General features: G+C 40.7%; 6 protein-coding genes across 12 annotated transcripts; all 6 read left to right on the forward strand.

Annotated features, from left to right (window-relative positions):
- Positions 1–47,624: 47,624 nt before the first annotated feature.
- Positions 47,625–81,958, forward strand: pard6gb (par-6 family cell polarity regulator gamma b). The gene is made up of 3 exons (XM_075449847.1): positions 47,625–47,998; positions 53,067–53,289; positions 80,359–81,958. The coding sequence occupies exons 1-3, from the start codon at positions 47,927–47,929 to the stop codon at positions 81,435–81,437; spliced, it is 1,374 nt and encodes a 457-aa protein (XP_075305962.1). The 5' UTR covers positions 47,625–47,926; the 3' UTR covers positions 81,438–81,958.
- A 2,064-nt stretch (positions 81,959–84,022) lies between these two features.
- bloc1s4 (biogenesis of lysosomal organelles complex-1, subunit 4, cappuccino) lies at positions 84,023–89,282 on the forward strand. Its single transcript, XM_075450083.1, has 5 exons — positions 84,023–84,417; positions 84,930–85,001; positions 85,093–85,194; positions 87,940–88,074; positions 88,261–89,282. Exons 1-5 carry the CDS (start codon positions 84,094–84,096, stop codon positions 88,357–88,359), a joined length of 732 nt encoding a protein of 243 aa, XP_075306198.1. The 5' UTR covers positions 84,023–84,093; the 3' UTR covers positions 88,360–89,282.
- Positions 89,283–89,785: 503 nt separating this feature from the next.
- On the forward strand, positions 89,786–92,845 carry LOC142367741 (nuclear transport factor 2-like). 3 transcript variants are annotated; one of them, XM_075449768.1, is made up of 5 exons: positions 89,786–89,865; positions 91,799–91,919; positions 92,041–92,112; positions 92,229–92,327; positions 92,545–92,845. In XM_075449768.1, the coding sequence occupies exons 2-5, from the start codon at positions 91,815–91,817 to the stop codon at positions 92,659–92,661; spliced, it is 393 nt and encodes a 130-aa protein (XP_075305883.1). In that variant the 5' UTR covers positions 89,786–89,865; positions 91,799–91,814; the 3' UTR covers positions 92,662–92,845. The 3 variants fall into 3 exon arrangements, with proteins under 3 accessions (XP_075305883.1, XP_075305885.1, XP_075305884.1); XM_075449770.1 differs by lacking the exon at positions 89,786–89,865 and adding an exon at positions 91,267–91,353; XM_075449769.1 differs by lacking the exon at positions 89,786–89,865 and adding an exon at positions 91,424–91,535.
- A 152-nt stretch (positions 92,846–92,997) lies between these two features.
- On the forward strand, positions 92,998–98,192 carry rrm2b (ribonucleotide reductase M2 b). The gene is made up of 9 exons (XM_075449767.1): positions 92,998–93,179; positions 93,724–93,888; positions 94,166–94,282; positions 94,509–94,642; positions 95,676–95,770; positions 95,886–96,019; positions 97,182–97,286; positions 97,375–97,488; positions 97,605–98,192. The coding sequence occupies exons 1-9, from the start codon at positions 93,129–93,131 to the stop codon at positions 97,755–97,757; spliced, it is 1,068 nt and encodes a 355-aa protein (XP_075305882.1). The 5' UTR covers positions 92,998–93,128; the 3' UTR covers positions 97,758–98,192.
- Positions 98,193–98,429: 237 nt separating this feature from the next.
- On the forward strand, positions 98,430–105,959 carry mtdha (metadherin a). 5 transcript variants are annotated; one of them, XM_075449379.1, is made up of 12 exons: positions 98,430–98,836; positions 99,716–99,814; positions 99,919–100,030; positions 100,183–100,344; positions 100,546–100,596; positions 100,891–101,073; positions 102,358–102,438; positions 102,578–102,649; positions 102,771–102,898; positions 103,088–103,198; positions 103,315–103,405; positions 103,542–105,959. In XM_075449379.1, the coding sequence occupies exons 1-12, from the start codon at positions 98,489–98,491 to the stop codon at positions 103,607–103,609; spliced, it is 1,506 nt and encodes a 501-aa protein (XP_075305494.1). In that variant the 5' UTR covers positions 98,430–98,488; the 3' UTR covers positions 103,610–105,959. The 5 variants fall into 5 exon arrangements, with proteins under 5 accessions (XP_075305494.1, XP_075305496.1, XP_075305495.1 ...); XM_075449381.1 differs by having other exon boundaries at positions 99,719–99,814; XM_075449380.1 differs by having other exon boundaries at positions 98,431–98,836; positions 102,361–102,438.
- Positions 105,960–108,630: 2,671 nt separating this feature from the next.
- On the forward strand, positions 108,631–121,566 carry laptm4b (lysosomal protein transmembrane 4 beta). The gene is made up of 7 exons (XM_075450089.1): positions 108,631–108,917; positions 110,561–110,678; positions 113,310–113,383; positions 113,457–113,579; positions 114,008–114,106; positions 116,141–116,236; positions 119,508–121,566. Exons 1-7 carry the CDS (start codon positions 108,825–108,827, stop codon positions 119,580–119,582), a joined length of 678 nt encoding a protein of 225 aa, XP_075306204.1. The 5' UTR covers positions 108,631–108,824; the 3' UTR covers positions 119,583–121,566.
- Positions 121,567–121,896: the final 330 nt, after the last annotated feature.

The following is a 121,896-nucleotide window of genomic DNA, read 5'->3' on the forward strand; positions in this document are numbered from 1 at the left end:
ATTTTCTCTCTATTTTGATATAGGGAACGTAATATAATTTCTTCAAAATGAGATCGTCAACGATGATGCACTCAGAAATAGATTGGAGCCAGTGAAACTGATGTTGTACATCAAAAGAAAGCCATCCGAGTGTGTCAGACGTTGTGGAATGTCATAAAAGAGCCACCTGATATAAATCTGCAAAGTCTGCACTGAGGGAACAAAGATCAGTCCTAGAAGCATTCTAATAAACAATGTCAGCATAATCCATGATGGGTTTAATAGGCATAACGTATACAATCAAGTTAAAAGTGCTTTTACTATATGCGTGGGCAAACTTTTAAAAGCACAGCGAACTGTTTGTATGGGCAGTGGGAGGGCTGGGGGGTCAGTGTCTGTGAGTTACATACTGAGGAGATGGCATTTGAGTCTGTGACAAATTAAGAGGTGCTACTCTGTAGTCTCACTGCAGAGCAAAGGGCCTCATTATGTGAAGAGTGGTTTTAATATAGCTTGCAAATGGGTCAGCGAGGCGCTTTAATATCACTGCTCTTCAGGTTCATTCTTGAAAGCCTACATGTCTTCGTTACATGTGATTTTTTTTTATATATTTAGCTTCTTCAGGAGTTTGTTCATACTGTTTATTGGGCAAGAAAAATACTTACAGCGATAATACTTTATCTGAAAAGGAGGGAAAGAGAAAAGAGCAAGAAATGATCATGAGTAATATTTCAAACCGAATGGCCTGGACCTAATCAGTAAAGGGCAAGGTTTTGAGCACTCCAATTAAACACCTGCAGCACCAGACAACATTCTGGATGTTTGTCTGACAACTGATGTCAACCGTTTTTGACCTTTACAGTGCACCTGTCTTTAATGAGGCACTAATTAAGACTGCCGTTAGGATCAGAGAGCTTGCGATTTAATAGCTCCCTAAATACAGATACAAACACAGACAGGTCTCTGGTGGAATACTGAGACACTCGGTATTCAACATGGGAGGCAAAATGTCATCTCATAATAACGCATAAAAGGCTTTCAAAGCTGCTTCCATTTATCCGAGCGAATTAGAAACTGAGAGATGCTACTGCGTGAGATTCTGTTGGAGGTAGGCTATGTTACATTTAAAACTTCAGACTTAACATAAAACTGGCTAAAAGTTGTATCCTTTTTCCACAAGTGCTATGGCTGTAGGCTTTAACACAGAAAGCTCCAAAACTGAAAGATTGATATTTATTTTTTCTATCATTTCTTTTAGTGATGATATCCATGCAAACCATGCATGTAGGCAAAGATGTCAAAAACATGACTGATGAAGAGGAAGTGGTTGACATGTATTTGATTGCTGTGTCTGAAGTAACGGTATCATGTGATGAGTTGGTGCTGACATTGTAAAGTGTTCTGAATATTTCAGCAAGAAAAACAAAGTCGGAGGAAAGTGTGACAGAATGGCTGTGCATAGTTGAATGACCTTTATGTATATATGTGTGGACAGTTGTCTAATTGTGTATATGGTGTCTGCCCTTGCTTGTTTCCTTAAGCCTGAATGCCTGCATCCATATGTGTATCTGATATTGACTTTTCTGGAACTGGCTGACCTTCTGTCTGGATAAGCCAGGGTATCTTTCCATCCAAACATCGGGTCAGACATTGACATTTTCCTCTTATGCATGACTAAAAAAATCTGCACAGAAGTCCTCCTTCCAGCCACACCAATCGAAAACAGAATAAGTTTTGTTCTCCCCCCAATCATTAGCAGATAAAGCCCCTCTTTCTTGCCCTTTAATCAAACAGGCAATGGCTTGACATGGCTGGTTAGCCTCTCGATAGAGTGCTCATTGTGCCTGCATTGAAAAGACCTATACAAGACTTGTCTGCGAGCAAATCATGGGATCACTGGATGTGCATTCCTCTTTCCCTCCCCCATCCCTGCCTCCCTTTCTCCATGTCTTACTCCCTTTAAAAACTATCATGTTGACCAGCATTATCACTAATTTGCATTCAGACATCAACTCCAGACACAGGTTAACATAACAAGCAGCCAAGCTGTGAAAGGAATGAAGAATTTGACCTAAAATGTCTCTTCTGACTGAGACCAACACAGTTTGTACACCCCAACACACATCAAACAAGGCTACTTTGCTTGTTTTAAAGGTATTATGATTTCATGCAGCCTTGTGTATTGTTTTTTCACGGCAAGACTACCCTGTTCTCCCCTCATACTTTTCCCCACAGAGAGGGTTGAGAACAATGGGTTGCAAGGTGAAGGAAGGCCCCTCATGCCTGCTGTCTAGTTTCTGATGAACCCTCGGGGGCAACAGCTCCAGAGTATTGTATTTTGTCGGGGGGGTTTCTCCCCGTTTTTTAAAGGACTCTCTGGAGGCAGATGTGTTCAGCTCAATTCAGAATCAGTTGCAGATGAAGAGGAACAATATTGGGGAGCAAACCCCAGTGAAATGGAAGAGGGAGGACCTGAGGGGAGGAGAAGGCAGCTTTTGAAGGAAACAAGAAAAAAAAACACACAGCGAAACTATGCAAGTGAGAGATAAAAATAACAGAGATGATGCTGAACTTCAAGGGTCAGGTGGAAGAGGTGAGAAAACAAAAGAGGTGGAATATGTAAGAAGGAAAAAGAGAGCAGAAGAGGGACTCAGGCAACAGCCCTTCTTTCCATGTTGCATGTGAGAAAAGAAGAGACGGTTGAGAAACAAGACTTTGTGGTTTCCCTGATCTAAATATAAGCATGTGGTCGAACCCACTAACTGCTGTGTGTCTCTATCGAGTGTGTGTGTGTGTGTTAGTATAGCAAGTGCCAAATATCAGAATTCAAGAAAGCCATTTTTTCTGTTTTGTTAACTTTAATTTGTTAAATGTTTCCTAATGTTAATGGCTTTGAGTAAATTAACAGCATTAGCCTCAAATTCATAAAGCATTATACTTCATTAATTTCATGAACGCAAATAAGACTTTAATGTAAACTGCTGTGAAACACACTTTCAATTCATTAAATGTGTATGGAGGGGTGGGGGAACTCGATGGAACTCCAGAGAGGGCAAAACACTGACATATTTTCATCTCTGTGATTTCCTGGTGTGCTTTCTTATCAGTAATGTTTTGTTGAATAAGAGGTCTCTCATATAAATTGTCCTTTGTTTCCTGTTAACAAAAGACTGATAAATCTCATAATGTTTTATTTATTTGTAGCTAATTCAAGGGAGTCCTTGTTGTCACGTGCAATATTTTGTTTCCTTTATATCAGAAATCTTATTTTTCAAAGATACACATTTCATCACGATGTTGTTTGAGTCCTGGGCTACGTCCCCCTGACCAGCCAACCCGCAAATAGAACAAGAGAGAAACACAGCTTCCTCTCTGGCTTTTTACCTATTTGTAAAAATAGTCTGCAACAGAGCTGCTTTTCACGATGTACATGTCTAGTGTCAGCTTTGTTTTCATGAAGAGCTTTTCAGACCATGCTGATGAAGCATGCGTTGATTTCCACCATGCTAAAGGACAGCCTGACTGAGCTTTTCGGAGAGAATAAACATCACCAATCTCATACCAACTCTGTTATTTCAAAGTTGCTAGGTTGCAATCTCTTCATACAGTGAAGTAGGTGAATATCCGGCTGTAACTGTCCCAGCTCACATGCCGTGCAAACTAAATTTTTTAGAAAATGTGCGGGTTTTATCTAATTGTTTATCATTCTATCAACATCTTCGTTGAGATCTCCTCTGTTTCTCCTTCACTCTCATACAGTCCGTCTCTGAGTCACAAAGGAGAAATGTCCAAAAGCTCGCCATGCATCTGTGTGTGATGGATAAGGAGTTATTTGTTGTAGCTTCAGTGCAGCTGTTGATGGCTTTCCTTTGAAGAATAAAAAGAAAATCAAAATGTATGTTGATTTGCATTCCTGTTGGATACAAGGTGACACGTGCATAATGCCATTCATCTAGAAAACCACAAGACTCGGTAAGGAAGCTGTTAGCCAACATTCCTCACATGTCTTTTAATAAAAATGCGTAGCTTGGGAAGGGAAAGTGTTAAGGTGCCAATTCAGGCTTATTTAAGGGCAACCCCCTCTTAACAGAAAACATCTGGCAGTGTTTCTGCAAGTCATCTGTGCAGCTTCTGCACACGATGTTCAAGGGGATGTAAATGATGAGAAAATAGCATGCGGCAGCTGCATATGTTAGCTTTTTCCACTGACCTGGAACAATTTGTCTAATTTGTTTCAGATTATTTACTTTGTTGTTAACTATCACCCATGATTTTATTGTTTTTTTCCCCCACTTTTAACATTAGAATAAATGGCATAGATACATCAGTGGGCAACAGAATATGACGGTGTGTTCAGACAAAACTTACACTGTCCAGTTCATACTGCAACACCATTAATTTGTTCCGGCTGTAAAAAAAAACATGACAAAGTATTTAATGTAGGATGAGATTTATGAATATGGGATTACATGCTTTATGTACATAACGGCTGTTGCTGTCAAGCTGTGCAGATTATTTAATTGTTATGTACACTTCAGCAGAGATAACGCACAGACAAGGTAATTGAAATGTTATCCCAATCTTATCTGAGATGATTACTTAAACACTACATTTCTAATGCATGTTGAATTAGGCAATTACATGCATTTAACAAGAGCTGGTGAGTGTGAGAGAAAGCGTGAGGGGGGAGAGGAATTACCAGACAATGGAACAGGAATATTAAGCATTTCAGCCAGTGAGTGTGGGGTCAGAGATCACACAGTGCTTATAGGCATATTAACCACTTGGTTATGATAAATTATGACTGTGTTGCTATGGCAACCTGTATACTAATAGCCTGTATCAAGCAGTAAAAAAAAAAAAAAAAAAATTTGTGCTTTAATAAATCCAGACAGTGAAGCTAAGGCAGTGGTCTGATTTAATTTCTGTCATGAATCTGGTCAAAAGTGAGGAAACAGTTGTCATGAATGTAATTTTACTTCTGCCATGACACTTTTAAAGAAATGTTTTAAATATACTGCAGGCTGCACTCAAGATTTTTTCATTTTTCAGTGGACTCTTGGAGGGAATTTTTCTTGTAGCTTTAATTACAAAGGTATTAGGGGGTCTGTTTCTTAGAGCTGCTTTGATGTGTGTATGAGTGCTTGCAAAATCCCGGTGTCCCCTCTGCTGCATTACAATGATTTTCCACTTACCTGACAATTAGACGCGAGCAGCTGGATGCTGATTTTTCTGGGAAGAGGTGAGCGCTTGTCACTGCAGTCATGTCCTGTCCCCCATGAGCTCATTAGGCATGCGTGGAGAACCTGGCTGATTGGCCGAAAAAACGGGAGATGGGCAGGCATCTCCCCCATTAGGAGGGGGAGTGTGAGACAGACGGAGAGAAAAGAGGGGAGAACACATGAAGTAAATTGAAACTCAAGGCATTATACAACCAGCGCCATGCTGCATTCAGTTACATACACTTCTCTGCATCTGCAAAAATGTATGGCCATGTGTTGTTTGTCAGTTTCCAGCCATGCATGTGCATCTGTGTAAACATATACACTCACATAAACACACGTCACATGATTAAGTGATTGAGCTCGAACTTCATTACCATAGGCAAGTCTTCTGCACACTAATCAATTTCCACTATCCAGTAATGGCTTAGCGCGCTGTGCTGGCTGTCAATGGCAGAATTAGCCACAGTCCTGTGGGGGCGAAACACGTGGCCAGCCTGCTGTAGGAGGGACGGGAGCGAAGAGTCTGATTAGAACGGAACGATACGTTGGCCCATTTGCATGCAGTCTGCGTTTCCAGTGTGTGTTAGTACCACTGAGTGTGTGCTGTATAGCATGTGTGTACCTGGCTGCTCTCCTTTAATAGCAGATCAAGCTGCTGCTTGTTAAGACTGGCATTTTTACAATCTCGTTTGGGTCTAACACTATCCAGGACAAGCAGACAAGCAAACATCAAGCCATTTCCTATGTCTGGCCTCTCAATACAACCATGCCATTTGTAGCAAACATTTCTCCCTTTCATTTAGTCTCCAGACCTCACACAATGTCTGTCTAAAAATTATTCTGTTTGAAGGATTTGAGGGAAGATGACAACGGGCTAAACTGAATGAGTAGTCTTTTGAATACGTATGATCTATACAAATTGTAAAAGTGTATATTCTAATTTTGCATCCTCATCTTTCAAGCCTAAGTTACATGTTGGGGAGGTGGGATTTTAAAAGAAATGAGCAAATGGGTGGAAGAGAGCAGTTTCAAATGAAGATTATCGCATTTCTGGAGTTTAAAAGTTCTATACACAAAGATTCATTTGCATGTGTAATTTCTCATCTGACTACAATCCTGAACCCATTTGTTTGCTGCAGGCTGCTATAAATCATGATTTGGGCCTCCTGCAGTCCAAGGTGGGGTGCTGATGGAACTGAAGCTCCTTGCTAATTGCCAATAACTTGTGAAAAAGAATAACTTCTACATGTTAGTAGTTTAGTTACAACAGTAAGAGTCTGCACTATCCAAAACCTAAACAAACACAAAAATGCATGTAGATCTTGGAGAAAATGGTACATATAATGCAATCTTAGATTTAATTTCAGCCCATCCTAAATGCTCCTCTGTTGCATTTAAGATTGACATCAAGATCAGATAGCTATCCAATTTGAGTGACTAATTATAAATATGATCCCTGCTGTTTTGATGCACAGGCTTTGGGTCCAGATGTGTTTCTGCGACAGCACCATGATGGTGTTTAGCAAACTCTACTTGTTGTAGCATGATGCTGCCACTTGGAAGTAGTCTCAAAAATATATATTGAAGAGTCTGGCGTGTAGGCCAATCTTGCTGGATTGTGCTGTTGTTGGTCCTTTAGCTTTACCCTCTGTAGAGAAGACTTTTCAACCTTGCTTGTTCGTTTTTATGTTTTCACACTTTGCTATATTTGTGAGGGAATCAGTCATCACTCAAGATTCGTCAGGCCCAAGACACCAGCACACTGAGAAAAGCAGCAGGATCCATTTAAACTTCTCTAAAGTTATAAACAAAAAGGCTGTAGGCCCACGACACAGTAATGGTAGATTAATCTGGCCTTGGATCTAAAAGGCACATGTGAGTCCCTCAACATCATGGGAGTTCAATAATGAATTGCTCACCATTTTCTTCTCGTCTGACATGTATTTTCTGATGAAGAAAAAAAAGATTAATAAATGAATAAATTTAATGGTGGGAATCCTAGGTGGAAAAGTACAAATTTCATGGCAGATAAAGTCTGTTTCTATCATTCTCAGATTCTACAGATTTGACCATGTCGATGGTGGATGATCAGCCCAGTAACCCTGAGGGAATAGTGTAAAGCACATGTGCATCCACTCCAAGTTCGTAGTTGCAATAAGATATGTTTAATGGAACAGAAATACTTTATGGTCGTGTTTTAGATGACTTAGATGGGTACATGGGATATTTAGAAACACAGGGGGGAGGAGTTTCAAGATGAGAATTGGTAAAGCACCAGATTTTGTGGGAAATGCCACCTAGGTTCACTGAAAGATGTTACAACTGGCCCTTTACGCATGTTGCTCAAGTGTTGGCTGGACATCTGAGGGAAGTGAGGGCTACAGGAGACATTTTCCAGCAGCCTGTTGCAGAGTCCAACCACTGGGCCACAACAACACGGCTTCCATGCCCTGATTCCAAGCTTCCCCCTCACCGATGAGCTCCTCTGCCAATGGACAAAAGCTGCTGCATATCAAGCATGAAAGAATGGGAGGGGAGTCTAAAAGAAATTAGGGGTCTGTTGGAGAGGAAATAGCAGGGGGGGAATGAACTGCCAGCTGTTGTGTTGAGCGCTGCACTGATGGTGCCTCCTGGAGTCAAGAAGAAACCGTCACAAAGCTGTGATTTGCTACAGGTGACATTAGTTTTGATGCATAATTTCTGAAACAGTGTTCATGTTTTTATGAATCTACATATCTTTAAATAATCCAAATTTGGCTCGATCAAGGCTTCTATGATATTTGCTTCACGGATACTTCATGCTTACTGGGAGTTATTTATCAGTGGTCTGGAGGCCTTTTCTGATGCTGTCAGTTGAAGGCTAGCCTGCAGAGCACGTATAGTTTTCATCGAAAGAAGCCTGGAATTATAAGCTGACAGTCAGTTGCACTGGGCCGGCAACTACTCTGTTTACATGACTGGAAGTTTTATTAAGTCAACACAAAGTGCTTGGCATCATAAAAATGTTATTCACCATGCTGCTTTGAAAAGGGGGAGATACTTAAAACTCCTCAACTCTGTTACTTTGGTCTCCCCTTTTTCTCACACTGAAGACTTTTTGATTTATGTTGTTTGACTTCCCTGCATGAAAATTACTCCTGGTGTGTAAAGCCATCTGTCAACTTCAGCTCTCCAAAAAGGCCTTTAAGAAGCAGTTTGTACAAGTTTGGTGGCTCATGCCAAGATCTCTCAAGCCTTCCAAATCCAAAGTTGTGACTGTACTCAAAGTGATTATATTTCATTGTTTTCTTTCTGCTTCACAATGACAGCATTTCTGATTACATCACAAGAGGGAGTGAAAAAGCGACAAGCCAAATCAGCCCCCTGAAGTGATATGTATTGGCTGGGGAGAGTTGTTTTCTTGTGCTGTAATCAAAAGGAGTGACGCTCTGACTGTGACTTCCATCACCAGAGGCTAATGGCTAATCAAGCAGGAGGGCTGCCAACACTCAGTTGCTTTCCCTAGTTGTCCCTCACTCTCATTTTCTCAACTTTATTCATTCAGATGATCAAACCAATAACATTAACACACATTCTACTTCTTAATAGGATTCATTTTTACCATCACAACAGCAAGCAATATAATGTTATTGCAGAGTATTTGATTTTCCCACAATGCATCCCTTAAGCTTAATTTTACTTTTATTCCAAGATGATCCCACTGTGCAGCTTTTGCTCACTGCCTTTTGTCCACTGGCTTTGTGAGGTGCCACGGTTCAGAGGTCAAAGTTCAAAGGCTCTATGACCCACAGATCTTTTGAAACGTCGCATCCCATCAGTTCTGTGGAGCATTCGGAGGACGATTTGTATGATAAATCAAAAGGACCCCCCTCCCGCCTCCCTCCCAGTGACCCAAACTCTGTGTCAGTCTGAACCCTTCACAGGACATAGGCAAGTCAGCCTGGCAAATTAACCTTATGCTGTGACATATTATTTATTAGATAGATTAGATCACCACACCTGTTGACAAGCAGCAACATCTACATCTACATGTGCATGAAATATAATAATTTTATTTACCAGCAAATGATAATGCAAAATTAATATCGCAAACTCAAGTTGTAAAGGGGTTTTGTTCAGAGTTTTCTTTTGCATTCCAAAAACGGATAAAACCTAGACAGTATCAACAGTGACGGTGTAACTGGTTGTTTAACTGATCAAGCATTTGATGGCAGGTGAATAAAATATGACACAGTGGGAAAAAGTAAGAGGATAAAACTAAACTCACAAATGATACTGAAAGCAATCCTGCTAAAGATATGGTGTGGTTTCCTAATAGTCAAGCTGCATGTCCTCTGTGCTGCTTGAATGCCATTTATCACAATTTGAGCCAAATGTTCACAAACTGGCTAATCTCAAAGTAACTAGTGAGAATTATAGGTTCACAATTAAGGAGGGTTCTGCTGCTGCAGACAGCCTGGATTCTTAGTAAATTGGCTCTTTTACTGTCAAATTGTTTGTGTTTAATGCCTTCCACCCAACAGATTCTTCAGCGGCAATATATTTTAATGGTCTGGCCTTGCTTCAGGCCACGGAGGTTGGGTGAAACTTGAGAGTCTGGTGAGGAATAGAGTTACATTTAGTGACAGGAAGCAGTCATTATTTTGATTTTAAAACATGCTACTTTTGGCTGCCATTTTGAACAGATGGCGTCATAAGAGACACAAATTCTTCCTAAATTTTCTTTTACTGTTTGACAAAAGAGAAGTTTCTTTCTTTGTCTCTTTATGTCCCAAGCTTACACACTGACACAGTCAGTGGCCACAGGCACGGTATGTGGGGCATAGTAATGTGGTGAACAAGTTTCAGAACACTCCCCGCTGGTCACAGTCTGCAGTGACGACCGCCTGTCGGCCAACCTCTGGCCACCATCTGCATCCCATTAGATCCACAAGAGGGCTGCGGAGCATTTCGTATGAAAAAAAAAAAAAATCCACTGTGTTCCCGTCAAAGTCATTCTGCATTATTTAATTACGGAGCACACTCCATAAAATTCACGTTATTAACACAGTGGGAGCACATAAAAATATATTGGATAAAGGGACACGAAGACCCACTGGCCTGTGCAAAGTCTTTTGTTGTAAATCTTGAAGGTACCTGCTCTTTAAAGCTATCTGCGATCCTTGATAATGTTTATCTACTCACGTCATAAATTCAGGAGTTGTTTTTTACAAAAATTGGCTGTTTTGCACGATTTTGTTGCTGTATAAATGTGTAAATCTTAAGTCTGAAACTAGCTTTTGCAAAAGCTTGTGATTCAAAATCAAGAATTGTAAGAACTCCCTTTTTTTTTTTTTTTAGATTTCCTTGTGTGAGATAGGCCAAAATAGATGCCACAGGACATCTTTATCCAGTAAGGAAAAACATTAAACACACAGGATTCCACTGTGAATTTACGGTTGTTTGCATCGTCGAAAGCTTCTTTGCCTTTCCGTTGAAACTCTGTGCCAACAGCCAGATAACTACAGAGGGCATTAGGGGTCACAGGTTTTGAGGCCACACTGCATAACCTTAATCAGCGCTGAAGGGGACATTCCCAAATAGCTAAAACTATCCAGATGATGACCTCTGACCTCAGCTCTGCACCTAACAACCTCTATCTGAAGTGGACGTTGCCTCTGGCTTTGGGAGACCAAACACCCCCCATGTGACCTGAGATTGGAGCGAGGATTAGACTCGTGGGACCAACAACACACTCACACACAAATGCTGCCTTTTCATCCGTTACTTTTCTAAACATGTTTTCTTTCTCTGCCTTCCTCCATTCTTTCTTACTTGTCCCTCTTCGAAGGCAGACATTTTTGCAGTTCAGTGATTCCTGCAGGTCTCTCAGTTGGGGAAGTTAAAGGGATACGCCACCCCCAGGCCAAATTAAGTGTATCCCCGCATTCCCGAGACATAAATGAGTGTGTGGGAGCGTTTTCCTGGCGACCCAGGCATTGTCCGAATCTCACAGCACTGACCACTGCTTGGTTGTGCGTAATACATACATGCTAGCGTCGCCAATCGAAATATTTCGCCCAACGTGAATTAATTTACTTGATTTACCTTCTAATTACTGTGTGAGTGGTGTACTTTCACATCGAGTGCAAATGACTGTAAATCAACACGGAAGGCTTGGTTTGCTCATGTCGGTTTGGGAACTAGTTTCCGGTGCGGAAAACACAGCCGAAGCACACTCCCCGCTACGTCATTGGGAATCCCCCCCCCCCCTCCCCGACTTCCTCAAACAAACCAGCGTGAAGCAGCCAGGGGGGGGGGGATTCCCAATGAAGTAACGGGGAGTGTGCGAAATATTTCGATTGGCGACGCTGGCGACGCTAGCATGTATGTATTACGCGCAACCAAGCAGTGGTCAGTGCTGTGAGATTCGGACAATGCCTGGGTCGCCAGGAAAACGCTCCCACACACTTATTTATGTCTCGGGAATGCGGGGATACACTTAATTTGGCCTGGGGGTGGCATATCCCTTTAAGTGTCTCCAAGACTTCATGTTGTTTAATTTTAGAAAAAGAAATTAAATGAAAATATCACTTGCCTACTTACCCTCAGAAGCTGGCTAAACATAATAATTAGCCTGTTTAGAACTGCTGTAAATTGAAATTATGGTGTGTTTTTATTGGGTGTGTGTGATTTAGGAAAGGAAAGCAAAAAGGAAACTCGGCACACTTAGATGGATAAGCACATTTTCACTCTAAATAAATTCATTGCATGCGAGAAAACACAACAGCCTGACTTGAATACATATTGGACTGGCTGTGTATGCACCCTCCCAAAAATGGAAATCAGCCGATTGATTTCTGGATAACAGAGTGCATATTTTCTGAAATGGCCTTTATCACTGCCACCGAAAGTAATATAAGGAAATCTAATGTCTCTGTAATGTAAATACAATGTCACTAATCCGAGGGTGCAAGGCAGCTTGAAATCTCCTCAAGCAGGCATGCAGCAGCTGCTAAATATGTAATACCGTTAAATCAAATTAGAACAGCACCGTCTGACCAGAACAGAAACCGTGAAACCTCACACTGGAAGATAATTCAACAAGCTCACTGAGAGGAAAGCAGATTAATTTGCACCAAAATGATCCGGTAAATAGTTTCAGCAAGCATTTCCATTTCCTTATTGAGTGATTCCCTTACTGCCGGTTTGGCAGCAGAGTGGCAGAGAGTATATCACAGCGCTTTTGTCAAACTAAACCCAATTTTGACATTTGGTTTGGCAGAGAAGGAGCTATACGTGACACTTCAACCTTAGCACCAACCGCTGCAGCAGGCAGTACAATGGCATCTCAACAGCGGGGGCAGCGTTCCCATTGGTGGAGCCTGTCCTCTGGTTCTGTGTGGCTCAGGCTGCTTAAGATACAAAGCATCAGGTTTTATGTGTGTGGTTTTAAGATCATTCTGTAGACACTGAGGGGAGAGAAGGATTTACACAGAGAAATCACAAAAGCCACATGACATCAGGGCTGAAGACAGCCCATTGTTCTATCCTCCTTCAGACTGATTGGGATCAGCTGTTCGAACATTACAGCTCGGAGCATCCTTGGACCCCAAGTGACTGTAGACAATTTTTTTTATACATTTGACTACATTTTGCACACAATGCTGCTAAATCCAGCACACTGTGGAATCAGGGCAAAAGAATGGCCTATTACAGGGGTTCCCAAACTTTTCCATGCCAAGGCCCCCCAAATAGTATTAGCTTCTGGCCAGGGACCCCCTTTGCAAACCACAGACAATGCTACAAAATATGTAAAGAAACATCAACTTTTAGAAGGTATTTTCTTTCTTTTATTCACGGACAGTAGCTCACTGTGTGAATGTAGCCTGACTAAATGCTCTTCTTTATGTCTGAAGAAGTCGACCGTTTTTTCAGACTCTGCCGGATGTTTTTGTATCAAGTAACGCTGAAGTTTCGAAGCTTTTAAACACTCATTTGAGAGGGTCTCCAGACAGAGGACGCCATTTTTCTGTACGGCTGTAAAGCCAAACTTAATGTATGCTGCCTCACACTTTCTGATTTTAGTCGGTCAGTTCTTTCAGTCTCTTCCAAGTCAAAAATCTGTCCATTTTGGATAGCTACCTACACGCTATAGCTTGAGGAGCAGCAGAGCAGCTTGAGAACAGGCGCAAACCGCCAGGTCTACGATGTTTTGACTGGCAGCCAATCAGAAAGACAAGCATGGCAAATAACATTTCGATATGATATATTATTATAAATTGTATTTTACAATACTGATTTAAAAAATGCGACAATTTTTTATGATGTTTAAAAAAAATTTAATTCTATTTTTTTATTTTTGCATTTTTTTCTTATCTTCACTCCAATTTTCTGAGGCCCCCCTAGTGCCCCCTGGCGGCCCCACTTTGAAAACCACTGGCCTATTATACAGGATCTGATTAAACACACCTATCTTGACTGTGCAGTTAAGATAATACATTGTTATTAATTAACTAAAATGTGCAAAACACTTTACTACAGTACATGCTGGAAGTCATCAGTCAGTGAACCTTGACTTCAACATATTTTGGCAGTCCAATTGATTTTAGTCAAATTAATTTATACTAGCAAATGTAAATATCTCCATCTGGATTTTAAAGATTTAATAAGTGATATAGTGAGCATTAAGGCTGCAGCAAACATCTATTTAAAGATATAGTGGAGTAATGATCTCCTAAATCGTAACATGCCAACAAACCAACTAAAATGTGTGAACTAATTAACAAAAGCATGCAAACAAATGATGGACAACGTTTGCACAAACGGACACAAACTTGTGAACCAATTAGCTTAAAAATATGAACACAGAAAAAAATGTGTGAAGAAAGTAACTAAAACATGTACACATGAATTGAAATATGTACAAATAAACTAAAATTTATAAATTGATTGATTAAAATGTTAATTAAAATGTGTAAATGGCACTAATTTGAGCAGACAAATTAAAACAGTGATGACTTTGGTTGTAACTGAGCCTGGGCTGCTGCTGTAAAGACAAAATTCTAGTACGCTAGTTACAAGTTCAACCCAGTGAGTAACAAGAGTGCACAAAGTTTGAACAAATGAATCCAACCTTATTTTTTTTTTAAAAAGAGATTACATTGAAAATGCTAAAAAAGAAAAAATTAAATAAAACTTCTTTTCAAAAATAGAAGTTTAAATATGAAGCAAAAGCATTTTAAGCACCCAGTGTAGTAAAAAGTGTCCTTGAAATGTTCTGCTGAGGCTGCTCCTGGCTGATTATTTTTTCCTTCCTATCTTCTTCTTTTACCTCTCAAACAATTATTAGAATGCCAATTATTTGTCAGTATGTGACTCCAGTTAAACTATTTTCAATCACCGAATAAAACCTAATTAAATGTGCTCTCACACACTTTGCTGCCACATGTGTTAAACACTATTAAAGTGAATTGTACGTCAACAATAAAAAATAAACCAATTACTTCTCAGTATGAGTTGATTTCCACAAGTATTTCCTCTTTGTTGGTCAGTCACTTTTGCAGCTGCAGAGGTGTAAAAGCAGCTTGGAAATCTTTTGCAGACCTTGCTGTGAGAAACCACACACATCGCACAAAAACAAGCGAAAATGCAACTCTTTTGTGATGAACTTACTTAAAATGCATGGAGCTGCACGTGCACACCTCTGCAGCCGTGCATGCAGAGGTACATTCACACATGGTCTGTCGTGGCTGCATGTCTTGCATATCTTTTCTCTGAGTACTTTTTTGGAATAGATGGATGTTAACTGTGCTGCCACATTGAATATTAATCAGCAGCTTCATGAAGCTACAAACACGCAGCTGTGACAAATGTGTTCTTACTTTTAGCAGATTTTTGTTTTGTGAGGGACATTGATATGGAAAGGAACTACTGACTACATCTGTTGCACAGTTACTGACCTTATGTTGTAAAAGTGAAAAACAAAAAGTCACATAATTTCAGTGACAGCATTTTCTGGTAACTGTTTTTCAGTGACCCTGCAAGGATTTCGGATTGAATAAGAGTAACTGATATCCATCCAGCACAGAATGCACATTTCAGTTTGGTTGATAAAGGTGTTGTATAAAGCGGGGGTGAAAAGAAGTGAATAGTGCAATTATTTGTGGAATGTACCAGTCATTTGACTGGTTTATTTAAATATATACGTTTAATAATTTCTCATGCAGTTGCTCTCACAACCCCTAGAAGTTGCATATTCTTCAAATGTAGTCACATTTTGGCCTGCATGAACACATGTGCCATGGGGTCGCATTTGGGAGGAGACCATTCTCATTTTTATATATATAAAAACATAGTGCATTGGTCTGGAGATGGAGAGCCTGATGAGCTGCATAAGGCGCTCCAAGTTTGTTTTGGCCTGAGAAGCAGCAGTTGTAGCTTAACATCCAGTGTCAAATATCACATCTGTAAGAGTGTTCTTACACAAATGCAAATTGGGTTATAGGCCTGATTTTTTTAATATGTATTTGTTTTGCTGTTGTTTAGCTGTTTGCTTTTCTTTTATGCGTGCTGTCTGGTCACACAGCTGGCAGCCAGCTGAAGGTTCACCATGGTGTCCTCCTGTGTAATCTGTTTTAACGATACAGTATGTGAGAGAATTAGACACAGGAAATAGTTTTCTTCCATTTGCTCGATTCTGTAATACTGTTTTGAGAATCAGAAGACAAACCAAAGTGAAACTAGTGCATTTACTACATCGCATCACTGACAAAATCAATATCTGCTGCATTAAAAATAACTGCACAGTAGAAAGAAAGATAGATAGAAGATAGAGATAGAGAGAAAGTTGGACTTAAAACATATATTTACACATGAGGGTGGTGCTGGTTCCCTGAAAAGCTCATCCACTTCTGACATCTTTATTTGATTTTTGCCAGTCAGGCAATTAGGAGAATATTTGCCTCGCAGTAAGGAGTTAGTCATATGAACATAGAGTGTGGCGTTTCCACACAGAATGTGCACTGAGCAGCATGGCCCCAAATGTCATTTCCCCTGGTTTTCTATTGCGGGCGTTTTGCTGATATTTTTCAAACATACGGAGTTGGAGAGTGGAAAGGGGAAGTTTCCGAGGACGTGGTCAGCACTTGTTTTCAAAGCATAGCGTTAAACCGCAGGAATGTTCAGCCAGATCCTTTGCTGTACTTGACAGCTGCCACCAGACACTCAGCTCTTTGAAGGAGGCTCTGGTATAAACTCCATGACAGCTTTGCATCCTGGAAGAACTGTTTGTGTTTGTATGTGTGTTGAATTAATGCAAATTTTTGTCTTGTATTCAGAAGTGCTTAGAACTTCTGAGTCCATGTATACCACTTTATTCATACACTGTACTCCCCTTTACAGTGAAGAAGCCAAATTCTCATTCTTCTCTTGTTATACTGGTTTTCTTCTTTAAGTTCCTTGAACTGCCTTGCAGAATTTGCATCACCTTGCTTTTAAAAAACACAAAATGAAAAAGAATAATCATTCTTAAGCATATTGCAAATCCAGAAATGGTGTTACTGTTGAGTTAGTAGCTAAATGTAATGATATTTTGTAGTTGTTTTTTTTAAATGACCTCTTTTTTTGCTGAAGTTAGGCAACAAGTTTTCCACGAATCCAATATTTCAAATTTTCTATTGACCGCAGCCTGTAATTTCCTACCAATACATAAAAGCTTTTTGCAGGTTATTTCATGTGTGCCAAAATCCTCCACAGATTATAGTAGTTCAGAGCGTTTCCGAGCACACATCTGCAACACAGGAAATCCGTTTCACCCCTGAATTCCATGTTAGTGCATCATTAATACCAACATAAACGTACATAATTACATGCAAACATGGTTTTATGGGCTCCCACCTGTGTCAATAGACTGCCAGTTTATTTAGCTTTAGCTGTGGGCTAAAGGGTTAGCCGTTTCTTGTCTGCAGCAGAGCTGTGTGCCTCGAGGGTGCAAGTTGAATAAAGATTACATGTGTCGTTATATTAAGCAGTGGCGGCTCTTGTTCTGCGAATGGTAATATAGGGTGACATACATTTTACATGAGTTCCACTGACCAGCTACAGCTCCAAGGTTGCTCACTTCATTTAAAGCACAGACAGAATTAATTAGGTGAATGTCTCCGAGGTTAATCATTTTCCCACTTCTCTCTTCTTCTTTTTTTTTTAAGATTGAGTTTTATTTTTACCATCCCTGGTGTGCTTATGTGCATATGTTTGAACAGATTTTTAGATTTGCCGACTCCACTTTGTTTAAGTTTTTTGGAATAATATCTAATCCTTTCATGCTTGCTCTTTCTTAGATCACATTTGTTTTCATGTAAAAGTCAACCCAAGTGATTTTGTCCATTAATTTTGTACACTATTACATCTTAAAGCACGTCTTCTCACATGCTTCAGCATACTCATACTCACACAGTAAGACACACATATTAGAGGGTGGTCTGCAAAGCCTGAGGTTAAGTTGATTAATTAACACTGATATAGATTAATTAGCTGTGGCGACACTTGATCTGAGAAATCACCTCCATATGTAGAGTCAGCTCCTGGTACGTGTTGGCAGCAGACACACACAGAGAGCTAACGGTTAGATTTTGGAGGTTGGATTCTGGCTCTGAAGTGGTTTATTATTTACCACCCAGCAGGACATCAGAGAGAGAACTGAAAGTCCTGAGGATATTTTGACATACAACCTTAGAAGTCTAATGTGCATTTAATTTCATGTAATTACTTGTGATTTAGTGTTAAATAAACTAATTCTTGCACCAGGGAAGAGAATTGCTGCTGAATTTTTAAGTACTTGCAAAGAAAAAAGTTCTGTTTTTGGTGGTGTCGTAGAAGTGCTGATGGAATAAACTGCGTCAGATTAGTTGAGTGACCTTTGTCGCGGAGACCTGGGCTTGAGTCCAAAGTTGTTGTTTTTTACTTCGATGCCTCATTTGAAGTCTCTTATGAGGCCCATGTTGTTGTATTGTTCTGTTTTGTTCAATTCTTTTGAAGGATAACTGATCTTACTCAGAAGAAAAAAACAATTAAAACTTATTTAAGAACTGTTAGAAATATATGTTTGAGGTCATTTCAATCTGTGCAAATCACCAGACGAAAGAAAAGTGACCCGACTCCTCCACTTCCATTTCTAACCGTCTCTGCATCTCTGCAACAGAGAGGGTTCTCTACATGCTGGCATCATTAAAAATCAATATGGCTGCTTATTTAGAGTTTGTGTGAATCGGAGAGGGGGAACTCTGACAATTCCCCTGTGCTAAGCCCTCCGAGTCACATGCGGTTTGTCAAGCTTTGTCAGGGGACAAAAAGCAAGAGCGAGGCTGTGAGGAAAGAAGAGAGTAAAGGTGTGTGTGCCCCCCTTTCCTGTCGTACCTCTGTATGTGTGTGTGTGTGTGTGTGTGTGTGTGTCAACAACATAAGGGTGAGAGCGCTAAGGATGAGTGGGGAGGCATAGCTGCCAGGGTCTCCATGGCGATGATGCTAGTTAGCTTGCTAGCACTTAGGGCCCCTGGAGAAAAGTGACAATACAAGGGACTTAGCAGCAGCCGTGGCTCAGCAGCCGCACTGCATTAATGAGATTTTTCACACTTATTACACACACACGCACACACTCCCAGATAGTGCCATAGCAGTGGAGGCAGAGTAATGTGTGCTCATTGTGTGCACAGACAGCCTTCTTTTCGATAAGCCTGTCTGTTTTACCATATCAGGAGCAGCTTGGGATTGTTTACGAGTAGATGCAAACATAAAATATATATTCAAACGTATATAGACAACATTTTCTTCTCTTTATGAATTCTTAAGTGTTACCAGCGGCAGCCATAGACAAAACACACAAGAAGTCAACAAAAAAGATTAAATTGTAGAGCAAGACTTTAGGCTGTTATTACAAATCATTATGCTCCTTTTTTATATTGCACTCCTTAAGCTCTACAGTTACACTGCTGGAGAATGTGCTCATGTCTTTCTCTTCATTTATCTGACTTTCCAAGTGCTAGAAAAACGAATACGCAGGACACCATAACAAAATAACAGCTATAAAGAGCTGTCACTTGGTTAAACACTGTGCCTTAATTTTATGTGCAGCGATAGAAAAACTAGAGCTGTTCAACCTCTATAATCCTTATTAAGAGTTAATCCAAAGCCATAACAACGGTGACCATCTTTCTTAACAAATATTTGTTTTGTTTTAAGTTTGTTCTGTCTATGTTTGCATTATTGAAGTGGTAAACTAAGTTGTTGTCATTATTTGAGAATTACACAACATGGAATGACAATCAAGAGTTAATTTAGGTGATCCTTGGCTGTTCTGTCAAAGTCTTGTGAGTTAGTGATAGTGCACTGTAAGGAATTCCATTTTTAATGTTAGACCAGAGATCCCATGAAAAACCAACTAGTCTCTACTGTTATAACATTAGAAGAAATAGAAGAAATGTGTGAGGTCTGTTGTTGGTTGTAAAATTTTAAAATGATCACTTATAAAGCATACTTGAGGAAGAGCCTGTCATCGAGTCATCATGTGACTTGTCTTTTGTCAACCTCAAAGTGAAACACACCGTTTTAAACCCTTTCTTTGGTACAGTCCGGCCTACTCTCATTGGTCAGATGATTGTTTTAGGAAGGGTGAATGCGAGGCAATTGTCCATTGTTTGGTTGCAGTTGATTAGTCAAACAATGTCAACTCCTTTGTTTTGTTCCTAAAGACTTTTCCTTGACCTTGATGGAAAACATGACGAGGTCAAGGAATCATGTAAAGCATAAGGACTTTAGAAAACACAAACTACATTGTGGGTCTGCCTTGGGAAAACAACCACATTCCAAAAACAGATGACACATTACAATCTTTGTCCTGTGCATGTTTGCTATTTTGTTTCACGGCTACATGTACAATGGAGTAAAAATGTTTCTTCGTGACTATGATTGGTTACTGACAGAGTAAAAAATAAATATATAAGGACTATCAGTTACACAAGTAAAATCAAACAGTTGCGAAAATGAGAATGGTTGGTAATGTTCATCCTCACATCTACTCATATTTGTGTTTATTGTCAGTATATGAAAATAATTGTCAAATCTATGTTACATATGTATGAAATTAATGTCAAGATTGATGTCTAGATGTCGTGCTGCTTTAAATCTTGCAACTGGAAAAAAATCTAAATAGAGCAGTGTGCGTATCCACCATGAAAGGCTATAAGAAATTAACTGATGAAACTTCTTAGCAATTAGAGAATTTATTTAGTTCTCCTCATGACATATCTCCTGGTCATTTCACTCTGGAAAGAAGCTTCCTGATGAAAGAAAAAGTCAGACTGCAACATTTGTTTGAGATCTGCTAAACTAGCCACTTTGCAGGCATTATGCAAATGTTTTACATAGGAAAAATCTAAATGAGTAACATTAGAAAAGGCCAGTCTTTTTTACATTGGGCTTTGTAACTGAAGACCTTCGACAAACACAGAAAAGCAGCAACTAAAACATTTCATGACTATTCTAAGATTAATCTCCTTGCGTAGTACCTCTGCCTATGTATTCATCATCTATATCCTGTGATATAAACTTGAACAGTTATGAGCTATAAGTAGTAGAACAAACTTCATGACAGTCAGCTCTGCTTGGTAGAATAACGAGAACTCACTTGAAGGGAAATCAATTATATGGTAAGGGAATAAATATCTGATTGTACAGAAGTGTTCCCCTGCTGGCAGACAAATCAAAGAATTTGTCAAATGATCAATATTTGAATTCTCCTTTACTTTTTCATTGCAAGCATCAGCAGTCATGTGTGTTTGTCCGCACACATTGGTAAGCATTTACATACAATGTGTACAGCAATTAGAAATGAATGCAGGATAACACAAACACAAAATCACTGCAATAGCCTTCTCCATCGGGGTGGATCTCTGCCAATGCTGTGAGTGACGGGTTCTTTTTGCAACGCTGACGGTACATGCAGCTTTTGAGAGTGGCAAAGGCCAGGGGCCAGAGGGCAAAGGGCGTGCCCTTATCACCATGGTAACATAATCCCCAGGAGAACACTCCCACCAGTGTGAGGTTAGGGAATCCAACCAGTGTTACGATTTTGCGTGTAAAGTTACATCTGTGGAGCCAGTCAACCCTGTTCAATGTAGGTAACTGTGCTGGATGTGTGACTTTCTTTTTCTTTTCTCTCACTCAAATTGTGACTTTGCTCCGCTTCAAATTCTTCTATATGCTCAGAGAAGGATTGAGACTTCTTGAGTTACACAAGTGGTATTTCATTCTTGCTTGCTGTAGATTACCAACCTAAGCAACTTGCAATTTGTGTGTAAGAAAACTGAGAAGCTTTATAAAAGATTTAAATTCTAATCTAAAATTAACAAAAAGAAAGAAACTCATCATAAATATATAAACATATATTTAGATATATAAATATATATTTGTGACTGAAACTAAATCTTGGACTTGGAAGTGAAACTTGTTTCAATGATGAGTCTTTTTTGCAAACATTAAGAACTTGTACAATTCCATCTATTTTTCTGTATTTGGCAAAGATTTTTTTTAAACTTGCACAGATAAAGCTGTAGCTTGTGCAATGTTTATGCCTAAAAATATTTCATAGCAGCAAGGTAAGTGCTGATTGCAGGATTTTTACTTTAGCCCCGTTGTGTGTGCAGTTTGTGTGTGAGTGTCAGTGGAGTACATGTTTACAGCCCCTGTAAGTGTTTGTGTGCCTGCGTATGCATGTTTCACCTCCTCCTCACCCTGCTCCGCTGAGAGATGAACAGATGGACACAGTTGGTGGGGGAGGACGGAGTCTAGCAAGGCACAGAGAAACAAAGGAGAGGAGGACAGACTTATCTATCTTGTCTCCTTCTTTGCACAGTAACACAAGGCACCAAGCTGAGCTGCAGACGTGTCAGACTAACAGGTGATACAGAGGTGTCTTTGAAGGAACATTTGGGTGACAGTAGGACAATGCGAATGGCAACCTGGGAGACAAAGGTGACAGTGTGTTTCAGGAAAGACACTAAAAGGCTGCACAGGTGGTACAAATGGGATCTGGAAGGTGCTCACAGATGACAATATGAGGCAACGAAGAAGCAGAATTATTATTTATGAAGTGTTTATAACTAATTACATTTACACTGTTTAAACATGCAGCTCTTTATTTTTGTGTTTTGCCCAAAGAGGTAGTGAATTTCTGGGAAGTGCAGCTCTGTATTTATTTTCATCATTTTTTCAGAAGACAACACACAACTCAACAGATAGCAGAGTATATGAGATAAAAGGAGAGCCGAAGACACTCTGCAGAGATAAGGCCCGTAGAATGATGAACGGGTATGTTTGTAGGACAATTTAAGGTTAGTTTACCCCCTGTGCAGAGACTGTGTTAGCTATCTGGAAACTGAGAGAAGAAAAAGAAAAGAAAAGAACAAATGTGGGAATGGAGGTCTCAGCTTCTCCATGTGAAACTGTCGGCGGTTTGTTTGAGGGGAGAACACCAACCCTATAAAAAGCAGACATACCACTTCTACATTTGATAACAGATCATTTGGGTTGACATTTTTTCCATATTTTCCATAGTCCCTGTTTTGAATTTTAATTGTGGCACACCCTTGTTGACTTTACTCGACTCCCTGCTTATAAAAGTCACTCGGGCTGTTGCAAAACTTTGCAAATTTAAGAACTTTAACTGAATGAAAGGGAATATAAAACTTTTAAAGCTTTAGAAAAACTAGAAATACGTAGCAACATAATATCACATTCAGACCCAAACCAAAACAGGGCTGAATGTTTTTAAACAAGTGCTACATGAAAAAGCATTTTTCCACCCTTTGTGCTCCGGTTGCCAATTATAATGTCAACAGCCTTGTCACACATCTGTGATTGCACAAAATACACAAGTGTTCAAGTGATCAAATAATTCGCAATTGAGTGGAGCTCCATTTTTTTCATCTCCCCAGATCAACACACATCAGTTTTTTCTGTAACAACCAGTGTAAACACATTCTTGTCTTTCACTGCAGTGTACCAATAAATGAGACTGCCTTTCATGAACTTTTACTACCAAACTCACGAACAAGGTAAATTCAGCACATTTTTATTTTGTTTTTTTTCGCACAATTAAATCTTCATTCTTCTCATTAGATTAATTTAAAAAAAAATGGCTAGATTAATAATAAATGGCCACATTTTTTATAAATCATGGCCTACATTTATAAATTGCACTGCACAACTGGTAGGTGGTTAAAGTTATCACTGGCCTACAAGGCGTTTAACTGGGGATTCACATCCAGTGTTAAATTTTTGGTTAGATTTGGCAAAAGTAAACCGAAGCAACACTTTAGATCTTTTCAAACCCGACCTAAGTCCTTTCCAACACTTAAAGAAGCAAACAGGGCTTAAACAAAACTCTGGAATAATCTAATGGTTATATCACCACAATTATACTTGATTTTGGCTGAGAGGATCCTAGTCAGGGTTTGCGTAGCGGTGTGATGGTTAGCACCGACGCCTCAGCAAGAAGGTTCTTGGTTTGAATCTCAGCTGGGGTTTTTCTGGGTTCTCCAATTACTCCAGCTTCCTTCCACCATACAAGCAAATGCCTGTTAGGTGGAAGGAACATGACAGGTCATGCTAAATTGGCCAGAGGAGTGATGATAAGTTTGCATGGTTAATTGTTTGTCTCTGTGATGGACTGGCGACTATTTTTCACCACTTTTACAGAATAAACTGAGAAATTCTTGTGAAATTTAACACTGATTAGACTAGAGCCCTATTTCTTGGGTAAATGAAGGCTATCCAAAACCGGCTTATTGTGGTCCTCTGGACAGATACTCCAGTCCCTGCTGTGGAACTCTGCAACTCTTTCAGGGTTACCTCTGGTCTCTGTGCTGCCTCTCTGATTAATGCCCTCCTTGCCTGGTCTGTGAGTTTTGGTGGTCGGCCCTCTCTTGGCAGGTTTGTTGTGGTACCATGTTCTTTCCATTTGAAGATGATGGATTTGATGGTGCTCTGTGGGATCATCAAAGATTTATATATTTTTTTATAACGCAACACTGACTTGTACTTCTCAAGAACTTTGTCCGTGACTTGTTTGGAGAGTTTGTTGGTCTTCATGGTGTGCTGCCTCTTGCTTAGTGGTGTTGCAGCCTCTGGGGCCTTTCAGAAAAGCGTGTTTATACTGACAGATCATTTGACACTTAGATTGCACACAGGTGGACTTCATTTCACTAATTTTGTGACTTTTGAATGTAATTGGTTGCACCAGAACTTTTTAGGGGCTTCATAGCAAAGGGGGTGGATGCACTTTTTTTTTTTTTTTTTTAATTTTAATATTTATTTTTCTCATTTGATTTAACCAACTTAGACTATTTGGTCCAGATCTACCACATAAAATAAGATTTAAAAACATTTAAATTACAGGTTGGAATGTAACAAAATAGATATAAAGCCAATGGGGGGTGAATACTTTTTCAAGGTACTGTGTAAATATATATATATATGTATATATATATATATATATATATGACAGTTCTGTGTAACTCTCTCCCCAAGTGTCACCTCCTTAAGTGATAGACACAAAATACTGTGGGACTGTATTTCTATATGTTACAGTGCCATATAAAAGCATTCCCTTGGTGTTTTCTGTTTTGTTGCATTACTACCTGTAATTTAAATGCATATGCTTTTGACTGTGTGAGATGGAACTACACAAAATAGTCCACACCAGTGAAGTAAAAAACAAAAGAAAAGAAAAGGTAAATTACTTCTTGTGAATATGATTTCAAATATTCACATTTTGTGTATTTTGCCACGAGGCCTTAACTAAAATCTGATGCTCCCAATTACCCTCAAAATCACATAATTACTTCAGTTAAGTCAGTTCCCAGTGTCTTTATGATAACCATTTGATCTTTTTTTATTATATTATTTTCTATGAGTTGAAAATAGATATTTTTCAATCATTTCTACTGCAACAGTCTAATTTTCCTTTGGGAATTAATAAAGTATTATTAAATTTAATCATTCTGAAATCAGCTCAGCCATAATGTTAGAAAATTAGCTTTTTGATATATTTAGTGATTGTCTGCTGACAGAACATGAGTCAAATTAAACCAAAACAGAAACTCACCACCAAAACTTAATTAAACATTAATTAAACATCTAAATACAAATCTTTTATTGTGTGTATGCATTCGGATGTCACATGATCATACATTTAAAATAACATGGTGCCCATGGTTATTTGTTCTTCTCTTTTTTTCTGTTTCTCAAAAGCTGAGGAGTGGAGGAGCTGTGGATTTCAGTGCAGCAGTCATCTGCAGTACAAGGAAATTGAATAATTGTGTGGAGCATGTGCCATCAGAGAAGGTAATGTTTTCATGTAATTGACAGTGTGTGTGAGTGTGTGTGTGTGTGTGTGTGTGTGTGTGTGTGTGTGTGTGTGTGTGTGTGTGTGTGTGTGTCCCTTCAATACCCACTTTAGATCTGTGTATAAGATATTTATTATTTGGTTTCATAATGGAGATATGTCATTCTAAGCTCAATCTTTGTCTTGTCTGATTTTTCTTTTCTTCTTAATTTTGACGATTAGAAAATTGTATGCAAATACAAACACATAAAAAAAGTCTGGCATATTCAATTAATTCTACACTTTCAAAGTAATAATTTAAGCTCTGTGTTTCTATGTATCTTTGTGTAGACATACTTGTTTCCTCTGCATGTCTCTGTCAACTTTGTGAAATAGACAGACATATCCGGCATGATCTTTCTGCCTGGAAGTGCATCTGACGGGTTTTTCCTGTATCTGTGTCAGCTCAGCTTTGCTCTGACAGCCCCCCTCAGTTTAAGCAGGAATTAGATTTACTTTTCTCTGCCAGCTTCGGCCTTTCATCAACAAATACAGGCTAGTCAGATCACAGCTGACAAGTGCAGCATAGGTAATCTATGGCCAGATCCATCTTTTTAAACTTTTTACATCTGGCAATGACAAGGTGTAAATCTGGAGAAAAAATACTTGTGTTAGAAGGAGAGCAGGGAGGTGTAGTGTGCCTGTGGGACACTGAAGAACAAGTACAGCATGTAGCAGTTAGATTTCTTTAAAGTTAAGTTCAGCTCAAGTCTTTGGTGTTACTGTAACACAGAGACTGAATTTCTTATTGTCTTTTTATGAATGGCTGGATAACGTTGTAAAGAGAAGTAACACCGACCTGCAAATCTGAACTACTCACTAAAATAAATATTCTTCTCTGAGTGGGGCCTAAAATATAATGCCGGGGTTGTGTTTTTTAAGTTGTTACTGACTTCAGACACCCAGATATATGATCTCAAGTCCATAAAAACGTTCTTCTTCCATAATATCCAATATCTTTAAAGGAAAACAGATACCTTATGTGTCTTTCAAATTGTTCTATGTTATATTATATGTAAACACTGTATATGTCTGCATATTTTGCTGAGAAAATAAAAAGGAGCAGCTAGAGTTTAATTCATGTTGATATCAGTCTACATGGTTCTCATACCATGTAAAATTAAGGATTTTGGGCATTCAACCGACACAGATGGGCTTAAGTGCAAACCCGAAAGAAGCTAACAGTGAATTTAGATGTGTACTGTAGTTGCAAAGCATGTGCCATTAATGAGCTCTAACCCTCTGCAGAGGCCTTCTCTGTGCTATTCTCCAATCTACTCAAAAAGGAAGACTTCAGAGTCCTTTACTCACAAATAACATACGTATGGCCAAAGACTGAGTGCAGAAAGCTTCACCACCTGCAGGTCCCCTTTGGTTTTGTGGTCTGTTTTTTATAGTTTTGTTTTCTCTTTAGATTGTTTCACTGCATGGTGCACGCCTAAGCTAGCTGAGAGAAAATGGACATGCAAAAAATGAGATGCATCTTCAAAGAGTTGCGAGATCCATGACAAAGTTCTTTTGGTCTTAAAGTGCCTATAAATCATGGTGACATCCCATTTGGCTGGTTTCCACACAGCACACAGTGCAGTGGTGGTCTGTGTGAAACTGTGAAGTTAAAATTCTCTATGTTTACTGGTGTTAGATTAAAGAGCATCAGCACAAGTGGAAAATGTTTCAGTTCATTTCGAGTCTTTTTTAAAGCCGATTTTATTGAGAGGTCTGAGACCTATCAGCAACTGAACACAAACTCCCGGAACCTCGTATTCAGAGGAATGATCCAGCTAAGGATTTCATATTAATAAAGCTAATTAAAAAGCACCTTTTCTCTTTGATTGAAATTGACTTAATTATAATTTTAAAAAAGAACATAAAATTTAAAAAACAGTACAATGCCAACTTTTACCCATACGCTCACTGCGGTGTGCATACAGACACATCTAAAAATCATGTTTCTTCTCATCAACCCAGAGGTGCCAACTAAAAAGTGGCTTTCGCGCACAAATAGGCCAGCATTATACGTTATCATACTTCTTACATACTATCAATATGTAAAGTCTGAGTACAAAAGATAAAAGGAAGATCTGTGTCTTGATAAAAAAAGATAATAATTTGTTATGCAGAGGCAGTCAAACTATATGTAAAAGCCTGAAACTGTTGCAGAAACAAAGAGTCATCACACAAAATTCCATCCAAGTTTTATTCCTCTGGAGTATTACAGTGGTATCTGCAGCTAATGTTTTATCTTAAAGTGAATCTGTTTTTGTTTCATCCTTCATGTCAAACAGCTCAGAGCAGTATTGGTATAAGTGAGGAGGATGTGTTGTGCTCTCGTGGTGTTGAAGACATACTGCTTTGTTAGAGGGAAAATTTGAGTTTCAGAGATGCTGGAGAAATCAGGGATCAAACCACCAACGTGTAATTACTGGACAACTGACTTTTCTCCCTAAACTACAGTTACAATCAATAACTAGAACCTTATCTTTTTGATTGCGATCCGAACATATTTTCTAATACATCCACCAAGGTATTTGCACCAACTCGTATCAAACAAAAGCTAGGCCCCTGCCATTACTGTGCTGCTCGCAGCCTTGCTCCCATATGATTTTCCATCAGAGAGTGCTGAATTGTTTAGTTCAGCCTCGGCTGATAGCCATCATCTCGTAATATTCGCTTGCAACCTTGCATGGGAGCCAAGATGGATGCATTGGCAGAGTCTTTTCAAAGATGAACAAAATAAAACTTTACGCTTGACAATCTGTATCAAAATGGATTCCTTTGCTACCCGCAGGTATATCTCTGAACCACTCATAATCCATCTGTGGCTGTTCAAGCATGGGACAGTATGGCAAGTTTGCCTCTGGTGGTGAATTCCTTCCGCCAGTGTGTTTGTGTGTGAAATTTATGTCTGTATGCAGCAACATCTTTGCTTGTGTTTTTCATGCAGGCTATTTTCAAACTGACAGTGTGTTTTGTTTTTTTTCCTTAAGGCGATTTGCTTTGGCTCATTTGCACTGAATATGTTGAAGCAAGATATCAAATATATCCTATTTTACTATCTAAGACTATGACACTTATATTAATATACAGCTAGAACTGATAATAATATAATTCGGTTGGAGTGACACAACATATTATCTCATAATAAGAACAAGATTCCCAGCACATCTTCCAGCAGGATACAGCTTAATCAGGTGCTTCTTAGCTGAGAGACAACAAACTTCAAAGAATGAAGGAGGGACGGAGCACACTGAATATTAATGTTTAAGCTTTCTTCACTCTGATGATGACACTGGAGAGTAGAAATGCTTGTCCGCCTGCACAATTAAAAACTGCAAAAAAAGCGGTCCGTGGGCTCCAGCCTGCCTTTATCTTTTTTTATATTACAGTGTGAAGTTCCCACCAGTAGAAACAAAATGTGAGGTAAAAGTTGTAAGTCAGACTAAAATAATAGCGGAGGCAGAAAGCACCTCGCTGATGTAAATGCTTGACATAATATAAAGCGATTCTATTGTGAGGTTGTCAAATAATCAGACTATTGTCTCTCATGTTCACATCGTCATGCACATTCATTCAGTTTTGCTTCTTTCTGCATGCAGTATATTTGCATGTGTGTACGTGTGGGCATGAGAACATGAGCTTCAGTGGAACATCTTATTATCCTAAGACGGTGATGTTATTAGATACTGCCACTAGGCTATCAACGATTTATCACACTCTCTTTACGGTTTTGTTTTATGTGTCATAGACAACATGCATAGACACTTAACACCACGCTCATATTAGTAAAGGCTTGTAGGTGCATGAAACATAACCAGCACTGGCATGCAGAAATGTAAGATCAAGCACCAACACACATGCCGCATTGCTTTCAGGTTTTCAAATAGACGGGTGTGAAGAATTACACTGAACACCCTTTTTACAGTACAGTTTTTAAAAACATGGCTCTCAATTGTTTTGGCTTCTACGATCCAGCCAACAGTAGAACAGGGAACAAACCAGACTGGCAAAAAGCAAAAGCCGCTTGTATCTTCATAGCTGCTTATTTTCTGCTTAGCATTTAAAAGGAGCGCTTGTGCCTTGTTGAACACTGAGGCCTCATCACAGTGCTGCTGCCGGTGGGGCTTGTTTTTGCATGCAAGATACTTGGCAACACGATCACTTTGTGTTTGTGCACAAGCGCGTGTGTGTGTGCTGCTGCAAACAGGCATGCGTGTTCACAGTGTGGTTGAGATACGGCGGTGGTTTGGCATATATTTTCCAGGGTTATCACACACAGACACAGGATGTGAGTTTCAGCCTGTGTGAGATGAACGCTTTTACATGCATTTTACACGTTGTCTAAAAAAAGAACATGTCTAAAGTAGAACGGCTGACAAAAGCGTTCCCATTATGTGAAGCATACATCGCTGACTTCAATTAGGTGTTTTGTCTCTTTACAAACCTTATGTATACACTTTACTACAGAATGAACGTGTACATAAGCAATTGATACGCATTACATTTTGCTCATTGATTGATTATCTCCAGCTATGTAGTTGATATATGTCAAGTTTCAGGGATAATTTCTTTAGAGGCACTTTTGAATCCTCAAATTCTCTTGACATTTTCATGTTTCAAGCTTGTTGTTCGGCTAGTGATGTAAGATATTATTGGTTATTCTAATTTCATTTATTCAAACAGAAGGTCGTATTCAAATGTCTTTTGCAAGAGACACCAGTGTAAAAGACTTTGTAAATACACAAGTCAGTGTTTTTGTCTAAGTCTTGGCACATGTTTTACCTACGCACTTCAGTTACGATGCAATGTGTATTTAAATCATCATTCATGATGCTCAGTTAATGAATGCAAAGAAATACATACCAATTTAATCTGTAAAGAGTGTATAATTTCTATTTTTTCTCCAAGTTGTTTGAACATGTTGCACTGCCAGTAATGTTCGTTGAGCCAACATTAAAAACTGCTGTTTGTATGGGCTGTTTTGTGTGAGCTTGTTTATTTTGCAGCTTTTAATTCTAAAAATGTCCTTGGGATCTAAAGCAAAGTTTGCATTAATCTTTTGCTTTTTCGTCGAGAAGCTACACAATTTTGATGAGTTACACAAGTTCAGCAACACCTAGGCAGTTTAAGGATATGACACTTAATAAGAGTGGCCTAAAAGCTCCTTCGGGGGCTCAATTTTACTTCATTGACTCCAGCCATCTTAACCCCCTTAGTGTATAGATCCACTGAGTATAGCCCATAAAATCTCATATCACTTTTCAAACTGTTATCATTCCACAGTCGAAATAGGAGTCTTTTAATGATACGTATTAAACGGCTAATTGAAGTGTAATGTGCTTAGGTTTTATTTCCATTGTAAGCGATAGTGACACGTGACGGCATAAACCCACAGACCATTAAATGGGCTCAATGAATTAATTTTAATGCTTGCACATGTGTGTGTGTGTGTGTGTGAACATGTGTGAGCATTTCTTAATGGAACATACACTTGTCTTTGCATATTTAACTTGTGTGCATAGACCCTGGGTAAGAGATAAGGGTTTTTTTGCCCCTATAGTGTACTTTTAAAGTGCTTCATTGTATGTGTTTGTGAGTCTGATTTTGCCCTGACCAACCCTGAACCAGTCCCTGCCTTCCCCTCATCAACCTGCTAATAACTGTGATTAGTGACTCATTTCATCGTTAGAGGTTTCATACCACACACTGCTTATTCCATACACAGCCATTACGGTAGAGAACTTCACCCCCCAAACACACACACACACACACACAAGCCTGGCTTTTGATCACACAGACCTCCGCCTTCACCCCTGCAGTCTGCCATCCATCACAGTGCCACAAGGGGAAGAAAGGAATAGAGGATGGGAGGAGAAGACAAGTGAGGGTAGAAAGACCAGAAGAGTGAGACAAAGAAAGGAGCGACCAGGTCTGCCTTTTTACCTTCAGCTGGGCCTCTCTTTATCCCCGCTGTGAAAAGTCACACACAAACAGAACGAGATATGTGAAACCAGAAAGCCTAAAAGGTAACCACTTCCTCAAAGGCCAGTAAGGGTATATGTGTATGTGGCGAGGTGCAACAGAAGCTACATAAAGTCATGTTCGTGTGTGTGAAGGTGCTGCAGACGAACACAAACATGCAGATATCCGCAGACACACACACAAAGCATTTCAAAGCAGGATCATTTCCAAATCAGAATATACGATATCTGGACATGGAAACTGTTTGCAGGCTTTATTTTCAAAGCCTGCAAACAGATTTCATGTCCAGATATCGTTACAATACACCACCATTTTAAAACTAATACTTTAAGTTAATTTGTTTGTTGGTTTTCAAATCATTTATAAACCAAAGTGTGAACTACATGTGAGCTTCATTACTGACTAGAGCAAAACAAAAAAATATCCTGAACTTTTTAGAAAATAGTTATAAATTAAAACACTCGGCAGTTAGACTAATGGATGATCATTTTAGAGTCAGGTTTACAACAGCTATATTCACTCTCTTTGATCCTTTCATGAAAATTTGTTTTAGCTGCTGAATGCTCCATTTCAGTCACAAACTTTGCCCGCCTACTGTTTGGATGTGATTATTTGGGATTGAAGGATATATAAACAATAAACTGCTGTTAATAAAAAGTGATAAAGAGCAAAAACAGAGCAGGTCAGAAAGCTAAACAATGAATTGAAACTAAAAATAAGTCTCTTTAAAGTTGAACTCAGCAGCAGATGAAAGTTGTTTTCTGTTGCTATACCTCTCTTTTGCACTCACTTTTTTTCGTGTTATGTTTTGAAACGTTATTATGCAAAATGTCACGTTAATTTGACTTTGGTGCAATGCTTGCAGCTCTAAAAGACATAACCAAATGTCAAATGTTACGGATGTATGAGTGCCTCTGTCTGCTCTGCTCTAAAGTTCAGTGCGTGCCTCCAGCAAACACCTTTTAACAAAAGTCAGTCATAGAAAACTTTTGTCTGCGTGATAATGAGCATGTGCACATTCTATGTAAACTGTGAGCGCAAAAGCATCAGACAGTCTTTGTACAGGTTTCCTTTGTCTCATTTCCACCGTTCCCTTTCTCATGTGTTGCGTCACAAGCTGAGCCAAAACACCTAGTCAGCTTTCTTTGATAGCGGTTCCTACATCTGTGTTTCGATGGCACCTTGTCCAACCTGCTCTGAGTGATCCAGCCAAGCCGACAGTACAGTGAGCCGATTCCTCGCCTCGTGCCAAGAGACTGTCTACATAATAATCCCACTCTGGTTCAGAGTACATTAAGAGTCGCTTTTATGAGGGAGTGTACCACCATTGCCTTTCAACGGGCAAACTTTCAGAACAATGGAGGCTGTTTCCAGGAGGCTCTCTAGCAAATAAACTCAGGCTGCGGGGAGCTATTCAGGGCACACGGCATTCTCACTGGGCTCCTGTAACTTTTCAGTAAAGATAAGTTTTAAACTCGAATCCCTGCTGTCCATCTGCAGCCACAGAATACCCACACATGAAAGGAAAATAGGACCTCAAAGGAAATGCAATAGCTATGTACTGAGAGGGTTACTAGACGTTTCAGGGTGGTAGCAGGTGTGGGTGAAAGATACTAAGGCGAAAAAGCCAAGTCTAGACGGTTGGGACAAGGCTATAGGGTTGTGGGGAACTAATTCTAACCAGACCTGCTTCGTCTGTCTGCAACCAGCGTCACCTCGTAACACTAAAGTGATTTTAACTGTGTGGGTGAGCGTGTCAGAGGAGGTGGGGACTGGTCTGCATCATGTTCCAACTTAAAAGAAAAACGGTGCAGGCATTTTCTGCAGAGTCTGCAACCTCTCTCACTCACTACAACAGCGTGTTTGCAAGCCTGCGCGCGTGTGGTTTGTCAAAACCTCCCGCCACATGGGCCGTTTCACCAGGTGACCCAGCAGGCTGCATTAGTGGGTGACACAGATACACAACAAAGGCTCGTCCATCTCCACATCTGTAGTGCAGACAGGGAGCGGGGGCTCAGTGGAGATAGATAAGATGCAAATTGCTGTGAAGCTTGTGCGCGGAGCCTTTTTTTGGCACGCTGAGCATTTGACTTCTTTTAAGCCGTGATGACATTTTTTTAAACAAATTTTTAGTGGTAACACAACTTATTTTACAAATACCCTTACACCAACACAGTCTTAAGGACACATGCCTTTAAGATTTGTTGGACAGGATTAGGCCATAGGCTTTCATGCAAGAGATCACAAGTTTAAGACTCATTCTGCACATTTGTCCTTTCATTGTCCTTTCATTTTCTACTTCCCCTCCTACTCGTGACTATTTTATTTTCTACTGTGCTCTCACCTGCAAATAGTTAGGGCTCAGACTTGAAATTACACTGCCAGGAGAAAAGTACGCATTCTTTCACCTTACACATTTCCATATTTGTGGGTCGAGGTTTCTGTCATGTGAAGCTGACACGGCAGCACAAAACAGCAGCTTGGTGACACATTGCCATCTCACAATTTTTTTTATCCTTCCATCTTCTCCACTTGTGTTTCCCAGGGTCACTTTTCACCCTGTACACAGTCTCTGCTGTAACAGCCCATGACCGTACTGTAAACATGTCAGCTGATATTTGTGTCCACAGCATTGATGAAAACAGCCAGGATGTCATGCCAGGTACTGTTGAAAAAAAACTGCGAACGTTATGAATGGGTATAACTGACTATTTTTGGGGGGGAATGTATAGCTGTTGTCTGTCAGCCGGTGTTCTCAGTGCACATTCATGCAGCTTCATCCAACACGATGGCCCTGAAGTACAAATAACAATGACACAGGAGAAGTCACATCAACTAAAACACAGTCAAGTCCCACATCATTTCATGGAAAACACAACAAAAGCAGGAACATTTAAGAACACAACTTTTCAGAGAGCACAACAAGAATCTCAGAAGATAAGAACATTTAAGAGAAATTGTCTGAAAGTGAAAATATTTCAACAACACAGGAAAAAAAACATCAAAAGCAAATTCTGAAAACCCAACTCTTTTTCTTTTTATTAAAAAAAAATGCACAACACAGCACTTCATTTTTCTGAAATGATATCATTTGTGACAAATTCTTGTGTTTTCTCAAATCTTTTTACATGCTCTGAAATGCTGATAAGCTTTCCGTTTGGTTGTGTTTCCATAATGTGTTTTGTCAAAACCCTTTTGCGGTTTTTCGTTTAGCAGTTGTGTCTTCTCCAACGTTGTTGCGTCTCCTTTTGTCTTAAGTGTTAAAAGATTTAAGCGAGCAGGAGCTGCATGCATGCTTTTTACTTGCTCGGCAGCGTTGCAACCACATTATTTCTAGTTGTAAATCCATAGAAACCAAGTGCAGATGATACCTTAACCTTAAAAATTGATCTTTATCAATGCCTCCTTTTTTTTTTCCAGCATCTTCAACTTCAAAGTGTGCCCTAAGCTTAAAGCCAAACAAAAAGTCCAAAAAGCAGCCCATTGGCAAACAACCGGAGAGAGAGGAGAGGAGGCGGAGTGAGGTGAGGGCTGTGGGAGCTGAGTGGAGTAAAAAGAAAGGGGGCATGTTTACCTCTGCTCCCTTGGGGCACTGCTTCAGGGTTGAGAGGGGGCTTCACATAGGGAGGAGGGGAGGTTCTATCTCAGAGAGATGGGGGAGTTGTGGAAAATACTGTGGGAGGGGTGAAAAAGACAGATATATGGGAGAATAGAAGGCTGCCCAGTCCTCCACGGCACTCTTATAGCTACTTTTCAGTTGTCAGAGAGTTCAGAAAATATGAGGGAAAATGTTCACTCTCAAATCGAGATGTTAGGTATTTACTGGCTTTTCTTGGCAATTAAAATCACACACAAGGAAAGCTGGAGAGCCCAGAAATAAGGGATAAACGTTTGGCATTGCAAAGTCAATAGTTTGGTAAAGCACATTTCCTCCTCTGCTTTGTACATTTAAATTTGATTAAAATGCAAAATTCCTTTTGCAAAGCATGACACTACTTTAAGATGAAGACACAATTAATTATGTACCTTCTATTTTTTTTATCATTATTTTAATTTTTTTGTATTGCTGGATTGTCAGACAGGTTTTCAAAGCTCTAAAAAAAAACTAAGTAAAGAAGTAAATAAAGTAGATCAAGTCAATAAAGAATGATGCCTGAACAAAAGGTCTTAAATAAGCTGATTCTCTGACATGCTCCATATCACATGTACTCAAAGAGCACAAAAAAATATTCAAGTTAAACCTTAGCCCACACTTCTGATAACCCTACTAATGGTTCCTGCATGCGATTCCCCACCCCCTTAAACTCTCTCTCACACACATAATATGCACACTCACACACTCCAAAGGCCAGCGCCAACAAAGAGAGGGCAGCAGAGGAGTGAGAGGGCCAAAGAAAAGGAGAAGAAGGAAAATGCATGCTTGACTAATTCTTATATTCAACCAGTAGTCCCTATCCCTCCCTCTCCTCTGACCACGTGAGTGTGTATCAATTTGTGTATGTGTGAGAACTGGCACACTCTAACCTTGACATTTTAGCATGATGGGGCGATGAATGAAAATGACCACATAACACTCGAGGTGCGAGGTGTGGGGGGACGAATGGGGGAAGACAAAAATAACAGATGTTATTTATCTATCCATCTCCATCTTTGGATATGGAAACCAAAAAAAAAAAAAGTCTACCTGCTGTGTACACGGTTTTCTGTTTGTGTGCTTTTGTGCGAGTCCAAAGTCAGCAGCAGCAGCAGCGAGGAGGGAATGGGATCTCTGCTCTGAACAGCCAGCTGGTTATTTAAAGGCCTTGGGGCCTGTGCTAGATTGATGTTGTTTTCCTTCAATCAAGGGAGCCGTGTGGGACGCGTTCATGCTGGAGAGTGCGCATAAACACCCTTTACTGCTCTTGTAGGGAAGAAGGCAGGCCTATATGCATCAGCCCGTCTCTATATTTCTGCTCGGATCTGATTAATCAGAACTGTTTTATAAACTTGCCTCAGACTTCATGCAACAAACAACAGATCCAGATAATACTAAGCCCAATCAAATTTTACAGGCATAGATCCACACTCACAACTGAAAACTATGATAAGTCCGTCTGAAGGCAGGAAACCCTTTAGAAAGAGAGTTAGGACATCAGGTCTATTTGAAAAAGGTTTCCAAATTTCACCACTGTAGAGTCTATCAGAATATTTACCTTCGAATGCATTATGAAGCACTTCTGTAATTTCTTGCTGGCTGTCTGAAGGACCCAGAGTCTGAGACAATTTGTACATATCCAGCCTGCAAGGCCAGGAAGAAGAACAAAACTCCATGAGTGAAAGATTCATGCTAACATTTTACAATAGTTATCAATACAACTCAGACATGCTCCAGCAACTCTCCTCTCACAAGTTTTATTACAAAAAAATACCAGATGCTGAAGGCCAAATTCAACATTGAGCGAGTCCAGCTATCTCTGAATGGCATCTGACTCACAGGAGCCAAACAATTCCAACACACGTGGGCAAAGAAAGGTTTAAAACTACAACCCACATTTCTTTATGTCTTTGTATATAAAAGGTAAAAGTAAGTCAAGTAAATCCTACCATGCCAAACCTAAAATTAGAGTTACACACTCACTGTACTATTGTTACTGTGCACGATACAGTAATGTTTTAAAGAAATTGATTGAAAGTGACTTATAAATACCAGTGGCCATATGAATGAATAGTGTATACATGCAAAACTCATGCACAGGCCTTGTCCTACATACAAGAAGATGTTTAAAAAGTGCCGTGAGAATGTGCACACCTCATGCATTTCTGAGACCATGCATACATTTTTTTCCAGAGGAAATTAAACCTCCTGTTGTGAAGTTCAAATTTTCACCAGAATAGTTAATAATGTAATAATAACAACAATGTATAATTGTACATGCTGTTCATACTTACAGCTCCATGTCAGGATCGTTTAAAAACAGAGCAAGTATTTAGAGATAGTTCTAATTCTCTGGCACAAGATTGGCTCATGGTCTGATTTATGGTCTGTTGGATTTTATTGTTATTTATTTATGTAAAGCACTTTGGTCAACCCAGGTTGTTATAAGGTGCTATATAAATAAACGTGACCTTGACCTTGAGGCTCCCAAAGGCTGTTTGGGAAAACAGCCAACATACCATGATCAATGTATACATCTGTGACTCCCTCTTCATTATTTCCATATAAGACTTCATACTTTACAGGCTATGCATTCACATGTTAGAGATAAAGTAAGCATTGCCAGTCCTCTTGCTGTCCTCGCCCGTAATCCAACAATTTCTTTATTATTTATGCAGGGTCCTTTGTTTTTTACCATACAAAGTTAATCACTCATGCATGTGCAGTTTCTCGTTGATTAAGATTTATTAAAGGAAAAGTATATGTCCCGCCCGAGTTTGACATGAATCTACAGAGAGTTTTATGCATCTGGCTCATGTTGCTGTGGTTAGCACCTACTCGCCCACCTCCGCTGAGACTCCAACCTTTCACGCAGACTCGACAGCATGACAGCCGTTGTTAAAACGTTTCACCTATGGGTAAAAAAAATCTATGGGTGAAATAACAGTGACTAAATCAAGTGTACATTGTCACTGCCAGGAGGATAGCATTCATCTCCAGACTGAATTGAAAGCTTTCAGAGGAAGCTGAAGCATGAAAGTACTGATATGCAGTGAAACCAACTCAACAATTTTGTTACTCAATTTAGCAACTTGTACCGAACTGACCTCATTTAACACATTTTTTGAAGAGTGACTCCAATGCAAAAATGCAGACAGTTCCTCTAAAACCTATTTTCTCAGTCACAACACAGGCTCTCTGTCTGCCTGGCTGGGAAAATGAGCTGTGTGTGACGTCAGCAGTGGTGACGGCTCAGCTTGGTACAGGCAGCAGCAGAAATAATCGTTGCCTGTCTGCTGCAGTAGAAGCATGCATTCTGTGAGGCAAATCAATTCAAACAGTTACAGTTTAGTTTAGTTAGGATGTATTTCGAAAGCCACATTAATTCTACAAAGAAGCATTGACAATATGAATAGCAAAAATCCCATAGTTTTTATGCTATTTTTTGAAAGATAGAAATATGTCATAAAAACGACACAGTTTAAAACAACAATAGCAGATTCTTTACAGGATTATTCACCAATGTGGCATCTCAATTTGACACATTTTCACATGATTTAACAACTTTTACTGAAAAAGCAGCAAATTCCCCTTAAAATTAGTTGTCAATGCTACATACAGCAACAGATTGAGTAAACTAAGGCTGTGTTCAAAACCGCATACTACATACTACATACGGCATACTCATCGATCAGACAGTATGCAGAGCGTTTACCCACAATGCATTTCGCTCCTGCCCGAGCCGAAATCAGCCGGCCTGAAGTTGATTTCGCTTAAGCTCTAAACTCTGTAAACTTTAGCAACATTTGAAACATTTTCAGGCGAGAAAGTAGTCGTTTAGATCCCCAACGTGTTGAAAACCTGACAAAATACCGGCTATTTACAATTTTGTTCCGACGAATTCGGCGATACTAAAGCTAGCCGCAGTGAGCAACGCACTTCCGGTTATTTTCACAAAATAAAATACCCATTGCCTTTTATCATTGAGAAGGCCATTACGATACAATTGGTGCTTCTGTTTTGAAAACAGGAAGTGAACCTACCCTCGTAGCTAATTTGAAACTGCCGTTTTGACGGGAAATGACGATCAGCGACATCAAGTTACGTTGCATCTTGGGTAGTTTGAGTATGAGTAGTAACGTCATGATGCATACCCAACATTTCGGCGAATCTAGTATGCATTCGGGAAAGAAAGTCAGTAGGAGTAGTAGGAGTAGTAGGAGAAGTATGCGGTTTCGAACACAGCCTAAGCCTAAGATCAGCCAGATGATGGGTCATTTCAATTTGTTCGAGCACTTTTTCTGAACACTTAAAGCTGCAGTCTGCAAGATTTGTTGTTGTCATACGTAAAGTCCTACTTTTTGGCATTTTAAGAGTTTACATGATCTATCAGAACGCTTGAAGTTGAAAACGGTGACCTCCGTAGTCGCAAAATGCAAGAAATGCTTATTTTTTAACCGAAAAATAAAAAGTTATTCAACTTCCTGTCCCGCCCCTTCAAAACACATGAGAACTCGTGCACGTAGACGTGCACGCCAGATGCGCCTACACGACTCCTCATTCATCAACTCACCTGTCATTTGCGATCATGGAAGACACAGTAAGTAGACTAGCCCGTAATGAAGTTCAATAGTCTAGATAAATAAGCGTGGGGACGAGCCTACCTTGTATCGCGCGTGCACAATCGGTGATTGACAGGCAGCAGAGCCCAGCTCATAACCTGATTGGTTACCTTTTACCGGTCCGGTCTGCAATTTTGTAAACAAACCTGCTGGCTTTGGAGGGACCTAGCGGGACATATAGGGGACCTAGAGAACTCTTTTTTTTTTGTATTGGGGTATTTAATGTACTACTTTCAGAATCCCCGGACAGTTCCAGGCATTATGCTTGAAAAAGAGTTGCAGACTGCAGCTTTAAACGATATCCTGCAACTTCCTACTTTTGAGGATAACGGATTCATTTTATACTACGTTTTCTCTCAGATCCACAAATAAAATTAAAAACAGGTTACAGCATCCCCATGGGCATTTTGTCTATCATAATGTCAAGTTTTTGTAGAGTTGCACTAACTTAACAGCTTTCTCATTAATTACAGAAAGTAGCTTTCTGTCACTTGACAGTAAGAAGGTTCCCAGTTCAAATCTTGGCTGATGACTTTCTGTGTGCATCTGTTTTTCCTGTGACAGCATGGGTTTTCTACGTGGACTCCCACAGTCCAAAAGCATGCATGTTATTTTAAGTGAGGACTCGAAACTGACCCTTGGTGTGAGTGTGAGCGTGCATTTTTTTTTCTTGTTTGTCTCGGTGTTTGCCCTGTGATGGACAGGCAACCTGTCGAAGGTGAACTCCACCTCTCACAGTTGGAATAGACTCAAACCGCATTGTGACCCTGCACAGGATAAAGCGGGTATAAATCTTCTCTTTAGTATTGGACGTAACTATCCAAGAAGGACTCCTTACACCATTCTATGAATTCATCTATTACATGGCCATGATTGTGGTCATCACTGCCAGGTAAAAGCACAATGGCATAATCGTTCTGAACATTAATGATATGAGAGCTCCTGTACTGCCTATAGCACATTTGAGCAAAACCTGTTGCTCCTCTCACCTGTATTTCAATGTATTCCGAATGTGGAAATGATTCTGTACAGAATACACTTTTTTTTTTTATTTATTTGTGTTGGCTTTCATTACTGTGACAAAGCAAGGATCAGTTCTGCCCCTTCATCCTCCCATACACATGTATTATATATGGGGGAGCTCTCTGCAGTGGAAATATTATGACTGAACTGATCCGCAATAAAGGACAGAGACCAAAACACGCACCTAAAGGTTACTGGTAAAGTTGGGTTACTAGTAAAAGGAGGTGGTGGTTTACCGCTAAGAACATGAGTGTTCCTTTATTCCCACCACTGCATGCATTTCCATGGCAACTGCCCCAACACACACACACCAACCCATTTAATAGTCTCTAAAGAGCATAAAAGGAGGTGAGTATAACTCAGTTTACTTGTGAGCGCTCTGTACTTGGCTGCACTGCATCTCACCACTGTGATTTCCAACCAATTAGGCAGCGGCAGCACAGAGGCCAAATGAGACCCGTTACTATTATCTAACGGCTTACCTTTTAATAGAGCTGCATGCTATACTTAATTCCAGTGGAAGTGCAGAGAAGATTATTACAGTTATGGTGGAAAATAACTGGTGGAACAAATTGTTAGATATGTTGGATGAAATGGCTCAGGTAGAAGAAAAGGTTGGCGAACACACACACACAGACAGGCAAACTCTTTTGTCACAGCAGTATCCTCTTTGCCTTTTTCTTTCTCATCGACCAGAGCTATTGATGTACTGAATGTCGGAGGGCTGAGTCAATAAACAAGAGGAAAAGCTTTTTGAGGAGAGAGTGACTGAAAGGAAGAGTGTATCCACATGCAGTCCATCTTTTCTGTGCATTTGTGTGTCACTGAGTGTATGTTGCGGGCATGCACTTGTGCATCTGGCTGCACATTTCTCTCAGAAGTGACTTTGTCCGTGCTCCATCTCTTTCCCTGCACTCACATCTCCTGTCCTCCCTCTAGACGCGCAGAGCTGACTCGTTAATGTTTAATGCTCACTCAGGAAGCAGACATGCTCAGCGAGGCCTGCAGACACACACGCACACACTCCCCCTACATCCCCCTAGCGACGCCATCCTCATTACCAGCCTGAGGTTTGACCTTTAACCCCTCGACCAGATGGCTGATGTTTTCATTCTAAAGGGGAGAAGAAATGAACCAGGAGTGTCTCAACATTGCACAACATCACAAAAAGGGAAAGAGAACAAGTGTGCTAGAAGATGATGGGGATGTTTTTCTATCAACAGGGGGATCAAACAGAGCTATTGCTGAATCATTCCTGAACACGGAAGGTTTATATTCTTTGGGAAGAAGTCTGGGAAGTTACAAGGCCAAACTGATAAAGTTTTCATAGCACTATGCTCATAGGTGAAGGCTGCCAAGAAATAAATAATTACATTGGTAACTTTGGTTGGTGTGAAACAGGGTTCATACGAACAACTTTTGGGGCAAAAAATACCTGCATTCGGGCTAAAACGCCAGACTGAAAGCATCATGCTCTTTTATTTCCTCTACTGGCCTGAGGGCTTTGCTGACTCCAGAAACGGTGACAAAGTCCAGATCAGGCTGCAGGCCTTTACCACTTTACACATCAAAAGATTCCACCAATTATACGGTCCGGACAAGGGGCAACACTCGCACAAGACTGAAAGTAAGCAGGCAGCAATGTGTGAGAGATGGCATTGTTTGAAAGAGTGTGTATGTGTTGTGAAAAAGAGATCAAGACAATGAGTGAAAGCAGGCCTGTGCACGTGCCTGAGCACATGTACGCGTGCAGCTACTGGTATGACAATGGCACCCTCAGGTGGTGGTGGCAGGTCCATGAGGGCAGTAACTGGGTAAATGTGTGTTTGAGTTGGTTTGCAAAACTCTGTATTACAAAAGTGTCTCAAAGAATCTCTTTGTGTTCTTCATCAGATACGGTTCCCAACTGACGAGGAAAGTCATGCCAAGAAAATGGCAACACGCATTCAGCGATACTGAGACAAAGTTATCACCCTACAGAGGAGGACGACAGTCGGCTGGAGGCTGTACAGTTCAGACATATCGGGAAGTATTAGAATTTACAGTGCCATGCTAAGATAAAAGTAATAATGCCATGACTTTCTCCTTGTTAGCAGCAGTTAAAAAGAATACAGCATTTAGGTCACTTTGTGAAAGCAGAAAAGAGGCACTACCCAGCTGACTTGGGCATCAGGCGTAAGACAAATGGCACATTTTAAAAGCATCACACCGACTCACAAACTACCGGTGTTAAAAGTAATTAGTTTCACATGTGGAGACCCATTAAAAATTATTTCAGATTTATTGGTTAATTGCCGTTTCAAATCTTATCTCCAAATAAAAGCACTTCCCAAGAGTCACGAGCTTGCTGATGCATGAAGTAAAAGAGGAAATTTCCGTAAGTCACTGAAAGCACGTTTGGTGTTAAGTTATCTCAGAGGAGGTCTTTCTTCCAAAAAGCCTTGAAGACAAAATCGTGAAGCTGTTGACAGTTCAGTGAAAAGTTATTTTGGCCGCTCGGTCAAATGAAACAGTAAGGCCAAGAAGGAACAGAGAGGAGTTGTATTCCTGTCAATCTAATGACAGCTGATCTGTGGTCAGCATCCCTTAGTCAAGTTGTCAGTGTAACATAGCTGAAAGCCTTCCGTGGAGCCAACAGCTCTGCATGTATTCACTGTCTCTGCCTCTAGCTATTTCTTTCCTCCTCTGCCGGTTTCCCTTTCTCCATCTCCTACACAAAAATATACGCTCCAAGAGAAGTATGCTGCAGCAGAAACAGATTTTTTTTTTTTTCCATTTTGTAACTTGCACTGTTCCTGCATTTAATTTGGTCCACCAGTCAGACGGCTTGTCTGGCGAGTCTGATGGTGTGTCATGACTCAGTGTGATCCACTGGAAAAGCTTCAGCTCTGCTTACGTTGAGGTACAACCATGATGTCTGTTCAATATGACCTGATTTCTCTCCACGTGTTTGCGTGTGTGTGTGCGTCGTCCTTTCTCTTTAATCACAGAGGGAGTGAAGCAGAACAATTCGGAGGGTTGAATCAGTGGCCTTTGTGCTTTCCTGCCTGGCTCGAGGCTGGCACTGCTGCCGTCTAAATAACCAGCTCCGGATGTTTTTTTTCTGTCCCGACACAGAGGATGGATTACTGTGAGTATCTCTTCATCTCACTGTAATCGTCTCCTCTCACATTACCCATTGAGGACCACCTCAATTCGGACTTTTCAAGCTGGATTAAAACCACCCACCACTGCAAAGAGTTCTGGGTATAGTGTGACTGTCTGCCGTGCCTTTCGTTACACAACGCGTCTTAGGTGGGAAAAGGAGAGTTGCCATCTGAAAACTTTAATTCACAAAGACTTTCTCATTTTTTTCACCTTGTCCCTTTTTCTCAATCTTTCAGTGTTTTCCCTTTCTTTCTCTTTATCATGTCTCATTTTCTCTTCTTACTTGTTTGTACCAACTTCTTTTACTTGCTTTCGTTTACTTATCTTTTCTTCTTTTGCCTTTAATGATGCCGAAAGCTCTGTGTTAATTATCCAGTCACTTCCACATATCATTCTACCCTTACACACAGAGAAATAAGTGAAAATGAATTGCCGTAACCGAAATTACAATTTTCTGAAAAGCACCCAATAAGGTACGGAAATGGCCCTTTACGTAGATACTATGGACCTTTGTTTCATTTCAAATGTACAGAATTCACAGTACAGTGTTCTTTTAGGGTACAGCTGGAGCCTGACAGAATATATACCTTATTGGGACCGTTCCTGCACCTTCATTTCTTCATGTGTACTTCATAGTAAAAGATCACTGGTGACTTTTGTTGTACACAATGAAAGGATCTGAACAGTAACACGATCACTAGGTCAGAATGTTGGGTTTTGATTCTCTATGTAAACACCAAATGCATAAAAAGAGGTAATGTGCCCTTTATTTCCTTATAGAATAAATTAATCATTCCTTTTCTGTAAGTTTGCAATCTCTCCTCTCTCTGAGTTTGTCTTCCTTTAGATCTTTTCAGCTGCTTGTGACTCTTCCACATGTTTTCACTCTCTAATAAATTTCAGGTAAAGAATCAATCTGGGACTAATTTACTCTTGCGCACGTTCTGCCTCTTAATGTTTCATATGTTATGACTGCCTTATGTTGTAGCCAAGTCAAACATAATTACACCGTTAATGTTAGCACAGCTGTGTCGGGTACTGTGTACTGTATGCGTTTTATGAGGATGTGCTGGTCTCTTCTGGTCATAAAGGGAATTACATGAGTCAAGAAAGTGGGATTCATCCCATAAAACTACCCTGGGAAACACCTTCAAACTGTTCTGGCATAGTCTCATACTGTCCCATGCATCCTCATTTACGTGTAAACGTACAGATTAAAGGAAATAGAATGAAAATAGAAAGACAAGATTCTTCCCAGTGTCTCATCTATATCACAATATATAGCTTGACAGATAGTGTACCTAACTTATCTGTGTAACAGTTTTGCATGTCTGCACTCATTTGTTGCACAATTTCTGAAAGATTCGTCCCAGTGTCTCATCTATATCACAGTAAAACATTTGAGAAAATTCAGCTCTCTGTCCTCAGCTGTCACTACAAAAGGATTTAACCTCGAACCAGCGACAGTTTCTTGTGTGGTGTTTTTGAAAAGTTAGAATAGATTTTCAGTCCTACTGAATAAAAGGTTTGATCGGATTTGTATGGCTGAGTCCTCGTTGAGTCTGACCTTGAATGCGCATAACTACATTTTGATTACTTGTGTATTCAAATTTGAAATTATGCTCACCGATATCACTTTATTCATAAATTATGCATCGCTGTCGAATTTGTATGATCGCCATGCAACACTTATTGATCTTGAAGGCTCGGAGGAAGGTTGCTCAGGGCCAAAAGCAGCACTCTGGATTTATGATACAGACTTTTGAAAATGGAATAGTGACGGTGCAGAGGGTTAAAATTCTATGGTATTCCCATAACTCTTGGTAAGAATCTGTGAAGTGTTGATTACCTCAGAAAAAATACTGCTACAGCAAGAAAATTAAATGTGTCTTTAAAAAAAATCATAGTTATATCCTCCTTTCCACTGTTAATCCTTTCCACATCATAAATGTGATGATCCCCAATGCAATACCAGAGTCTGAACCTTAGTGGGCGCCATAGCTTTAATGAGCAGCCTTAGGTTCATGCAGAATATAAGCATTAAAACATTTGCCTTACATTCAGTTACTTGTTATTCACACCTTAATTCACCATCGTCATTTCCAGGATACAGGGATGAGCCACGTGCGCTCTGTGGGCTTTCATATTTATTGCAGCTGATGTGTCAACATTTACAGAGTCTTAACTTTTTGCACGCCATTTATCAACTTGTACAGATCATATTTAGGACCATTTGAACTCTGAGATGTGAAAACCAAACTAATCGAAGTGGCAAAGATCTATTAAAATGTCATGCATGTATTCACACTGGGGGGGGGGATAAAAAAACTCTGCAACATCTGTGGTGAATAGTCTTAGTGAAAGTAGCAGTGCAGGCCTACCTGAGTTTGGGTTGGGTGTTTAACCAGTCAACACATTCCTGGAGTAAGTAAACCAGCAGTAGCTTTAGCTTCTGGAACACATACAACGTGCAGCTGTTTTACGCAGGTGGCTTCTGGGGCCCAGGAATGTTGTGGAGAAGGACAGCACATATTCATTAACCCAGCCGGTGAAGAGTATCCCTAATCAGTTTGTTCTAACAGAGTGAGAGCTGGTTAAAGAGGGGAAATATTTATTTTAAAATGTAGAGTAGGCCTACGTGCAAAGCACGGCAATGACACTAAACCTTTGCCACGTTTTGGCTGCATTCAACTTGAAACTCGTGAAGGAATTAGTGCTATCCCTCATCATTCATTTGCGCTATCTGTTATGATAATAAACAATCCGTCCTGTTATCCACAGGATTTGAAAAAGCTGGACAGGACTTGGTGTTACGTTCACTTACTCCGGAAATATCAGAGAGACCTGGAAAGATTCATACATAAACTAAAAACGTTAGGTTATGTGATTTTAGACTTTGTACCACTGACTGGCGAGATTGCGCTGGTCATTTTTTAAAGAATTTTCATCTTTGATGCCACATTAATCAAAAGATGTTTGGTGAAACGTGACTGATTTGCTGTTTGTAGTAGTTTAGAGTTTGCATCCCTCTGTCGGCATTTCACATTTCTTTTTGCGTCTTTTGTGGTCATTTTTGTTTTTTGTCACAGTTAACTTTTTTCCTTGTTTTTACTAACCCCTTTGCCACTTGATATTCTGTATTTGTATACCTCTGTATGTGTTTTTTTTCAGTTACGTCATGGCAAATTCATGTCTGTTTTGTTTCTTTTTTTTTAACCCCTCTCCATGTGTTTTTGTCATAATGTTGTGTCAATTTGTCGTCAAATGTTGATTTGTTGTCGTTTTATTTCTCTTTACACTAACTATGAGTTTTTCTATCATCATTTTAAATCTCTTTCTGGTCATTTTATGCCCTTGTAATCTTTTTATATTGTCACTTTGTGCCCATTTGTAGCTTCTTCTTTTTTTACGCACTTTGGTTTGCATTCAATCGCTCTTTGCTGTCAGATTTTTTTCGTGGTCATTTTATGACATTTTGCAGGCAGCGCGTGCCCAGCAAGGCCACAGCAATCAGTGCATGAGGCGCAAACTGGGGATGGTGGGGATTACGAGCATTGCCTGAAAGCAACTAAGGATCCCATTTTTTGGGAGGGCTGATGTCATTTCAAAACTTATCTCACACTCCCAAGTCAACGCAGCGAGTTGCTCACCACCAATTCTACCGAGAAGTCCTGATCGTGTCTGACGGAGTATATTAAAAACAACCGAAGAGGAGATTTTTATAGACGAGCGCCAACTTCTTCAGCTTGAAGCGGAGCAGAAGGATTTCTCAACAGGAACCCGAGGAGTGGAGCCCCTTCTTTCTGCGGGCATTGGCGGCTGAACTTTTTTCCTTTTCCCTTCTTATAAACTGCAACCACACGCACACACGCACACGAAAAGAAAAGAAAAAGAAAAAATGAATCGGAGCTTTCACAAGTCGCAACCTCTGCGAAGTGTTGATTGTAACGCCGTGGAAGTGAAAAGCAAGGTGAGTGGTAGCGCTGTGGGCAATTTAAAAGCGACGGACGGGGATTTGGGGGAAGAAAATAAGCCTTCACATGCTCGTCCCGTAACGGAGCTGCAGTTTGTGGGAGAATCCGTTTTTCAAACAACGGCGCTTGTTTTTCTTTTGTTTGTTTGTTTGTTTGCTTTAAAGTGATCGACTTTTGGATTTCGGGTTGAAAATAACCAGTCCTGGATGTTTCCTTCAAATTTCTTCTTCTTCCTTACTTCCAACCATCCAGATTGTGCTGATTTGGCTCTCCCTCTGTGTCACCGAGCTGTGAAAAGGTGAAAAAAAACTGCTTTGGCATTGTTTTTCAGACACCTTGTCTTTTTTTTCTGTCTCTTTAACATTTATTGACGTGTGAAGGTTTCACCTGTTAAACCGGATGTTTTCGCCACATTGGTTACATTCGGGGCTGCTTTGGTGCTACATAGTTTCAACCTGATGTTTTGGACAGTCTACCGGAGGCTGCTGCTTAAATTGAGTTAGCACAGTTATCCTCAAAACTGTAGAGTTATGTAATTGAGCGCATTCGTTCAGAAAACATTTGATTGGTTATGATTTTCGTGGAACAGATCCAGTATCAAATCAAATCGTGGAACCGCACTGACTATTGAACACTTTAGCCTACTGAGGAAGGGTTTGAGCTGTTTGTGGTGGAATGGTGAAAATCAAAACGCTAAATAACAGTGGATTTTCTGTAATTGAGCCAACATTTCTTTCCTAAACGTGACCGTGTTTACAGTTTACACACAGGAATTGGAGGAACATTGGAGATGAGCTTCTCTGTGAGTTGGCTTGTCACACTGAGATGGATAAGTGTTGCAAGAGGTGACTCACTCTGTCCAGAGGTCTCTTCACTTTTAGTTTTGCCTGCCTGGTTTCAGCAGGGCGCAGGGGCCGTGACCTGACAGTGCTGTGAGATGGTTAACATGCTCTGATAAGGTGGCTGACAGCAGGTGGGTGAGCATCTATTCCAGGACTGATCTGAAACACAAGCGTCACTCCAAAGGGCTGCGAACAGGGATCACCACCTAAGTGCCAGAGATTGTTTGTGGGCATGACTGGCACCCCAGGTGCTTCGTGGCTAGAGCGGACAAGCTTCAGCAGCGTCATCACATCACCGCAGAGCTGAGTCACCGTCGCATAACGTAACATGTTTCCCCTTTTGGATCAGATGCAAATCATCTCTCACAATCGCGTCACTCCATGCGTCATTTTACTCTCCCTCCACAGAGAATAAGTTTCTTTTGCACTGGAGACCAAGCAGCTTCACACAGCTTCATCCTCCCATCCTGTCAAATTCGATCACCGTAGCAACATGAAGAAATAAAGATGATGGCTTCCAGAAGATGAGTGGTGCTCATCTGTTTAGTTTAACCTGACCAATGACATTTGAACATTGTCATAATTCAATCCAATGAGAGCCAGTTTCAAACAGAAATATGAGCTTAATTAACAAATGCTTAATAATTATTATTTAGGTCACTTTTGAAGCAAAAACTTGGTCTAATGTAGCTTAACCCTTTGTAATCTGGTTCAAAGCTCACTCTAATCCAAACTGAACTGAGTTTAACCTGCTTTTACATTGAGCCTAAAATGGTTTGAATGGAGTGTAACAAGTCCAGTAAAAATAGATTTTGTAGGGTTTTGTTTTTTTGTTTGTTTGTTTTTCCCCAAGACTTGAGGGATCAGTTCTTTCTGCCTCCGTTCAAGAAACTAATACTCACAGACATGGAAAAAAGAAACCCAGTGAACCCAGCTGAAAAGTGTTATTGAAGACGGCTCTTCATCTTTCTCTTGTAAACGGCCAGGGCAACTGGTTTTGTTGGTCTTTTCCACCTCCAAGTTTGGTTTATGGTTAGCAGCTACTTCCCTTTTATTACAACCATGCACAACGTAGCCTGTCATGAGCCTCAAGTATATTTTCTACAAAGCAGGTTTTGAAGAGTTGACTTCAGATTTACCATTTAATGAAAACTCACCCAGTTTAATATGGTCTACGCCCAGTTTAGTCTGGTGTAAACCCCGCCTAAACTGCTCAAATGTGGCCAAAGGCTAAAGTAAAATAGCCCTAAGTCAGTCTTTTGTGGCCTTTATAAATACAGTTTATTTAAAAAAATTTAAAAAATTGTCCTGAACTTGACTATACCCAGTTTAACCAGTTTTAAATTCAGTCTGCATGGTTATGAAGATTTCCTCTTTGATTAGGAGAAAATGAGAATCTTTGGTTTTTCTAAGGGTAGGGTTAATCTCGTGAAGGAGACAGAGACTAAATGTATGTCAAAAATTCTCTTAGTGTTGACGAGTCTTGGAGTTCAAAGTTGTTCATTTCAGCCTGACCAGTGGTGAGCTGTCCCAGGCTGGATTTGGCTGGAACCCAAGTGCAAAAATGAAAAAAAAAATACTGCTCTGGACAGAAGAGGTTAATGGATTTATCAAATTAATGACGGGTTAAAATCGATAATGGAAAAAAATTACTGGTTGTCCTTCTTCTAAATATATGGGGCAGCTGTTTGAATGCCTGAATCTCATAGGCAATCCATCAAGGCCGAGCGGTACTTAAGAAATCTGTAACAATGTCTCACTTATGAAGAAAGTGCAAACTTGCTGAGCAGTAGATAAGGTCCTTCACATTTCCAGAAGTGACGCTAGTGTGTGTGTTGTTAGAATAGTTGTGTGATTGATGCTATGTGCCTGGTTTTTCGGTGGTAAACGTTTGGTTTTCTCAAGGGAAACTGCTCCTATGATAAGCTTATCAGGAATAGCACTGGAGGTGTCTGGCTGCCTGTCGTGGAGTCTCAGCCAGGAGCTGGTTTCACTCACTTACAGCGCTTATCAGAGTGTGTTGGGATGCGGGGGGGGTGTTTGTTGGAAGGTTTTTTTTCTTCCTCCACTCCTTTAATCCTTTGGTTTGCACAGCTTTTCATATACTTCAGAAAACTGCATCAATGTATCCCAGTTTTGAACCTTGATATTTTGTTTTCTTCACGTCGCAGATGTGCATGGTTATTAAATTGCTAAGAACCTGCTGGTGTTTTACTTGACTTGCAGAGTATTAAATAAAGAAAAAGGCAAGTGTTGGCTGAGGACATTAGTCAGTTATCCTCCATTTTCCGCTGTGTGTCAGTTAAGAGGCTCCAGACATGTTTCAGCCTGTTGGACATCACTTTGCCCTGATTGGCCAGGAGGGCAAGTGATGTCACGTTTGTAGTGATTTATTCTTAGTATTGGGTTTAGTATTGAAGCTGTGATAAATCATTCCGTGTTCAGACTTGCTCATAGCTGTGGGCTGAGTTTTGCATGTGAAAACATATCGCACAGTACCAACAAAACTTTCATAATCAGTGACTGAGGTTACTGTTGTGCATGATTCTAATATTGTAATAAGGCAAGTTTAACATGTTGCAGGCTTACAGGGTTAATTACAGTTTATTCATGACATGGTTTCACTTTCCAAAATGCTAGTAACACCTACTGAGCACTGACGAAACCTGTTTGTCAGCTCCCTGTGTCATCCCCTAATGTGAGTTGAGTTTTATATTAGCTGGAATCCGAGTGGGGCTCCAGGCTTACAAAATGCTACTTCACATGCGTGCGCTTCCGCTGTCTTCAGTGAATTTGGCAGCAAGTCGCACCCGCCTGGCATCCTCCTGGTCCCCTAACACGCCTCCTCCTAAATTCATATGTCGTCTTCTAATTACAGAGCTGGTTAATGTATCCCCCACCCTTTATCGTTCCTCTGTCAGTATACCCCTGCTTTCCTCTGCTACTATGTCAGCAGTTTCCCTCTCCCTCCCCCTGATCATCTCCACACTCTTCTTCTCGGCTGTCAGCTTCCCTCTAGTGAGCTGATGATTACAGTAACAAACAGCACCTTAGTCTGCAAATTATCAGTGTGATTCACACACCGGTGCTGCTGCAGTTGTTTGTGGCTGAGCTTTATTGAGCTGTGCTTTTGTGCCTGGCTTTGTCACTCCATGTGCCGGCCATGAAACTCAGCTATACTCTCATTAGTGCTTCAGTGACTTAGACAGCAAAGCAGAGGCAAAATTGTTGAGGCCTGTGCTTATTATGCAGAAGTAGCGATTTGCAGAAGATTGTCGTATTCATTGTGAGAAGCTGATGTTTTTGGATGGGAGTCTGTTGGAGCTAACCTAACAACCCTCGCTTGTATTGTGCTTTAAGGCACTTTCACCCTGACCTCACTTTTTTTTAAACTGATGTGCATTTTTTATATCGTTAACGTGGTGCACTCAATAGCCGCGCCTGCTAAGGGAATAGAGTAATTGTCAATAATTAGATGAAAAGAATAATATGTCTAAACATAAAGTGCAGCTGGCAGCAGTTTAGCTTAGCATAGAGACTGATCCTTGCTCTTTTCACAAAATAGCTAATTATCTCACAAATTTTAGTCTTTATGCACAAAAAATGTAATGACATCATGGAGACACTCGCTCTCTTTGTCGCCAGGAGTTGGATCAGACAGCTATTTCTTTTCAATTTAAATCTTTAGTAAGCAATTTGTTAGCTTAGTTAAGCTTACAGATCAGGTTAACATCAGGTAAAAACTGTGAGATTCAGCTACGGATTTTTTTCTTTCTCTTTTTTCGTTTTCAAACATTAAGCAAAGAAGACATTTACTACAGAGGTGCTCGTGGAATGATTCTGCGCTTTCTATCAAGGCCTCTGTCGATGTGCTTTCTTGTTCATAGAATGTCGAATCGAACTTGGCACGTTGTGCTCTTTTTTTTTTTTTCCCCTTAAAGGTTAATGTTTCCTGTTGTTGTGTAATGCAGCTATTTAGAAAATGCTTAGGTTGGGTTGAAACCGGTTTTGTAAATTATAGCTTATTTGCTTTGTGTATTGTTAAGAGACATTTTTGCCAGTGACATATTTTACATAAGGTCACGACCCACACGTGCTCAGCAGACTTCCACCCTGTTCATTTCACGTGTGACACTTGCGTTGCATTCCTCTTCTTGTTTGCACCAATTGTTCTTTGATGTCCTTTTCACCTTTTCTCTTTTTTTCATTTCTCTCTGCTCAGTATGGGGCAGAGTTCCGCAGGTTCTCGGTGGACCGGGTCAAGCCTGGCAAGTTTGAGGAGTTCTACAAGCTCCTCCTGCACATTCACCGTATTGCTAATATGGAGATGATGATTGGCTACGCCGATGTTCACGGTGACCTGCTGCCAATAAACAACGACGACAACTTTTGCAAAGCGGTGTCAACAGCTCATCCATTACTCAGGATATTCATACAGAGACAAGGTAAAACACTTTTTAAAAACAATTGTTCTACAGAGCAGGATTTAAAAAAAAAAAACTTTCTTGTGTTTACCCTGAAAGCTTACTGAGTCATCTTAAAATAAGATGTTTAAATAAACACTGGCTGGATATTGCTTTTCCAATATCCTGCAACTGATAAACCCATAAAACAATCATCTGTGGCATAAACGCCACAATTATTCTGCTGACTCGAATCAAGTCTCCCCACAGAATATTTCCTCATCCAGTTATCCCTGTCTTGAGGCCTTTTTGTTTACTTCGTGCAAGGCTTTTTGTGTGTGTCTGTGTGTGTGTGTTTTTGTCTTTCCTGCCCTCTTATTTGCTGGATCAGTCTCAGTCTAAGTCTGTCTGCCCGGTTAAGTCCTGCACCTTATCCAGAGGAAGGGCTTGCAGGCAGATGAACACAGACACAAACATACACACAGAAAACAGTGCCTTGGCAGCCCCATAGAAATCAGGTCATTGAGCAAAGTCTGTATCCCGGCATACCAGACATAACTGCGAGACAAAGGATCTGCATGAAAAGGGAGACTCCTAACTGAGTTCCCCGCATTTGCGAGTTTGTGTGAGCTTGCATGCGAGTACGTATTTGTTCAATACCAACACAGCAGTACTCTGAATGCGAACCAAGTCCTCTCTCCGTTTCTTTCTCTTTCATTGATCCCAACTCTGAAGTGGGTCTTGATTGCTTGCCAGCCAGCCAGCCAGCCAGCATGCAAATGAATCCATCAACATTCACATCTATTCATACCCTCAATCCTTCTTGGAATGTCTCGCTCGATTGTGTAATGAACATGTACTCTCCGGGGTATTGTTTTAATTGTCGTCCAGTGGTTCAAACACAAAAGCTATCCACAGTGCTCTGAACAATCTTTGCGTAAATTTCCATCGAGAAATGGGGTTCAGATACTGAAGAGGTCTCGCTGGGCTTTGTGACTCAGAAGTGCTCATGAGGCTGAATTAAGCCATTGTCACTTGATAAGACATCTGTCAGTGCTGTTTCTTCATAAAAACAAAAGGTTTTTATAATTTGTAATTTATTTATTTTTTTCACCTTAGTTGTGTAAATTCAAGGTTCAATTGGAAATGGTACAAAGACAACCTGTCATCATTTTGATGTCAACAACATATTTCATTTAAGCAGCGAAAGGGGAATATTTACCAATTTGTCGTATCTCTTCTTGTTTAGCAGCATTTCGAGACCTTCCTTGTCTTTTTTTTCATTTCATAATGCTGTTATTGTTTAAATTTGGCAATGGGACTGAACTGTTTGCAGACTTAATTTTCACCTGGGCTTTTACTCTATGTTTTTGTAATACATCAAGAATGTGTCTTGGCGTTGTCTTGCTGAAATAACCGAGGCCTTCCCTTGGAAATGTGGATGCCATCTGGGTAGCAGCAAATGTATCCTGAGCATATATTGCTCTCACAAAAGTATAGGTTACCCATGTCGTGTACTCAAATGTACCCCCATAACATCAGAGGCCAGCTGATAACAAGCCAGATGGTCCCTTTGCTCTTTTGCCCAGAAGACATGACATCTCTGACGTCTCACTGCCAAAGGTTCTCAGAAGTGCTTCTAAACTCATTCAGGGATTTCTACTTCAGAAAAGTGTCTTTTTCCAATGCAGTCTGCCTGAGGGTCTGAAGAGCATTCAGTATTGATTTTCAGCTTTGTCCTTGTGTACACAGATGTCTCGGAGCCTGTTACTGATATTTTGTACCATAGGTGATAAAACCCTGTAGGCGGTCTGCAACTGAACTATGGAATTGTTACTCTTGAATTGTTGAATTATTTGCCCACACATTCTTTCGAAGTGGTGAACATTTCCACATCTGTATTTCTAAAGGACCCAGTTTTGCTGGGATACTCTTTTTGTATCTTATCACAGTCATCTTACTTACCTCTACACATTTAACCTGATTAGTTTTGCAACGTTCGACCAGATTTTGTTTCCCCAGTTGGCCCTGTCCCAAACTTTTGGAAAAAATTTTGCTCCCATCATATTAAAAGTTAGCTATATTTTTAACAACCAAAATGATTCCTTTGATATATTGTCAGTTACATTACATAATTACATTGTGTCTTTATTCAGACTTTGCAGTACCCGCTTTTTGGACAAGGTCATGTACATCAAATTGCTTCCTGGAACCTATCATTTTTATGCTTAAGATGTTTTCATGGCTGCAAGGATTCTGCTGTGGAATTTTTGCTGCGACACGTCACCAATTTCTTCTTTCTGCTACCTCTTACTGTAACCATTAGTGAGTGGGAGTGAAAGGTTTTAACTTTAACACCAACCACTCCTTTCCCTTTTAAGTGGAAACTTCATCAGAAGCCTGACAACAGCAGCATTGCAGTAAAGAACTGAGGAAGGAAAATTGAGCTATTTTACTTTCTTTTAATCTTAGGATTTATTTTCTGTGGACCTATGTACGTATTTTATCATTTCTCTTGAGATCATGTTGCTGTTTTCTTTTGGATAGGGCGTAAACTGAGCATGTGTTTCTTTTGATGTTTGCTACTTTGATTCAGGAGAAGTCCTCTAAAACAGGGACAGAGCCTTCTGGCTGGTGGATAGATGTGGTTACTCTTACTGTAACAAGGAACGTATTTAGTAGTTTGATGATGTAGTTTGAATGTGATGTTGAAGCAGTCAGAGCATCCTATATATCTGCAATCTTTTGTTGGTTGGTGGACAAAGAGGTGAGTGTGTGTGACTGTGCGAGTACCTCATGCCTTAGAGGAGATGCCCTGCGCACTGTGAGCCTCAGGCATGAGAATGTGTGCAATAGTGACTGTATCAGACAGTACCAGCCTGTTGGTGCGGGTCATCTGTGGTGTCACCGTGTGTCTTCTTCGTCCCGGTCTGCTGCAGACCACACCGGATGAAAGAGAAGGCTTCACACACATATTAAAAGACTCTGACTCACCACCCAGTTACAACAAGGAGATTGTGTGTACTTAATGGATGGAGCTTTTATGTGGATATATTTTAATCACCCAGCTCAGCCCACAGTATTAATATAGATGTATTTTAGTCTCTTTTGGAAAGGATGGGAAATGAAAAGATCATCTCAAAATGTAAAAAATAAAAGCTTGGAAGACTGTGCTTGAGTTTCACAGATACATTTTTCATCGATTGGAGAGAGTTAAAGATTAAATATGCTGTAAGACTGGCGGGGAATGGAAGAGAAATAAATGAAAACTAAGTTGGAAGGGTTTTTCTCTGATGGGTATGAATATAACTAACAGCTAAAAGATCTAAGTGAACTAATAACTCTGGTCGTTTTACTTGGTTATTCAGTGCGAGAAACAGATCCGCCACCTCCACCTTAAGATCAAACAACATCCTGTGACTTTTTGAGTGTGTGTGCATCCTTTTCCACTCATGCTCCGTGTAACAATGGGCATTACAACATTTTCATGTCCCTTTTATCTACCTGACACTCCCTTCCAGGCTTAGATTGCCTTTGTTGGTAAAATCACTTCAGCACGTGCCACAGTTTTGTGGAGATACAATGATAATCCTGCTGATGATACCTATTACTCCCCTGTGGGGACTGATGGCAGCTTCTTAACCTTCACCCAGAGAAAACGGGTTTCAACTTTGCGGATTATAATAATAATAATAATAATAATAATAATAATAACTTGGACTTATATAGCGCCTTTCAAGGTACCCAAGGTCGCTTAACAAAAGAAAAGAAGGGGGGAAGGGTAGGGCCGGAGGGGTGGGTTTAAGAAGAGTAGGACATGGAGAAGAGATGTGTTTTTAGATTCTTTTTGAACTGTAGTAGAGAGGGGGCAGAACGGATGTGAAGTGGGAGATTGTTCCATAGGGTAGGGGCAGTTGAACAGAAGGCCCTATCTCCATATGTTTTAAGTCTGGTACGAGGAACGGAAAGTAGGTCCTTGTCTGAGGAGCGCAGAAGCCGCGACTGGGAGTAGGGGTGGAGGAGATCAGAGATGTACTTAGGTGCAAGTGAGGGGAGAGATTTGTAGGTCTAGAGAAGGATTTTATAGGTGATTTCCAAGAATACATAGTAGCCTCTTAGCAAAGTTAATTGCAGGTTACTTGTCCCTAGTCAGAGCAAGAGCTGTCAAAGGATAACTGCTGTGATTATGTTTTGCGATATAAATGAAAGACTTTCAGATTTAAATTACAAAAAGTCCTCTGTGTATGTTTTAGATTGACATCTACCCTTTACTCTTTTATGTACTTAAGTTAAGGTTAGTGTTATTTTCTTCTTAAGAGACTGTTTGCATCCATTGAATATTGAACGTTGTTGTAAAAAAAGAAAAACTTTTGCAAGCATGAAAATGTACTGATCCTGAACAGTAGATGCTAATTCTTAGCCCCCCCCAATTTTATACCTACTTTGAAACTGTTACTGGTGAGAATTGCATAACTATTAAGTCAACTGAGCTGTTAAAATGGTCTGGTTGATTGTATTTTATCACATTTGAATTCAAATTGTGCTCAATCGAAAAAATGTCATTTAACCAGGTAATATCCTTTTCCCTTCTTGCCATGTTAAGCAGCAAATTAAGTCTTAAATGTTCAGTTTCCTCTTCGGCCTCTGCTTTGTTACCATAAGCTCCGCAGAAGGTGTTTCGGTTTATCAGCAGCAGCGAAACGTTGGTGAGAGACATCAGTTTGTTGAGAGTGAGGAAGGGCACTTAACTCTGCAGAGCAAAGTTTTGTTTGGGGTCACCTCTAAATTTTCTCATGCACAAAGAATAAGGAGGGGGAGGAGCAAGCAAGGAATGGGAAAATAATGGGATGTATCAAAAGAATCGTGGTGAAAGGGCAGCTCCTTATGTTGAGGTGGCCTCCCTGTCTGGTCGAGTATTTGGGGTGTAGTTGTAAAAGTTCAATCATGTGTACTCAACTGCTGATTGAGCCTTAACTGTTATGAGATCACATGTGCAGGAAGTTGCTAAGTTCACACGGAGGGGAAAAACAGATACTATAATTCTGGAGGTAATAGTTGTGGTGGAGGAATATGATTTGTTTGCAAGATTACCCAAAAGGTACTGAGTCAAATTTCAGATAGATGAGCCTGTCATGTGTCATCTAGGGAAAGCATGTAAGTACGCTGCTCATTCATATTCTCGCTCAAACTGATGCCAATTAGCATACAGATAAGATATAAAGTAGCGCCTACGCTGTTATTTTAGACAAAGGAATGTGGAGCTCTGCATTTCCGCTTTTCTCTTTACTGGTTATGAAAGCAAACTTGTTTATGACCTCTTGTTAGTCGAGAAATGCTGGACCAAATATAACTAAGCTATTCCCACAAATGACTCTTTGGAGTACAATAAGGCTGACAAATGAGGGCTGTTAATGTGCTGAAAAGCTTTGAGAGCTGGCAGACATTAACACAGTCCAGCAGGCAGTGGAGAATGGCTACTAATTTTCTGTTTTTGTAGACGGTACCAGCGGATTGCACACAGACTAAACTTTCAACAGAGAGAAGAGACCCCTGTTTGGCAAAGGGCTAAAAGTTTAGATAAATAGAGCAGTCGAGGTAATCCAAGGTCGTGTCTGTGTGGCTTCGTATCTAGTGTGCTGAGAACTGGGCTTTACAACTCCAGAAACCCGACTGCTATCCAAAACCAGGAAAAAGCAGGGACCAGATACCAACATCGGAAAGTATCAGAAGTTTTGCCAGTTACATTTACGCTGTGCAGACATCCAGACCAGTGCTGTTTCACAACGGCTTGAAAAGCTCTTTTGCCAGGAGATCAAACAGAAATGTATTTCTCTTGACTTGCCACATTGGCTTCTTTACTTTTGTTCTTAGAATCATCAAATGTGTGAACAGAAAACCAGGCTGCAGAGGTGTCAGTTACTATCATGTTTCACTCTATTCAAAGGAAGTACAACAAGGAAAGCTAATGCATTGTGTTTGAAACGCTTAAATGAAAAGTTCCCCAACTACAAATAACAGAAACTTCCTTTTGGTGATGACTAATACACATTTGGATTGGAATTTTCTGCTTAGGACAAGAGAAACATGCAAAATTGCAATGATTACTTTGAAAATATACCCTTTTAAAAGGAGTCGCTCTCACAACGGTGTGTTCTGCGGTATCTTATGTATGTAGACATATGGGTGATATGGATTATGGACACAGGTTGGACCTTAAGCTGACCTGGGCTCTTAAATTATTAATTCCCTCTGGTCTTGAGCAGCAACTTTGGTCTTAGTGATTTAGTCTGTAGTTTAATGGTTAAAATGCTGTAATAGTCACAGGGACTGAAAGCCTTAAAGGGTTACAATCCAAATGTTGAAAAGGCACCTGAATGGACTAAAGTTAGTCTAAATGTCCCTAAAAAATCTTTCTTACTTGATGGAAGAATAAGTCTGCAAGCTGATGTTTAAGTTCTTTCTTCAGTAATCTTGCTTGGAAGTTTTATTTTTTTTTTAGTGTTGAATTTTTTTTTAGCCATAAAAAAGAAAAGGTACTTGAATGGATTTTGTGGATTGTTCTCAAGATGTATTCATCTATTTATTTATGTATTGGCACTCAAAAGAGTGGTAGTGCCAGCAATTTCCAGAATAAACAATCTGTGTTCTTGAGACTTCACAGATACCCCCTAAGCATGCCTAATTTCAAATTATCCGCACTTTGTAATCTGGTGTCTGTGATTTAATAGATTGCCTCTGCAGAAAGTGCAGATTCTCTTCACTTTGTGGATTTTAATCATGTCGGTGCTAAAAGCAGTCGTTGTACGTTTAAGAGTCGAATTTGTTGTGCTCCTCTACATCTGTGTGCTGCTACAGTGGCCAACTGCAGGGATCCTGTCAGCACATCTGGCCACTCTGGCATCCTGTCCAAAGGACTTTTGAGAGTGTGTGTGTTTGTCTGTGTGTGTATGTGTGTGACTTAAGTCCACATCCTTTTCACTGGATGAGGTTGTGTGGCAGTTGTGTCAACATGCCGGTGCTCAGTCATGGTAACTGTAGTTTGTAGCTGCGACCCCACCGCACTGAATTCATGTAAACCGGAGAAAGAGCCACGTCAGTAAGTCAGACCTCTCCAAGTTGATACTTGCAGTCTCTTGGAGACTAGATTAGAATACATCTCTTGACAGCATAGAAAGTCAGAATTTATTCATTTCAATATTCAGCCTTTTGTTTTGTTTTATTGTCCTCGTTGCTCATTTGTATTTTGGAAACTGTTTGACAGATTAATTCCAGTCTCAAATAATAATAAAGTCAACTGAACTGAACTGAACTGAACAAATACCACTGAAAGAGCAAACTTTTTTCTTTTCCCCATACCAGCACATCTATTTTAATCATGTAAAGGCACTACCTTGTGGCTTGGCATGCAGTATGCTTTTCTCAGTGAGTTTGTGTGTGTTCTGTTAAGCCCATGCTTCATGTACCTCTGGTCTTTGTGCTTTTGGCCACTCCAGGCTGTGCAGTGAAGAACGTAGTTTGGTTAAAGGGAATGCTATGAACTGACAACCGCTTGCTGCTCCTCAAAGGCTTCAGCCGTGTATTCAGTCATTTAAACATCTATTAATTTTTTTTTTTTTCCGCTCTTACTCTTTTCTTTACTATATCTTTCCCCCTCTTTGCTTTCTTTTCTTAAAATCAGTCGTCAGATTCCGCTGGTCCTATCACAAGGATGACACCTATTCAGTTTACCCAGAGAAAGGATCCTCCTGGCGTGCGTTCAAGAATTTTCTTTTATAAAAACCAGTCCTCATTTTTTCATGAGTGCTCAGGCATGACTCAACAAATCAAGGTCAAAGTGGAAGAAAACCACAGCAGACAGTGAGGAGTCAGCCCGACGGTAAGATAGACAGCGAGGAAGGAAGGAAGGAAGGAAGGAAGGAAGGAAGGAAGGAAGGAAGGAAGGAAGGAAGGAAGGAAGGAAGGAAGGAAGGAAGGAAGGAAGGAAGGAAGGAAGGAAGGAAGGAAGGAAGACTGTACAGGTTGGTCAGTTATCCACTGGACCAACAGAAATTTAAAGGAGAGGAGAAAAAGTCTAGGCAAGAAGTGGTGGCCTAAACAAAAGCCATGGACACGATGGGACAATGACTGTACTCAGAACTTTTTGTAAGTTTTAAACAGACACTTTGACGACACATCTGGGTCACATTCACGATGGAAGAATGTGACACCTTTCATCTCAGGCAAGTGAGGCGTTTAAAGACTAGTCGCTGTCGGAAATTTGTGCAAATGTGTCCCCACTCATCTCTGCCCTATGCCAAATAAAACGCTCTCTCGCTGCTGGGAAATTTTTCTATGCCATTAAACCTTTTGGGTACTGTGTGTGGGCTTCACAGTAAACCTTGTGTGTGGCCTTTTCTTTGACTGTCTTCAGACAATGCCCTCCATAGTTAAAGTGTGATGGAGATGCCTGGTTCCTGCCGGGTGCCGAACAGAGCAGCAACAGCCATGTCTGATGGGGAGCTGCCTCTCTTTGTGCTCCTGACTGCGAAGACGGCGCAAAGCAGCTTGAGTGATGCTGTAAATCACATCAGCTGACACAAAAAAGACACGCTCGCTCCACTGCTTAACATTCTGCCAGTTTATTACATCTTGACTGCACTTGTGTCATGTTATTCGTGAAGTTTTAGGATAAGCCCACCACAGATGAGCTTTTGCATTACCTCTATCACGGAAACAATCATATGCAGGTAACACACACATATGGAAGGTCTCTCTTTGTTTTTGACTCTTTGGGGAGGGGTTCCAGCCTTTTAATTAAACTTTTTTTGTGTTTATCAAAACTATATTGGTGTTTGTCTTCCCTAAGTCCCTGCTCTCATTTTGGTTTACGACCCCGCTTTGAACTGCGACCCCACCCCCATACCCTGCTCTCCCACAATGAAGTTTCCAGACACTGTGGGATGGGAGTGTTTGTGTCTGCTGCCCCCCCCTACAATTTGTTTGCCACTTTTAATGAGCATTTCATGGGTTTATTTCTTTTTAAACCTTAAGTCAACATGCTTCATGCTTTGGTTTTGAAATGTCTCCAAAAAAATGGGCTCACAGGACGTTGTTCTGACAACACTGAACAAATGTTTTTGCTTGTCTTTGACAAGCAAATTTCCTAAAAGATGCAGCTGATTTGGAGTCTGTCATATCGGTAAATATGAACTTCATACACAGCTGTTTTCAATTCAGAAATGCCATCACACATCAACGTAGTCTCTGATGTGACTATTCTGAATCTCAGAAACTCGGTGGCTGAGTTAAAATTGACTCCATCCTGCAGCTACATAAGCCCACTTCTGGAAATGGTACGATGGATGTGATGAATATAGCCAGTCCTTCAGGGACAAACAAACAACTTCCTAAGCCGCTACCACCAACACAGCCACTCCTCTGTAGCCTGAAATTTCAAAGGGCCAAAACAAGCTTGAAATGCTTCGTTCTTTCCTTTGAAAGTGGAATGAGATCCTGTGATGTGTTTGACTTAAAACTCTTTTTAGGAATTTGTATGTGTTAGACTGACCAAAATAATAATGGCCAGAGGTCTATAGGTGACATTGTGTAGGTTTTACTTTTAGCTAACTAAAGCAAACAGTTGTGATGCTTCTGTTCAGACAGTGATATCATATTACGCTGGAGTGAATGGTCCGTTAGCTCAGTCAGCATGAATACTGGAAACAGAGGAAAACTGCCCTTATAAGGCGATCCAATTTCTATCTGGATTGCAATTTGAGGAAAATGTACAGAATATTTCAGTTTTAACTGAATACAGTCTGATACAGTGTTTTACATTAAAATAAATTAGATAAATTGGATACTTCTTGTTAATCTTTATTCTTTATTTAAATTTGCAAGCCTGCCGCAAGTGTTAGTGTTTGTTCATTATATTTTAAATGAAGCTCTAATGTTTGTCACGAAAGCCCTCATTTTTACCTAAGGTTGTAAATCTTTACCAGTAAATTGGGCAGCAGTAATTACCTTTGAATTTACCAGAAAGTGGTTGGAAAAAGTCTCCAGTATTTCAGTCCTAATCTTATGTGGTTTCGTTCTTCTGGCTTGTGCTGGTTGTTTTGGCAGTGGTCTGATGACTTCAAATGTGGAACGTGTAATTGGGCCTTTAACTGGTTTTAGTCAATCCACAGGTCGACCTAACAATGAACATCTTTAAGATTCAAATCGGGTTCCACTTTGTATCACTTAATCTTAAAACAATTAATTTTTATACATACGGCTCAAACGTTATATAGGCTACTTTCAATACATTTGGACGGTGCCAGATTAACTGCTTATGCTTATCTTTCTGCCCATCTTTGTGCTAAAAGAAGCTAATGTATCCTTTTCTGTTGCTTCATGTTTTATGGACAGACTGAAAGTGGCATTATCTAATAGCACTTAGCACACACTTGTCCCACTTTTGACTCCTTCGTGGCACGTTCTCAGCCGTCACTCTGCTTGTTAGTGTTAACAAAGTTAAGATTTGATTTGAACCTTTCTGTGTCTTCAGTGCACGCATCATCTTTAAGATTGCCCATACGTGCAATAAGCTTCCATTTATTACCAAAGCCCTAAAAATGCTCTAACAGACACATATGATCTGGATTAGCTCTTTTAATGCATTAGGTATAGCATACATGATGAATAACAGCGAAGTTCAGGACAGAGACAGTACTGAGATTAGCCAAAAACAGAGAATTCTGGGGACAATTCCAAGGCGGTGTTTGGGCTGAGACATGAGCAAAGTGAGGGAAGAGGGTGAAAACTTGGGGTTGGAGTGATGGGGAGTGTGGATGCAGAGTGGGCGTTAGTGGGTTTTTGAGGGAGGAGCCGATAGTTTTGAGCAGAGACTGCTCGCTACAGTTCCTCCTTAATTACAGTTTTGCTGGTGGACAAGGCCAGGCATGCTCTGTGTGAATGTGTGTGTAACAGCGGAAAACGCACACTAATTCACACATGTAAGACTTATGAACACAAGTGCAAGCTTGAGCAAAGGATTTGTGTCCTTTAAGGAAATCCTAGTTTACATTACTTTTATGAGAGCATACAAATTGGCTTTAAAAGTGTGTTCGAGTGCTGGTCACTGCTGCGGTTATCAAATCAAATTCTTGCCTTCTCTAATCTTTCGCTCGTTTGTCTAAAGTTTTTGGTTTGTTCTGTTAGTTGTGCCTGAGTTGAGTTTGAAACATCTTTTAGGTTTTATTTGGACACTTCTTGAGAGTAATCTTAAAAGAAATCTTTATCTTGAACAGAATTGGCCTGCATCCTCTTTTCAGCTTCTGTGCATCTAAGTTAAGCTAGCACAACATGAACCTAGGATCGCCTTTGCAAAGAGTTATTTTGAGAGTCCATAATTACAAAGGAGGGACTGACTGCTTCTCGACAGCTCGGCCGCAGCAAACACACTCACCACTGGCAATCTTCGCTTCAGAGCCACCCAGCTCACTATAAGTAAGCTCTGTCTCTGCGTCAAAAACAGGTTCATACTAACTGCTGGTAGCAAGGCTAACATATAGGTTATAAACAAGAAAATGTATATTTCACATTGTTTTTTTTAAATATATATTTTCTAAATTTAAGTGTAACTGCGGTCTTGTGTGTGTCTGTGCATTGCCGTGATGCACATTGCAGGGGATGCACATTGCAGGCCTTGTAAATACTGACGTTCATGCAGACACACTGTGAAATTCCCTTTTGATGACTCTGTATCAAGTCCGTAAACCTTGAGGCAAAATCCACGCACGGCTAAATTCACTCAATATAAAAAGCCTGCGCCAACAAATGGGCCGTTCGCAGCTGTACTGCCTCCAGTCTCGTTTTTGAGTCAGGGTCCCTGTTGGTTTGTGCCACCTTACTCACAGTGGCGTCGCTACTTTTAAGGATAGCCAGTCTCAGTTAGCAAGCACCCATGTGTATTCACCAACATTAGCATGCTTACAGTGAACAGACTTTAGAGATGAAAAGACAAGAAATATGTTTTTTTTTTTCTGTTGAAATGGTCCAAGCCAGTGTGCTGAGAGGGAGTTGACTGTATCTTCAGGGTTGTTTACTTTTCCCGTATTCCCTTGTGGCCAAGCCACTCTGACAAAGTAAGAGCCAATTTTGTTGTTTGCTTTTTATAGGGAAAAGGGGGCTGTATGCATGTGTGTGAGTGATTGCTGTTGAAATTGTTAAACCTCCTTTGCATTTTTTTTATCAGTATTTTTTCGGTATGGCACGCTTGATTTGTGTGCAGCAGGGATCCAAGTTATGTATGTCTGTCTGTGAATAATACAGTTTCAGCCAGCTAAAAGTTCAATGAATTGTCTGATATAGGTCATGTGGCTGAAACAATAAGACACCCTGTGATGCCCCCCACCAATCCTGGCTGTTGTTCAGCCGTAACATGCTCTTGCCTGATTTGATTGGCTAAAATTGAGTCTGGAGTTTTTTCATCATTGGTCATCACAAATCACCAGAGCAGACTGTGAGCCTGACTGTAGTAATTTCAAACTTCATTCTAAAATCAAAATGACTCACAAGGAGCATCTCGGAGCTTGTCTGTGTTTTTTACAGATATCAATAAGCCACTCTCTACGAGATCAATCAACTGACTCAGAACTGCACTTTTCACGGCGGAGATTTTCACATGTGCTCTAAATAGAAGGTATGCTTCTTTTTTTAAGTTTTAGCTTCAATAGGCGTGAGGAGTGAAGGAAGTTAAAAACTGTTCCCCATCTTGCATATCTTTTAGTCATAGTCACATAAAGGTCTGGATCACTGTTAATCATTGTGCCCAGTTTGGATGAATGCATCATCTGTGTATTCGCCTTTAAAACATCAAACATTAATACGGTTTCATGAAAAGTTTTAACCTAAAGCCTCGCCCTTCAATAAGGTCTTCTGTCTTATGAGCTCCTGAACTGACTCACAGATGCCTGGCAGGAGGAGACGGACACCCCGTGAGAAGACACTGCCCCCTCTCCCACCCACCCTTCCCCTTCTCCAAACATGTGGGCCACGAGTCGGTGGTTGAAACAGGCCAGCTCAGCAGTTCAGGATGGGAGAGGAAGGAAAAGAATGGAGGAGGGGAGGAATGAGCCCTGACTCTTGTCCTGATATGAATTGTGTCCTAGAGACTCACTGAAACAATGGACACTGACAGCTCATGTGGAAATACTCCCACAGGCAGTCTTGACGTAGTGTGTGTGTAAGATGGAAGACAGAGTTAGCTCCGGAGACTAGTTCAAGCAAATCACAAATGGAGTCAGTGGAGCAAAGCAGGAGCAGTAAGAACCAAGGATATGTGTCACCACACACAGGAAGTGTTGTTATGCTGTGTGGTTGTGTAATGGAGGGAGTTGGTGTTTCAGGTGCAGGAGAAGATGGGTTAGAGGCCTGTCCAAGCTTGCAATGGATTTGGTCCAATCATACCTAGAAAATAGGAGGCCCACACGTTGAGGCTGGGAAGGGGCTTTTCATTGACCCGTGTTCAAGGCTGACTCGAGTTCAATGAGGGCGCTCGGGTTACTGGCTGGATACAGCACTTACCAGTACAAAAAACTGTGGATTTTTGGATTAAGAATGGTCATGTCCACTTTCATTACTGAGCAAATGCATAATCTGACAAAAACTGTCATTGATTTATGCAAAACAAAGCTATTTTCTCTGCTGAGGTTATCGGTAGAAGAATGTGTGACTGTGTATTTGTCTGCTTGAACAAGGATGGAAATTATCTCATTCTGCTCCCGAGGCAATATTTTCTTTGGACATTTATTAATCGGGTTGTAACGTGGTGGGGTTATTTTACTTGCCCATGATGCGAATGAGAAATGTAACAAAGGATCACTTTTCCTGTGGGTTGATTTAAGGCCTTCTCAGCAAGATGTGCTCTGACTCTGTTTTCCCTGAAAACTCAGTTTAACACAAACAAAGTAGCACACAGGCAATATGATGACTTGTCAATCTTCTCCTGGTTACAGAAAACATTTTGTCAATTTCTTGCATGTCTGCATGTGTGTTTACTTCCTTGGCCGTCTCATTTCCTTACTGGTCTGTCTGAATGTTGCCTCCCCCAGCGTTTCTTTGCCTGTCTGCATTATGTAGGAGTGTGTGGGTGTCTGTGTGTGTGTGTGTGTGTGTGAAAGAGACTGCCAGAGACAACATAATCCTCCTAGTCTGCTTGTTGTCTGTTACCTGCAGCTGATAAGATTAGTGAGTGATTTTAGCTCAGTTTAGTGTTAGTGCGTAGGGAAGGGTGAAGCTGGAGATTCCTAACGGCAATAAAAAGACTTCAAGAGTTTGTGATATTTTTTTTTTCACTTCAAAGTTGGTTAAATTTGCGAGCCGGACTTCCATTACGGTTCTTGATTTGCATTTAGAAGATGTGAATTAGTAAAGATAGATGGAAACAGTCAAAATAGGAAGAAAAAAAACTTCCAATAATCCAACTGGAGTTGATCTTGAGGAGTTGATGCACAGAAGGAATGGAAACAACTTTGCAAATCACATGTAACTGGTGAAAGATTAAAATGGCAGAGTTACAAGCTGTTAAGGGGCCCAAGCTGGGAAACAAACTTTACTGAATTACAGCATTACTGCATTACTGAACAGCATCTTCACAGATAGGATTTGAAATCCCAGATATTCTTTTCAATAGATCGCTATGGATCTGTTCTGCTAATCAATGCTGTGGACATTTGTATTCTGCCATGCAACACGTGTGTGAAAATGGAAGACGGTCTCGGAAAAATCTACAACATGGGTAATTTGTTCAAATGGGACTTGAAATATATATTCACATCTCCGAGTGCATGCAATGTCTCATGTTGGCTTGGAAACTAAATGGCCTCCCGTAATGTAACATTAGTCTTAGGAAAGAATGGAGTTCAGCCAAAAAAACGATCCTTAATCCCAAACATATTTTTTTGGTGCCTAAACCTAACCAGAAAATTGTGCTGCTTAAATTGAACTATTCTGAGTACCATGTACCATGGTTGAAAGCCCTAATACCAGTGCAATCCTCCTACTCATCCTCCTTCCTCCTCATAAGGACTTTTTGGCTCATAAAAGTAAATGGTTTACGTTGAGGTTTCCTTCATTTTCTTAAATGAATCATGTTTCAGGGTCAGGGCTTACATAGTCAGTTGGAGATGCTATTGAAAAATGACTAATGTCTTCACACCAGAATGATTTAAAGGGATTTACATGCGATATCTGCTCTGAATATGTGCATAGAAATCATCACAAGAGAAACTATTTCAGTAATTGGTAGTCTGCAGTTAAACGTGTATGCTACTAGCCAAAATGACTCGATTGTGTGGCAGATCATGGCAGAATGTTTTATAGCTGGTTCATAAGATTACAATTGGCCCATTGGTTTTCATCCATTTTTAAGAGCGTATTATTATATTGCTGTTTTTTAACTGAATGCATCTCATGCTGGTCTTGGTGTCTCTCTGTATTTTGGTGTGCTAGGGTTGACTACATTTTGAGTTGGGCTGAGTCTTCTCCAGCATCCAGTTTATGTCAGGTCATCTTTGGATCACTTTCCCACAGAGACGACCACATACAAGAGCTGTCATATGGCTGAATGGTTGAACCACACAACTAGACAGACCTGTACAACAGAAAGATTAAGGAAACATTGGTTTATTAGTAATATGAAATATCAACCCCATTTCTGTCTTCCAGATATTGTATATCCCCTGTACAGATCCAAATATACACGTGTTTCTGCAAGTCTCAGTGGTTTTGTTAAATTCAGATGTTTTTTACAGTAGAGAACATTTCAGCTCACCCACCCTCCGCAGCAACCACTGCATTCTTCTTACATGTGGATTCACTGTTTTTGAACTCTCCCCTCCCGTTTTCACATTTTTGTCAGTTCATTAAAGTTGTTTTTGTCTATGTACATACCGTGAATAATTTCAACACAAAAACGACCTCACTTGAGTTGATTCGTTTTCTTAACTGTAAATCTATCAAGAAGCTGTTGGAAATGAACTGTGCTCCCTTTTTCTCGCTGATTTCCGCCTACATGAAGGGTATGCACAAATATCTCAGGAGCACTGTTCTCTTCATTAAGCCATGTGAAGAAAATCCAGTTGGGAGCGAATCTTTTCAGCCCGGTACTCATTAAACATCATTTGATGGTCGAGGAGGCTCAAGGGTGATAAGCTTTTTGGTGTTTGAATGTGGGAGCTGAATTAAGAGTTTATAATCTACTGCAACCTCCTTGTTCGGCATAGTGTCTTCTTTAAGTGTCTGTCTTAGATATTCTTGGATACAGACAGAGAGCCTGGTTTCTTCTAGTTTAGGGGGAATTTAGAGTCATTCTGTTTTTGGTGTTATCCTTAAGTCGTTCCGCTTCTCAAGCACACACCCACTTAATCGCTCACGTGGACTCTCTCACAAACATAAGGCCAGACAGGTGGCGAGGTCTCGAGTCCAAGTCTGCTGCTGTGACTTGTGCCACCCGCACACTGTTCAAATCTATTTCCCCTCATCACTTCTTTGCCAAAATGCTTCTAAAAATGTATTACTTTATAGACTTTCAAGAGTTCCTAAGCTGTGTCTCTTGCTGCATTTTAAATCAAATATATGTCTTCTGCTTAAGTGTCACTTTTTTACAGTCAGCAAAGGGTTCAAGACTTACATCTATTTCTTATTCCTCCGTGACATGTATATATTTCACAAGAGTAGTAGGTAGTGAAGTTAGCCTGGGTACCTGTGGGCCAGATGGCACCAGAGGCTTTGTGTGGCTCAAATCAGCAGCATGTGTTTTGTGGTTTGAAAGCATGCATACAATCAGCAGAGAGGCAACTGCATTAAAAGCAGAAGCAAAGGAAGATGGAGTAAAGGAAAGTGAGCAAAACCCCAGCAGCACTTTATGAGTGGGAACACTTGATGGGATGTAGATTGTTCCCTTTCAGAGGAATGCAAAACCTGTCTGCTTCATCGTTCACCTCTTCCTCCCTCTTTGATGTTTCACCCTGCTCTCCCCTCTGCTGCATGTCTGCCCCCACCCGCTCCTACACACAGATTAATCTCTTATAAACATGTGCACACACTCCCTTCTTCTTTAAATGCCCTCCTCCTCCCCTAGACCTCTACTTTCCATGTGATCTGGCTCACCATATACATCGTGGTGGTTTGTGGGGTTGAGGATGTGAGTGTGACCACAGTGGGGGGTGGGCAATACCTGCAGCGAATCTTAAACCTGCGACTCGCTCCACACCCCCTCTGCACCACACAGGCCGAGCCAGAGCGGAGCAGACAAGGCAGCTCCATTTAACTTGTCCCAGATGTGTAGCCTGGCCTCTGTGTGCCGCAACAACTGTAAGTTAAATGAGAGGAGGCAGTGAGGGAATGCATAATGCTACCCAGCTTATGCTGTAAAAGCACGCAAAGCTTTTAGAGCCTTTTCTGATTTCTCAGGAGATCAAACTACAGTTTTTTTTGGGGGGGGGGGCGTTTTCTTTCTTGTTCTTTTGCAGACGGCTTTGCTCAAATCTCACCTGGCCTTGTAATCCCATGATGGTCTCTTTTCTTTTTTCTTAATGAACCGGAATCATGCAGCCAGTACAAATTCAGGCTGAGCAATGATTGCAAGTCTGCATGACTGTCGAGGTTTAAGCTCTTTTTGCAACCATTTTTGTGGAAGAAGCAGGATAAGAGAGCTCATATGAAAATAAATGCCATTATGCACACACTAGTGTAAGAACTCCTTCACTTAAAGGGATTTTTTTTTTCTCCCTAGTAGAGTTATGTGAAATAGCAATGTATGAATAGTCCATGTCTTACCTGCAGTAGACAGCAGTCGGCACACTCTTTTTGGAAAATCGGAAACAAATTCTGACAAGTGAGCTGGGTGAGTCAGTGAGTAGCCATGAGAAGAGCATTTTTTCACCATTTAAAACAACTAGAGAAGCTTAAAAAAAATCTTGCGGTTGAATTTAACACCGTGTAATTTTTGCATCAGACAGTTATTTAGAATGTCTATGTTTCTTTGCCTCACTGCATGAACGGTCGCTGCCCAAAGTATCCTACCATTTACCAGTCTAATCCCAAAATACAGACTGCGATGAATGTAAAGCCCGACACTTAGCATGTTTTAAATCTTTGTAAAAGAAACATCCAGTAGTCGGCTGTTCTGCAGGTTTGACAGGACTTATGCAAAAACGTGGACCGTCACGGATGCCCTTCGATTGAGAAAGTAGTGACAATATAAACAACTGTCGGACGTAGTGGTGAAATATCTGCTATATGTAGCTCTCGTTTGATGCAGGGTTGAGTTGTCTTGGGTGATGAAAAATTCCCTCTTCTCACAGCTCTCTTAGTAGCTTTTAACTCGGCTCGCCTGTCAAATTCCTCCTCGACTCTTCAAACCGAGAGCCCTCTGAGTGCTTCTACTCCAGGTAAGACACTGACTGCTCAAAACTATCTCGCAAAACCCTTCTAAAGAAGAAAAATGTATCCCTTTCAGTGAGCGTAGTAATTTAATTACACAATGTAAGCCACTGTGGCACAAGCAAAAACCTTATCTCGAGGTCAAACTAATTAATTTTACAGTGCAAAATGTAAAATAAGTCTTTATAGTAGAATAAAAAAATTGAATACTAAAGCAAAGTGCAGTTCTTTAGTATATATAATCAATTACTTCCCACTGCTGCATGTTTATTTTCTATCCAGCATGATGTATCGTCACCCGTCCATCACCCCGCCTTTCGCCCAATGGCAGCTGGGATAGACACACACCCCCCCGAGACCCTGAATTTTAGTAGGAGGGTATAGAAAGTGGATGGGTGAATAATGCAACATACATGAACTAAATCACTGAAACTTCTAAGTTCCTACTCAAACCTGTCGTTGCAGCTGTCTGTTATAATCTTGTACGTTTATCGAGCTCCTCCAAATTTCCACTCAGGCTCTGCCTCAGCCTCCTCTCCAAGAATGTGAAATATGTTTGTCTGTTTAAAAAAAAAAAAAAAAAAAAAAAGATATTTATTCTGTCTGGATGTTTTTTTTTCTTTCCATGTTAGTGTTAGTTGAAAATCTTGGCAACAGTTAGCTGCTAAGCACACAGATAGACTTCCCAGCCTTCTCCAAGAATATTCTTTATTTGCATCTTACATTTCAGCTGACTGAAGGAAAAAAAAAAACCCTGAGCAGTCAGCTAGATATTGCATTTTGGGTGCATGGGAGACGCATGTAGACATTTCCTATTCAGCTCATTTAGCTGTGTTTGGACGTGTTGTATGAAACCACTGGAGAGCCGTGAAAACCAGCTATTTCTGACTCAACGCTATGGGGAGAGTGCAGTACAAAGCATTCTGCGTTTAATTTAATCATGTCTTTTCTGAAACCAAGCAGGATAGAAAAAATAAATAAAAAAAAGTCATTCAAACTAGAAAAAAGGGAGCGATGCATACTGACCGGCATTGTCCTCCACTGCCTTGTTTTGTCCTGCGAGACTCTGCTCTGTCATGTGATGTTTCATCCCTTCATACTCACTGCCTTATTATTGGTGGGTTTGAGAGTGAGGAGCCACCAGCTGTGTGTTGCATGTCTGTCTGTGTGTGAGTGTGAGTGGGGCCCAGAAATGAAGCCCACTGCCACAGCATCTAGTGACCTAATGCAAAAGGCAGCAGGGTCGAGCGCTATTCACTATTCTCTCTATGTGCCTTGTCTCTCCCCCTCAACTGCGATTGTGGTCTCTCCTGTCACTAAGCACTTTGTCACGCTTGGACGAAGACCATGATGGGGGCTGAAGGGGGTTGTCAGGGTGCAGGAATGTCACGTGCATAGATGGACTGTAGCTGGATGTGCTTTGGACAGGGCTACGGGCTAAAGGTTCCCTCTGTAAACTGGTCTGAAGTTTGAAACTTCTGTTTATCCAGAACTGTAAACTTTTCCTGAGATTTACAGAATTTTCTCAAACCATCAGCAGTGTGATATTTCTGGGAAACACCCTGATTTGTAACCTTGAATTAGATTAAATGAGAATTGAATGAGAAGATTGCAGGCCTGATTATGTCTGCACAGTTTTCAAATGAAAAGTTGGCACTCCCGGGAAGCAATATTTCCTTGTAACTCAAGAGAGAGCTTTTTTTTTTTCTTTCAATTATGTCTTTATACATGCTTTATCAACAGAAAAGCAAGTTATGATCACAACGTTTAGATGTGTATGCCCTCAGCATTGGAGAAATTGGATAAATGTCTTTTGTAATGATAATTCTTAATAAATGCCCTACTGTAAAGTAGTGTTTTCCATCCTCTGGTGTTTGTTTAGTGTGTGAAGTGGTTTGAAAGGGCTTCTGTGTCGGGCTGCTAGTGTCTGGGTAAAAATATTATCAGGGGTCACGCCACTGAGGGGCCACAGCAAAAGCTGTTAGCTGCGTGTTGATGCTTTCACCTCCACCTTAAGCACATTTAAAGAAGGCTCTTCATTGATAAAGAAGCAACACTGCATATAAAAGAAAGTAGGGTCAAATTTGTTCAAATATTTTTACTCATTATTATTTGTTTTGTTGAGAGATTGGGATACTGTGCAGTATATTATCCTTTTACTTGCCACCAAACTCAGATTTCCATTTATTATAGAGAAAAACATGCACACATGCTGTTGGACGAAGGTATAAAATCACATGACAAAACTTTAAATTTGTTCATCAACTCCAGCTTTGGTTCCAACAGGTAGTTTGATTTTCTCCTGTCCCTTTGCTGTTTTTGCCAACTCTGGCAGAAGAAAATTGTTCAACAACGTGTGCTAATTTTCACAAAGCCCTGTGTGAAATATCACACATGACTCTGACCACAAACACCTCTTCAAACATCATTAGTCTGAACTTCTGAGTGATTATGGTGCTGCAGCGGATTGTTGCTGCTGCACACTCACTTATGTAAAGCCAGGAGCTGATATTTGCCTGTAGTTATACGTCCTTTGTAATTTGGGCTCACTTAGAGGCATAGACACACATTATACAAATTTGCTGTTAATTTCCACCCTTAATTCTGACCCATTAATTTACATAAATTCACCTAAATTTATCTCATCAGCGGCTGATGCCCATCGCTCTGTTTTTAGCCAGGGTAAGTTGGTGGTAAATGTAATAAGATTTGCCAGGAACAAGTGTGCAGAAACAGCCTAATGGTTGTTCATAAAACTCTTAGATTCTTACCTTTTTAATGGGTTATTCTGGGAATAAGCTGTAGCACTTTAAAGGAACATGTTTTCACAGCTTTGCTTAACTAGAGGTGGGCTTCAGTGGAACAAAGACTATTTTTCCACTTTCTCCTTGCCTTTGTAAGCTAAAAACAGCATGGGGTATTTAATAGCAACTGAGAACTGGACAGAAACCAGTTTTGTAAACTAGTTTCTCATTGGTCTGTTGTTTTATTTTTGTTTGTTTGTTTGTTTTTTGGCACCACAAGACTTTAAGATTCAGGTAGTTCTTGTTCAAGCACTGTTGAAAAGATTAACAATGTGCTAGTGATGGATCACTTCACCTTCACAGTATCAGGACAGGCGTGAAGACCACGCCTGTCTTGTAAAGTTTTGCAGATCTTTAAGCATTTCAGAGATATCTCCAACTACATTTACCACCACATTCCTTCAGCGTCGGAGCGTGCAGACAAGCAGGCAGCCACAGAGTGTCTTCCAGAAGCTGTCTTCTCACCTCTGACCCTCTTCCTTTGACCTCAACAGGGTTGGTTAAAATGGCTCATGGAGTTCAGGCTTCAGTATCCCTGAAACGAAGAAAAGCATTTGTTACTTTATGGCAATCCTGCTAGTTAACCATGGCTGCAATAAAATGTTGAGAGCTTTCATGATGCCCTTAGAGCATCACAACAGAGTGTGAACTCTAATTCCATGAGCATCTGACTCATTTTGAAGTACACTGACATTCATTATGCACATTTCCATGGAGCACTCTGGGGCTGAGATACCACAGTTTACAACTTTGGATTCCATTCTGGCTACTGTCTTGAGAAAATTGTTATTTTGCTTTACGACATGGTAACGAGATACTTTTGAAACAAACTTATTTATTGAAATAAGGAAAAATAGAGGAAAACTACAACAATTCTTTACCAAAAACTGACACACACTATGGCACATGGGGTGAAGAGAGCCGAGACAACGGCATCAGAGGAAGTGAGGAAAAGACAGAGAGTTAAAGACAGGATAAGACTTTTTTTTTTTTTTACCCACTGAAGATCTTGGAGAAAAATAACAGGATGTAGGACTAATGTTGCTGCATTACGTCACGTGTTGCTTTTGGGGAATAATAGCCGATTGGATTTCTTGTTCTGTGTCGTGTATGTTGCGTTTGCTTTACTTTGCTCTGTTGGGAAAGTCATTGAGTTGTGGGGTTTTAATGATGAAAAGATTACATCTGTTTCCACCTCAGTTTAGTCTCTGTTCTACAGCTTATGTTGGTAAACTTAACACCTGAGTTGCAGCATATCTACCTGGGCAAGCATGCTAAAGTGTCTTCGACATTCGTCCAGTGCGTCAAAGATTCGTATGGCGTGTATATGTATTTAAACTCTATGTATATATGTTTTAGTCAGGTGTTTGTTTAGCAGCTTATTGTGTCTGATTCAGTTGTTACATTTCACTATGTTGTCGTATTGTGGTAACTGTGGTGTTACGTTTCGCAACTGAAGGATGGGCTGAAGCCAAAAATAGAAGAAGAGACAGGATTATGTGCTACTCTTTACCATTTAGGTGACTGAATGTTTTTTCCATTACTCTCAGCTGTAAATCACACCATTAGCTGGCTGGATTTTTAGAGGAATTCCCTGACCTGAAGTTTAGTGCAAAGCGAAATTAAAGATAAACGCAAGCAGTTGGGGTGTGCCCACACCCAGTATGTCTTCCTGTATTTATATGTCATCTACATGATTATATATCCCATATTGTTATCAGTGAATTACAATTAATATAATTAAACGTAATCAACAGTGTGGAAATATTGACATCCCAGTTCTTAAAACAGGCTTTTGCTCGGAGGTTTTGTTGAGTCTGCTGATGTATCGCAGTAACCCGCCGTGTCTTTGATCAGCCAGTTCACTTTAGCTTACCATCATGCTCCAGTGTTGCAGGGATTAGGTTTGTCAGATGCTGTTACAATAACCATTGTGTGATCAACTGGAGCATGCTCACTAGTGTCTCCCACACTTGGCAGAACTCTGAACTAGAAGTTGTAACACCTGATGGTTTATCCTTCTTTAGCTTCTTTGAAGTATTCATTCACCTTTTGAGATTGGGGTGCTTTTGATGAGTCTGTTTTTCTTCTGCACTCTAAAGAAGGTCTTTTTTTTATTTATTTTTTTTGCATTATTTTAGACTGCAGTCTTATTTTTTTGAATACCCCAGCCCTGCAGATGGATGCAGACGGACAGGATCTTGTAGTTTCAGGCCTCTTCCCTGAATTTTTTTTGGCATCTTCAAATATTGCAGCTTTTTTTCAGCCCGTTTAGTCTAGAAGCCAGGCAGAGAGGTGTTAGAGTTGTTCCTGCAGTGACTCGTGGAACAAAGAATATTGACTTCTCAATATTATGCTGCATCCTCATCAGGGCTCCAAGCTGTCCAATTTATCTGCCAGTAATCCCACTTCTCCCATAACCATCAAGGAAAGAAATGATTTAAACCCCCTCCGTTCTCTCCGTTTTACCCCTGCCCTGCATTCTACATATCTTCTTTTTAACTCATCTGGATTCGGGGTCTCATTCCAGGGTTGACTGGGGTTTTGGAAAGCTCAATTAGCTGTTTCTACATGTAAACAACTTTTCTGTTGCCACAGTTGCGTATCATAACAGATGGTATAAAATCTGAGCTCCAGCAGAAGTCATTCCATCCAAACCAGTGTAGAAAAATCTCTCAAATCTTTTTTTCACAAAAGAAAAAAGAAAAAGCTCATTAGGAAATCTCAGGATGCAAAGAAATTATGCCCAGAGCTACTGAAGCATGCTGCCACTGGTGCGTTGCCATTCTAGGTCATTCGTCTGCTGAATATTTTCTTGATGAATTGAACTTAAGCGTTGGCGAAAGTGTTCATCAGAATTTTCCAGAGCCCAAAGTGACGTTTTGTCATAGGCTGTTATGTCTAAAAGCCACAGATGTTTAAATTGCTGCCTGCTGAAGAAAAAGCAAACTTGTCAGCTGATTTCAGCTGGGCATCTGCCATTTTGGCCAGGTTGGGACCTCACTTCTGTTGAGACAGCCTCAAGCACAGTATTGATGGCCACTGATGGACGAAACAAACTTTCATGTGCATGATTAACTAAAATTTACAAATTTTCTCTTAACGCCTCACACGCAGGCACACAATGCTCTTGAACAGAGGACCAATTTCTGTCCTGTGGTGGCGTGTGGTGCCAATTTACCGCTGCTCCCGAAGCACCTTGCATGCCGGCTTTAAAGGGTTGTAGAAGTTCAACAGAAAAAAACTTTTAGCCAGTATGCAAATCCACCAGTCCCAAAGACTCTAAAGTTGACTCTGCATTTCTGAGGCAGATGAGACGAACCATTGTTGAGAAATGTAAATACAACTCTCACATGGAGATATCCTGTTTCTACCAGTGAGACGTGAGTGGCAACTTGCAGTGTACCTGCGGCTGTTTTGATTGTTGCGCAATACCTTTAGCTTTACTTGCTTGGCTTGCCTGCTTACAAAAACTATGTGGTATTACTTCATTTGCAATCACTAGAAATGCACAAGTAGTATGGGGATTAACAAAGTTGGTGCATGTGGTAGCATCGGTTGGATTACATTATGTTATGTTTATGCTCCAAACATTTTGTTCAACTTAATTTAAGGAATTTTGCAGTTGCTTTTGGAAAAGTGAGGATGACACGAGCAAATTAGTTGTTTTTACTTGCATGGCTTGAAATTGATATAATTGTCACAACAAACAAATGTACTAATAGTCTCTGTAATCTGTAGTCTTCCTGTTGGATTGTGACGAGTGTATTATGAGCCCTGACCTAGCTTCCTGCTCAGCTTAACTAAACACTTTCTTCTTTCATTTTTACCCTTGGATCAGACACACCCGATGCCTTTGTATTTGTAGCTTTCTTAAAACAAATTACACCCAACATATGCTTCTTATGGGGTTTCGGAGAACAGCTGTAAGACATTGCACATTGAAAGCACAGTCATGTTTGCACACATTGAATTTTTTGACTAAAAGAACATCTCTCCCACTTTATACCCCAATGATGTGGCATGCTATGTGGTGTGGCTTTGGTTTTCAGACCGAGGTGAGGGTGTGGAAGGAGGGTGTTGCACTAAAAACCTGTAATGAGACTCTGCTGCAATCCTTCCCCAATATGGTTCCCATCAGGAGAGACTTGCACTTGTGGCAGAAAATCCAGCCCTGTGGCAAATGCCTTGTCTGGATTCAATCAAATCAACTTCTGCCACAACATGCACAGAAAACTAAGATTATCATGCTTTTGGGGGTTTGATGATGTTCAGAAGGTTTTGCTTTTAGAATAAGTTAAAGAACAGTCGATTCTGTATCAGACGCAGTGGCATGGTTTGAGTCTTTGAGCATTTGACAACATTGTTTTAAGCTGAGCCACGAGTCTTAAATGTACTCTTTCAGTGATATTATTTATCATTCCTTTTTTTGTCACGATTCTATTTTTCCCAGTCTGCCAATCCCCCACGTGTACTGTGGTGTACATGGTGACTCCCACAACCTTCTTCTTTTCTCTGACATGCACTGTGAGCACACCCCAAAGTCCCCCAAGACCCTCCAAACCCATTTTCTTTTATTCCGTAGTAAAACATGCCAGTGTTTAGTTGACAAGAGGAAATAGGAGCTGCTGGAGGAAGACCACATGTATTAATGGTGCATCAGCACTGCAGAGGGAGGCGTATGGCGTATGTCCACGCTCCACTTAGACTGGAAAACGACTTCCCACCTGGCTCCTCTCAGAAGCCCTGAATTTATTCCAGTGAAAAAAGACGCGTTAAAAAAGACAGCGCAGGCCACAACAAAGATGACAGTTTTATTTTAGAAAAAAGGTGCCCCTAACAATAGGGCAAACATGACTCATGGAAGTGCAGAAGCTGATGCTCCCACTGGGGGACCCTCACTTCCTGTCACATCGGGCTTTACTGTGTCCAGATTTCCTGTCTGCCTGAGAGGGGAAGATTAGATAGATATCAAGTTATTTATTCAACATGGAGCACAGTTTTTCTCTCTATCTCACACTCTATTTCAGAACTGATTAAATGCATTTGGCAGTTGTTCTTGCATTTTACTTGTCAGTTTTACTTATTATTGTGAGTTATTCCGATGATGTTGCTCGCTTATTACAGGGCGATATCTAGTCCACTATGAAGGCTTTCATTGTTCCACTGATTTCAGGAAACCTCATGCTGTAATTGAGATTACCACACCGTCCTTCACTCTGAGCTCACTCCTCTCACATTGTACCGTCCTGTTTTCCCATGTTTTGTGTGAAGGATGGTACATGTATGTGCCTGTGTATGAGTGCATAAATGCAAAGTGGGAATCCCTGCAGCTGCTGCCTGGTAGCAGAGGGGTGGGCCTCCTCTGTCAGCACAGGAATGCGCTACACACTCAGCAGTTTTTACAAAAGTGCACACACAAAAGACTCACAGTATCTTGGTAATGGTGGAAAGTTAATCTAATGGACAAGTTTGAGTTGAGTTGGATTTTTTATTTTTTTTATTTTAAACTTGTTTAAACTTTTTTCTTGAATATTTGTGGAATGAATCAGCATGCTGACCTTCACTTTTATCTTTTTAATAATAAAACTTTAATAATAAAACTGTCACATCTGGAATAAAAAGGCTTTAAATGATGAGCAGCTTCTTCACAGGGAAATTCTTTTCAGTCACATCTGTGTGGGGTTTGAACAAAGGTTGCTGAGTTTGTAAGGCAGGTGGTTTGATTTAAAGATGTGGTAAATAGTGGAGAAATCATGCAATTCTTTTAACTCTTCTCTGCCTTTAGATAGCTTCAGCACAGAAGAAAATACACATGAATAAAAGAATGTGCTTGCACCACTGGAGTACTGAACATCTCATTTATCTCTGTCTCCCCTTCTTCTTTGTGTGTTTGCAGAGGAGGTGGACTACAGTACCTTTGGCACCAACACAATAACTCGTAAGAAAAAGGCAGTTGTGACGCTGCGCAACAACGATATTGCACGCAAGCGTCCTCACATTCACATCAGCATACCAAAGGACTTCCGGCCCGTTTCCTCCATCATCGACGTGGACATCCTACCTGAATCTCACCGCCGTGTTCGGCTGTATCGTCACGGCTCTGACAAACCCCTGGGTTTTTACATTCGAGATGGAACCAGCGTTCGCGTGACGCCTCACGGCCTGGAAAAAGTCCCGGGCATCTTCATATCTCGACTGGTTCCCGGAGGGTTGGCAGAGAGCACCGGCCTGCTGGCGGTTAATGATGAGGTTCTGGAGGTGAATGGCATTGAAGTGACAGGAAAGTCATTAGATCAGGTAACGGATATGATGATTGCAAACAGTCACAACTTGATCGTGACAGTCAAACCGGTGAACCAGCGCAACAATGTGGTTCGCAGTAGTAGAATCTCTGGCAGCTCAGGCCAGTCGTCTGACAGCAGCGGGTCAACCGGTTACCCAACTTTGTCCATGGCCTCAGCGCGGGAGATATGCCCCGGAGCACATGGCTACCATGACGACCTGGAGAGTGACGAGGACACCGATATTGTCATTGAGAGCAGCCTCAAGCGGCCATCTCAGCGGTCCAATGCCTCTTTAGCATCTAGCGCGTCTCGCACGCACCAGCAGACACCGACAACAGTGTCAGGCCCGGCAGCTCCGCCGAGCCCCCCGACGCGTCCATTATCAGTGGTCTCCACTGCCTCCCTTTACTCCCAGACAAGTCTGAACGGAGGGTCCCACCACCATTATCACAGCAGCCTGAGCCACCAGCTCCACAGAGACCTGAACCTTAAGCACAACCAGCACCAACAGCCTCAGCCTCAGCACAGTCACCATCACCCACAGCCTCTGCATCACAGCAGCAACCCAGCCCTCCGCCACAGCAACGGCAGTCTGCACAAAATCCTCAGCTCTCTGAAAACGGACCCACGACACAGTCTTGCACTTCCCAAGGGAGGGGTGGAGGAGGATGGCACCGTCATTACCCTATAATACTTACAAACACAGACACATAAACATCCCAGCTGCCCAGAGACTAAACTGGACCACCAGGCCAGGTAAAAATGAGCATGTGTGTTTTGTAAGATACTTACTATGTAACTTCTGATGGTTTTTTACAGGATGATTGACTATAGGAAGTTTCCAATAAGGATATGTATATATTTCTTGTATTTGTAGAAGTTCTTTTTGTCTTACATGAGAAGATTTCTATGTTCTTAATAAGCATCAGAACAAGTTTTTTGTCCTTTTGAGTCCATTGTAGCTTAGAGTTCCGAATGTGCCAACAGCCTGGTATCATTTTTTAGTGACCACTTATTAAAATCCTTTTCATTCTTAATAATGGGACCAACTTGGGGTTGCTTATGAATTCTTTTTTTAAAGAGTAAATCTATATTTCCTATATTCTGATAAGTGCTATGTAGATTTTTTTTTTTTTAATGTGTCTTTTATGCAACGATGATTGTGATCAAATCCTTGTATCTGTTTCAATAAATTATTCCATCTCAAATTCATGCTAACTGGAATGATTGTTTTTCTTCAACATTTATTGTTTGTTTCATTTCGAAAACCATCATTTATACATTTATATCTGTGTTTGAGCTGTCCAGCTCACTCTAACTACAGCCATTAAACCTAAATATATGCAGCATGTAATATTTTAAGTGTAATTTAATTTGTGGCAGAGTAAAGCATTTTTCTTCCAAATGCAGAAGATTCACGTCACTTTGACGTATTACAGAAAGATCCCATTTTTTTCGTCTCAACACCTCTAAACAAAAGTCAGAAGCTCTGCTTCAGACTCATAGCTGATAGCTGAAGGAATCTTCAGAGGCGGACACCCCGGGTTTCTTCAACAGCAGTATTTTTAAACCGGGAATTCATAACCACGAGGCATGAAGTGGCAAGTATGACTCTGCCCCCCCAAGTTTCTGGAATTTCCTGTCGCTAATGTAAAAGATTTTTTGCCTTTGTCAAACTCACTGATAACTCAAGATGAGCAATGTAGAGCACAATAAGAATATTTTGTTATTTTAACCTCATTCTTGTGGTGAAAATCTCCAGTTAAATCCAGCAAACCCATACCTGCTGGAGGTCATTGTCAGATTGAGGGGAATGCTAAGACATTGAGGCCAAACTTTCCCAAAATAATTTCCTTTAGACATCACAAAGTAAGACGAAAACTATCCGAAGGTTGAATTCCTTTAGTCAGGCACAACCAGTCTTTATCGTCATTTGGCCTTTGGCTACAACCAACCTTCACTTGGAATGTATCTTTGACATGTGTTGAGGCCCTGCAGCAGCATGAGCGAACTTCTTTCACCTCCCTACTAATGAATGTTTGTCTGTCCTGTTTACTCAGGATGCCAATCTGCTCAAACAGCTCGACGCAGAGCTAATATGCACCACCAATCCACAGGTGGTGGGTTACGTGGGAGATCTGCGTCCTGAATGTCACAAAATAAATCTTTGCCATCTGTGTCATTGTATAAGCAGAGGGAGAGCACACACAGCTGGTCATTATGCTGAAAGATGCATGCTGTTCATCCTTTTACAACTAAAGTATAAACTGATTCAAACTTAAAAAGGCTTGTTAAAGAGCTAATACAAAGTAGGGGGTAATAAAGTGAGGAAATTCACAATATGATTTGGGGGGAAAAAAACTAAAGGCTACCACTTAAGGGACCACTCGAAATTCTTCCACTCAGACATGTCAACAAGCGTATATATTTTGTTTTGAGAACAATTAAAGGCTTTCAACACATAGTATAACAACAAGCTATTTCCCACAAGTCCTCTAGAAGTTGAAAGTTGGAATAGACCCTTTCAACAATGCATGACCCACAATTAGGCCACAGCCATGTGGTTATTACGGCTGCCATCTGCTGGCAGAGAATGTAACGACATGAAAGAGACAACAGACCAAAACGGGAAAAACCTGAGTCTTTTATTTCTTCAATACAAAGTTGTTCTGAGTCATCACCTTTATTTTATGATCAAATATTTAAATCCAGATGGGAGTAATCTCTTGCAGAACGACAACACCCATTTCAAAAGGGTAGGAAGGGTCACTGAATGCTATGATTTGTGACTAATAATATCAATGGGAATCATACGCTATAGCTTCCGTTGTGACCTCATCTCAACCTAATTAAACCTCTACTGAACATTTAGGACCAAATGAGACTTTTTTTTTGCTAAATGAATGATATTCCATCCTTTCAGAGGGACTTGTGGTATCAATACCAAAGCACGTGGCAGCCGATGACCTAACTGAGAAACTTTAGTAAGGTCTACTGGTCACCAATCAGGAATACCTGGGCTCTATCACTTGGTGATTTCAACGGAGGGGATTTTTTTTTTTTTTACTAAACAATATTGTAGCATGAAAGTGTCTTATCAAGACACATTGACAGCACTAGCCTTGCTAAGGACTAATTACTAGTTATTCGTCCGTTTTAATAAAAAATTTCAGTTACATTCTGAAAGAGGGAAGTTTTGTTCACGCTTTGTTGTGAATACCTACATTTTTTTTTTTTTTTTTTTTTTTTTTAGCCTCGCGGGCTCCCGTCCAGAGTACAGCACACGTGACTGAGTCAGTTGACAAAGCAAAACACGGCAGTAGAACAGAAAAAGAAATACGGGCGACATGGACCATCACCGGATCGACAGGGTGGGCCTGCTGTCTCCTCTCGAGGAGTCCAGCGCGGAGATAAGCAGGGACAGCGGCATCGTCTCTCAAAGTGCGAGCAGTTTGTCCATGGTGAGCGACATCCTCAGCAGCGGCACCGTGTCGCAGAGCCCCAGCTTCGGAGCGGCGGCAGCAGCTAACGTATTTCCTCGGAGCCCGAGCCTCGACGAAGCGGCGCCGCACGGGACAAGCGACCAGCACGACTCAGAGCGGGACGACGAAGTCCTGAGACAAACCGCCCTCGACTATTCCTCCTACATCAGGGCGACAGCTGGAGAGGAGGTTTGTGAAGCCTTGTTAAGATGCTCGGACTGACCGGCGAAGTTAGCGTTAGCTCTTTGTTTATGGTTTGTCTGCACTGCTTGCAGCCACAGCTTTCCTGAAGATTTCGGGTCACTTACGTCCAAACACAGTGGTTTAGATGATATGGGTGAATTTTTAAGTTATTTACAAAAAAGTCTGACATGTCTAGGGGGTGCTGGCCCTCGCAGCCCACACAAAACAACAAGTGCCGCTTGTTTCCACCACAGTGACAGTTGTCTGTATCATTAAGTGGATAGGCATGACACAAGGCAGTTTATACTAAAACCGGCCTCTTGGACAGACAAAGAACGCTGTGTTTTAAGCCTGTGGTTCCATTTCTTACAATACTAATGCACTGAATTTCAGCTGAAGCTGGTGTGTGGGGGGGCTGAATTTGAAGCCCAGAAGCTCTCTCATAACATTGAGCTTGGCCAATGTAGTAGGTATGTACAGTATGACACGTGCCTCTCTTGTAACGATTTCTCTTTTAGATCTTGTGCTTGGAGAAAAGCTTGGAAGAAATGCTGACAAGAGTAGATGAGTTTGTTGGGATGCTGGATATGGTAAGTGTGATCCGTTGATCAGATACTAGAGGTTTATTTGTATGCTACATCTCATTATTTGACTTGTGAGCTGTTTGTGTTTCGTCGCCAGATCCGTAATGACACCTCCCAGATAGTAAATGAAAATCTACCTCAAATCCAACAGAAGTCAGATGAGATGAGGCAAATATACAGAAGAATTGATAAGTTAGAGGTAAGTCATAACTTTGAGAGGAAGAAAGTGGCTTGTCGTGATATACACAAACTGTTAATTTGTACATCCAGTCCAACAGAAGGCATGACTAAAAGCAGACTCCTGAAAACACTAACAGGGATTATTATTTTTTTTTTTACCCTGAAAGTAGAATGAAACTCTTCGTAAGGTGTGATCTAAACAGAACGTGGGAAGTTTCTTAGTAAATAAACAACTAAATACAGTTTCATCCTCTCAAGAGAAAAAGGACAACCTAAATCTTAATTTTAAACATTTACAGTTTGTATCCCGATCCATTATAGACACTTTGGACTACAATAAAATGTGTTCGCTGTCACATATCCACATGTGCTTTATAACCCAGATGCTCTCGCTACTTAAAGGGATACGCCACCCCCAGGCCAAATTAAGTGTATCCCGCATTCCCGAGACATAAATAAGTGTGTGGGAGCGTTTTCCTGGCGACCCAGGCATTGTCCGAATCTCACAGCACTGACCACTGCTTGGTTTCGCGTAATACCTCCATGCTAGCGTCGCCAATTGAAATATTACTCCGCTCAACCTCTGTTTCGAACACAGATGGGACAGTGGGGTTGGGGATTCCCAATGACGTAGCGGGGAGTGTGCTTCGGCTGTGTTTTCCGCACCGGAAACTAGTTCCCAAACCGACATGAGCAAACCAAGCCTTCCGTGTAGATTTACACAGTCATTTGCACTCGATGTGAAAGTACACCACTCACACAGTAATTAGAAGGTAAATCAAGTAAATTAATTCACGTTGGGCGAAATATTTCGATTGGCGACGCTAGCATGGAGGTATTACGCGAAACCAAGCAGTGGTCAGTGCTGTGAGATTCGGACAATGCCTGGGTCGCCAGGAAAACGCTCCCACACACTTATTTATGTCTCGGGAATGCGGGATACACTTAATTTGGCCTGGGGGTGGCATATCCCTTTAAATTGACTTTCTTGACATCTTTTTTTCGTCTCTCACATCCCAACATATGGTTGGAAGTTTTTACCTCAGTGCGATTCAGTATCCTTTCCAAGGACAGTTTGACGTGGGAAAGCCAGGGGTTAAACCGCCAGCCTTTTGATTTACTGCAGGCAGTCACAAAGGAGAACTTCTATAAAAGCAAAGCTTAAAGCAATACTATGTAACATTTCTACCTTAAAATAACAGCTTGAAAAAAAATTGTGCGGCTAGAATGAGTTTTAATATTACGATTGGCCTGTCTCCTATGCCCTTCGGGGGTCTGAGTTGGAAAAACTGCGCTATGTAACTTTGCTGGAGCGGCCCGGGAGCTGAGCGGAAGTACTTCGACTTGCTTTCTGGCACACCTACCGCAAAAACAAATAGACCCCTCTCACGCTCCCAGGTACATTTGATTACTCTTACCTTCTCGGTCGACATAGCTTGCACCTTCTGACTCCTCGCCGGTTCGTCAACAAATGTGAAACGTGAAAGCGAAAGGGTGTTGTATTTACAACAGTGTAACCGTACATTACCTCCAAGCCTGTAGGGGGAGCTCCATAATGGGCTTTTTGAGAAGTTACATTGTATTGCTTTAAAGACCAGCATCAGCAGTCATCTGACGCCTAAACTGTAACCACAGCAAACTGTGCAGATTAGGTGGTCAATGTCTGAAAAAAAAAAAAAAGAAATCTGTGAGTGCGTTAGGAATAATAAATGTTGACCGGTTTGTGCTTTTGACTCATTTTGAAGTGCACTGACTTTTGTTGTGCACGTTACCGGGCCTGAAACTGCCTTTATCGCCCGGGGCTCAGATGCCACGATTCACAAATTTGGTTTTCATCCCCACGTCATATCGTTTTTGGTTTACAGCCCTATGACATTTTTATAGGCTTTTGATGGCGTCTTTGTGGCCTCGCCAGCGTGGCAACACACTCATCTGTGTGGCCGTGTTATTCGCAGGGCTGACGTTTGTTTCTATCACTGTGGTTTTACATCCCACAACTGTAGGGGCAGCCAAAGAGCAAGAAATTTGTCAAATTGTCCCGCGTTGCTTTAAGCATTATGTCGTGTAAATACATACTAAGCTGACCAATTACAGTTTTTGTGGTCTGCTTCGCTGCATGTCGGACCACACTGAAGGCTCAACAAAAAGCTGATGTTTCATCATAAATTATGCTTCACAGGGTGTAGAGTCTGGACTCCGAGATTTTATTTTTTGTTAATTAATTCTTTCATAAGTCTATGTACCGATGGAAAAACATTTAAATTTCCTAATGGAAAAGGACCGTCTCTGTACGTTTTCAGAAAACATTTTCTGTTTTTTCTGCATCTATTATGTTTTTTTTCCCCTGCCTGTTTTTCATCTAAACGTGGTTCATCTGCAAATGTTTACATGCACAGCCATATACTGACCCTATCCCAGACCCTAGTCCCTTTTTTTGGACTTGTTTTCTTAGATCAGGCTGTTTGTTTCAGTCATAACGTTTGGCAGCAGAGTTGGTGCATAGCAGGAAAAAATAAAGCACACTTATGGGATGACAGAGAAACCCAAATAATGCTCTGTGTTTCGTTAGATATGGATGTTATGAAGGCTTTTGGCTGCAAATATTGGTGTGCATGTACATGTATCCTCCCTCCCTGTAAAAGAAACGGAAGTGTCTGAATTATTCGACGTCTGTCATCAAAATTGTCATATTTCCTGGCTTAAGTCATTTGTGTATATATTCTTGATTTGATTTTGTTGCCTCCTTGCTCTCGTGTGGCTGCAGGCTTTTGTAAAGATGGTCGGAGCCAACGTTGGCGCAATGGAGGAGCAGGTGACGCAGGCAGAGGGAGAATTAGGAACCCTACCGAGCGCTTTCAAGAAGATACTCCGCACAATGAGTGTCCCAGGCTTCTTAAATGTAAGAGTTCATCAATCCAGTTGTGAAGTTTGAGTTTTGTGTTGCCTGACTGCTTTTACCTGTAATTACCCGTAAGAGACCCTTTTACCATGAGACCTACTTGCAAACCTTCAAAAACATTTCGATTTCTACCTCAGTCAGTGCTATTAAAAAGATTAGGTTTAACATGTGTCTCTTCACTCACAGAAACAGGCCAGCCCACGAAGGCCAGCGCCACATCAGCGTCAAGAGATCCCCAGCGTGTTCCGGTCAGATGATTATTTCACATCACAGGCAGAACAGTGACGTAGCAGAACGTCTAAACAGAGCTTGGTCCTAACCTCAGAGGCCAGTTGGGTAAAACTGTACTCACAACTTCTACTGCCATCCCTTGGAAGAGGATCTATCGGTGCAGTGGCCTCAAAGAAGCAATAGCAGCCTTTTTTGAACAACTCACTGGAAGTCAAGTGCGCAAGGACATTCTACATTTTCGAGTGTCATTTTACTGGCAGCAACAAGCACGGAACTGTAGCAACATGATTTTAAAAGTGCCTAAATGGGTCTTTCAGTTTAGCTTTCCCAAGGAAACGGTGTTGAGTTACAAATGTAATGAGTCGGGAGGCCAAAGTCATCCCACTTGCCAATAGGACACTGTAAAGATGGTACTTTAAGAGTGGCTGTAAAGATCTCTTCAATGTAATACGTGAAAAATTAACCCAGCTTTTTTTATAAATTACATTCCCGTCATTGGTGTTTCTAAAGACCTGCACTCTGTTCTGAACTGACCTATATTTCTGTATGTCTCCTCACTCTCCCCAAGCAATATTGCTCTTGCGCGGTTAAGCATTTAATGTCTTCCATTTCTAAATTTTCTCTTTATATCTAGCCTTACCTTACTGGCTGTGGATGACATTGGACTACATCTCTCCTACGGCACCTTTTTCAAAAAAAAAAAAAAAGCACAGACGCAAAAGTGAATTGTTTTAGTTTCACACGCCACGTTAATGATTAAATGTTTTTTCGCCAAGGATGAACTTGTTATTTGATTTTTTTATTTTATTTTCAAGTCACAGGAGGAACCTTCAATCTAATCTAAAGACGATGCGATGTGGCCCTCACCCTCACAACATGGCAGCGATGGTCACAGCTATGATTGATTGTTTGCCAAAATAGTTGGTAAAAGATGTTGCATTTACATATTGTTTTTGATTTACATTTTTAAAATAATCATTAAAACTGTATTTAAGACAAAGTTTTTGTTTCATGTCCCATTATTTATTGTACAGTGGGTTTTTTTAAAATGATTTATGGCCTTGAAATTTCAAGGAAGTCCACCTAGCTATCTCTTTTAACACTTATTCAACAACGATTTAGAATTAACATCACGGATAACAATGACTGGTCACGACTACATTTTCGTCGCTTGTCTGACATGAAATCCATACTGATTCAGAACATAATTGAATACGTTTAAAACGAAGGCAGAATTAAAACTGTACACCTATGCCTCTATTTTCACTTGTCCTTTAGTTTTAAGAAACTATGAGGACAATAAAATGTTTAAACTTCTTTCAAGATAATTAAAAATAACAGCGTAAATGCAGATGGTTTCCTTTGAATACCTTTAGAGCCCGTCTACATTAGACGTTCTCTGATACCTGACAGCCTGAAACCAGGGCAAAGCCACATCAGTGCTGTCATTGGTTAGTTTGAGATGGCGTCATAAGTTGGTCAGAGCTCCGTTGAAGCGGGAACATATAGCAGTTACTTCAGTTAACTCTTCCACGCTGACCTGCCTGTTGGTGGAAAAAAGTAAGCTAAACTGTCGTACACGGTGAAATACCTTTTGTATCAAATGTTTGTCAAAGATTATTGTTTTATCACCCCTTATTTAGGCGAGTGAAATTAAGATAACTTCGTGAAAAATGTCCAGACGGTGGAAAAAAGTAGTTCCGAGAAATGCCCATGCTTCGCTCGTGCTAGTGACGTTACTGTTCAACCAGTAGTGGTTTAACGTTGGATAAAGTTTAGAGTTAAGCTGTATCACAATACATACATTGCTTGTACAAGCTAACTCGTCCAAGGATCAGACGAGCCCCCGGCCCTCTCGTTAGCAGAATTTATAACGTGTCACTAAACAATGCTGCACTAGTTTGTCCTCTAACCTCATTTAAAGTGATACTCCGGAGTAGATTCAACCTGGGGTCATTTGAACCGTGATATCCAGCCAAGTAGCCCACCCGCAGTTTTTTCGATATTGGCTGAACATCAGCTGAGTTACTGAGTTATCCCGAATTGCTTCGTACAAGGGTTAATGGATCCTGGTCCGTATCTCCAAAATTACCACACTAAAATCACATGCCATGACACCAAACTTCTACAGGAGTACAAATATGGTCTGTACTCACCAAACGATGCATTTGGAAGTTTGAAAATAGTCCAGGAGTTTATTATTATCAACACAAGCCTGATAGCTTCTCTGCAGCTAAAGCTGCGTCGACGTCACTTCAGAGAGCTGGGAGCTTCAAAGTAAGATGAGGGTTGAGCTACTACTGTAGACAACAAAGTATATGCTATATTCTACATGTTTTTTATGAATTTTTATGTTGTAGAGTTGTGAAGTTATTTTATCAATGGAGAAACTGAGCAGCCTTGCTTTGTTGTCTACAGTAGTAGATCAACCTTCATCTTATTTTGAAGCTCGCAGCTCTCTGAAGTGACGTCGACGCAGCTTTAGCTGCAGAGAAGCTATCAGGCTTGTGTTGATAATAATTAACTCCTGGACTATTTTCAAACTTCCAAATGCATCGTTTGGTGAGTACAGACCATATTTGTACTCCTGTAGAAGTTTGGTGTCATGGCATGTGATTTTAGTGTGGTAATTTTGGAGATACGGACCAGGATCCATTAACCCTTGTACGAAGCTATTTGGGATAACTCAGTAACTCAGCTGATGTTCAGCCAATATCGAAAAAACTGCGGGTGGGCTACTTGGCTGGATATCACCGTTCAAATGACCCCAGGTTGAATCTACTCCGGAGTATCACTTTAAATCGTGGGAGAACTTAGCTCCACATAAAGCGGAAGGTGTAACACCAACTTCTGTCCTCTAGACATCATATTCCGTGTCCTAATCAGGACTTTTAAGCTACTGCAAATGTTGGTATCATAGCCTTTACAGGATGTTTACGCATGATTTCCGGTTTGTGGCAGGTTGTTTTCAGACCAAATTTTATCTAAATACTATGGAGCGACATTTTTGTTTTTTGGGTCGCTAAATCTAATTGGTCACGTCATTGTGTGAGCCGGTTATATGCCTTTCCATCTTTACAGCTATGAATGAACAAATGTTTCTCAGTTTAAAGGGCACCTCGTCGCTTATATCTCTATAGCCTCAAAGAGAGTTTTGTTTGTACCTTTTGCAAATTAACTATATGTCCTCTTCATGACGGAAGATGCAGTTGACAGTATATTAAGACCAGGTTTGCTTAAGAAAAAATACACTGAGTTTTAATTGCATAAACTACCAGGTCGTCCTGCATGTATTACATGTAAATGTTGTGCAAGGCGAATCAATGTAAGCCGACATTTGGCTGATGCTTCTAAAAATGTGATTCATTAATTTTATTTCTAATGGACGCTTCATTTTGATATAATTGTGATTTTTGACACTTATGTTGGATAATGTGATCATCACCATGTTTGTATTGAGCCACTTTAACTTTGACTGACTCTTCTTTTACAGATCCAAAGTTTCACACATGGCTTGTGAGAAAGAATTGTGGCAAAAGATCGGAGAGGGCTTTGTCCAGGAATATTATAACCAGTTTGATAATACCAACAGGCTGGGCCTTGCTAACCTATATGTAAGTCATTTTTAGTAACACAACAGTGACAAGCCATTGTTCCATTATGCTTGGTTAGATAAAATGATTGTGCGTGCATTTCCTGAACCAACGCCCTTTTTTTTTCCCCCTCCCTCTTCAGTCGGCTGACGCGTGTTTGACATGGGAAGGATCACCATTTCAAGGGAGAGAAGCCATTGCTGGCAAGCTAGTAGTAAGCATCTTTTCACAGATAATTGACGTTAATTACAATTCATAGGAATTACTTAAAATGTCAGCATTTTTATACTTGTTCCTAGGTGTTCATCCAAATAATCTTGTCACCCACAGAACCTGCCTTTCAAGCGTATTAAGCACATAATCACAGAACAAGACTTCCAGCCAACAATAGATAGTTGTATCCTCATCATGGTCTTTGGACAGTTACAGGTAAGCTAGTACATTTTAATTGATAAGTCTGAGTAGTCACCAGATTCACAAACATACAACACAAAGTTAACTCCCACTGACTTGTTGTTTACACCTGCTCCACGTTTTTGTTAATGCTAACCGTCTGCGATAGCTCACACAGCTTTTATACGATAATTCTGTGCTTAATATCTGATGCATTTCAGCTTATAAAAGTTTCTTTTTTGTCCTGCTACAGGCAGATGATGATCCTCCCATGGCCTTCCATCAGGTGTTTATGCTGAAGTCTCAAAACTGTGCGTGGGCATGCACTAATGATGTCTTTAGGTTGGGGGTACACAACATAGCTGTTTAGTGGCCTGGATTTTTTTTTTTTTTTTTACTCACACACATCAACATCCAGCTCTTAATTAATTTAGAGGTCATAGTGCCTTGTCAATAGGGAACTGTAAGGTTCCTTCATGTTCAATAAACCTTTACTTTGCAGTTGTCATTATGCAAAATAACATTCCTGTCTCATAAAAAAATTTAATACTAAATTGCATTGTCTTTCATTGTTCTACCAACGTGTGTTAGTCATTTTTCTCGTGGCTAAAACTGTAACCTAACTAATTAATGCAAGAAAGTATGCGGGTATATCTGAAGAGGTGCTGAGTCTTTTTCAGTTTCAGTTCACAATAATTATGTTGTGTAACATCTCGTGTACCGCGTTTGGACGCTGGAGGCGCTGTGGTGCTCTGTCGATGACAGGTGAAAGCTAGAGCCACATTTAAAGGGTTATGGCACGGAGCACAAGCTAGCCACAAGAGCCGAAGTCTTATAATGACGCCGACGGTGAAAAAGTCATCCTCAGAGGAAACTAATCACATAAATGTAAGTCAGCAGTTTGGTCATCTTACATAAACGGTGGTAGTTTGAATATCCAGGTCAGTATATTTGAGTGACGGTAAAATGTTTGTACAAGTCAATATTTTCGGCTGTGCGTCGATGTTACCTGATAAACGGGCTGGTAGCTAAACGTATAAATCTTAGTGTCACGTTATAAAATCAATGTTTTACCTATAAGAACACTGAACATGTAAAATTTTAGCCAAGTGCATCCGTAAACGAAATATCTCTGCTTGGACGTTAGTTGTTAGTTACGTTTTGTGGCGCTGATTTGAAAATAATAATAACAATCGCCGAGAAAATGAAGCTACAACATGTCGATTGGTTAGAAGAAGACGACCGAATAACTTTAATGTGGACATTTTTATTAGATGTTTGGAAATGTTACTTCCTTTGTAATGAGTTAATGCGCAAGCGCAATGGTTGATCTCGTAATTAAAGGGACAATTCGTAAATCATATGTCCAACAGAAATCTAACACGGTTGTAGCTAAGCAGACCCCAAAAGAAATGTGGGTGGTTTTTTGCAGAACGGTTTTAGAGAAAAAGATGCAGGCTGTCACAACGGATCAGAGACCGAGGATGAACCTTTGCTCCGAGACAACCCGCGACGGTTTGTCATCTTCCCCATCCAGCACCCGGATATCTGGAAGATGTACAAGCAGGCACAGGCCTCTTTCTGGACAGTGGAGGAGGTGGGTATTGATTATTTTATTTTAGTATCTTACCAACTTCATTGTGCGAAATGTTTCCATAACAAATCCATTAAGCAGTCGAGTATCATTAGAAAATAAAAACTCTAATGTAAAAATATTATATTTTGTGTTGTGGTGTTCGAATGTCATACAAGAATGTCCATTCCAACATTAAGAAGTTTACTAGTAAATCAATTGATTTTCAACCACTTTGTCATCACTAGAAAACCCTGAGTGATCTATTAAAGAGCTGGACTGTTGACTTTGTCTCTTTCAGGTTGATCTATCCAAAGACTTGGCAGACTGGGACCGTTTGAAGGCCGTGGAAAAACACTTTATCTCCCATGTTTTAGCCTTCTTTGCTGCCAGTGATGGTATTGTCAATGAGAACCTGGTGAGAGGGGGCCGAGGGATGTGAAATTGTCCGTAACTAATGTCTTGTAGCTTAGATAATTCTGTGGGTGTCGATCTGTGTAGATTCCATACAAAACCATCCGATGTACTGATGGTCAATTGAGAAATTAATTAGCCTATTTTGCTTATAGTTCACTGATAAGAGGTTTCAAGAAACCACCTAGCATGTTTTACACCATGTGGTTCGTTTGTCTTTGTCTCAACAGGTGCAGAGGTTCAGCCAGGAGGTGCAGCTCCCTGAGGCACGCTCCTTCTACAGCTTCCAGATCCTCATCGAGACTGTTCACTCGGAGATGTACAGTTTGCTCATCAACACTTACATCAGGGACCTGAAGGAGAGGTCAGTTGCCTATAGTGGTTTGGTTTGACATGGACATACTAATTTTGTTAATTTTTTTAGTGTGTTACACGTTTTAACAGTTGAATTTCCTGCACCTGCAGCTGTCTATCAGTAGATAAGCTAACCCCACTTTGTGGGGATTTCCAGCTGCAGCAGCTTTCATGTACCCACAGAAAAAAACTGACATATCAGCATTTTTTTTAGAATCGCTATACTGCTGCAGTCACATTAACAGACATACAGTAACGGTGGGTTTACTTGGCTACTGATCAGCTGTTCATCCACAGACGGCATCATCAGATGAATATCAGCCTTGTCCAAACATTCCTTCTCCATGGATTTCCTTCTAGTAATTACCTGCTAACCAACTGTTTCTTTCTGAGCCTAATGATCGAAAGAAAACCGCTTATAAGCATCTGAGATAAAGCTGCAACTTCCGTTCTCTGTTTTTTTTGTTTGTTTTTTTTCAACTGCTCTCATCCACCAGCGTATTATAACCACAGTATAGCGTACTTGATATACTGATATGAATTTTTATGGCAAACCAATATAAATTATGAGAGAGCTTTAGCCTAACTACAACCTGTATGGACATAGATGCTTCAGTTGAGCTGTGCCTTATCATCTTTTGTACAGAGATTACAGTGGAAAGGTGTCCTTAGGTGAAGTAAAGTATCCCATTTTAGGCATATTTCCAGCTGCTTCCATGCCCCACGGGTACATTTTTACACAACTAATGCCACTCTATTGCCACGCCGTCCGTTACACTCAAGGATTTGTCTGAAATGAGCAACATTAACTTTGATGTCACCAGTGACTTAAAGCCATCGTTTTAAACAGATTGACATAACCATTGATGTTACGTGCCTCTTGTCTGAAAGGGGAACAAGAACTTAAAAAAAACTGTTCTAGTGTAGTTTGTGATCATAAAACAGTTAAACATATAAAATACTATTCGACTTTTTATAGGCACCATCTTTGTTGTGAGTATTTGAATGATGCATATTGAATGGTTCAAGTTTTTGTGTTGTAGGGAGCATTTGTTTAATGCCGTTCAGACCATGCCATGCGTGCAGCGGAAAGCAGACTGGGCCTTCCAGTGGATAAACGACAGCGAGTCCACATTCGGTAAGGAAGGGGTGAAATTCACGACCCTGAAAACTGAGTACAGTGAACAACTCTGGCCGAGAGGAGCTTCCCATCTTTTGTGCGTCGATAGTAGCTTTTGCTTTTGTGCACTTAGGGGAACGACTTGTGGCTTTTGCAGCTGTGGAGGGCATCTTCTTCTCTGGCTCGTTTGCCGCCATCTATTGGCTAAAGAAGAGAGGCCTCATGCCTGGCCTTACCTTCTCCAATGAGTTGATCAGCAGGGACGAGGTGAGATGGATTCACACACAAAGACACGTTGTCTCATCTGTAAAATGGACTTCTTCTTTGTGAAGACTGCAGCTGCAAATATGTTGTGTAATTTATTGCAGGCACAGAGTTTAGGTAGTTATTAGTTTCCTGATTACATTTTAGGTTACAAACATCTGGCAGCTCATAAAATGAAACATGGAAATCTTCCTCGTTGACTTGCAGTGATGCTTTACTTGTCATTTCATGTCTCTGAACTCGGTTCCAGTGTTTCCCTGCTGTGTTTCTTCTCTTGATTTATGTACCTGCTGACTTATTCGGCTTTCAATGCATACTCTGACAAAGAACGTAAGGATACCTATTCTGTAATGGCATGATAATCAAACGTTTGCCACTACCTAAAGGGTGCCCTGCTTTGCCATGGAATTTACCCCAAACTGGACCATAATTTGCAAAATGAACATTAAGCTGTATTAAAGAGGACTTGAAGCTATCGACTGAGACCGTAAACACTTGAAAATGTGACGAGTCGAGCAGGAAGTTGTGTGATTTTTCTCATTAACTTTTTACAGACGTGCAATAAAACTCTGAAACGAACTACACAGGTTTTGAAAGAGTTGCACACGAGGGCGCAAATGTCAACAACATACGCTCTGGACTCTATAAAGGAGACAGCCTACTACCTGCTGAAGTAATGACTCCAGTTAAAAAAAAAATCACAGATTGAGATCATGTGTGAACACGGCAGGTAATCTCTGAAGTCGGATATCTCTGTGTTACTATGTAGACGAGACACAAGATTCGGGAGGTGGACTCCTGCTGTGTTTGCAGTCAGAGTTCTGTGGAGAGCAGAGGTGGCAGAAATAAAGTCTTAAAACCTGTTTATACTTGTTTTTTAAGTCCTCTGCTTTCAAATAAATCTTTGCCCTGATATCCGTTATTTGGATATCCACATAGGTATATTTGGCACAGTTTAATCTACAGGTTTTTTTTTTGTTTGTTTTTTTAAGGCTTCTGTCACTCCTCTTCCTTTAAAACTTCATCATTAAAATGTGAACAGACGGCGTCCACATGCAGCACTTAAAAAAACAAATATAAAAATCATCAAAAACGCAGGTCAGACCTTGGCTTGCAGATGAAAACAGTCAGCTCTTCTGATATGCGTGTTGTTTTCCTCCCCCAGGGCCTGCACTGTAACTTTGCCTGCTTATTATTCAGCTACCTGGTGAAAAAGCCCTCAGAGGACAGAGTCAAGGATATCCTCATCAAAGCTGTCACCATTGAGCAGGTCAGGTGGTTCCCGTGGTGACCAAAGAACTAAATCTTCTTCTTTCACAGCAGTTTTTAAATAAGCAGCCCCTTGTCTCGTGTTGCAGGAGTTTTTGACGGAGGCCCTGCCAGTTGATCTAATTGGAATGAACTGTTGTCTGATGAAGCAGTACATCGAGTTTGTGGCTGACCGGCTTCTCGCTGACCTCGGACTGGCCAAGGTAATTCTCCTGAAAACGACCGCAAGTGTAACAAAGCCAACTCATAATGTCTCAAAAGTGTCTTTTACACTGCGGTAACTGTATTTTTCTCTCTTCTTTCCACTCTTTCATGCAAGGTTTACAAAGTGGAAAACCCGTTCGACTTCATGGAGGCCATTTCACTGGAGGGGAAGACTAACTTCTTTGAAAAAAGAGTGGGAGAGTATCAGAGATTTGGAGTGATGTCGAGCATGATGGACTGCGAATTCACTCTGGACGCAGACTTCTGAAACCGAGAGGATGCTCTGTTATGCATCTGTTACGTTTGGTCTGTTTTTTTTATTTCTGTTTTATCAGAGATTATGTTTGTAATACAAAATTTCATTTGTATTCATACTTTTTGGCATCGGGGCTACATAATACACCTTCAGGCACTTACCAGCTGATTTGTGGGTTAAGGTGAACAAATTGGGCTCTTAAATCCTGACTTGTGACTTTTTGTATATTTGACACACTGTAACAATACACCCAGGCTTTTGGTTTGCTGTCATTAAAGTAATGAGGGAGCCTAATGGTGTGATTATGGAGCCCGTCATTGGGCAAATGAAGGTGGTTTTCATCAAGAATATATTTTAACTGGTGGAGTTTGGTGTCCTGAGTGTTGGCTTTTATGGTTTATTGTTTGTATTTATACTTTAATTGCAATAAAACTTTTTGTAAAATGACTTTGTTGTTGGAAAAATGACATTTGCTCTTTTTATTTTTCAGCTGAGAGCCTTATTTGATCAATTGTTTCTAAATGTAGTGCTGGTGCATGATCTTGGCACGGCAAAAATCTCTGAGGGGGAGATGACACGGATTTATCCACAATCAGAAACCATATTCAAACATTGCAGTTGGAGTTTAACCGTGATTTATTTCTTCAAATAATCAGATTAGATTAGCCACTCCTCCGTTAGCATACGGATGCTGGATACTCGGAAATGAAAGCTAACAGCTACTGTTTACGCGTTTTGTAAAGATGGCTGAGGACTTGCGAGGTCTTGCGCTAGAGAAAGCTGAGCTGCTTTCCAGCCGTCTGAAGGAGCTCGTGTCTTCGGGACAAGGCTATGTTCGGGCCCAGTTCGGGGTAGACTTGGGTCTGAAGCCCGAGCTTTACCCGACATGGGTCATCCTGTCCACGGCTTTGGTGGGTGTCCTGCTGCTGCTCGGTGTGTCCTGGGCCGCCGTCTGCGGCCGTCTGCTCTTCGGGAAAAAGCGGGGATCCCCGGTCACCCACGGCAGCGGTGAGCCTGAGAAGGCCAACTTTATTACAAGTAGCAAACCGGAGGAGCAGAGGAAGAGGAATAAAAAGAAAACTCTTGAAAAGGTGGGCAGCGGCAACAAGCTGTCGCATCACGGGGAATCAATCAAAACTAGAGCTAATTGTCGGTGAATTTTTAACGATCAACACTTAACAAAGGTCTTCTCCCTGTTAGCAATGGATGTATAAATTAAGCTAGCTACTGGTAATTAATTGGCCGTAGTCGTGATGTTTGATGCTAGTTTGGCGAGGCTATCTTGTACTTTGAATTGGCCTCTTTTTTTTTGAAAGCCCACTTTGTTTACAGAACACGCATTAAACCATCGGAGGACAACCCTTCTATTCGTTTAAAATTAATCAATTTCAACCAGTTAGCTTACTGAAATGCTATGAATCAGTGTTTTGTGCACAGGGGGACGCTAACTAGCTGTGTGAGTAGCTAACTGACACGTCATTGTTTCGGTTGGTGAACCTCTGGAACGTTAGCCGAGGCACGTTCAAGGAAACGCTTCTTATAACGACCATAAACCAAAGAACCGATTTTTTTTAAGCACTCAAAAATATACGGTGTCATTCTTGTAGCCTAATCTCTAAGTAGTTTATATAATGAGAATATTTCTCAAAACTATGAACCATCATATGCCATGAAATGATTTGGTATGAGATGACAAAGTAATTTTTACTACAATCCTACGTGATTGTGATTGTACTAAAGTGTTACTGACCCATAAAGCAAATTTTAACTGCCAAATAAATCTTATTTGGTGTATTTTCAGCAAGCAGATGTTTGCTTTGCTTTGGTGGAAGCACAGCTATTATTATTAGCAACATTATTCTGAAAAGAAAAAAAACTGAATGAGCTGAGCTAAGTTTATATTTGTGTTTTTCTTTTATTCCCGGATTATTAACACTGTCTTGTTCATTGAATATGTCTCTCTCTTTCAGAAGACTCAGTCCAATGGACAACCAGTGACCGCAGTTCGAGAGGAAGCTAAAGTGGCTGAGGTGGTGTCGAAACTAGCACCGGAGATTAAAGCTGGGAAGGTATGGCCTAAATTGAGACCCTCTGAAATTTTTATTGATTGGGAAAGTAGCCACAAGTTTTCATTCACGCATTACTTTGGCATAACTTTGTTTTATACCCTCAGGCACACGAGGTGCAGGCCCCAGTGCAGGTTAAAAAGAACAAGAAGAAAACCAAGTCAGATGTGAAACCAGTTCAACATGTGCCCAAAAATGATGGGAAGGAACTGGATGACGGTAAGTTTCGGCCAACCAAGGGGAATTTTCTTCATAACTTCTCTTTTTCCAAGCTGGGAATATTTACCCAGGGCAGGCTTAGTCTCACTTATTAGACATAGAACGTCTTTAAGCATTTTGTGTTGTTTAATGCGTGTGTGCACACTCACCAGGGGCATGGGAGACCAAAGTCAGCAACCGAGAAAAGAAGCAACAGCGCAGGAAGGAAAAAGGCCCCGGGGACTCTGGTGGTACGGGAGGTGTGGACACCCCCAAAACCCACGTGGAGGCACCTGTAGCCAGAGTTCCCTCCAAGAAAAACCGAGGGAATCATGGTATTTGACTACTGAAGATGAAATAACCTGTGTTCAGTTGTTAGAATGTTTTAATTTGGTGCATCACATAATATAGTTTAATTTAGTCTGCCTAAACATGGAATGGAAGTTGGTTAACATAAATTATTAAACCAGTATTAACATACTCCGTTTACAGTCATGATGTGACTATTAACAAATGTTTTTCTGAACTTATTTCAGAGGCCCAGCACCTGAAAACAACCGCAAAGGGGGATGCTGCCAGTGGAGCTGGTAAAGACAAAGCCAATATGTCTCATGACTGCCCTCTTTATCGTTGTCTTTTTAAAGTTATAAGATATGGTCTTAGAAACGAAGATGTGTACACATTTAAATTTATGTTCAAGCATGACAACATTCACCTTTCGACATGTGTGACAGTTGAATGTGACATCATCTGGTCTCCCTGGAAGCTTTGTAGCAAATTAAAATGCTTTTAAACAGCATTCCCAAAACTGATCATTTTGGGCTTGACTCCACTGATGTACTATAAACGGAACTTACTCTTGGTCTTTCTTTTTTTGCTAGTTTTGTCAGCGACCTCCACCTGGAAAGAGGAGCCTTCAGTCAATGGCGGCGGCTGGTCCAACATGTCTTCGAAGATCACAGGTCAGATGGATTCTATGGAGGGAACAAAGTGGAATTCAATACCTGCAACTACACATTACAGGCCCCAACCTAAGCCCCGTTCCTGGGTTCAGGAGCCGCAAGGTACTATCTCCTGGATCGGGGGTGGGGGCAGAAAGAAAAAAAAGTTTGCATGCTCTCTGAATGACAGAGTGCACTGATCTGCAAGCACACAATCTTTTAGATTGATTTAGAAACACTCAGAGATACACATTGAATGTTAAACATGAGGAATTTTCTTGTTTTGAGGCTTTCTCGAGACCTTAGTTCTTTTAAGATGGACAAGGTGACGTGGAAAAGCGTCCTGCAAGAATCGGTTCAAATATTTTTTGGTGAAATCTTAGACACTACATCCATAGTTCCCAGAGGAGAAATACCATCTGACTTATAATTTCACTACATTTCAATGTAATGATCACTGATTGTCACAGGGACGCAGCAGACCGCATTGTGTGGGTACTTTAAATACCCGGAAGGCAACGGTTATTATGAATAATATGTCCAGGTTTGGAGCCACATTCACATCTAGTCATTCTTTTTAGAGAAGGCCTTGATATCTGCTCATAGTATAACAGCTTGGCTCTGTACTGAGTCTGAGTGCCGAACCAGCCTGACTTCAGAGTAGATTAGATCAGATCAACTCTATTGATATCACAGTGAGAAAATTCAGTTTTTAAGGAAGCTCACAGAAAAGAAAGTGCAAAGACAGTAGTTGAAATAAAAAAAAAAACAGCAATTTTTTATTTATTTTTTTATAAACAAATAAGAATAAAAGACAGTGAAGTCCTACATAAAATAAGAATTGTAAAGGGTTTTTGCTTTGGTAATTTATGTCTTCATCTCCCAAACGCTACGCAGGTTAGCTCGTTTAAAAAAGAGTGGATCCAATTCAGTGGCAAACATGCCCGTGTTCCGACCTTTTTTAAGACTTGTTGTCGGCGTCAAATTGAAAAGGAAGAACAGATTTTTCATTTTTCTGCAGAATTGGGAGGAAAAAATGACAGTGCGTTTTTTTTTTTTCTTTAACATAACCGCGCTTTTAATTTACTAGACTTTGGACAAGGGAGGCAATTCATTGGCGTAAGTTATGATTCAAGGAAACAAAACTAATCGATGTAGAAGAGTAAAGTTCCTTTTCAGTGTAATTCAGTCACACGCTCAAATAGTATGATACACAGCACCAGTAAAAAGGTTTGGACACACCCACTTATTCAAAATGATTTGATATTTGTCCAAACATTTCACTGGTACATGTAAATGGCAAACATGTTAGTCATTCAGTCAGTTCTTGTCATATCCTGAGCTGTCAGTTGTGTTTGCTGGAAGCGCTCCAGCAGTATAATCGGTGTGTCTGTGTGCTGTCACCAGCAGCATGGGGCAGTATCGATGGCCGTGTAAAGGCCGACCTCCGCCCTGCGTCCTTCTCCGTGATCGGACTGAACACCACAGGTTTGTGCTTCGATTAACTGTCACAGTCCAGCTCTACTTCCTGGAAAGCTTAACGATCATGTTTCACTTCACCCTAGTGTTTTTGTAGTCCGCTGCTATTAACTCAGTTACTCGTCTGATAACCCTCTGCCTCTTGTAGACACATTATCGAATTCGGCTGAGCTGCAGTGGGCGAACCAACACAATGTTGACGATCAATGGTCCGGATTTAGTAAGTAGTCGGGAGCCTCTCCCACACATTGCACCGTACTAAGCACCTGCTGACTGTTTCGAAAGAGAGGATCTGTTTGGATTTTCTTCCATCTAACCTCCTTCTGTTTGATGTTTTTCAGATGGGATGACTGCAGGAGATCCCAGTTCTGACTGGAACGCCCCAGTAGAACACTGGGGAAACTACGAGGTGCCTCCAGTACCTGTGGCACCGGCTCCTCTGCAGAGGGATCAGCCTGTCCCCAGCAAGGTTTCAATCCTCAGACCCTTCACATTGCAGTTGATTTCTATACGGTTTTCAGTCTGGGTCTTAGCTTCTTGATAACATACGATAGGCTTCAACAGTTCCTTGTTCTCTTGAATGTTTCTTGTCATGAAAACCCCACAAATTGGTGAATTTGGCTTCTGTCTTAAATACTGTGGGTTTTTGTAATGTTAGGTATCGGAGGATGAGAAAGATGTTGAGGATCCTTCTGGTGGAGCAGCCAAATCTAAAAAGAACAGGAAAAAGAAGAAGAAAACCGAGGAGCCGCCTGCATCTGATGCTCAGGTAAGAAACCCAACATCAGGCTCTTGAGATCTCGCAAACTCATATGTTTGCATACGAGGTGAATTGTGGTATTTAACCTGTTGCAATGTAACCGTGTTGCATTTGTTTGATCGTAGACGGCTTCCACAGCCGGTGCAGTAACCAAAGCCCAAGAGCTTCCTGTGCTGCCCTCTAAAAAGCAGAACAACAGCATATCGTCCTCTCAGAGTACGTTTCAACCCCTCTCGTCTGTGTTCAATTACTTTAATTTAAAGCACACGTACTCATAATTTACGTGCTCAAGGATTGCCTTTTAATGCAGCTCTGTCGTTGTTGTTTTTGCTTTTTTTTTATCTGCTTACAGAGAAGTCTGAACAGGTAGTTGAGCCTCCGAAGCCCTCCCAGAAGAAAAAAGTCAGAAGAGAAACTTGAAGAAACAGCCCAGATCTACACAAAGCATATGCAAATGATTGTCAAACGTGTCACATGCAATAATTACCAGGTACAATTTCTGTCCGAGTTACGTAACAGTTAATCGATTACAGCAACAAAATGAAAGCAAGCAGCAGATGCAACCTGCTTGGATAAATACTGTATAGCGATGAAATGTGGTCCTATGGACTGAAAACTAATTTTGCACTATTTGCGACACTGCAGCCAGAGTGGAGCTTCAGGCAGATTTTTCATGGCTTCAAAAGTGTTTTTTTTTTTTCCTCCTACCAGAGTGTAAGTCGTTATCAACCCAAACATACAAAACGGGTTTTAATCGTATGTTTTTGTTTGTTAAAAGAGAACAACCCCCCCCCCCCCTTCCTCTAAATGATGCATTTTGTTTTGCTTGCCCTGCTGCTGCCCCTCTATGACTTACTGAAAGGTTCCTGGGTGAACGACGAAGGATGGGGTTGGATTAGGTTCGGTTGGAGGTCTATCTCAGTACAACACTCACGTGCCTATATGTACAGTAACAGATTCTAGGGTTTGCTTTTAATACACCTTGACTCCATGGTAAAGCATGAAGCGGTGTCTGTATATTGTAGAAATAGGACCCCCCCCACACACACACACAAAAAAAGCCTTTTTTGTGCAAAATAGATGCCAATTTTTAAGTTGTCATTAGACAAATCTATGGGTATTTTCAGAAGTTGTGCCCTTTTTAAAGTACGTGACGTCCTTCCATGATTTTCTTTATTAGTATGAAGGTATTCTCACCCAGACATTATGGGCTATAAGAATGACTAGCACTCTGTCAACATACAGCATGTACTGTATGACATAAATGTGCTGTGTTAAGATAGGTTTCTCTTTGCTTTTATGTGACATTCCCTGAGTACAAACAGCCACTACTGTGATGGCTTATTAGTTTCAGATGAATGACAGCTGTCACACCATGGCAGTTGTGTTGGAGTGAAAAGCATCTCCCACATAAAAACTATCCCCACAGCTAGTCTGCTGGGTAATCCCCCGTCTTTACCGTCCAATACACCTAAAAATAGCCCAAAGAAAAAAATTGCTGTTAAACTTGTGGGCTTGTGTGTCAGAGATTTGGGGTTTTGATGAAGCGGTGGATTCCGACCGGTGTTTGTGGAAGTTGGCTTAAAAGTTTGCGAAATTGTTATCTATTCGTGGACAAATCTGTGACTTTTAGCTCATTTCACACTCAAATTGCAGTCACTGTTATGAACCACCAGGGGGTGCTGTGGTGTAAAGTTAACAGTTTGAGGGATTAAACCATCAAGCAGTAGCACAGGCGTAGTTCTACTTTTATCATCGTTACCACCATGTTTATATCCGTCTTTATCTGATTGGACTGTATGTTTTATTAATGATTCTGTCTGCTCTCTGTATGATTGTTTTTTTTTCTTTATTCAAAAGCAGTTTCTTCCAGTTTTGTGCTAGAAAAAGCCACGCCATATGTACAGATTGTAAGGGCTTTTTCCCGTTCTGTAATTGCACTGTGCAAACGGCTGTATTGACTTCTTTTTATTGTGGATTAATTGTTTTTAATACTATCTGAGGAATGTGAAACTTTTTGTTTTGTTTGTTTGTTTATTCCTGAATTCCAAGATTTGTGGGGACTGGGACAAAAATGGGTATGACTTAAATGAAAACTTCCATATTGATGAGACTTAGTGCCGCTCTTAATTCCACGTCCAAGTTGCTCTTAAATTAGACATTTACAAACACAGACACACAAATACAACTATATGAAAGGAATTTAATTCCATTGCCTTAACCCATAGTTGTATAGAAAGTGCATTGGAATCCTTTTTATAGTTTCCCTCCATTTTGCAAGGTTTGATGTCAGAATCGATTAATTTTGCATGACTATGGTGATAGCACTTGTGTACATGAAATAAAATGGATCTCTTTTCTTCTTTTTTTTGCTTTTAACTGTTCATACCTGCTCTTGGAGTACTGCTCAGAATAGCAACAGTAACAGCTTTCTGTCAGGGGACAAATTTTAGCTTTTTTTTTGTGGGCATCCAGTTGGGGGACTTAAATATGCTTTTCTTGTTGCGCAAAGAGTCTTAGTGCATTGAGGTGTTGATCAACTGGTGGTGGTAGTTGTTTTCAAATCTTAGACATCCCAAAATGATTTGTCACTGTGGCTTCAGGTGCCCTTTTGTTCACTTTTTACTGACGAGTGAAATTATTCCGTCAATGTATTTATATACTTGTCTCTAGGAAATGTGGATGATTTTTTTGTTAATTGAGGACATAAAATGATATTTATATGTTTGTTTGGTAAAGATGACAATTAAATGAGCAGTGCTTGATATCACTTTGTCTGGGATTAGTTTATTTTTTTATTTATTTTTTGTCCTTATAGCAGAGAAATGGCATAAGAGCCGCACTTCATAGGGCTTTTATAGGGATTTTTATAGGGAAACTCCTGATGCAGGTGAGTTCTGCAGGATTATTCCCAAAGAAGCACCGTGAGTCATATTAGTTTTCGTGTCACTTTGTGCCTCTGTTGTGAATTAGAAACATTGTCTTTTAGTAAAATTCCTCACATTCAGTGATACTTTTCCCCCTTTCCACTTGCTTTTCTTTTGTTTTATGTTTCTTATCAGACTAATCTCAGATCTATCGGAAATATATTTTATGCTTTGGTACAAATCTGTGTCAGAATTCTGTGTTAGGCTCTGGTTGCACTGACCCTCCTGGGGCCAAAATGCTGCCTCGGTCAATGTGGTCAGGCGGTCGCGTGGCAGCTCACAGAGCCTGACCTCCTTCGCTTCGCCTCATCTCTCTCTCTCTTTCTCTCTCCGTCTCTCTGGTTCATTTAGGATTTACCAGGATTTTTAATCTCACAATCTGGCTCAGTGCATTCGACTACATTTCTGCGGGGAATCGGGTTGTTTTCCATTATCCCTGTTGGGAGATTGATGTACAATATTTTTTCTGTATCTGTATAAAAGGCAGATACCAGTGTGGGTCACTCTGAAAAGAATGTGTTTGCTCAAAACCCTACTTTAAGAAATTAATTAAAATACCTATTCAAGGTAAATCAACAAGAAATAGCAAGGACACATTGTAGAAACAGAATATGACCGAATCTGTGGGATTTTATAGTTCTCCAATAACTTTGAGAGAGAAGGATTGTAAAGATTTGAATTTCTAGTCATGTCAGAGCCTCGTCTGCACATTTGTGGCACTCACTATGAACGCTGTATGGAAAATAGACCGTTAGATTGAGATCATGTCTTTGTATTGTGCTCCTGCATTTAAAGAGGCAGCCATCATGTCATTGCGGGACAGGAAAATCCCCAATCTGACTATGACGTGGTCTGCCCACCCAGAGCTTAGCGCTGTGTTCAGTGGTGGCCCATCTGTCATATTTGCAAGGAGACAAACTGACATGAAATAAACTTTGACCATAATCGCATCAATTTACGATGGTTTCATTTAGTAAATGGACTTTTTACTCTAACTAGAAATAAACTGTTGGGAAGTTTTACTTGTGCCTCCTTAAACTTGGAGACATATCTGCGTCTAATGCCTTGTCGCAGGTTACGGAATCAGTGTGAACTTTATTTTATTGTCTCAGATTTTTGTATGCTTACCAGCCACTTTAGCTAAGACCTTGTTTTCTGACACTAGGTTACACATTTCACCCTAACATGTATTGGGGATGTTTGCATTTCATCATTCCTTTTATACACTAAATGCCCTCATACCAAAACAGCAGAGCAGCCCCACAGCATGATTGAACTTCTGGCATGTTTTAGTGCAGGTAAGATGTTCATTTCCTTCATGTAATATTGATAAACAAACTGATGCAGATCAGTTTCTTTTTATTAAGTAAAACCATCAATCATTGGTTAATTAGTTCACATAAACAATGAAATAAACTGGATTATCTTAGGTGCCAATGATTGCTTCCTGTATTTTCCTGCATGCTGTGTTTCACTATAGCAAATCGGTTTCAGTGTGGACGTTCAATAACCGTTGACATATCCAAATTATCCGATTATACAAAGTAGATTTATTTGCTTACAATCTCCACCAGGCTACCAAATTGTGATCTGGACTTTAAATGAGAGAGCACAATGTCCAAGTGCACATAAACAACTTCATGGGCCATAGAAATGAGTATGAGGCCATTACTTCTGCTAGCAGGAGGGTGAAATAAACAGCAAAGCTGTTAAGGTTGGTGGGGGGAGAGATGAGGACCCAAATGCAGAACAGCAGATTGTAGGCAGAAGGAACTTCACTTGAAGTTTATTCAATATAACAGATAAGCAATGAACAGACAACAGAGGAATGGCTAGAACGTTGTAACAGCAAGGATCTGACAAACGATGAGCTGAACAAAGAAGTACGAGAGTGAGTGTGTGTGTGTGTGTATGTATATATATATATATATATATATATATATATATACACACACATATATACACACACACACACACTGAGGGGGAACTAATGAGGAAGTGGCTGCAGCTGAGGTTGATTGAGTTGGAGACAGGTGTGGAAGTGGAGCTGATGGCCAAACAGGGAAACTAAGGATACGAGGAATAATACAACAACAAAAAAATAAATACAGGATTGAATGCACGGATAAAGTGAGTTGAACCCATAACACGGGCTAAAATAGATAAATAAATAAATAAAAAGAATTACAGATCTCAAAAGACAAGAAAATTAACAAACCACGAGAATAACAACAAATCAAGACTGGACAAATAAAAAAAACAAATACAAAGTCCGAAAATCCCCACAAACCTTCACAAAAACTTTAAGTGTTGCTGCATTGACCGGCGTGAGTAAAAGTCTTTGTTTTTATGATAAATACATAAATGAATATTTCACTCTCGGAAAGTTCGGGAGTAACATATTCCGTGTGATTTCAGGGCATTAGCATCCTCGTCATCATCATCATCATCATCATCATCCATCTCTCTCATGGTCAAAGCCTCCCGTGGTCACGTGACTCGGGATAAACCAGATTAACGGCTCTGCCTGCCAGGAGTCCACTTGCGGAAACAGGCAAACATCGCTTCAAACAAACGCTGGATGTGGCGCCAACACTTCCACCTTCTCCGGACGTCTCAGACTTGAATCGACAGATTTTTTTAATTTATTTTTCCCCCAGTTTTCGGCAGCATTCATGAAATAACCACAAATTCACAGCGTGTTCAAGATGATTTCGCCGTGGGACCGATGGTACTCGACGAGCTGCTGCCTTTGCTGCCATGTACGGACGGGCACCATTATTCTGGGTATATGGTACATGGTAAATCCGATTTATGTATTTATTTATTTTTCATGTGATGCCAGTCCCGAATTTGTTGAAATATGGTTAAACAAGTGAGGCATGTGTTTTACATACCAACTCGGCGTGAGGAGGCTTTGAGTTGGAGAGTTAGCTTGCCTGATACACCTGCTCATTTGTTTTGTTTTTTACTTGATTTGCCAATTTTAAGGATGCTCCCTGTTTAACGACTTGAAACAACCGTTAGGTCAGCAATCACCGACGTTTCCTTTCAGGGCCTTTTCTTGGCTAAATAAATCTATTCTTATCAAACGGAAGCTTTTAATGAGCCGTTTCACAGTAATTTGTGAACACGCCGTGTAATCTAACATAAGGTTACACTTCTTCTTTCTTAACTAATTGGCTAACCTTTCCTGCCCGTCCTGTTTTGTCCCACATTTGTACCCGGTTTATAAATAGTTGGCTTCCGTTTTTACCCACAGGTAAACCTATAGTTTCAAACTTAGTTCAGTAAGCCTTGTAAATCCCTGACCTTTTGGGAGGTGTAGTCCCTCTTTAAGTTTGACCCTACTATTATTGCTCCAAGGCTATACGAAGCAACAATTACATCCTATAAGTTGTTTTTCCATGTGGTGGAAACGGTGACATAAGACTTCTCGGGTAATTCGTCCTTTTTCCTGCTGGCAGGAAGAGTCCTTTATTGATTCAGCAATTCATCAGTGGTGCTGTAGTCATTACACATTTACAGTAGAGCTAACGTGAGGGTTTTTCCTTTTGGTTTTTCAAAATGTGGCTTTGTGAACTTGATATTAGACAGTTTTTTTTTTTTTACCATTTTCTCACATTGTCACACTTTGAATTGAAACGTGTGCCTGTGCACACAATTGCAGCCTGCGAAATAAGTTTGCATTTGTCTACATTTGTTGCTACTGATTTAAGGACGGGCATAAGACTGAGGTGAAGTTTGCAGTCCTGTTTGATTCGTAAAGATAAATTAGACCCAGCAAATGTGTATATTTCAAAAAACTCAGTGGGCCGTTAGGATGACGGCAGACACCTTGATACGTGGACGCCACAGCAGGAGAAGCTTGATGTCCTTTGCACTTTGGTGTAAAAAGATATATGCATGCGGGCCTGCATCAGCAGTCTGCAGAACAAGCATGAAAAATATCAGCTATCAGACAAAATGTGAGAGCCTACGTCCCTGTTGGAGTTATTTCTGATCATGATGCCTCTTTACACATTCCTTCATTCAGTCTATTTGTTCTAAATAACCTCTTTAAAAATAACAAAATTTAAAAAAGAAAAAACCCCAAAAGAACCTAGTCCTTTTTCTTTGCTGTAGCTACTTTTTTTTACTTTACCTATTAAGACCTAGTGCAGCATTTTCTATGTAAATCCCATTCAAACATTGGAATGCTTCTCCTTTTTTAGCCTGATGCACATGAACAAAATTTAACATAGTTTTTGATATTTTATACGTTGAAAAGCATACGTGCAAAGGCAGTAAAAGTACCTTTGGTCTGAATGGTTACAGCACCAAGCAAAGGCTCAGTGAATCGTCACTTTAAGCCATCGACAGTCAAGTCTGATTTGCCATGTTACCCTGAACTTTCACCCAAAGATGCAACCACATATTAATCCAGATTTTCTTTCCCCCTCAGCTCATCAACGCAGTGGTCCTACTCATCTTGTTGTCGGCTCTCAATGACCCGATTCAGTACCGCTACCACCTAACCAGCTCCGAGCTGGGAACTGACATTGATGTCATGGACGATGCAAGTGAGTTCAACAGACTAGAACTTGGCTGAGAAAGTCTGCTTTGTTTTTAAGTTTGTCGTACATCCTGTGATTATGAGTGTCGCGTGATGGCAGCAAAATCTATGTTATCCACAAATGAGATGAGATTTGTACTGAATATTTATTCTACTCATCTTGAGCAGTGAAACTAGTAAAAACATCAGCGTGTCACTCATTTAGGCAAAGAGTGATGTCCAGTCAATACTAAAGATGTATGAAGAGCTTTAGTCCCAGATAACGAATTAAGCATTACGTCAATATATCTGTAATACAGCTGTAAATTCACATGTTTTTTTTGTTTTGTTTTTGCCTACTGCTTCTTTTCTGAGAGTACTGCCCTCAGCACAGACATAGCTGAATAAGCTTTGGCTCCACAGAGAACAAATCAGAGTGCGAGTGTATTTTCAGTGCTCCCCCCTCCAACGACTATCATCGTCACAGTCATCCCCGGAGCACTTCAGACACTTGTCACAAGTGTCTGAAGTGCTCCGGGGATGACTGTGACGGTGACCGGCAGCTGATTGTAAAAAATGAGTGCTCTAATTTAACATTGGATTAAAAACAGCCATCTTGACTAACTCCCCCTCACATCGCTTTTAAGCTCGTAAAGCGTCCGTGAAGGAGCTGAGATAGTGGGAGCGGATGGAGACGAACTTGTCGTGCTTTCTTTTTCTTTTTTTTTTTCTTTCTTTTTTTTTTTTAATAAGCAACTGTGTATCTGCTGATCTTTGCTGATTATGTGCATAGAAATGTTGGACATTTGGATTGACTGGATCTGTGGCATTGCATTTTTATATGTATGAGTTGTTTATATACAGACTTCATGAGCTTGTGTATCTGAGGCGAGGGATTAAGATGCTTTGAAGAATATCACTATTTCCTACTGTGGGTCTTAAGGCTGAAGGGGTGTAAGGATATGAGGGCAAAGGCGTGACATTGAATACTTGCATCCAGTCTGAATGAGTTTGTATTTCATGAAATCATCCTTGAGATAATGTCTTAAAACTAACAATGCCATCACTTGGCAAGTTAAGAATCTTTTAGTGCTGCATAGTGTTCCTGGTTTCCTTTTTATTTAACACAGCTGAGCCCCATATCAGTGGATGGTTATAGTTTCTCTGTTGAGTGCTGCACTGACGGTGACCAGTGTCTCAACAGTGAGCTGCCAGAGCTTTGATGTGAAAGGGAGAAGGTGTTACATTTTGTCATATTTAGCACCCCTTGCATAACATTGTTGACCATGTTCTGTGCTTGACAGACTGAGGGCTCGAAATAAGTGGGATTACTGTAAAGTTCTTTGTTTTGGGAAAAATGATGTCCCCTGTGTGGTTGGGTAATCTCATCCATATTATATAATCATATTTGCCACTAATGATACACCTGTCTGTATACAGGTCTTTGCAATAGACTGTATAAAAGACAGACTCCAGGCCTGGAGGCACTGTAGTCCATAATAGTGCAGTGATTTAACTTTTAACCCAAGTAAACACTCTCCAAATGAGTGTAATGTCTTAACCGTTCCAGGTCTTCCTCCATACATCGGGGTTGTCATTTTGTAAAATTTTGTGGTCGAGTTGGAGTAAAATAAGTTGGAAAAAAGAAGAATATTCTTTTGGATGAAGCTACTTTAAGGCTGCGGCTACACGAAAACGTTTTTCACTGTAAACGATACTTTTTCTTATCGTTTCGCTGTCGCGGCCACACGGAGCCGGCGTTCCCACTACCCCAAAACGATAGTTTTTGAAAACGGGTTCCAGAGTGGGAAAGTTTGAAAACGGCCTCGTTTCGTTTCCATTGTTACAGCTAAAACGTTTTTGCGTCAGTCACACGTTGACGCTGTGAGCCAATTTTAACACTTCTCTACTGTCTCACAGCGTGGCGTGACACAGTGGCGTGTGTACTGCATCGTTTCATCGTTTTCATCCGTTTTCGTCTGGACAGCAGCGCGTTTCCGTGTGGTCGCAAGAATTTTCGTACCCGTTTTAAAAAAAAAACCCGTTTCGTTTCCGTGTAGCCGTAGCCAAAGACTCACAAGTCACGACCTTACCTTCAGTTAACCTTCAGTTCTCATTTGTTATGGTTTTAAAAACGCACACACATACACAATGGCAACGGCCAATATTATAAATTCAAGTCCGAAAACCTGGGATATCATTTAAAATTTTACGGACATTTTTTGGTAAACTCCCTATTCAAGAACATCTGTAATCAGTTTGTTTATGTAGCGCCACTTCACAACAAAGCAAAAATGGAACATGTTCAATATAAGTCCACGTAGGTACAGTCCAAATTAGGTCGATTCAATTTAAAACAAAATCCAGTGTTGTGAACTCGTAATAAACCTCAAATATAAGACGGTGCTTACTTATTTAAACTGGTTCTAAGAAGAACAGAAATAGTCATGCAAACCATAAGCAATACAAAAAGCTGTGTGTTTTCATACAGCAGTAACGATCAGGCTTTCAAGATTGCTTAATACCGTTGTATATTTCTTATATCGGCCGATACAAGGGCTCAAGGGAACATATAGATTCACTGTTGCTCTTCACCTGTCTGCTGTATTCTACGTTTTTCACTTTTCTCATCATTCTCTCTTTCTTTTTTTACCTGCAGATATCTGCATAGCTACTGCAATATCCCTACTCATGATTCTTATATGTGGCATGGCAACATATGGTGCTTACAAGGTAAGAGATTCAAACCCTGATCAGGACTTGAGAAAATGAGTTTCTTAATCTAATCCAAATCTCTCCCATGTAGCAACATGCTGCTTGGATCATTCCATTCTTCTGCTACCAAATCTTCGACTTTGCCCTAAACACACTGGTAGCCATTAGTGTGGTGGTTTATCCCAACACGGTGCAGGACTACCTCCAGCAGCTGGTGAGGACCGTTTCATTGCAACTTAATCGTGTTAAATGATAAAAGTGATGTCTTTTTTTTTTTTTCTTTCTTTTCTTTGGGGTGGCAGATAGGGCAGAATGTTGTTACTGTTTCGTCTGAAAACTTCTTAAAGTGGTTTACTGGGTTTACTTGTGTCACCGAAGCATCTGGAGACATTCACTGAAGGCAGGCGTGAGCACAGGTCTTAGTTATGTCAATTTTAGCCTCCTTGATACTTGAAGAATGAAAAGTCAAGGGCTGCTTTTGTTCTCTCTGTTTCCCACTTTTCAGTGATTTTTTTTTTTTTTTTTTTTTTTTTTTTTTTTTTTTTTTTTTTTTGTATATATATGTATTTGTTCAAATATACATATTTGTTTTTTATTTCCCCATTTGACATTTATTGATATTCTTCTCTCCCTCCCGTCCAGCCAGGGACATTCCCTTACAAAGAGGACATCATGTCCACCAACAATATGTGCCTAGTCTTTGTAGTCCTCCTCTTCATTGGCTGCATCCTCTCCTTCAAGGTAAGACTATTGAGTTTCTCGACCTGTTACTAGTCCCGCAGTTGGCCCAGCTTTGGTCTGGCTACATTTATCTGACTGACATATAAAACTGTACAGATGCACTGAAAACACATTTGTAAAATGCGATATATGCATGCAACCCATTGCTAGATATTGCATACAGTCACTGAACATTTGTTTAGTGTGGAGCTTCCATTTCACTGATTTGTTCATCATATGGGAACGTAATTAAGTCTCTGCGCACTTTTCATAGCAGAATGAGCCATATGGCATGTATAACGAATCTATCGACGTGGACATTCTGATTATCAGTGATCTTCGTGAGATGATCACACAGTCAGAGAGCAGCGGGTCGGGAAACCAACTCCTGTCAAACTAATTCTTCCTTGACGCATGGATGCTTCTCCAAGCGCGGATCTGCTCTGGGGCTCTCGGATGAGATGGGGCATGAAGTTGCAGTCATCTGTACAATCAAATCAACTTGTTTCTCCTCTAAGCTGAGATTAGAAATGTTCTCGGCAGATATCCAAAGTCAGAGCCGGGGTTTTATGGCAGGAAGCAGCCACTGGAAGACAGCCTGCAGTCTAAAGAGAAAAAAATGTCACGCCTTAGATACTGAGCTTTATTTAGTCTATTCTGCATTTGAGACTACGTACATACTCGTGACGTTGGCCAAGCAAAATAAGTAGACCTCTACTTAAATTGATGGGCTCCACATGCAGCATGCTGGTTGCCGTTACTTTGTACAGACGATCATCGAGTCCCCCACAAAGAGCCAGATGTTAAACCTTAAGGCCGCCTCCTGCTCTCAGGAGGGAGCGAACACCTGCTGAAGTTGCCGCTGATGCCAAAATCCTTCACTTGACTGCTCTCAGCATTGATGACGCAGACGGACTGGAATAGGAAGAGCTGTAGAGAAAAGAGATGAAGATGAAACGGAATGAAATATAAATAGTTAGCCTGAAGAGATGAAGGCATAGAAATTGGGACGAAAAGGTCTGCCGACAGCCCAGCTCATATGACTGTTGTTACATGAAATGTTGTTTTCCACGATGAACGGAAAAAAATTGACTTTTTTCTTGTTTAGAAGCATATTGGTGAAATACTGCTTTCAGTCAGCAGAGCACAAGAGGAAACTATTGAAAATCCATCTGTTTTCTAGACCTGCTTTATCTGCATCAGTTGTGGAGGGAGGCTGGAGCCTATCCCAGCTTCCACTTGGCACGAGGCAGGGTACACCCTGAGCAGCCTGCCAGTCCAAATGATACAACAACCATGCACACTCACACTCGCTCCCAGGGTCAGTTTATAGTCGCAAATGAACTTGTTTTCCAATGTTTTGGACTGTGGGAAGAAGCCAGCGCGCATGGAGAAAACCCACACGTGCACGGGGAGAGGACACAAACTCCACAAGGTTTGTGGTCGAGATTCGAACCGGGAACCTTCTTGCGAGGCAACGGAGCTAAATAAAAGACCGCAGTGCAGCCTGAAATGCTTGAATAATGGACAGAAGAGCAAACTTTTATCAACATAACAAATTGTAATGGCTCAAAGCATGCTGTAATATCACCATTTGAAGTATGAGCAGAATGATGCTCACTGGATGAGCTGACCTTGTGTTACACAGAGAGAGAGGTCAACTCAGCAGATGGGAAAGTGATTGGCTAGCACTCTGCTTGGCTTCCTGATTGGTTGCCTCTACTGCTGGCACAGGCACCGACTCAGCAGGCTACTCGCACACACACACATACAATGGACCTCCTTTTCTTTTGCCAAGTCAGACAAACCACCCCTCAGTGCGTGCATGAGCTTACTGAAGCAGGAGATGCTTGATAAGTTGCTTCTTGTAAAATGGCGGAAGCTGAATTGTCCAGGAAAATGTCCCCCATGAAACTGCCACATCTCCGCTGTCATCATGCGTAATCTTGACAAATGGATCACTACAAGGTCGCATATGTGAAAATGCAAAGTGTAGACGGTGTCTCTAAAGGTCATTGTGCGTTTCTGTTTTTCTCTTTCACCCGCTGGGGCCAGGCCTACTTGATTGGCTGCGTGTGGAACTGCTACAGATATGTCAGCGGCAGGGGGACCACGGAAGTCCTGGTTTATGTCACGACAAACGACACCACGGTGAGTACCCATGAGGGACAACCAGCGCCTTGCCTCAGAGCCCCGAGAGTACTTCTCTCAAACAATATAGTGGCATTTAGCTCTACCAGATACCATTAAATGCTCAAGGGAAGGATTAAGAATGCTAGAAAAACAATAAGCATGCCGTATCTCTCCATCAGAAGAATGATCACATAGAAATTACTGTCTTGTGAAATGTTACGAAATCATTTACATGCCAGACGAATGTTCCATTCTTAAGGGCTCATGGATCGGGCTCGTTCTGGTCTTTACTGAATTAATTTTAATGTTGTGGCTGATCGGTGTGTATTCGATCTGTAAAGATCCTTCTGTCGTATTTCAATCGTAACGATTTTAAAAGTGAGACCATAGTCCCATAGAAAATGTTTACAGAAATGAACATGCATCACTTTACACAGTGGTATTACAAATGTAGTGTAATTAAAACCCTGCAGAGCTTAAAAGCACCCTTTCATGTTGACCTGAGGATGTCGAGGGTCCGGAGTCTGCTGTCGGGCTGTTTTGAAATGTGCCCCGCTGTTGCTGCCGTGTAGTCGGACTCAGTCGTCTGACAGCTGTTGAGGTGTCGCTGCACAGTAGGTGCAGCAGGTCGTCCTGAGGTGTGATTCGCTTATCGAACGGAGCCGGATGTCATCCAATCCATCCTCTGTGGCTCCATCAGTGTTGACTCTAGGTGTTTCTGAGAGGCTTTGGCACCGTCATGATTTCCACGTCTGTCTTGTTTATAATCCACCATCGTGATGGATAAGACATTAATCTGCCTAACACCCTCTGTCGACTCAATGTGCAGCACTTTATCTGTCTGTCACTTTGTCCTTGCACTGTAGTGGCCACGCTTGACATTGATGACGTTTTTCGCTTTATGAAACAAGACATAACGCCCAGGAGCTAATCCCACAGGATCTGATGTCATACAGTGCATCACATGGGCTGCAGCACAGAATGGATATGTGCCAGCTCTTTGTTCTTTGCACATATGATGGATGGAAATAACTACGGTTAGAACAAAAGTTGGTTCATAAGGATTGTGCTCCAAAACATTAAAAGCCAAAAGTGAAGGTGTGTAAACAAATGAGACTTAAAATGACTCATGTGAATCTTTTATACTTTTCTTTTAGTTGGTTAAATGTTGGATTATAAGATGTGCTGCATCATAAAATGAGCTCATTGTAAATAGAAATACAGCTTTAATTTGTATTTTAAACATATATATATATATATATATATATATATATATATATATATACACATACACGTGTATTTCTGATTGTTCGGTTTAACTCTGGGGCTCCATAGGTATTGTGTCCAATTTAAAAACATTACTGACAATTTTTTTCAAAGATCTAGTTACTGTTTGCACTGAAACCTTAGTAACCGGCTTCCACTGGTGCAGAAGCTTAATAAAAACAGGCGTTATTGTTGGTTAATTCATGGAGAAAGAAACCTGAGTCTGTATACACTTAGAAATTAAGAAATGTAAAAGATGGGAGGGGTTTTGTTTCAGCTTAATCTGGAAATGAAAAAACTTAATTTGACCTTTTTGAATAGAAAACAGTGATGTAAACAGCTGAAGTAACTGGGTCAAAGGGAAAGCCAGAGCACAAGCCGTTTGAATTTTAATTAGAGAAGTAGGAAAGAACAAATTCTACTTGAATGCAGCAAATGTCTGTGGCACATAAACGGGTTAAAGAGCTCTGGTATTGAACTGAAAAACGTGACAACATGCTTCCATCACTGCGTTAACTCTGTGCACACAGATGAATAGAAGACTGCATCTATTTTTGCCTTTTTTAAAAAAAAAAAAAAAAAAAAGCCAGCAATGCCTAAATGGCTTTCTACAGCCTCGAGCATTAAGTACTCGGCTGCTTTTGCTTATCTGTTGTGCTTCTTCAAAAATGCCATTAAAATTTGCAAGGGTCATCCCTCTCTCTTTCTCTCCTCCCTCCTCCTCCTCTCTCTGCATATCCTTTTCTGCCCTCTCTTCTTCTGGAAATGTTACATAACTATCTGCTTGTCTGCTTCATTTCAAATCCTCGCTGTGATGCGTTCGCAGGGCCTCCCTGACTCTTTCACTATTCCATCCCCTCAGAGCATGTTCACTCAGTGAATCAGCAGCAGTGCTGGTTTTATAACATCATTTATAGAGAAAGACCTTTGACGGACAGAGCGCTGGCTGGCCTGCCTGCCTGTGTGTGTGTTATGGTGGAGCTTGTCGTGCCTTTTATAGGGATGGAATAAAGGGAATGAAAGCTGAAGAGAAGGCAAGCTGTGTCCGAAATCTCTATATGCTCTGTGTGAAACTATAAAAGTGTGTGACAATCCAGCAAGAAAATGCGCTGCACTGCACTTTGTGGAGGCTAGAATTTCTGTTTTGAGACCCTGCAGTCACATAAATGCTTTTGGTTATCAAAAACTGAGCACTAATTAATGAAAGGCAGTGTGTTTTTAATTAGGGGGGCAGTGAACGACTGAATATGACGGTTATTTCAGGCACAGCTTAAAGTGAAACTGTAGCTCAACCATAGCCTCGTTAGCCCCGAATGTCAGTTACATCATAACTGCTAAAACGTTGCGTAAAGTTGACGAGTTTTGAAATAAACACGGGAAAATGACTTGGTCTCGGTTGCAAATGAATCTCTCTCTCTCTCATATTATTCAGGGCAGTATCGTCACTGGGTGCACCGAAGCCTTGTTGTAAAACAAGGCCACAAATGATTGGGAAAACAGTATTTTACACTAAAGTCATGGAGCTTTCAGCTGCATCTCACTGGCTTCTTTTTGCCGGTGTTATCGTGCAACCAAAGTGTTGAACAGCCGCTTATTATCACCTGAACAGAGTGAAACACTTCAGCCACTTACTGCTGTCTGCTCAAAGCAAAGTGAGCAATGTGTAGTCTTTGGACCTCAACCACCTTTTCTAAATGTTCTGGTGGAAACAAAGGGGGATTATTGTCAGCGGTGTGGTTTTAAATCAATCCTGATTCCGATTGAATTTACTCGAAGGTGAATATTTCTGTTGGTCGTTTAGGTTCGTGTTGGGAGATCTGACACAAGCAAAAATATCAGAGGAAATCATTAATCGCTGAAATTTCTGAACACAAGCTCGTCTTTTTATTGACGGGGTCTTACCAAAGCAAATGTTTGATCAAGAGCTCTTAAAAATGTCCCACCGACACTTTAAGATGGCCGACTGTAGTGCAGAATAGAGGAGTTTTGCACCGAGCTGACTTTCGTTTCTCTCCCTTTTCAGGTTCTGCTGCCACAATATGAGGAAGCTGTCGCCATCCCACCGAAAGATCCTCCTCCCCAGTACATGGAGGCATGAGAGACGGCCGTGCTGCTGGATCATAAACCCCAACACCTCCCACATCTCCCTCCCAAAAGTAAAATCCCAACGCTGGGTGCAGTGTGTCGGAAAAGCGAGGCAAAATGGTGCCTCGGATGTTGCTTTCAGCTTGGACTCCTGCCAGCTTTAGATTAGATTAAGCTGACCCTGAGGCAGTATTGCCATTAATTCTGCCCCCTCCTCCCTTATCCATCCCTAGTTGTTGTGACGTGTTGTCCCTCATCTCTTCTGTCCTCCTCCAAGGACAGCGCCACAACCAGCAGCCCGTCCTCCGGGCAGCTGCATCTAAACTCGTGCACGTCCCGAACGCCCCGATCCGACTTAATGTGCACTTTTGTTTTTGATTTAAAAAGTTCGCCTCTTTGGCCACCAACTGTTAACCCCCAATACTGTGAACTACCCTTGTGGTCTTTTTTTTGTCTCAAAACAAACTACCTGAAAAAGGGGGGTAAAGAGCGTGTGAGGGAAAGTGACAAATATCTGTTATACAAAAGCACTTTTTTCAGAAATTGACAAATTTCCTTCATTGAATGTAATGTCGTGGTATTTTTGTATGACTTTTTGTATAACGGTTAAAAACTGAGAGGAAAAATGTGAGAAGCGAAAGGCTGTTCTGATGTGATGAAATATCCTCCTCTGTGAGATGGTCGTTCATCCCACTGGAAGGCGAATAGAAAAAGAACAAAAACAACTAATTGACCAATAAAAACTGTCTTCCTTTTCTATGTCCTGGCCTGTTAACCCCTTAACCCATCGACTGCCAGTTAAACCCTTTTCCCACCCACTGGTTTTGGTCACAATATTCCAGTTTGCCTTCCCATCTTTTTCAAGATCCAAGACATTTATGTGACCCGGTGAAGCACTTATCACAGACGTCTGCCGTTTCCAACATTCACACACGCATCCCGAAAGGCAAAATGTGTGAAAAGGTTGAGGCTTTCTGCCTCGTGTTCGCGCCGAGATGCATCTGCAGCAGCATCGACTGTGTCTTTTATGGTTTATTTTTTATTTTTATGAAGATCACGATGTACAATCTGATCATTTTAGTTGGGCTGACTTAGCAGGACTGAGGGCATTTTCCTATAAAGACTGCATGACATGCTGCTGTAGAGGCAGATTGTGTGACGTGTGTTTTCCTTTGCTTCCGGCACACGATGTAACTTCTTGGTCTTTCATGTTTTAGTCATTTGATTTTTTTTGTTGCACATATTACAAAATCATGAGATGTTTTGTGTGCAGGTTACCTGTTTTTGAGGCATTGATTTAGCTCCGCAAAGTAGCACAAAATCAATAGAAAGCTAGTTCAGCTCTGTAAATGCTCGTCCTTCGCCTGAACTTTTCAGGCAGCCAGTGAAGCGTTGAGACGGACGATTATGGGGCAAATTTAGTAAATGTACTTTATCCGGTAATTCTGTCAGCATTTAGTCAGTTTCCCTCCATCATTCAGACTATGCAACAGTGCACTCAGCAGCTCATTAGTCCTTGACACTCGCATCCCACAGTGGTTTTATTCCATCTATCTAATCCTGTAGTTGACAGTGTAGCCAGTTGTTAGCCCTGGCATCATTAACACTGTGTTAAATATGTCCACCGCTTCTGCAAATCCAACAAAGCGCACGACGAAAATGCACTTTATTGTCAGCGTGCGCTCACTGAAAACTGATGTACATGCGTTTGGTTCACCTTTACCGTGTTATGTTGTAGCTAAGTGGCTCTATTGCGACCACCTACCCTTGTCTGAACTACACATGCTTGTAAAACGTGACATAAATCGATACCTGCAGAGCCGACAGAGTTCCACCTGTTTGAAGAATTTTAAAGGCTCAACCAGTATCTGGAACAGTGAGGCCTCGTTTCACTTGTGGTGTCGAGACTTCTTTTTTGTTTTTTTCTTCTCCTGTTGTTGGATCTGCATGAGCTCTTGTGTTCAATTCTGAATAATAAAAAGCCAAATCAACACGCCGGTGCTGGACTCATTTAGTGGTTTTATTCTGTGTCATCTTCAGGAAATAAGTTTTATATTTAGAGGAAGCGTTGAAGATTAGAGGAGAACCCTGAATCTGGCTTCTTTGTTTTAAAGTATAATTACGTAAAGTATTTATAATGTGTGTGTGGGGAGGGGGGGGTTACATAACACCAGAAGCATGTTATCTTTATTTGCTAAAGAGCAGTGTCTCTAATCTCCTGAGGGATGCGCCAGTCATAACAGATTATTATTATTATTATTTTACATGATGCATTTTCTCACGTTATTTCATCTTGCTGGATGACAGATCCACTGTCCTTATTACAC

This window comes from Odontesthes bonariensis, chromosome 18 (genome assembly GCF_027942865.1).
Source record: "Odontesthes bonariensis isolate fOdoBon6 chromosome 18, fOdoBon6.hap1, whole genome shotgun sequence".
Lineage (NCBI taxonomy): Eukaryota > Metazoa > Chordata > Actinopteri > Atheriniformes > Atherinopsidae > Odontesthes > Odontesthes bonariensis.

What these genes read in the sequence shown, in the direction of transcription:
- rrm2b (XM_075449767.1), top strand. Translation starts at nt 93,129, where the DNA reads ATGACGCCGACGGTGAAAAAGTCATCCTCAGAGGAAACTAATCACATA. An exon ending in AGGAAACTAATCACATAAAT is followed by an intron (nt 93,180 to 93,723) that starts GTAAGTCAGCAG and finishes GGTTTTTTGCAG; the next exon opens with AACGGTTTTAGAGAAAAAGA. An exon ending in CTTTCTGGACAGTGGAGGAG is followed by an intron (nt 93,889 to 94,165) that starts GTGGGTATTGAT and finishes TGTCTCTTTCAG; the next exon opens with GTTGATCTATCCAAAGACTT.
- bloc1s4 (XM_075450083.1), top strand. Translation starts at nt 84,094, where the DNA reads ATGGACCATCACCGGATCGACAGGGTGGGCCTGCTGTCTCCTCTCGAG. An exon ending in GGGCGACAGCTGGAGAGGAG is followed by an intron (nt 84,418 to 84,929) that starts GTTTGTGAAGCC and finishes TTTCTCTTTTAG; the next exon opens with ATCTTGTGCTTGGAGAAAAG. An exon ending in TTGTTGGGATGCTGGATATG is followed by an intron (nt 85,002 to 85,092) that starts GTAAGTGTGATC and finishes TTTCGTCGCCAG; the next exon opens with ATCCGTAATGACACCTCCCA.
- laptm4b (XM_075450089.1), top strand. Translation starts at nt 108,825, where the DNA reads ATGATTTCGCCGTGGGACCGATGGTACTCGACGAGCTGCTGCCTTTGC. An exon ending in TTCTGGGTATATGGTACATG is followed by an intron (nt 108,918 to 110,560) that starts GTAAATCCGATT and finishes TTTCCCCCTCAG; the next exon opens with CTCATCAACGCAGTGGTCCT. An exon ending in TCACGACAAACGACACCACG is followed by an intron (nt 116,237 to 119,507) that starts GTGAGTACCCAT and finishes CTCCCTTTTCAG; the next exon opens with GTTCTGCTGCCACAATATGA.
- LOC142367741 (XM_075449768.1), top strand. Translation starts at nt 91,815, where the DNA reads ATGGCTTGTGAGAAAGAATTGTGGCAAAAGATCGGAGAGGGCTTTGTC. An exon ending in TGGGCCTTGCTAACCTATAT is followed by an intron (nt 91,920 to 92,040) that starts GTAAGTCATTTT and finishes CTCCCTCTTCAG; the next exon opens with TCGGCTGACGCGTGTTTGAC. An exon ending in CCATTGCTGGCAAGCTAGTA is followed by an intron (nt 92,113 to 92,228) that starts GTAAGCATCTTT and finishes TGTCACCCACAG; the next exon opens with AACCTGCCTTTCAAGCGTAT.
- pard6gb (XM_075449847.1), top strand. Translation starts at nt 47,927, where the DNA reads ATGAATCGGAGCTTTCACAAGTCGCAACCTCTGCGAAGTGTTGATTGT. An exon ending in CCGTGGAAGTGAAAAGCAAG is followed by an intron (nt 47,999 to 53,066) that starts GTGAGTGGTAGC and finishes CTCTCTGCTCAG; the next exon opens with TATGGGGCAGAGTTCCGCAG. An exon ending in GATATTCATACAGAGACAAG is followed by an intron (nt 53,290 to 80,358) that starts GTAAAACACTTT and finishes GTGTGTTTGCAG; the next exon opens with AGGAGGTGGACTACAGTACC.
- mtdha (XM_075449379.1), top strand. Translation starts at nt 98,489, where the DNA reads ATGGCTGAGGACTTGCGAGGTCTTGCGCTAGAGAAAGCTGAGCTGCTT. An exon ending in GAAAAACCGAGGGAATCATG is followed by an intron (nt 100,345 to 100,545) that starts GTATTTGACTAC and finishes AACTTATTTCAG; the next exon opens with AGGCCCAGCACCTGAAAACA. An exon ending in CGATCAATGGTCCGGATTTA is followed by an intron (nt 102,650 to 102,770) that starts GTAAGTAGTCGG and finishes GATGTTTTTCAG; the next exon opens with ATGGGATGACTGCAGGAGAT.